Below are 144,179 nucleotides of genomic sequence, written 5' to 3' on the forward strand. Positions count from 1 at the left end.
CAAAATGCTGCATTTGTGTTCTAGAAAAGCAGAATAGTAAAACAACTGCATACTACCTCAGCCAGCTTTTGTGCTGAGGGAACTGAATAGCAGGCATTTGGGATTGTTCTGTTTCAACAAGAAAGAGAAACATTTGACATTCAGAAAACATATCTGGTTTGTTTGGGCACTTGAAATATATTTACTGACAAAGAAGAGACTTAAGGAGAAAACTCAGGCTAGTAATACTGGTTTGAATGGAGCTGATTCCTGTACTAAATTAGAATTGGTTCTTTGGGATGTAAAAATTCCATGTAGAACCTTCAATATCCACTTTTAATTTAGCCCACATCGTAATGACATAAAGTTACCACTTGATGGCTCTTTGTCAGTTTAGATGGATGAAAGGAGTTAATAGATCCCGACCAGTCCCTCTCAGAGCATAAAGGACTCTTCTGCAGGCTCACAAGAAGCAAAAGTACTGTGAAGCTATATAAAAGAGCCACTCAAAAGACTCCTCTTCTTCACTGGACCTGAACACCATGATGCAATATGTCACTGCTTTCACTGCCCATTCTGTGGATTTCCCTTTCTGGAGCTGTCTGCCCCAAATCTTTCAGTATTAAAACCAAATGCAAACCAAACTAGCAACAGCAGCAGCAGTTTGATAGCTTCTTTGACTTTTGTACACCAAATTCCAGAAGTGGGGGAGGAGTGAGAGGGGGAAAAAGAGCACTGGAAATAAATACCCCTATGAAAAAATTACAACATGAAAATGCAATTCCCTTCCTCATGTTTTTCTTAGAAAGCAGTTCAGTTCCATCTGGCTGTGGGCCTGCAGCCAATGCTCACTACAGAAGAACTAAGATGCTCAAATCTAAATAAATATAAATAAATAAATAAGTCTCTCTGTTGTGAATGTAGAATCATGGTCAAAGCAAAAGCTGACACACAGCTTAGCAGGGAAGGAGTCCCTGGTGCTCTCTAACTCCTGGCAATAATTCTGGGGATATCCATGGGGTGATGTGGGGTATGACACAATAAGGATGCCATAGTGAAGTGCTCCTTCTAATGAAGAGTTTCCCACCACCCGGCTTGAGTCCTCCCAAAAGTTGGCAGAGACAAACTGTTGGAGAAAATGGCAGAGAGCCAGAACAGGCAGGTGAGGTGTATCATATACCTCTCCTTCTGTCTGGTGCACAAAAGTGGCTGGGTGTCGAGAGAGGAATCCATCCCATTTTTGCCTACTAGAAGTCAGGATTAGAAGCTGATTTTCGTCTTGGGTTGGGAGATCAGAGAAGAGGGTGAAGTGGGAAATGAGAAACAACAGAACTGATCTACCACTGCTAAGTTATCTGTCCTTAATATTTGGCCCAGTTCTTTGGACAGCAAATCTGGCTTCTTGCAAGTACAGCCTCCAGCCAAATGCAATCCAAATTTAGTCCATTCTCTTCAAGGACTTGGGGAAACAAAATTAAATCAGAGAAATATAGGATTATGTCACAGATTTTAAACAACCTATAAATATAAACAGGGAAGGTTAGGTGGCTAGATGCATGTTTTCATATATGTCTGGGAATTTAACTTAATGTCTAAGAGTCAGAGTAAATTGAAAATCTTAAGCAGTGGATGAAAATCAACCTTATTTAACATCTTCTTCTTAACACTCACAATGTGGTATGTCAGCATTGCCGAGTTAAGGGATTTGTGAGTGTGTGCTTCATCAGTTTTATTTTTTAGGGTCAGCTGAGTGAGAGGATATTTAGCACCACCCCAGCTCCAACTGCCAAACCCATGAAATATCTCCATCAACCCCTGCTAGATCTATCATTGATAAAGATAGTTCAAGGAGCCATCCTGAATGCAGTCAGATAAGCACAGAATCAGCCAACGATAGGAAGGAAGGGTGGGATCCTAAACTGTCACTAGTTATCAGAATGGCAAATCCAAACAAGGCACCAGCTACTGACCTGCCAAGTACCAACAACGTCAGGATGGTCTTGTGCCTCTGAGCATGTCCCTGCTGACAGACAACCTTTCCTGCACTTATTGGGGAAGAAATGGGAAAACTACAGCCATCCTGGCACAGACAGAGAATGAGATCTCAAAGCAGCTGGGCTCTGACCTTCTCTCCTCCAAGAAAACTATTTTGTTTGGTTTTAGAAGGGGAAAAAAAAGAAGAAATTTGGAGGGATTTTATGGGGGAAAAAAAGTCTTTGGATTTCTGACAGATTTCCAACAAGATAAAATCATGACAAATTTTCACCATCTCTAAATGCAGCCTATGGTGAGTATTCCACAGAGGAGATGGGGGAGGGAGAAGAGAGAGTGAAAGAGAACCCATTATTTCCATCTGAAAATAATTTTAAAGGAGATATTTATCCCACTAAGTAGAACAACTCCTGACTAAGTAGAAATGTGCCTGGCCAGTGAGGTACTATGAAGAGGGAAAGAAGATCACTCCAGGAGGCAAAACACGGCCTGAAGACATTCAAAAGTTCTTCTATAAGCAACTCACTAACTGTGATGTATGTATTTTCTCTGGGGAAAGAAGCTGCATATTTTGATTTGGGCAGATTCTTGATTGCTTCCCCCAAAGCAAAGAGGCAGCCAGGAGGTATGGGAAAAGAAGCTAAATGGTTTAGAAACTGCCTGCAACTTGGGTATTGAAAAATCTTTGCTTTATAGCATTGTCATTTAGCCTTGCTGATAATTAGTCATTTTTTATGAGAATTTCATTAAAGCCTGTGTGGAAAAGCACATGAGAAAACACAAGGAAAATGAGAGATAGCATCTTGACTGCTATAGAAACATTTCTTCATGGACTGTGTCAAGAAAGAGGCAGGTAGCATTTATCATCAGGTTCACTTTCTAAATTTTTTGTTTGCTCCTCCACTTCAGTTTGGAAGGGAAGCAGGATCAAGATATCAAGTGGGTTTCCTTTCACTTCAGAGTTGCTTGTCACTTTTTGTGTGGTGGCATGACATTGTGTGTTCTGTGGCCAGGGACCACATTTCTCAGATCTGCTGATACAATGCTGAGCACAAGAAGTCAAGATCTGGGACTAGTAGATGTTACGACAGTTGAAACTATGTAGAAGCAGAATTAAAGGGATTTTCTATAACTTAGGCTTTAGGAAGTGTTTCCAGAAAGAAAGTGGTCCCTTTCCACTTAATGGGACCCCTGGATTTCCCCAGAGATTCTTTGTACACATAGTCTTCCTCCAGAAGCTCCAGTGACTTGATGCAATTTGTCCTCTCCTTTGTTGCTCATCAATGTGGCCATCTGGGACATCTCAGACTCCTTAGGTACAGATGCAGATGTAAGGGACCAGGGGCAGAGACTTCTGGAGGAACTGTTGGAGATGGAGGGTGAAAGTGGTTTTGGGCTCTTCTCCAAGGTGAAGCATTTCCTCCAAGCATGGTAGGACCATGTCAGAGAGCTGAGAGTGGAGTCAGCTCCATTGGAATGAAGGCAAATCTCTCTTGCTTCTAAATCCCTACATCCCAGAGAAATAGGCAACAATTATTTTATTTACTAAGAAAAGACACCTTTCCTCTTCTCATGAATTTCAATGACTCTTCAACTTCAACAAAGAAATAACCCATACTCTTTCATGCACAGACCTTAAGCTTCTGATAAAACACTTTTGCAGCAGACAGGGAAGCCCACAGAGCGGTTAGAATGGGTAATGTTCATTTGGATGAAGGGTGTGAGGTTTGCAAATGAGCACTAGTATTTCCCCAGGTCATGCAAGGAAAATTCCTTCCACGCAAGATAGCAGATTTCTCTATTCAGGCCTTGGATCAGCCACAAGCCAACCAGAGTTCTATAACTGCCCTCTCAGGAGGTTATATTGCTTCTGGTCTAAAGCTCCTACTCAAAACTCAGGCAAAATGAATTTGTGTCTGTCTGCAAAGTACCATGTAGCCATACACATGATAACAGGCTTTGGAAAATAAAACCCAAGCACTGATCTGCAATGCTTTGAAGAAATGGCTTTGAATGCCAGGACCACTCTTGCTTAACAGATTTCAGCCTAATCTGATTTATTTATTGTTTAACCTGCCATGTGCCTGCAAACCAGCTGGAAGCACAGCCGGCTAATTACTTGGCTGTGCCAGCATAGGCTGCCTTTGATTGCTTGAGACAAGATGCCTGTAAGATGGACAAGATTTAAGGCACACAGTTATTGTCTATGACCCTCTTTTAGATCCTAATGAGCTCTGAGAGGCTGAAATGTTGTGTTGGAGGGGCAGCAGGGATCTGGCTGCACCAGGGCAAGGGCTGCATCTGGAAGTTGTTTTATCTTGAGCTTTCCTGGTCTTTTTCCCCATTCTCTCTCTCATACATCTGTGAGGTGGAATGTGTTTAAAACACAATCCCGATAATCCCTCTAGATCTTCTTCTCTGCTGTTTGCATCTTTCAGGGGGCATCTGTGTTAACATGTTTCCCACTTTTGCTCTAGACAAATGAGACATCACTGGTTTCCTCAAAGACTATGTGAAATAGCAGAGATTTTTCTTTGCCCGGCACATGTCCACTTGCTGAAATTCCCCTTTGTAAAAAAGACTTAGCTCCAGGAAGCAAGCTGATCCTGAGCAGGAACAAAGTGTATTGAGGATTACCCCAGCCCCCATCTTTCATGCTTAATTTAGAAGTGGGACTGCAAAGTGAAATCACTCTCAATTCTGCCATATTCATGGACTGGCCCTTCCAGTTGCTGCATATACTCCCGTCCTGAACTAAAGAGGCAAGGGCATCGCAAAACCTAACAAAATCAGCACTTGAATAAGCTAGAGGGGCAACTTTCTTATCAGCCAGTGTTTGAACTTTAATCCTTGGGAGGTTAAATATAATTAAATATATATTGCTTAATTAAATATACATTGCTTGAAGCTATTGCTGGCCCCAAGTGTTTAAAGTTCACTGGTTCATATTACATCTAGTCTACTGAGAAGATGAAGGTCTGGGCCAGAAAATGAGAAGTAACTGACCACATTAAAAATAACAGAACAGAACCAAAAAAGAAAAAGATGATCTCAATAATTTAAAGTCCTTTTATTGGCCTGGAAAGGGTGGAGGAAGCAGGAGGATGGGAAGGGCAGGAAGCGATCTCTTTAATCCACAAGGGTTCTGGGAATCTGGCTGTCTTTGGGGGACTGGGAGAAATGGGAAAATAAAATAAAAACATGTTTAAAATGCCAAAAATGATAGGAAATGGTTATCAGCTTTAAAAGTTCCTCCAAGGGTTATTAATAGCTAACAGCAAGGAAATCATGACTCACTGGGAAGATAAGTATATCCCAGCCCCTAAAATGTGAACTGGTTCAAAGTTGCTTAACCCTGACTATTCTATCATAGCACATACAGGGACAGGCTATCACTGAAGTATCACCACATGTACGTAACCCATTTCTATCTCGCAAAGTACTTAAACATGTGCATAAGCCCTGTTACTTTTCATGAGCTATAAGCACATAAAAGTATGTTAAGTCTGGACAAAATTCAACATTGGATTTTGGCTGCATTGCAAAAAGAATTGGGATATTGGAGTTTTTCAAACGTTTAGTGTCTTTTGCATATAAGTGGCTAAGTGGTGGTGGTTCTGTCTTGGACCATGAAATAAGAAATTGTCCTAGGATTTCATCTTACCACTTGAATTATAAGCATTCTGATGTTTAGGGAAACTGAGGCACAAAGGTGTTGTGGAACATTCTTTCAAAGTCTGGTTGCAGAGATGTAGGTGCACATAGTCCCACAGCAGTCCATTTCCAGAATCCCTACAGGCAGATTTGCTCAGGAGCGTACATATGGGTTTAACTATTGATCTGCAGGCACAGGAGCAGCAGATTTGTAACATAACACACATTCCTAAAAAACACCAAGCAAGTCTGGGGGCCTGGGAGAAAGCTGAACTAGAGAGGAGTGGTCAAATGACAACTGTGTTGCAATGAAGTGTGGAACAACCAGTGAGATCCACAGCCCAATTGCCCACTACTGCATGTTAGCATTGCAACGAAAAATCTTTGTGCTGATAGTTAAACTAGGGAGAGCCTGGGGATAGGTCAACATTGAAACTGCAATTTAAAGATCAAGTAAGCAAGCAGTTAACCTAGTGGTGAAGTGGGCCAAAATCACCTGACTTTTGGCCAAATATGTAAGCCTTAAAATTATCTATCCTCTGGGTTGGAATGGTTATTTCCTTTCACATCCAGCAGCTTTTCTGCATCATGTCTAGATGCAAAAGAGTTTGTAATGTGCCTGTCCTAAGACCATGGCTATAAAAATGGCTTTCTGCGTATTAAGCTGCCTAAGATATTCTCCTAACATAAAAGTTGTTGCATTTACATAATCACCCAGTCGCCGCATGGGCCAGAGGGAAAAGAGGCTTCAGTGATGATATCACAGCTCATTCCCCTATATCACTTCCTCTGAGAGGTGTTTTTCTACCTGGCATGTGAAACCACCAAGAAAAGTGGTGCCCTAGATCCCCAGGTAGTCTCCCTGTGAGGTTTGATATCCTGCCCCGTGCAGTTTTTCTAATGTCTAGTTTATACCTCCTCTATGGGAATGCAAACTCCTGATTCTTTTCCTGTCACCAGTGGGAATAGAAAACATGTTGCTGCCTTCCTGTGACGCCACCTCCTCTATGTCTGAAGCTGGTTCTCCTCTCTCCTCTCCCACTGTATAGCACCACAAGCATAAGAATACAGGGGATTTTTTTAGTGTCATATGCAATGGGAAATCATCCTGATCAGGCTGCTAGGAAAGAGAAGAAAGGGAAGCTAATAAATCTTTTCCGTCTCTCAATCATATGGTTTTCTATTTTTGCACTGGAATGGAACATAATATTCTAAGTCCTTCGGCAAAACAATATGTCAGGCAATTGGTAACAATACATTGGACTTTTGGGTGGGCGATGCTCTTTTGTGGCATCTGTGTGAAGGATGATTTTCATCAAACATCTTTATGGCTTCAATGAAATATTTGTAAAGTGGCTTTTGCAAGTGTGACTGACTGTCAAGTTTTATTCTATTTTCTGTTTTCATTGGTTTATGTAAATCAGCAAGTATTATGTATACTCCACATTTGATCATTTCAAACCCATAATTGAAGAATTTGTGTACTGGAGTAAATTTATGGTTTCTGTGAAATCCTTGTTTACTATAAATAAAAGCTTGTTTACCCATGTGTCAATTAACAAGAACATAAAAGGTGTTAGGAATAAACAAGTTGTTTTACTTCTTTCATGAATGTACATGTATATTTATTTATTACATGCACTCAGATTAGGCAAAGGGGAAACTTTTATTCATTTTTTCATTTGCCATGTATTTAATGAAATGTATTACACAGACATTTAGAATATATCAGACAATATGGAACATATTACAGCCTATAGCAGCTGTCATGATATTTCAAATATATTACATGGAACGACATAAAATATTTTCAACATATTCTTATAATTTTAACGTATATCATGTGGTGTCCCATATTTTAAGCAGCAGAACAATAGGCCAATTCTTTTTTTTTTCTTCTTCTTTTAAAAATTGCATTTTATATATTGTCAGATATATTTTTACCATGTGTGCAATAAATTATATGAAACACGTAACACACATATGGAAAAGGTATGACTTTTTTGAGGGGGGCAGGTTGTGGATTGCTTAACAAGGAACTTAAATCTTCTGTGCATTGTTTAAGCAATGGTCGGTATCTCTGGTCTGGTCTGCAGGGAGAGTGGTTTGTAAAACTAATATTTGTGATTTCCAGCAACTGAGGTGTTTTCTGCTGAAGTTAAGATGGTGGCATAGAGTCAGTCACAAAAATCTGTGTCACTTGATGTACCACTCAAAACAGCTGGTCTGAGTTTGGTGATTACAACCCTCCATGGCAGGGTTATCTACGCCACAAACACAGCCCAGCTTCTGAGATGGTGTGTGCAGCGTCCTTGCCTTCTCTCTGAAGGTGATGGGAAACAGAGTAATTTAGTTAAGCTCTCTGAGCCTTAGAGAAACCAATGTCTGTTTAGAGACAGTTATCAGAGTTTTAGCCTGTCAGTTAAGCGCACTGGGAGCTGTAGTGTGCGGAAATCTTACAAAAGTAGATTTAAGTGAATCACAAACACAGCTCTTCTGTCCTAATGGATTTCAGATGCCTATTGGTCACATTTTCAAGAAATATGTTAAAATCTGGACTAGTCTGGAGTTGGTTTGGTCAAATTAGCTGTTCTGGTCTGCCCTATCTCCTGTGCAATCCTGTGCTGCTCTGGAATGACTCCCTTCTCCTCCATGCTGGTTTTAGTGGGCATTCCCCTCTCTCTGCTCTGCAGCTGCTCAGATTTGAACAAAGTCTCCAAACCCAAGCAAGATGAGATCCAGGTCTTAAATTAAAACTTTCACTTTTGATTTTGTGAGGGAGCTAAATCCAGAGTGTACCTTCTCTGTGCCAGACTGGACTATTGCACCTTTCCTAAATGGAACAGATGGTGAGTTGCAAGGTTCCTATCTCACCACTAAAACTGCAGAGGGCTCAAAACATACACCACCAAGGGAAGTTTTAGAACAAGGGAAATAATCCAATACAGGGTTCCAGTAGTGAGTCTGGATTTTATAAATATAAATCAGTGCTCTGAAAGGGTTACCCAAGCTAAATAATAACTGCTTAATTGATCCACTACATTTTTTATTTCCAGTAAGTCTAGAAGACCTAAGATTTTACTAATTGAGTCATGTAGAAGCTAGTGCCAAGGGGAACTGTCTTTCAGGCTTTGCATTTAGACAAATGATACTCCTTGTTCTATATGATCATACCAACTGTAGTGAGGGGTCTTTAGGCTCTCCACTTGACAGAGTGGATAGCCATCTTTAGTCATCCTTTCATAGTCTTGCTTACAGATACGGTCTTTCATGGTATCATACTTGCCTTCTGGTACATCAGACTTGTATACAGAGAACAGCTCAATATAGAGTTTTCCCTTATCCTTTTTTATTTTATTGGTTATTACTGGCTGCATGCCATCCAAACCCCCTCTTATTGCTTCATTTTTTTTTTTCCCTGGGACAGAAGCATTTGAATGATTGTCTTCCAGGAATATCTTACTGACTGTCCTCCCCTTGAACACAGCACACCTGCAGTTCAGCTATGGATGGGGAGAGTGTGAGAGGGAGGTGAAAGTTACCACTGCTTGATGGGGTTGGCACATGAAAAGCACAGTCATCCTAGATGCTGAGAGACCTGAGCTCAGGGAGGAATGACACTGGAGATTTTAGGTGATAATATCTAAGAAATCTTGACATAGCATTGACAAAGTCCAGGGTTTTTGTTAACATAATGTGGCAAATTTGAGTGGATGTTAACAGGTATAAAAAAATGACACAGCTGTTGATTGACACAAAAGTTATCTCTGCTTCTGTACATCTAAAGCCTGATGGGTAGCGTAGAAAGTGAGGACTTTAAAAAGAAAAATTGCCATTTTGTCTTTGACACTAACGTTGTCAATGATAGGGTATTATTCATCAACACCTTTCTGTCATTAGTTATTGCCAGTAGTGCCTTTAATCATTTTAAGGGAGACTCAGAATAGTTTAGTCTAAGTCATGTAACATAGAAGAAAAGACACATTGCAAATCAATGCTGTGAGTCAAAGCATTTAGCCCCCCAAGTCTTGCAAGATGTTTTGGCCAAAACACACATACATATAAATTCATATATAAGCATTTATGTACATACACAAATACACACTTACACACACTTATATAGGTAATAAACCTGATGCAAGACATTCATTGGCAATTATAACACCAATTATGAAAACCTAGCAAAGTTGTAAGCAAGTTTCCACACTGGCAATCACTGAACAACTTTCCTGATGTCCACAGTTCTCTTCAGGATCATTCACACACACAGACATGCAGACACTCTGTCGTGAATTTCTCCTCACTGAATCACTGTGACACATTTCCTCCATGCTGAATTCACACCCCAAATAATCTTTGCTTCCTCATGCCTATGTGACTTCCAATTCAATTCTGATGGGGAGAATTGAGGTGGGTGTCAGAGCCATTGCATTAACTCTCCTCAGTGAGAGATGTGCAAGGAGGCAGAATCTACCGAAGGAAGCAGATAGGTGTGTGCCTCTGTGTGGAGGGACACATTTGCACATCAAATAGTAAGATGACAAGAACGCCCCCTCTTCTGCAGTAAAAGAAAGAGAGATGATCATGCCTCTCAGGAAGAAACCTCATAGGTTAAGCAACTCTGACTTGGATTCTATCAGGCAGATAAAAGTGTTGTAGAAGCAAGAGAGGAGACAATGTCTCCAGCTTGTCCCAATTTCCTAATGGGATTAAGAAAAAGGAGGGAAAAAAAGAAAAAGAAAAATATATACTTATTAGCTAAAATCCTTTCCCCCCCTTGTTTTTATTTGCTTTCTGGCTTTTGAGCCTGCATCAGACATTTGGATCAGATAAAATAATAACTTTTTCCTTTTTTTTTTCATGCCTTTAGAAATATCAGTCTTTATTTTTCATGATATCATCCCTTTCCTGTCCCTGAGTTGTAATTTTGGGTGGACTGTTGGAAGCAGAAAAGCCTGTATATCTTTGCCTCATCATATGAATTTTCCATTCTGCTTTTTAGCACACCTATGGCCAAGAGAGCACAGGAAGCTTAGTAAAAAGAGGATTTCCTACTGAAGAAGTGCATTAAAGGGTAACAGCTTGGTGAAGGTCTGACTGTGTGGCCTTTGGTTCTTTATCTGGCTGCTCAGGAGCAATGTGAACCCAGTACCGTTCTTATGTACTGCTGCTCTTGTTCATGGATTAGAGATACATTAGCCCTGAGGTTTTAAGTCACTGGTTAAGCAATTTGCTGGGTTTTGTCTTGTGTGCCCAAACTCTTGGAGTAATGAGAGACTGTGCTATCAGTTCATGGGTACAAAGAGAATTCTTATTTTTGTGGCCATGACTGGTCACTGTTATACTTCTTACAGTCTCATGTTATTATCTACATGCTATTTAATATATATCACTGAGTTCCCTGAGTTTCTCTTCACTTATACTAAACAACATAACTGAGGAAAGGAAGGAAGAAAGGACAAAAGGAAGAAGGGAAGGAAGAAAACTAAAAAGAAAGAAAAAGAAAGAGAAAAAGAGAGAGAGAAAGAAAGAGAGAAAGAGAGAGAAAGAAAGAAAGAGAGAGAAAGGACAGAAGGAAGGAAGGAAAGAAAGAAAGAAAGAAAAGAAAGAAAGAAAAGAAAGAAAGAAAAGAAAGAAAGAAAGAAAGAAAGAAAGAAAGAAAGAAAGAAAGAAAGAAAGAAAGAAAGAAAGAAAGAAAGAAAGAAAGAAAGAAAGAAAGAAAGAAAGAAAGAAAGAAAGAAAGAAAGAAAAAGGGTCCATTCTTGATGAGCTTTTTTCCACTGACTGAGATGACTTCAGTCTTTAGTCATTATAAGCCAATGGCAGGTCACTACCAAAGATGCAAGCACTATATGAGGCTATAGAGAGAGGATTATTACCTACAAATATGTGGAATAAAATTTCTGTTCTGTTTAATTGGTAAAGCCACACAGAGGTCCTTGCCCCCTCTGAGGCATTACACTTTCAAGAAGTGAATAATATTTAGATAGTCCAGAGATGAGTGCTGAGGGATGTCAGAGTCTTCAAAAACTGGAGTTGTGGGGAAAAGAAAGAAAAAAATTGTTTTTTCAGTGTAGATAAGAGAAGTTGGAGGAAAAGGCTGCATAACTGTCTTTTAACCATCATTTCTCATTTTGCCTCAGCAAATAAATAGCACAGATGATTTTCTTTTTCACCGCAGTTGCCTTTCATGTATTAATATTGTAACATGATGGATGCAAGGGTTTTAGGAGCAGATTATACAGCATCCATCAGAAGTGACACAACTGTTGTTGATTCCACAGTGAGCAGGGAACAGATGAGGATGTTTCTGAAGGATCGTGACACCCTTCAATGGGATTCTGGAAGTCTCTTGATGTGTTAATCATAACTATTTCTTTCTAGGGAATGTTTGCCAGTGTAACTAATCAAGCAGATCTACCATTAACCCTCTGCAAATTATCTATATGCTGCCTGTATCATTAATGATATGATATGAACACTGTACTTCAGCAGTGGTTGCACCAATGACAAAGACAGTTGTCTATTACCTCTTCTGTTTCTTCTTAGTGTATCTCTTCTTTCCAGAAATCACATTTTCTCTTCTTGATACTGGTGTCCACAGAGGCCCTCACATAATTATTAAAATTGCAACTGCCATGTGTGGAGTCCTTTAAGCTATACATAAACTCCATTACACTTGCTGTGGCTGGATGGACAGCTCTACAGCTGGATGCATCTAACCTGTGTTGCATTGTGTTTTCTTCCATTGAGTTTGCTGGGTGACCCAAGGCAATCTGTGCCAATGACCAACCTTCACTATTTACTGTGTAAATTGTTTCCCCATCCTACTTCTCTTCTTGTTAAGACTTTGTACCCTATGAAAATTTTGTAGGTATTGGTATTACAGTTCCTCCCACGTTCCTTGAAGAGCAGTGAGACAGAAATGGATGCCAGCTGGGCCTTTCCACAAGTGCTTTGGCTTCATAGGAGTTCTCTCTTTTACAGCTTAATTTGAGTCCCGCAAGTCAGAGATTTCTGAGCTGTTGGATGAAGGCCAAATGCATTCTGTGTCCTTTTAGTTTCTTAATTAAAACATCCTGCAGTTCAAAGTCAGATGCCTTACAGAAGTCTGTTCCATCAACAAGATTATCTTTAGACACCAAACTGGTAATTTTATCAAATGAAGATATCAAGCTGGCTTGACAGGATCTGTTTCCCATAAAACTCCGTTGATTTGCCTAATTTATATTTCCTAATGTAATTGTTTATTAGCTGAGCCCATGTCATGTCATGATTTCTCTCAGGGTATATGTCAAGCTGTCAGACTTACAGCTATAATGGGAAAACACAGAATCATGAAATTTTGTTTGGAAGGATCCTCTGGACTTCTTCCTTTCTTATACCCACAACTCAAACGAAGGCCAACTGCTCAGGCCCTTGTCCAGTCCAATTCTGAGTCTTTATGGGGGCAGAGATTCCACAGCCTTTCTGGGAACTGCTCCCAGTGCTTTAACACAGTCATTGTACAGATTTTGTTCTTGATTGGCAAGCTAAATTTCCCAAGAGGTGAACAATACCTACAAATTTCCCATTGCTTCTCATCCTTTTGCTATGAATCTCTAAGAGTTTTCTAGATCCATCTTCTCTGTAAGACTCCATTAGACAGCTGAAGACAGAAATATGTTCCCCTTTTGCCTTCACCTCTCCAGGATGAAGAAATCCATCTATCTCTGCTTCCCACTGTACATTATGTACTCCAGCCCCTGAAAGCTCACTGAAGCACCAAATTCACTAAAAACTGCAACGACAAAAATTGTTGATTGTGTCACATACCTTTGTACTTTAACAGCTGGGAATGCATCCCACACTATATCTCCTATGTTTTCTACTGTAAATCAAGATTCATAAATACATTTGAGAGGGGCTTATTATACCTACCTTTGGATGGGATAAAACACTTTATCTGTACCTTAGCATTAATAGTCACAGAGGCTCTTTGAGATCCTTAAGCAAGAATCCTAACTTTGGGATATGTGAAATCAGAAGAGAATCGTCCCACCAAGAGAGTGCATGCCCTGTCTAACTCCTTCAAATCTTGTGGCTATATGTTGTTTAATTATAATATCTACCCTTCATCCTTGCTCTTTAGTATCCTTCTCATTCTTGCTAAAAGGTAGTATACAGACCTCATACAATACATTTTGTCAAGGACATAAGAGAGATTGATTTTCTGAACATTTTTTCCTTCACTTAATTGTCACATCCTATCCAGTACCAGATCCTTTGTTTGTTTTCCTTGTGCCACTTAAAATAAGTGTCACTTACTTTAAAACAAACTATTTATGTTGTTCATAGTCCTCATTGATGCATGTTTTTCCTTGCAGCTTTCTACTCACCTTCCTAATTTTTATTTGCTTTGTATAATACATACATGTTGGTGTGTCTGGATGTGTTTATATTATGTCAGTAAATTACTCTGTGAGACCTTCAAAATCCCTGATGAGCCAACATGATTTTGTAATCAGCATCTAGAGGTACATCATTTCAGTTTGGTGGAATCTACTAAGATTTTTGTTAGAAGTTCCTGATTACGATTCATACTTATGCCACTGCTTTAAATTCTCCATCTCTACTGACTTAACTAATAATTAGTTTTGGCTTGATGGAACTGGACTATTTGAAGTATTAAGTATGTAAAATATTTGTTTATATACTCACACATTCACTGCCTCTATATGTATGAACCTATAAGCACACATGCACATGTGCATGCACACACAAACACACACATGCAAAATTTTACTGTAGACTTCTACAGGTCAGCAGAACCCAGTCACATTCAGCCTGGGTTTGGGGGTTCTTCCCACCTACCTGTGACCTTCCAGTACCTGAAAGGAGCCTATAAGAAAGGTGGAGAGAGACTTTTTGCAAGAGCATGTAGCGATAGGACAAGGAGGAATGCTTTAAACTGAAAGGGAGTAGGTTTAGATTAGATATTAGGAAGAAGTTTTTTGCTGTGAGGGTGTTTGAACAGTTGCCCAGGGAAGCTGTGGATGCCTCATCCCTGGAAGTGCTGGAAGGTTCTTTGAGCAACCTGATCTAGTGGAAGTTGTCCCTGCCCATGGTGGGAGTGTTGGAACTAGGTGATCTTTAAGGTCCCTTCCAACCCAAGCCATTCTGATTCTATGATCTCTCAGCATTACGGAAAAGCAAGACAACCAAGAAGCCTTCCTGGAGTCACAAGTTAAGAATCCTTGGATCTTATAATGGTTCCACCCTACTTTAAAAGCTATAAACTTTGTAATTCCCAGGGTAACCAAAATGTCTAATCAAGTCATCCTTAAATGTTCTGTCCTAGTTAAATACAGCTTTGATTTTGCATAGAATAAAGTTAAATCATATAACTATCTGATTATCCTCTATGGTAAACTATAGATAGAACAGCCCTATAGAAAAAAACCAGAACTGTAAATTATATTTTCATACAATATATTTTTTTTTCATGTGGAATGCTTTAGTTTGTTTTCATTGCTTAAAGGCTGTGTCAGGGGGTATTTTAGAAGGGTGTTTCCTTCCCAGACTTTTAAGCAACAAAGCTACTCAGATAGACTCCTTTGTTCTTTCTAGGGAAAGAACAAAATAGTTAGAATGAAAGAGACACTGAGTTTCCTTCCATGCTTTTCTTTTACCTTCAGAATGTCTCCTTTTAGCTGTCTTACCTTACAAAATGTTCAGATTTGGAGACTTAATACTATTCATTAATATTGATTATTGCTCATTTCATGATCTTTTTGGGTGAAAAATAAAACTGTCATTTTTCCACGTTCCCCACTTCAAATTCTGCGTCACACTGTGCTCTCAGAAATATGACCATCTTCTTTGTAAGACCAAGATAGATTATACCATAGTGTGAAAATGGTCCAAAGGAGGTGGGCTGCAGGAAACAGCTGTTTTCAATCTAACTGGTCTGGGTTTTTTGTCCTCCAGCTGAGAAACTAAGGCGCTATATTTTGTTACTGCTTCTAGGTCTAATACTCTATTGACCTGCAACACCATGGGATGGAGTTCCTCTAGTTTTCACAGAGATCTATAAAATCCCTTTTTTTCTTTCTGCTTAGGACATTTTTGATATGCTGAAGGTCTCCTAGAGCACTGAACACAAGTCTTTGTAACTTACTGAAATGTAAAATATTGTTTACAGATGGAAAGACTGTGTAATGGGAGGAAAAGAAAGAGAATAGAATCCTAGCAAACTAATGTAAATATCTTCCTTCCAGTAGTTGCTCATAGACAATTAAACTGCCCATCCTTCCCAATTGTAGTCTTTCTCCAAGAGTGACCCTGAAAGGGCTAGAAAATCCTGACAGAAAAAAAAATTATTTTATTCAGATGAGCTGTTGATAGAGTTTGGTCATGCCATGATATTTTGGACATTGGTCAAACCATCCCAAAATGTTGGCTTTTCTTTCAAGTTCTTTCCTCTGAGCAGAGCCACAAAATGGTTGCCAGATTGGCCTCTTTTCTGCTGCTACCCACTGTTTTTCTTCTTTACTGGGGGTATGGAGACAGTCATCAGTGGTGTTCTTAGTCAGTGACGTGGGTTGGTTTCACCAGCGCAAACATCTGCCCAGAAATCTGTTCAGTAAGAGCTGAATAAAACAACTCTTTATTGTTTTAAAGATCTCCTATGCTTTCTAGGAATTTGCACTGGGTCTTTTCCATCTCAGGGATGTTCTTTTTTCATATCTTGCGTTGGCCTTTGTGGTTTTTATCCTGGGACTTGGGCTGAGAGACAGGGAGGATGAGGAAGAAGGGTTTGATACTCTTGCTACTGTGAATTTGGTGATTAAAGCCCTGAGAACAGGCTAAGCTAAAATTGCAGCTTGGGAAACGCAACCTGATAAAATAGCACAGACTTCACTCCCCTCCGTGGGAATCACTACTAGCAGCTATTTCTGATGCACAACAAGCTGAGGTTTCCTCCCCTCAGCCCCCATGTTTTTAGCTGCCTTTGTTGTTCTGTAATGTGCATGTTCCTTACACATCTCAGGCTTTAAACCTCTCCCTTGTTAAAAAGCAGTCTTTACTAAAGCTGCATGAAAGAGATCAGTGTTGGGCCCAGTTCTATTTAATATCTTTATTGATGATTTAGATGAAGCGATTGAGTGTACCATTAGCAAATTTGCAGACGACACCAAGTTGGGGAGGAGTGTCGACCTGCTGGAAGGCAGGAGGGCTCTGCAGAGGGACGTGGATAGGCTGGAGAAATGGTCTGATTCCAATGGGATGAAGTTCAACAAGGCCAAGTGCCGGGTCCTGCACTTTGGCCACAACAACCCCATGCAGCACTACAGGCTGGGCACAGAGTGGCTGGAGAGCAGCCGGGTGGAAAGGGACCTGGGGGTGCTGATTGACAGGAAGCTGAACATGAGCCAGCAGTGTGCCCAGGTGGCCAAGAAGGCCAATGGCATCCTGGCCTGGATCAAGAACAGTGTGGCCAGCAGGAGCAGGGAAGTGATCCTTCCCCTGTACTCAGCACTGGTGAGGCCACACCTGGAGTGCTGTGTTCAGTTCTGGGCCCCTCAGTTCAGGAAGGACATTGAGGGGCTGGAGCGGGTCCAGAGAAGAGCAACCAGGCTGGTGAAGGGACTGGAGCACAAGTCCTGTGAGGAGAGGCTGAGGGAGCTGGGGTTGTTTAGCCTGGAGAAGAGGAGGCTCAGGGGTGACCTCATCACTCTCTACAACTCCCTGAGAGGAGGTTGTAGCCAGGTGGGGGTCGGTCTGTTCTCCCAGGCAATCAGCAATAGGACAAGAGGACACGGTCTTAAACTGTGCCAGGGGATGTTTAGGTTGGAAATTAGGAAGAAGTTCTTTACAGAGAGCATAATCAGGCATTGGAATGGTCTGCCCAGAGAGGTGGTGGATTCACTGTCCCTGGAGGTTTTTAAGATGAGGCTGGATGTGGCACTGAGTGCCATGGTCTAGTAACCATGGTGGTGTTGGATCAAGGGTTGGACTTGATGATCTTGGAGGTCTTTTCCAACCTGGTTGATTCTATGATTCTATGATAAAGTGAAAATAAAAATAAAAATGTGTGAGATCAGGAAAAAAACCCAACTCACTACCACCCAAAAACTGAGTGTCTTTAGCTTCTCTAAACCCTACCCTTCCACTTGGACTTTGATGGCTGATGGCTGGAATATAGGAAGCAATTTCTGTTTGTTTATTTGTTTTGACTACAGGCAGATGAAACACTTGGAGGTAATAACCAACAAGATGTTGGGATTCCACATTTAGATGTTATTTCCTCTTGGCCTCAGTGCCTGCATGCATCTTCACAAGTGGAGATGCTGACTGGGAGACTGGACAGCAGATTTCCTCTGGAAATGCTCCAATCAGAGCAGAATAAAACCACATTGTTCCTGCCCTGCCCTGGCAACTGCTTCAGAGCCCAACCAATCTGGAAGTGACTTCCAGACCTGACCTGGGCTACAGATTTTCTATGTTTCTAAAAAAACCATGGCCTGAATATCTGTAGTGATGATGTCTATTTGCTAGATAGAGGGAGACTTAGAGGGGAGACTTTCTAGGATCATACTAATATTCACAGGGGAAACCTCACAGTACACCTATCACTTTTCCATCACTCCCACCAGCGCATGACAGGACCTTTTTTTTTCATGTAGCATCTGGCTAGATCATCTACTTCTGATGACATTAATTAGAAAAGATGATGAGGCTCTTTTTAATGAAGGCTCTGTTGTCCTTTACATAAAGAAAAGAACTTGATATAGTCTGCTACACAAGCAAGTAGTTTTTGTGGTTTATCTGGGAGCTAGTGACATACAAGAGATTGCCAGGATGGTAGGAATCCTAGGACCCAGCCAGCAGAGGGAATGGCTGAGACAATGAGCCTATTTCTGTCTTGCCTGGTATTTAAAGTTGCCCACGGCACTTGAGCTGTCATAGTCTGACTGTTCATCCCACCTGCATACCATGGTTCTCCAGGACCTGACATTGTCACTTCACAGGAAAAGGTCCCTGGAAGCAAAGCTTTCATGGAAACTGAACTAAGAACCTGGAGCTCCTTGCTACTCAACTCAGACTGGGAACCTCACTATGCCAAGAAAGAAAAGTGCAGTTTGTTACTTGTCTTTCCCCCTAATCAGTTGTTCATCCACACAACGGCATAGGCAAATAAGTCACGTATTTCTCCTGCACCATGAAAGGGCAGATGGAGTGGCTGCTAACACTGCTTCTCTGTAGGAATGCTTGTGAGGGATGAGAATATTGTGTTGTGGGGGAATCTACTTGTTAGAGTGCAAGTGAGACAAGAGACAGGACTGTTGTAGTATATTTGCAGAGGATTTTTTTATTTTTTTGAACTGCAGGACACACACATGGTTCAGTCTGATTGCATTACTTACCAATGAACACACTTATCTCCAGCTGCACCAGGCAGGGTTTTTGTGGACACCACAACACAGAGTTTTATTTCCAAAGAAATTTTCTGAACTCTCAGTCTGACTGTGTCTGAGTATAGAGTTTGGGATCTGGGTCAGGTCTTGCTTTATCCCTGTGGATTTTACCTAATCCTCACTGAGTACTGCCAGAGCTTCTCTAACCTCATTTTTTTCCTTTGGATCCCTCTGATAATACCATCTACAAGTCATGGTTACTTAGATGTCTTTAGGTTTTTTTTTCCTAAAATAATATGTATATGAGAGGAGAGATGCCAAAGACAAACCACCCCTACCCCCAAAAAAAGGCAAGAGGGTGGTGGGGTGAAAACTAAGGAATGTTAAAAGGAGAAACTCCTGCCTTTGATGGATGCATTTTCCAAGGAAAATAGAAGAAAATATAACAGACACCAAGAATAACATCCGATTTTCTGCTGCCAGCCCATTTTATGGCTTTAAAAATCAGTCAGTTTTATTCAGCATAGTTTCTGGGAAGGAAAAAAAAAAAAAAAAAAGAAGGGGGGGGGAAGGATCCACACACTTCTAATCATATTCAAGTAGGCACTGTACAAAACCTGTTGGAAGCCAGCAGTGGTGATGACTGGCTCATTACCATTATATAAATAGTATTTAAAGTGCAGCTGGGCCCTCACATGAGCAGAGACCTAATTGATGCCGAAATATGTTCATTTCAAGTCCTGTGACTTCATGTGGAAAATATTACACTGGCTAATTAATGGCAATGAGAAGAGATGATGCATTGCCTTATAAAACAAGCAACTGAAATGTTGAGCTTCCATCCAAAAGGAAAAAGGGGAGGGGGAAGAACTCTGGAAGTTTAAAGCATAAAAAGCCCCAACAAAATAAAATGCATACTCACATACTCACAATGACACACGCACACATAATCAAGAAACAGACACATTCAAGAGGAAATTACTTGCTATTTATCTAACGGCTTTCAAGACAAATCTGAGTTTATTGCATGTCCTTGACAGAAACATAGCACAAAGCTCAGTGTTTATACAGAAGAGTTCATGAAAATATAAATACCTTGATTCTGGCAATTCTGAACACTATCTTTCTATTATCCTTTTCAGGCACTTAGCAAAGTTGCATCTAATGTGTCATTATTTAATAGATACAAATATGACTTGTCTCACACTGGGAACGCAGGCTTGAGTTAATGGGAGAAATGAATTGGGCACTGTTGTGCAGCACAACAGATAGATAATTAACATGGTCTCCTCCAGCCATAAATCCCACAGATGTGTGAACTGAAACTTTAATGAAAGCTTTTAGTCTGATATGTGGTTTGCCATACTGGGTGTAGTGAGCTATGACAAAGATGTGGCCAAAAAGATTAAAAGTGTGGACAAGTCATTTTTGGGTAAGGCCAGCAGGACTAGACCTGTCACTGGCTAGTTAGGTTACTGTTTCTGAATATGAAGTTGTTGCTTCCATGTCCCTATCATATCCCTAATATGATCCTTTTTTACTCTAGAATAAGTGAGAAGGAACTATCTACTGCAAGTTGTTTAAAGACAGAGACTGGGGCTACTCCATGCAAATACAAAGTAATGGAAGTTAGGAGACCAACAATGGGTGTCTGGCAGCTTCCCTGCTTTCAGAGGACTGTTTGGCACATAGATATGCTTTTTCTCAGGATGGGATCTGACAGCCCTAAATGCTGGGTTTCCCAATACACCCCTAGAAGACTTTATGATAGTGCCACTGATATTACTGTCAGGAAAAAAATGGCTTCAAATTTCTCCTTTGTTTATGTTTTTTCTTACAATGTTCATAGCCAATCTCTTCCTATTTTCTGCAGTCTGGATGATTATCTCCCCTCCCTGTTTACTCAGTGGTTGGTTTTTTTTTGTTTTCTTTTCTTTTTTTTTTTTTTTTCCGTTTTCAGATCTTTATCCTTTCTGCATATATCATGTATTCCAGTTCTTTCATCATGTGAAGATGTTTTCTTTGAATTTCATGATCTTGTCATTATCTTCCTTTCAAGAATCAAATTAATTGTTCTGGGTTTTGATCTTTCTAGATTTTGTGTCTCAGTGACTTGATCCCTTTGCACAATTCCCACTGACCTCTCTTGTTGCCAGTTTATGCCATAAAACAAAATGTGCCATAAACCCTTAGCTCTTTTTTCTTTATCTGTCTTATAAATCTTACTTTCCCATTAGTTCTTTGTGATGTTTTCTTTTGTTAGGGGCACCAGTGAATACAATTAGACTGCAACCTTCCTTTATGCTATTTACTTCCAAATTATACTCCCCAAATTGCTTTTTTTCTACTTTTCTGCTGCAGTTGTTTTCGTGACTCTTCCCAAATTATTGCTGTTTGTAAATTTCATCAAGCGCCTGATTATTTCCATTTCCAGAGATTGACAAAGACATTAAAGGCAACTCTTGCAGAATCCAAGTAGGCACATCTGTCTCCACGAAACAATGTTTATAAGTAAGCCAGCCACAATGATTTTTGGAGTCGAATCTCAGGAAATAACTTCGGAAAAGTCAAAAATGTATCATGTACTCAGAGTTATTTCTCAGTGATATTGTGGTACTAGCAAGTGCTGCTAATGTGGAGTGTCAAGGGCCACAACAAACTAGGACTGTTTTTCCTTCCCTTGCTTCAGTCTTGTGCCACACAATTAGTCGTTACTTGGTTTGTGAATAGTTTGGGGTACTCTTTACAGCCAGGACAATATAACCCCAAGGAACAGATTGCATTAGCAACTCTATTTGACTAAATCATCTGAGCGCTATCTATCCACCCTTCCATTGTGAAAGCTACCTGTGACATTCACTGTCCAACCAACCAATGTACCCCTTCTCCTACCCTCACAAAAAAAGCCCCAACAAACCCAGAGGAAAACAAATCCACCCCAGACAAAGATTTCTACTCTATCTGCATCTTCCCTAGGGAAAAGGATAAGACACAAACAACACTAGGCAGATGGCAGCTATGTTATTTTCTGCCCTACTGGCAGGGACTCAAAAACAATGGCACTGGAAATGCATAAGATTCATGGCAGAACAAAATCAAATGGTTTCTAATAATTTCCTTTCCAAATACTTTCTCATAATTTCCTGTCCAACGGTTCAAAGCTTCATTTCAGCAAATGAGAATGTCATTCTGATGGTCACGGTCATAAAAATTTAGAGTATCTATTTCTGAAACAAATTCTTCCAGAAAGACTTTCTTATAGCTATCTATGAACAGAAATACTGTGTGCACGTTTATCTTGACTCTTGTAGCAAGTGGGGCTAGTATGGGGTACCTGAGAGCTATAGGGGGAAAGTGAACTTTATCCAGAACTCTCTTCGTATGATCCTCAAGCCTCCCCTGTATCTGCTGTCATGCAGTTGCACTTCCCAAATTCATGCCAGAAGTTCCTTTAATCACACCCACACATGTTTGTGTTTATTTGTTAAGTGCCAACTGCATGGCCTGGGGCAGGCAAAGCAATTGAGACTTGCCACATTTCAGACTCACACCTGCATCTGGGGTGCAAGACTGATCTTCCAAGTGCTGTGTGTCTTGGTTACTGACTGTTCAATAAGCAGTAATAGAAGGAGTGGTCTAGGACTAGGCCACCTTATATAGGTATTTACCTGAAAATCCACACTGGTCTGTGTCCAGTGACCTTGTCTGGCAGTCTCCTGTCCACTTCTCTGTTCAATGCATACACCATTTGCAACTACCTGAGACTGCCATAATCTCTGTGGCACAGTGGTTGGATAGAGTCCAAAGTGTTCTGCCTGAGGTTGTGAGGAAGATCACCAAAGAAAGCTGTGATTTAAAGCATTATCTCCCAAATGCTAATTAATTTTCCTACTGGCAGAGACCTTTCTCCCTCCTCTTGTGGTTTAATTTGCACACCTGAAAAAATGGATGAAAATAGAGCAGGAGTGAGAGAAGTGAGCCTGTTGGCCTGGTGCAGGTCTTGGAACGCACCCTCAGAGGGGAAGTCTGGAGTGGAGGGTGTCTCGCTTGCTCTGATGAAGGGACCTTTTCCAAATTCAACTCCACCTAGGAGCCTAGGTTACAAATCTCAGGCCTCAAGGGTCTGAGATTTCCTCAAGGAATTGCGTTCTCTCACCCCCAGCCAAGAAAAAAGAATTCCATTCAGTGCTCTGTAGATGAGGAGCCCATGCGTGCAGCTGTACACACTGGTTGTTTACAACAGCATGCAAGAAACATGCACCCTTTGGGGACTCTAAAGCCTTAGAACAGGTGGATGACAGAAGACTTCAGGAATGGTCCTCTAGCTTGAAAGTGTTCAATAACACTAGCATTGATACAGATGCCCTTTAAGTTTTATCTGTCATTGTTATAAAAACTGTTCTCCAAAGATTTTCTGATTGCCTTTGATTATACTAACAAATGTTAACTCAATCAAAACAGCAGACTCTTGTGCTCTAGCATTTTGGTGATCTGGGTACAAAACACCTATTTTAGCAGAAGTGTAATAGACAGGGACCAAGACTTTTGCACTCCCCTCTGTTGTTTTCTTCTCATTTTTTTTTAAAGATACTTGGATTAATATTTTTTAGAGTGATTGCTAGTCAGGGATGTTTCAGAGCTGAACTGTATCTTCAAAAAGCTTCGACTCAGTGATCTCAGAGGGGAAGAGAAAAGTGGCTGAAACCACCAGCAATCTCCAGCTGCATCTATGGCTTTGGACAAGTTTGATCCAAACCCAAATGCTGACAGATCAGGGCCTGTGCTGTGCAATCTTTCATTTGATACTTTCCAGCTTTGATTTCTGGGGAGAGGAAAGGAAAGGGTGGGTAGGGGATCAAAGGCACCAGCTACATCCACACCCTCATGTTAAACCCAAACCCACTTTTGCTTTAGGATGTTAAAGAAGACACAGAGGAAAAATAGAAAAAATATAGGAGAAAAAGCAGAAGAAAAAAATTTTGCAGAGAGAGAGAGAGAAAAGAGGGGATTAAAATCATACTCCATTGAAAGTTCAGCTGTGCAAATATAAACCTTACAGAGAAACACACTTTCTTTTTTTTTCTTCAGTTTTGGCATATACACCTCCCATCATGCTACTGTCCAGAATGAAACAGGAAGGTCAGTTTTACCCAATCCCTCTTGCACCACACTGGCAGAGTCATAGTAGATGATTTGTCAGTGTGGTACCTTCCCAGCTGGCAAAGAACAGACACAAAATAGAGGAGGATCACAAGATGTGACTGGAAGAAGTGCAGTTGCATTAACACTTTCTTCAGGAAGACTAAGCCAAGGAGTGGGTTGAGTTCTGGTGCTCTCCTCTGATACATGTGTAGAGATCCATCCTCTTGCTGATAGATATCCTATGACTGTAGAAGTGTAGTCTGAGCTTACACAGCTCACAAATCCCATCTGCCTCTGGGGCACATGATCTCAAGCCTCTTCTAAAGTGAATTCTGGGGTGGGCTTATTTGTCCAGCATTGGTTGCCAAAAGAGCAGCTGGGAAATGCGGAGGCAGCTGGGCTGGGCATGGTGAATGTCCTTAAAGATTGATGTAGTAGAAGAGTGTAGCTCCAGACAGGAATCCAGACTGGAGGGATTTCAGGCCATTTGGTTGGCGTCAGGGTGGTTGTCTGACCTGGAGGGCATATCTGGGAGAGGTGCCATGAAAATAGGCTTAAATAAGCCAGTACCCAAAAGTATGGAACTGGCTAAGGGAGAAGGGCTGGAGTACAGCTTGTGAACCCTGAGAGGCTGTATCTAGATCAGCAAGAAAGATCTACTGCATCAGACTAGTTTTGTCAAACAAAAGCAGCCACTCATAAGGGCACAAGGAACTTTTCATGGGGACAGAAAGCATTCATGGGATTAGTGACAGTTTGGAATAATGACATACTTATATTTTGAATATGTGTATACTAGGAATCACAGGCCGCTGTGCTATAGATGTGGTGAGTATGTGGCTGTTGTTAATAGCCTTGAGACACTTCTTGCCACTAAGTTAGGATTTGTCTTGCCCAGACATTACTGCAACAGCTGTTACTGGGGACAATCCTGCCTGTAATGGAAGAGAGCCAGGAGAAGGTTTGGCCGAGAGGGAGTCAGTTGGGGGTCTCCATCACTGTATCAGGAGTGGTAGAAGATGAAGCAGGTGGTGTGCCATGCTTCAGAGCTCTGAAAGAGCAACTAAAGCACTTTGGGAAGGACCTCTAAGGGTGCTGAAGTTAATCTGCTAGTGATGAGGATTGTTGCTGATGAAATATCATGAAGAAAATTTGCATGCATTCTTTAAGAGTCTGGTTTCATGGGCTGTACTATTTCCCGTTTTCTGTGTAGCTGGAAGTGATGTCCACCAATGAACCACCAACAAAATAACGCTTGCTTTGGGAAACAGAAGCATTCTTCTTGAGTGAAGAATTATTAGTAAGACCTGGCCAACCCAGACTCCGTTTTAGAAAGGGCAACTTCTGCTGGGACAGAATGAGTGCCAGCCCCTTGAAAACTTTGACTCCATGAGAGACAAATGTTTACTGAAACTGGTGCTGGAGGGATTTCCTGCAAGGGCAGGGTATGTTCTGAATAGGTGATTCAAACTCTGCCCAACTGTTTCTTTTCCATTTCTGCCCTCTCTGGTATCCTTTAATTAGTCAGCTTACTTCACTGGAGGAGGTATGAGGACCTCCAGGAGGACGTTGGAGATCATTTTCACTGTACCTCCTGCATGAGTCCTGCCTCCTTATCTGCTGAAGCTACAAAAGCAAAAATGGGCCAAACAACACCTTCCCTGGTGTGCTATCAATAGTTACACTTCATAGGAACATAGTCAGTAAGCGACTTTCCTTTAACAATCATTGCCCGATGCTAAATTACATAGGTTATAGTCAGTAATTTCTGGCAGAACCTTCCTCAAGAAGTTCTCCTCGTAGGGGGATGAAAAGATTGGTAGTTTTTTATCTGTCTTAATATTAGAGTTGATGCTGATATGAGCTCTAGAGGCTGCTATTTGTCCTCATAGCTAGTTCAGCAACCTAGTGAAACACACACACATAGTCACTAAGAAATGTACTTCTGCCCCAGCCTGGAGGATCTACCAGGAGTTCATTCTGAATGGCATTGTTCATTCTTTGATCTCACTGATAGTGCCAGCAAAGGCAGCCCCACTAGGGAAGCTACTGCAAAAGCCTTATCTGATTGCATTTATTAATAAACTAAATTGGATTTGAATGATTCATCTAGCAGGGAATGCATCCCACTGCATAATCCACACACCAAGATGTGCAACCCTTGCTTTCATGAGGTGAACTGTTCCAAAAGGTGTAGGAGAAACAGCATGGAGAAGGGAGGATGGAGTTTGGAAACAATATACTAGTTAATGTGTAGCATTCAAGCATAACTGATAAGAGAGTAACAGCTGTTAAAATACCAACAAGCACACCAAAGAATGACCTATCTCATACAGAGCCATGAGACACATTGCTCAAAGGAAAGCCTGGAACCCAGACATGACTGCCTGGCGTTGGCATTAAGGTAATGGCACAGAGCCATTGGGTGTAAAGACCATGTGGGCTTAAAAGAACTTGCCCAGATGGCTTCTGCCCTATAACCAGTACGGTCATAAACAACATGTGCTATTTCCTCACCATCTATCACAGAGGCTTCCCTTGGTCAGAGAGAGGAAAAGACTGATTATTCTTGGCTCATCTTTTCTTGCTGGACAGAAGCTCCCTAGTTCACATTGAGATTTAGTAAAATTGGCCTTGTCATTCTCAGATTACTAGTTTAGCTCTTCCATTAGGGGAACATCCAGGAATGGAGAAGAAGGGAAGAGGTTCCAAAACTTGAGATTGAAAGTCTGAGATATTAATTTCTTTTTTTTTCACTCTCAATAAGAATTTGAACCATAATTAATGCAATGTCAGCTTTACAAGGTCATTGGCTCCAAAGTCCAATTCCCAAACCAAAGGTTCCTTTGGTAATGTGAAGCATCGTGCATTGCATCTCCCATCTGATTTGCTGTTTGCATCTGTAACAAAAAGCAGTAGATTAAAGAAAAACGCATGATAAAAGATTTAAGCATGTTCAGTCAGGGAAAACTCATGGCACAGCTGTCCCCTTAGATGTCAGCATTACGAATGTGTGAGACTTCCAAAGCCAAAAGCTTGCATTAACCTTGATAATTACATCAACAGCAGGGAAGCACCTCTAGTAATAAAGGAGATCACATTTTCGATTGCTGGAATTCTAATAATTTTGTAGGTATTTTAGCAGATAAAATGAAACAAAGATTCTCTGCTGGATCTTTGCCTTGGAACAACTATTTGTCTTTCTCCACTTACCTGAGGCTAAAAAGTTCCTTTCTTCACCTCTGTCTAGGTGGTATCTCTAGAGACTGAGTTCCTTGAATTAATACAAATGAGCAAAAGACTTGTAGGCAAGGAAAATCTATGCCTGCAGGCAAGGAATATCTATGCCTGGATTTCCAGATGCTGTGTGTTAGATCACAAACAAGCCACTTTACAGTTCCAGTAGTGCTGTGCTGCTCATCTTTGTCTGCAAAAGCAGAGACCCAAAAGATACTCAAAGCTTTCGCCTCTCCAGAAAGTGCAATCTTAAAGAGACACTCATGTCCCAAAAGTCTCTTTATAATGTGACTGCAAAACCACATTTTACTGCACCAGTTTGTTATTTATTCTTTAAGTAGTCACAGCTACATTTATCAAAGACTTTTTTTTAAAGGGTCAGAGCAGGCAGTGGAACCTGACTTGGTTCCACACGTAACTTCAAGCACAAATAACAAAGATGCAGACACCCTCAATTCCGGCTAGCTCTATGATTAAGGAACACTTACAACTGCACAGGTTAGAAGTAGAAACAGTAAATTAGGCATTTAAAGTTAGGATAAATTTTCTTTCATTTCATTGCCAGATTTGAACCTGACAAAATGGTCTACCTACACATTTTCTGCTAGTTACTACCTTCCACAATAGACAATGGATAGGAAACATCAAACCAGAAGTTGATATTACAGTAATCTGTAAGAAAAAGGGAGTTGTAATTGAAAGCATTTCCATACCATGGGCACTGCTGAGTGGCTGCCACGTTAATTATATGATCCCTTCTTCTAAAGCAATCTTCCACTTGGATACCAAGTTTAAATCCTGCCAAGAGGTCTCTGAAATGCCATCAACAATTGTGTTTTCTGACAAAAAGATAAAGTTAACTAACTGTAAGCACCCTTTGCTGATGAACTTAAAAATCCCCACTGGTTTCTCTTCCTGGAGAGACAGCAAATAACATGGGTCATGTGCATTAATATTTTTGCACTGACATAACTTTGGCACAGGCCTTGGGTTCTTGCCAAGGTGCCACCTGGAACCGACAGCATACATTTAACACAACACAGAGCAACAGTCATATAAAATTAAATCACAATCCAGCCCAGTGCCTTACCTCTGGAAAAGGGACATAGGGGATATCTGGGGGAGAAGTTTATGAAACAAGGCAGATGCAGCGTGATCCTCTTCTTAGCAGTCCTCCCATGGCCTCTGTGTGATTTAAAGTCATCCTGGACTAAAGGTCCCATTCCCATGTGCATTGCTTTGCACTCACCAAGGCTGTAATTATGGAAATTGAAATCCATGATCACTTGGTTTCATTATAAACAGTAGAGAAACAGCTTATCTGGTGATGGAGAGCTATTTTAACCACAGTCAGGTTTGTTGTCACCCGAACAGTTAGTGGTTAATAATAGATTGATACAGCAATCTGCAGCTTCACTTTACAGGTATGGCTATGGTAATTTTTCACCTCTGCTTTCCTTTGAATCAGGCATTTATTTGCCAGGCATGTGGTAGCATAATGTAGATAGTTTATGATTGAACCAAGGCCAACTTTACAACCAGATGGGAGCAGCAGTGCCCTGACAACCTGGACAGTCTCCTCAAAAAAGGCAAAGGATTGAAACTGCTAGGAGAATCAATCTTCCAGTATTATTAGTAGCAGTAGGGACATCTCCAGATTTAGAAAGTTGATCAGGTCTTTGCAATTGTCAATACATTTTTAGCCTCTTCTCTTTTTTATGCCTGTTTTAAACATGCAGCCACATTCATGAAATCACCAGCTTCTCTAAACTTTCTTCTGAAAATCTAGATTGCTGTGTGTCTGTAAAGCATTCTTCTGTAGGAATTGGTATTAAAACAAATACAAACTGTTCAGGTTACCCTTCATTGCGTTGCTTCCTCATATGGGCATACTTTGTGCAAACATTGAAATTCTTGATCAGGGACTGCCCCGTTTGGTGTTGGTTTGCACAGGCATTTGATTTTAAAATATGAGGAAAAGATGTTTTAAAGGATAATGTTACAGCTGTCACAAAAAGAGCTTGCATAGTGTATTTTTGGAGAAGGGATAAAAGAAAGAAGGGATAGTTTCATTGTTTTTCTGTGATAGTAATGCCCCTGCCATTATGTTTCTTATCAGCTTTCAGCTTTTCCCCACAAACTGTTAAACTGCTTATAACAAGGATGCTTTTTTCCACTAATCTTGCCTCATTTTCAGTAATTTTCCTATAATCATTCAGGGTTAGAAATGGCAAATATTAGACTGTGCCCTGCTGGCTAGCTCAGCCTTCAAAGGTTGTCATCTTATTCCTATCTCTGCCACCAGGCTGGTGATATTGTGCCAAGCTGTTTCCTTCTCTGGAAAATAAATTAAATTATTTTGGAATCTCCTTTGAAAGTCTGTTGTGAAATCTGCTGACACAACCCACCGTATAAGAGCTGGACATCATTATGATTATTGATGTTATTCTTAACAAAGTTTGAGAGCTGATTTGCAATCCCTCTTCCTTCCCCTTTTTCTTTTCATGGAGGAGGCAGAAATCAGCAGGTGATGGGATATGCAGGATTTATTTTTTGTTATTGACCTTTTCCAAAGCCTCAGCAATTTATTCTTTCCCGTTCTAGAATACATGAGTCTCTAAGGAAAAATCAAAGTCTTCAGCACTATTTTTTAATTGGTTTCTACACTTATTTTTATTTTCTTCCTTTTTGTCTCTTTGTACCACCTCCTTAACAAAGACAGAAATGAATGGAATTCCATTTTGGAAAGGCATGAGAAACAGATGCAAGTATGCGTGCATTAGGCAGAGCGTTCTCTGAAACCTCTGCAATTGGAAGAGCAGATTTAGAAAGACATTTGATGCTGGTAGCCTGTTGAATTGCTACCAACAGGCACTGCAGGAATACTGTCCAACTAGTTATATAAATAAGCAAATAATATCACACACAAGTAAATCTGTATGTATAAAAGTGTATATATATTCCCTGGAGCAAAATTGCAAAGCTGGAATTAGGATAAGCAACCTCTGTATGTCCCTTTTTCAATTGTATTTCCTGATAAATATGCTTAATGCTATTTACAGAGTTTTTTAGAACAGTTCTCTGGTTCTCAACACTTCCCTCCCTGCATTTTCATAGGGTCTCAGTCCAGACTTAGATGAGGATATTGTAGGACTTCAGTTAAACCTGGTAAAAGAGTCATGAGATGGGTGAGATCCCTGAAGGGTTTTCCTGTTCTCTGGTTTCAAAATGTCAGCAAGAAATTCACAACAGCCCTGTCTAGCCCTAGAATTGTTCCAAAACCTGAAAGCAGCTCACTTTTTACCTGGGAGATGCCTGTGGAGGGTTTACTTATAGAGGCAAAATGTATATTTCACACATGCATGAAATGGCAGTCCAGAGGTTTGAGCACATTTTCAGGCACAGCACATCTGTTTGCTTGTGTATCTTACCCCCAAAACCTGCAGATTTGGCCAATTTTATCTGCAGAACAAAACAATAGAAACTTTGTGTGTCAGGCTGACAGCTAGGGAAATCATCTTCCTTGGCCTGACAGCCTATGGGGCAGCTGAGATGATTGATATTTGTACCCTCAGAACCAGGCTGTGATTCCAGTTCATTTGTGTTTCAGTTACGAGAAATCTGACTCACTCTGGCCCAGAGAGGAGCTGAACTGGTGTCCTAGTAGTGAACAATGCTTTTCAGAAAATCCAAGCATTGGAGCTGTCTCCACATGAAGGGTTGTTAATGCAATGTGGTATAGGGGCACCTCTGGAGACCCTTCTGACTGCTCATACTGAAGAGGAAGTGGTTGAGATGATGGGTCCCATAAACTCTGCAGGGTCTGATGTTTTACATGCTGCCCTGTTTGACTGTGTTTATCACAAGCAAAGAGGAGACATTTCTGTGGGCATCTCTTGCTTGGCTGTTGTCAGCACATCACTAGTTTATTGTAATACAACAAGGCGCCGTGATGTTGCAGTTAAACTCCTTATCCACTTCTGTAAATACTACTTAGTGAGGCCCAGTTCCCCAGGACATTTTTCAGCTCATCCCCTGCTGGCAAAAAACCATGCCTCTGACAGGACTTGGTGCACTAAGTGTTCGAGATTTGGTCCTGACTCCTGCGCAGGCAGAGAAAATGCAGAGAGAAGATCAGACAGTGACACAAACAGCAGAGCCCTTTTTATTCTCTTTGGATAGCTTGTGGAGTTTCTTGCCAAAAAGACAATGCAAGACACCACATTAAAGGCTGAGAACAAAACGGACCTTTCCTTGGGGACAATAGTAATGGGCAGAGTTAGATCAGCAAGGAATGAAGTGGCAAAGATTAGAAGGATGAAAGCACCTTGTCCCTCACAGCTCAAGTTCATCCTCTGGGAAGAGATATACATGGAACTCAGTTATGCCTTCTTCACCTCTTCCGCCCCTGGCTCCAACAGCAGGCTGGTATGTTATTCATAGGGTGGTCAGACCGTTGTTATCACCATGGTCTTACCCAGTACTGTGGTGCCTTGCCAGTATCAAAGTAAGTGCATCATCCTCTGCTTAGGAGTGAGGAGAAATATCTTGAACAGCTCTCATCACCTGCTGCTCAGCTTCTCCTCTCAAGACCTTGCAGGTCTCCCAAACCTAGTGTAATAAAATGATACCATTGTGATAATTTTCTGTGCTGTGACTGCCTTTATTTTTATAAAAGTTCTCACTTTCCTCTGAGATCTATTTTCTAAGCTCCAAAGAGTGATTGTGATGTGGCATATGTTTTCTTACCTTGTTTAAATGATCTTACACAAGGACATACCAAAAAAATCCCAGTTCTGGAACAGAAGGCAGCACAGATTTTGCATTTAAATCCGATCTTCAGTCCTATTTGAGAAACACTTTACATGTTCCAACAGACAGTACTGTAACCTTTAGCCCCTTCCCTGGTGCCTTTTCATGCCTGAATTTAAATTTAAATTATACTGGCTAGCAATATCCACCAGGAGACGCTAAAGTAATCTGAGATCCTGGGGCACATCGAAGCCCTGATCACACCCTCCTGTACTAATCCCGCTCCTTATTGTAGCTGCAGGCAGGCAGGGAGGTCGACAAGTGGCGACCCTGCACCGTGGAGAGCTGGTGAGGTCTTCCCACCACCAGAGATACTGGTTCGATTTGCTGGTGCAGTGCAATGCAACCTCCCCCATCCCTTCCAGCCCCAGCACAGGGTAAGGGTGTAGGTGACAATGATTTTACTGTCACTCCTTTGCCTACGTGGGCTTAATGACCAGAGGGCTGTGACAAGGAGTATGTGTGTCTGGCACAGTGAGTGAGGGAGGGAGCTCCAGGCACATGCATGATGACAGTGGATGGTGAAATCATTAGCCCAGGATTACAGCAAAAGATGGGGCCTGAGCCACAGGAGCCAAATCTGTATCCAAAGCTCAGGGGTGGTGGGGTTGGGCTTGGGTCCATCTCATATTCAAACTTCAGTACAGAACTCAGCAAAAAGACACACCAGGCCCAAGGGAGAAAAAACAGCTTATTCACACACACAGATTAGCTGAAGAGAGGGATGCAGGGAAATACCTGCCAAGTACACTGTTTAAATATTAATGATATCTTCTTTTTCTCTTAAGTTTTAATTTTTTTTTCCCTTTCCCCCCTGCCCCTCCCCTGTGGGAAAGCCCCTCCTCACTTTAAATTTTGGATCTGATGCCTTGGTTCCCTTCTCAATGAGGCATTTCATCCATTCCCAGCACAATCAGCAACATGGTTCTGCCATGCAATAAGCACAGTGACCCAGCTCTCCAGTCTCTCCCTTGGAGAGCAAACACCCAGCCTGTCTCAAAAAGGACAAACTGTCTGTCAAGGCAAAGGAAGCTGTAGGGTAATTCAGAGCTAGGACACCCAAATTCAGCCTCCACTGGGGAAAAAGAAAGTAAAAATAAAGGTCACCTTTAGATTTCAATCAAGATTAGAATTTCCCAAGTTCAGGCTTGTTTTAATAAGGGGGCTGAACCAGATTGCTAAACTGAAACTTCCTGGCCCACTGGAGATATTTCTTGCTTCAAGCCCTATATGTTTGAATTTTTTTCTACCAATAACTGCATTTTCTGCTTGAACAAACCAGAAGTGAAGGTGGTGACTGGCTAATATTGTAACTGGTTCTATGCTTTATGACAGTATCCCTTGGAGTATTTAGGGAAGAGAAGACTGGGTAGTTAAGGGTGAAGCTTGAACACTGGTGCAGCTCTGAAAAATCATGAAAAACAAAAACTGCTCTGTCTTGCCTATTTGTTGAAGATTTTTTTTTTTTCTTAATGCTGGCAACCTAGGAATGCTTCTTGTTTTATGCTTTTGCAGAGATTGTTTCAGGAAGAGCCATCTGAAGAAAAGAAAGTTAGTGGTAGATGGAGGGTACTGAAAACCATCTGTGAGACATGCACACTTGTAGTACTTTGGTACTTTCAATCACCCTGTTGAACAAAAGTCCACCCTCCTGAGGACAAAGGTCTATGTCAGAAAAGGAGTTTTTCTCCTGGGCCATAAAAATGCATCTGGACTGCTACAAGGATGCTATTGCTGCAGCCATTTCCACCTTGATCTTTACCTACTGGGTATAAACTGGTGGGAGGATTTGCATCTTGGAGGATTGGGATTGCTGATGATGATGTTTTGAGCCTGGAGAAGAGCAGGAGCGAGAAGATAGTCCTGTAGTAGTCTTTCCCCTGTTCTCACAGTTTCCAGTCACATGGATTACTTGGATTAGAGACAGTTCTGCACAAGGGCTGAGTGATCATACACACGTGTGTGATAATGCATAGGCAGGGCTGGGCTGGCACAACAAGATGGACACCTACACTGTCCTCTAGTAAATCTGTTTTCAACGTGACCTTCAGGGCATTCCTAATTTCATGAGGAAGATTCATTTACTGTTTTTTCTTTTTTCAGCAAATAAATTGATTCAGCCCAGATTTTGACCTTTTACAGAGTTAAAATATAAACCATCACCCAGAGAAGCTAAGACAGTATGAAAGATATGGGAAGACACCTTTACAAAATACAGACATTTTCCGACTAAGCAACTAAGCTTTCAGATTTTGTGGACTATATGACAGCACTAATTGGCAAGCACTAATTGGCAAATTTAGAAACTAATACTGCAATGCAGAAATAAAATAGTCATTCAGTAATAATCCCCCTTGGAACAAAGACAAGAAATTCAATATCTTTGCAGAATCCAAAGTTAGACTGGGGCCATGGGTTTTGTGAACAGCTTCTCCAGGGATTGCATTTGTAAACCATGAACAGATTAAGAAAACCCACTCCTGCAAAATAGCCTCATCACAGTGAATTTTCCCTTTACTTAAATCCTCTCTGCATTTGTGCTGCAAAGTCTCCAAGAGTCATGTAGAATGGAATCTTATTGCAATGCAGTGTTTTGCTTGATCAAGCAAAGAAGGGAGGAGAAAAATAAAAGACCAAAACAGAGAAATATGTTCTGCAAAAGAAAAAAAATGGCAAAATTTTATTTGGGTTTGGTTGGGTTTTATCCCACCAAATGCCCTCCTTAGTGTTTCTGTATCTCTGGGAATCATGGATTGTTTACATATTCTTCTTTCATATAACAGATTACTCTCCAGTTATGTTATTAGAAAATAAAAATATATTGGCAACAGACAAAGACTAATTGGTTAGAAACCTAGAGGAGGTAGAAGAATGAAGAAGAAAGAACTTGTAGCTATGTTTCTCACCCAGGACTGGTCATGATAGCCAGGTGAACAGCATATATATATATATATATATAAAGAAATATATATAAAATATGTACAGGAAAAAAGATTTATTGTAAAGCAAAAGCTAACCCTTATGCTGGTTCAGGACGCTATGCTGAATGCTTCCCAGCAGATCAAATCTGTGAATACCCTTCTCTCCAAATTGCTGCTTTGATCACCAAGAAGACTAAAAGGAGACTTGACAGGAATGTTTAAATACTGTTATTTTTAACTGAATGGAGAAAACACTGTTAAAGAACTGTTGTCTCTGCGTTTGTAATGGATGTTGAACAACTTAAAGTAACTTAAACTGCGGAAAAAATCAAATGAAGTCAGACCTGTACTTGCTGGGAGTTTAGAGGTGAAAAAATTAAGCCTGTTTTCACTATCAAAAAGGAAGCAAAATGACAAAAGAAAAAAAAAGAAAAAAGTAAAAGGAGAAAATTCCTTTGTCAGGTCACATTCTAGCTGCCCTTAAGGTCATTCTATCCTAATGGTGCTTCTTCTGATATGGACACCTGCTCAGTGGGAACTGTGCCGAGCTCACTAATTCATTTCACAGCAGCACTCGTAGGAAGCTATGTGTAACAAAGCCCAGGCCATGTGCATGCAGACGTTGGGTTCAAGACTTGTTTTTTTTTTTAAAGCAGATATCACAGCTAGAGTACATGTTCATAAACTGCCTGGTTTAGCAAGGGGATGTAGAATCATGCACACAGTGACCCAGATTTTTGGAGATATTCAGTTAGCCAAGTTGTATTGATTTCAGAGGGAGTGAGACATCCTGAAACCTCTGAGCACTGTGCCATTTTCCCATCTTACCCGAGAACATTATTCTTCATGTTCTTACTCAACTACCATCTCTACAGTTTCCTCCCTGGATCCTTAGGACTCCTAAGATTTACTCATTGTATTCTAACCCTGTTGTGCCATGCCTTTCACTCAAGTTTATTGCTTCTTTTATATCCCTCTTGCATCACCTTGTCACACCTACTGGAACTTTATTCTGAGCCCAGTATCAAAAACTCCCTTTTCTTACTTTTCTGATATGATTCCACTACCTGAATATAGAGAACATGTATGACTTGTTTTTCTTTTAGAGGCTCTCAATCTTTTTTGTGGGCCTTCTTTGAGGGTTTGTGTATCTGGTAATTAAGCCGAAAACAGGCAAGGAAGTGTTTTCATGCCCATTTTAGGAAACTGAGGCAGAATGAGGGAAAGAATGAGAGAGCAATTGTCTATATGAGTTACCCAAAAACCTTAGAGCATCAAGCTCTGATCTGTAAAGTCAGAGGATGCCTTAAACCTAACCACCGAGATTTCCTTCTATTCAGCAAATCATGAGTGACATATGTCTTGTGCTCCCTTATGCTAAGGCAACCTTTAGTGTGGTGATTGAAGATTTCATACCTTATTTTACCCTTTGGTCTTCTGCAGATTTTTTCTTACAGTATTAGATAATTTCACTTATGTGCAACATTTGATGTTAAACACGATGTAGAAAAATGTATATAAATAGATGCCTTTCATGGTGCTAGATGATTTAATCAGAATTCTGCTTCAAATACCAAATCAGCCTTTTGCAAGCATCTGTGAACAAGGTTTGATGGTTGTTTGACAAAGGAGGACCAAATATCCACCAAAACCAGAGTCTTCTGAACACATATGATGCTAGAGGTAAAACAAGATCAAGGCCATTGTTAAATTGCTTAGGCCCTATGATCTTCACTGTATCAGGGAGTCTTTCAATTGAGTCGAAATGGTGGAGGAAAATTACTGTAAGAAAACAAGGGGAATGTTACATTTTCTTTTCCATTCATTCTGATATGTTGCTTAAATGCAATCATAATGCATTGAGGTGCTCTCAAGTGTACCTGTGAAGCTGAAAGAAAAATTCCATCTGTGCATTTTTTTGAACTAGACTGAACAGAAATAGAATAAAATAATTCTAGTTGTGAGTAGTACTCAAATGGATTTATAGGTTCTTTTATTATTTAAAATATTAGTAACTAGAAGCATGGTGTGCTGCACAGAGACATCTTCCCTAGGTAACAGTGTAGGTCTGGAATCACACATGAGATTTCCTAGTTTTTGCGTTTGCTATCAGCTGAGTAAAGGTGATCCTGAGAAACACTAGGACACACTTGATCCATGGAGGCTTACTTTCTATCTTTCTGACTTTCTGACTGGCTGAAAGTCACTTAAAATTTGTCCCAAGCTCACTCAAAACATGAACTGATATCATATGAAGCTGTCACCAGGCTCCCTAGAGGGCATCCTGGTCATGTTTCCTTATATAGTCATCCGGGAGGCCACTACAACTTCACAGTTCCCATATGCAGTGAGCCAGGAGTTCAGATATTACTTACATTAAAAAGCAAAAACACCCATAGAAGATAGTCTAAATTCTTTTTCCCAACTCCCCTTTCTCTAATCTACCTGCAGGTGCTTCTGAAATAGAAGTCTTTTGGATGCATCCCATGGGAGTCAGCGGGGGGTAAATGTTGACTCCTGTGAGTTTCAGGCGCCAGCTCTTTGGGGATGTTCAGATCCTATGTCTAGACGAGATAACATCCTTCTCTGAACCCAGGAGCTAACCCCTGGGGGACACATTATTCATGTATAAAACACCAAGAGAAACTTTCACTGCATACAGTTTCCTTTTTCTTTCCCTCCTCCCCGTGGGAATTTGCTTGTTTAACCCTTTCATTCCTCTGAGGCAGTGGCTTCACTGCTTGAAGCCATGACTGTTTATCCTTATTACTGAGCACCCTTCAGGGCTCAGTAATCTGCACCTGCAAAAACAGTGTGGCTGGCTGAACAGTGCCAGGTGAGCCTTCAGCATTGGCTTTAATGTGAGGTCCAAACCCAGAGAGACCTCCTCCTTTCCCCATGGAGAATAACAGTTCTTGGACTAAATCTCCAGCCCTGTCTGTAGTGCCCAGGAAGCACAAAACACCTGGCAGTTTGCCCTAAGAAAGCACCTGGAGTTGCTCCTGAGATAGATGAATAACCAGAGCATACTAGAATAATAGAGATATGCAAGGTGAAGAGGACACTTTATTCTGATCTACTTTCAGTAGCATCAGGCCCCTAGAAAGTCTTATGATCAAATGTAACTTTGTAAAGATTAAGGAATGGCTTGCATTCTGGGTGACAGTAACTGGAGGTAAAGCATCTCCTGAGACCAAGGAATGTGTAAAGTCAGGAAATGCCATCCAGACATGCATTTTTCCTTCTCTGGGCTGACCAAAGGGCTACACACACCTTTTTCATGTTTGCCATGGCCATGCATAGGCCATGGACAGATGCTACTGATTTTACATGAGCTAGTCTGATTATGTAAAATCATTAGCAGGTAATTTTTAACCTGGTTACATGGCCAGGTTATTTTATTTAGTCTCCATCACTGAATTGTTACACCATCAGATTTTCGCAAAGTCCTCTACACATGGAGGCCAAGTTAGTGTCTCTGCTTTCTGGTTTTCCTCAGCGTACTGTCCTTTTCTCCTAAGGCTTTTGGTTTGGATTATAATAGTCAGAGAAGAAAGCAAATAAACATAGAACAGTCTTTCTGAGAAGATCTGCTTTGATCTATATCTTGCAACACGGCAGGAGACATCTGTCCACAAAAAAATTTGTCCCAACAGCTCAGTTGTTGAAAGATGCAAGGGAGTTGCGTGTCTTTATGAGGTCAAGTTGGCAGAAGAGAGAAGAAATTTGGTCCCTACAGTGTTCAAATGTCCACAGATTGTCTGCATCTTGGATATGACTGATCACATGTATCTATTTATGAAAGACACTTGCAGGCAGTGGTACCATGGTATGGCTCCCAGTTATTGCATCCTGGCTGAGTTGGAAAAGTCACCTCTAGGAAGGTGGTGTGTTTACACTGAGTGGATCCAACACCTCTCTGCATTTATGAAGGAACAAGTGGCAGTGGAGGTAAGAAAATGGGATCCAGTAGACATAAATTATGCTTATTGAACAAAACAACAAAGTGTGGATTTTTTTGTTGTTTTTTTGTTCTGGTTTGGTTTGGACTTTTTTGTTTGTTTGGGTTTTTTTGGGTTTTTGTTTGTTTGTTTGTTTGGTTGTTTTGTTTTGTTTGTTTCTTTTTATTTTCCTGTACATTGAGAACTGAAGAGTTTTCATAGCATCACATCTGATTCATCAGAGAGGTAGAGGTCCATGTCTGGATCAGAATAGTAAAATTTTTGCTAGCAAAAATGTAGAAAAAATCAAAATTTTTAATGAATTTTTAATGAAAGTTTCTACATTTAGCAAGAAGTGGGATGTTGCACTCTTATGAGAACAGTGAACTCAGATCCCAGTCCATTAGTAACTAACCATGGTTTTAAACAACTTCAGTCAGGGATAAACATTTTTAAATCAGTAGGCCTGGATAACTTGCGCCCAAGAGTCCTAAAAAGGTTGTCTGAAGTGATCTCTAGCCAACTCATTTTAGTTTTGAATAAATCTTGGCCTACCCAGTAAATTCCAGTTGATCATAGCAGTTAATTTTGTGCTAGTATGCAAAAGGTCAAGTAAGATGACCCAACTAATAGTAAGTCAGTTAGCTTGACAGCAGTCTTAGGCAAAAATAAAAACCAAATCAAACCAAAACAAAAAACTCAAATCCACAAAATCAGGAGTCAAATAATTAAAAATCAGAGAAAAGATGTACTTATTATCAGTCAATATGGTTTAATAGAAATGGGTCATATAGAACCAAAACAATTTAATTCTACAATGAGAACACAAGTTTCATTAGCAAATGCCCATGTGGAAAAATAACAGACCATTGTAAAGACTTTATCTTTCCCAACATGCTCATTTCAAAAGAAAGTTGTTCTGATTAACTCAATAAATTCTGCACTAAATGGGAATTGATTAAACTGCTATACAAAAAGACCTTGTGAATTAGAGTGCTTTTACAAATGAAGGTTTTCTGGAGAAGTTAGAAGAGGAAATGAGGGTATCAGATATTTTCCTAGTCTTAGCCAATAGCTTGATCAAATAAAACTGCAAAGAACTAGCATCAGTATTCTGTTATATTTTTACTTTTGCTTTTATTTTTAAAAAATCACAGAACAATCCTCCCACACACAAATATTCTTGCCATGCAAGGAAGCAATGGAAAAGAGTTAAAAAATCTGAATCTTAGCCTAATTTTAATTTGGCTGAGAACAAAATCAGTATTTCAGCCCCTCCTGAGATATTGCAAGGATATTTTTCATCTTGAAAAGGAAGAAAGACATTGATTAAAAAGATCAAGGTGCTTGATAAATCAAGCCTATTCAAATTAAGTGCATATATGGGAACAAACATATAATTTTGAAGACACCTTCAATAAAGAGGACTGTTTTTTGAAAAGTAGTGGCTCTGAAAAAGATTATAGTGGCAAGTGATTGAACGAGTGGGAAAATTGTACTCAGAGAGTGGTTATCAATGGTTCACTGACAAAATTGAAGGATATTAGAGTAAAGTTCTACAAGGATTTGTTTCTGCTTCCCATGCTATTCAGTATTTTCATTAATGACTGAATGATGGAATACAGAGATTTTTTAAGTTTGCAGATGACACCAAGCTGGGAGCGAATGTAAATGGTAGAAGGCAGGAGGAAAGTTTAGTATGATTATACCAAAATGGAGCAATAGTCTGAAAAAAATAGGGTGGTCTTCAGTAGAAGTGATTACAAATGATCATTCCTTAGGTAGCAACTATAATTTTCCCAAATAGAGAATGGATAACACTCTCTGGGTAGTGAGGATCTGGGGTTGCACTGGAGCATGATCTGAACATGAGTCAACAGTTTCTTAGTATTGCAAAAAAGACAAACAGTGTGGGGCTGTATAAACACGAGTGTCGCCTGCAAAATATGTGCAGTAATCCTTTCCCAGAGCTCAACATTGATAGAGTCCTAGCTGGAGGCTCTTCCAAAGTCCTAAGGGTAATTTTAGACCTGTGATGCCAAACAAGATGCTGGAGCAAGCTGAGAGGTGAGTGATAAGGTCAGAGGTCTAGAGAAGGAGATGTTTTTTATCCTAGACTGTAGATATCTAAAAGTATGCTGCAGAAAGGAAATGGATGCTCTCTTTCTCCGTGCTTATAAAAAGCCAAAGTCATAGCTCAAACAATAGGAGAGGATCTCAGACAGGAATAAGGATAAAAAGCTTTGTAATAAGAAGGCACTGAATCACTCCAATGCATTGCTTGGGGTGTTGTTCCACTGGGAGGATTACTGGAAGTCTTTAAGAACAAATTAGAGAAACATCTGTACAGATAAAACAGCTGGAATTGATCCTGAATTAGGGTAGGGAGATAAGCTGGAAAGGGATCTCAAAGTCTCTCTTACGAACATTTTAGTGAAAGAAACAATTCAATAAATGTTATAATCGTACAGGAAGGATTGCTAATTAGAAGTGGAGTCATACTGCTACAGAGAGAAGCTTTGTATCCAAATGCTGTCACTGCTCTTGCTTTCTTCAGCAGAATAATGAAAATTATGATGGAGAAAATATTTCATTGAGGCTTAATGTTTGCAGGGGCAATGTAAGCTACCTGTAAATTTGGTTCTCATTTACATCATAGTTTCAGTCAAAGGAAGTGGGAATATTTTTTAATTAATGAACAATTTTGGTTTGACTTTATCAAAAATAATTTATTTCTTACTTTGAAATTATATTTAATTTTAAAGTTGATATTTTTAAATAAGAAAGTTTCATGGAAAATTTTAAAAGGGTTGAATTACTTCAAAATGAAACCTAATATTGTTCTTTGAATCAGAATTAATTTGGGGATTTTTTTCTCAAAAAATTTCTCAAAAAATATCGTGGTCCAAAATAATATGTGGGTTTTTTTCAGTAATATTATGTTTGGTGATGGAACAGAGAAAGCTTGTTATTCTCTAGTTGTATTTATCAAGCCTTTTGAGGTCTGGGAGAACCTTGCTACATAGAACTGTGCACCAGTCCATTTCAGCTATTTCTCTCAGAGCAGTCTGGATTAAGAGTACTCTCTCTCCTTCAGACTGCAGACTTTCTATCTCATTCAGTAATTTGCAGCAGCCAGGGAGGTAGCTAGTATATTCCTTTATACCTTAATATCATACAGAGACATAAAAAGCAACGAAAAATTGGCAAAAGTAAAGACAAGGGCCTTGATGGCCAAATAAAACAGATAACAGATGAAATGTAGTGCTCTTTGATACCTAGGAAAGCATGGCAGTAATTTCTTTAGATCTCAAGCTGACTGGATCTATCATCTGCCAACATATTCTTTCCCTTCTTTCCTTCTCTTCTACCAGACACTTCTTGTGGATATTATCTCCTGACAAGTGTACTTGTGTTCCTCTTACCCCTCAGTGAAGAGCAAAATCACCCCCTCTGCCTGTGAGCAGCATTGCAGTAAGCAGCCTCACCCACCTCCCTTCCATATCTTTCTCTGACCAGTCCTATCCACGCACTTCACAGCCTTCTCTTTACATTTAAATCCTTGAGTCTGGGGTTTCTAGAGGTTTTTTGGAGTCCTCTTCTCCTCTATCCCTCTACTTACCTGCATACAACCTCCCAAACCCCCTTATCAATCAAGCATCTCCATGAAGAGATATCAGACTTTTCTTCCCTCAGTAACTAGGGCTTCTGTTGTTTAGGCAAGAGCTTCTTTTGAAGTGAGGTTATCAGAAACTGTCCAACAGCTGTGGAGACTTCTGAAGGTCCCTTTCTGGTAAGAAACCCTGTGGGGTGTTTGCTTTGTATCTGGGGGCCTCTTTTACTTCTACAGCTGCTCACTTGTGCCTTTAAACGTGAGCCTTGAAGAAGGCTCCTTCTTGGTGCAACTTCATAGTAGTTGATTTATTTATTTTTGGTTTTTTTGAAGTACAAGGGTGCCTATCTTCTCTCAGGCAACACATGTAAAATCAAGTGTCTGAGTTAGGTCTTGCTTGCACCAGGTCTTGTTGACACCAGCTGGGAAGTACTAGGGGTATCAAACCAATGTAAACATGTTCAGAACCACACTCTGTGGATTTCTAGGTATCTTACCAGGCTGAAGAGAAAAAGGAGGAGAGTCTTTCAAAAATTTCTTTGTATGTCCTTGCTAAGCAAATCTTCAAAGCCTATGTTCCTCCTCCAGTGCTTACTGGATGTGGCTTCTTTCCTACAGACAAGGGAAGTGAAAGCCATTATTTGTTTTGAAACTACTCTGCAGTTGTCATTCAATTCTGTGACCTGTTAATTTAATGACCCCAGTTAAAGAGCTGTATTTTCTGCGTGATTCATCCAAGTTCAGGGCATGGAATTTACCTGTTTTGATGGGCAGTGGGGTCTCAACTGCAGATGAAGCTCCTCTCCAAGTATAGGCAAGGACTTGTAATCTCAGTGACTCTTGTTTTGTCCTTCAACTCTCTTTTGACTTACTTCCTCTTGATGCATCTCTTTCCACAGAGTGAGTTTTGTTTGGACTCCTAAGATGTCAGGTCCTGGACCTTATATCTCTGCCAGATTGCAGGCATGAACAAATACTTTTGACTGTCTAGAGCAGAAGGAGCTGGTATCAGGTCATCCACGTTATTTCCTGCTATCAGCACTGTCTTCTGGAAGACATGTCCCGCTCTAAACCACAGAGAATATGGACAACTTTGGATGACAGCAGGACCACTTCAACTGCCTGTCCTCCATTACCCTGTTGAATTGTCCAAGGACCTTATGGGAAAACTGATAATTATGCAGAACTCTACTTGAGCAAAGTGGGACATGAATTGTCCTTCTGAAGGACTTCGAGAGAAAAGAACAAACTCACCCAGGCCAGCAAAAGGATTCCTGAGGATGAATTTGGCACTGGATAGAGTGTATATGTTTCAATATAAAGTCTGTGTGAATACAGTAGGTGGCACAGAATGTTTCTCGTCAATATAAGTAATATCTTCTATGACATTTTATGCTGTTTCATTTCTTGCTGAGTCAAAAAAGCAAGTAATTCAACCTACCTGAGAGCAAAAGCAATGTGCAAGGAATCTCTGTCTTCAAACAGGATGAGCGAGTGCTAATGCGAGGGTGTTACAAAGAAAAACTTTGCCTCTGAAGAGGGTTTTATGTTTCCCTGAAGCAAGGAGTAGCTGCGTTTGTACCAGCTCCACAGTCTGTCTGATATTGATAGGTCTTAAATCATCTCTGAAAGCCTGGCTTCTTCTTCTGATAGATAAATATTACCCTGGATTATTTTCACCCATCTGCAAGAGAAATCATTATGAAATTAACCAGTGATCAACCAAACCACATGGGGAGCTCAGAAAGGGGGTTTAGACTTTTTCAAATGACTTGCTGTTCTCTCTCCATCTGGTTGTGTTTAGCTCTGAAATATAATTTTCAGTGCTGATCACTGCTGGGTAGACCATACAATTAAGGTATTTGAAAAACAAACATTTCTAAACCACTGATCATTGGGGAGATGGTTTAGAAATGACAGCCCATTTTCCAAGGATGGTTGGGAAAGGGAACCTGAAAGCTTAAGATAACATTGAAAAGGAAAGAGAACAATTCCAGGGAGGGGAGAAAAACCAAAAGAAGGAAAAAGAAACCAACCAAATAAACCCACCCTCACAAGGATTTTGACTGCCTCTCTCATATTTTCAGGCTGATATTATTTGAATGCTTTAAGGGATTCAGCTTGATTTCTGTGTGTTTCTATGGCTTCATGCTGCTACACAAGAAATATATTACAGAGAAGCAAAACCTGCAACAGCTCGAAAACAGGAGGTATTTGCAGTGATAAGAGGAATTTTAGCTCTGTAACTCTTTTCTGGACTTCATAATATCAAATTTCAAGCAGGAACGATGGCAGGACTGAATGCCCAAAGACAAATTTGGACGTGCCTCTCTTTTCTGGTACCCTGCTGATTATTTCTTTTTCCCACCTAAACTCAGCTCACTTTGGCTCACCTCCCATTATCCTCAGGCAGCTGCATTTTTCTTCTTAAACAATTTCAAAACTGTTCGTTACTGAAGATAAGTGCCTGGCTTATTCTCACATTAAAGATGATTTAAAGCCAGGAAGTATTTTAAAGTTCCATTTTGACTATTTTATCAGTTAAACAAGAAGATAGAGACAGTAAAAGATAAAGACCGTATGATTTGATGGCTGGTGCAAGAACACAAGTGTTCAGGAGTGAGCCAGAATTTAACAGCTTTGAACTCTTGCAGAGTTCAGATATAGGGGTGAGTGCTGCTGAGGCTCTACCATGTAATCCATTTAAATCAAACCAAAATCAGGATTTCCATCTCAGGGAAGACTCAACCCAGTCCTCGGATGAAGAAGTAAAGCCCATCTCTAGCAATAGTAGTGCTATTGCAATCAACAGTGTTGTGAAAATGATTGGTTAAGGATAGGATGTATCTGGATTTCCTAGAAGTCCATGGCCACCTTTGACTGAGGAGAGTAAAGATTTTGGATCCTGCAAAAGAAGGTGATGCAGAGGAATGCAGTGGAAGCCTCCAGAATCTGAGATAAGCTTTGACTAAGCCTTTTAATACTTGGATGCTTAAGCAAAGATAAACTCCAAGCTTTTGGCAGCCTTGCCCACAACTAGCTGAAACACAGAAGAATCAGGTAATTACCTAGTGTGGTAAGAGCACTTATGGGAAGTGTGTAAAAGGTAAGACAAATACAACCTGACACCAAGGTTTGCTCTTAAATCTGGGATTTTCATACCCAATGCAAGTTCTTTTCCTTAATATTTGCTGAAATGCATCTACTGTTGGGGTGAGTCTTAGCATGGTTTTGCTTCCTTCCTACTCCAGAAATGTTTTAGGCTTGTGGAAAATAGAAAGTAGAGTCCTGGCTCCTTCTTCCAGACTGTTTCTAGGATGGCAAGGCTGTAAAAATTCTTAATTTGCAATTTTTGAACAGTTGTTACTCAAAACGTGGTTATAGTCAAAAGCACAGAGTTAGACTTCCCCAGACTTTGGGAAGACTGAATCTCAGCATGTCAGCTCTTCTAAGCAGTGTGCAGGAGTTGCTGAATCCCTGGAAAGCACCTAGGGAGCTTCCATAAACAACTTTTAAAATGATAATGATAGTTAATGACCTAATTTCCTAGCCAGCCAAAATACCTGTGGAATCAAAGTCCCATATCTGAATTAATCTAAACTCTTGGGAGGTTTTCTTCTGGACTTAATATTCACAATTACTGCTTTCTGTCTGGCATTTTTGGGGCCAAAAAAAGACCCCAGTTTAGATATCCAAACAGTCAGACATAATTATTTATTTTCTGTAAAATACCAGGGATTGCAGTTCTGTGTATCAGCAGGGAGTCTCAGGAAAAATGCTATTTTACTACCCTCCAATGAGGCACATGTATCTGTAGAATACGTGATCAAGTGTCAGAAAGCTTCAGCAAAAAGAGAGTATATATCCTCCCAAATTTCTTGATCCAATTACAGTCACGCTGTTCTTTATTTCTAACCCATATTTTCTTTGCTGTGAATTGGTAATTTTCCTCTTCATGTTTTAATCAGTTGCTATAGCAAAGGAGTCACCATCAACCTTTTTATAACAACTTGCCACATATCGAAAGATGATTTATCATTTCTCTCTCCACCTTCTTTTTTTTTTTTTTGTTCTTTTTAAACTGGCTTGTAGTATGCAGTGAATCCTGGACTTTACCTACAACTTCTGCCTGTTCTCGAAAGACATACAACATTGCCATCAGTTCAGAGTGAGACCTATCCACATTGTACTCACTAGGCAAATCTATGCAAACGAAAAAATCAGCATATTCTGCCTGCTCTTGCAACACAGCTTTTTGTGGTGAGTTCCTTATAATTATCAGTTAATTGTTGAGGATCTTATGATGCCAAAAAAATTGAATATGTGAAGATTGGATGCTGGTACGGTTTCCAGCTCAGAGGGTACTTAGCTATCCCACCAAAGATTTCAGCACCTTTCTACAGCATATGCCCACAAGCCTGTGTTCTGATATAAATGACATTAATAAAGTTTCTGACCTGTGAAATTATCTACCTCTCTTAGTAACACTGGCTAGAATTAGTTGGTTTGATTTAACCTTCCTTTTCTTGGAAATCTTCCTTAGCAAAATCTTCTGTGTAGTTAAAAAGTCCCTAAAAGTCCACTAAATGTTCTTCAATAGCCTGAGCCCTGGATTGAAAATCCTATTTCTAATTCTAACTATTAGAGGAAACATATTTTCACCTTCCTTCAGCTTTTTGTGACCATAAGAAAAAGAACTGCCCAGCTATATATGATAAGTCTCCTTTGCACAGGCCAGTTTTTTCCTCCCACCACTTAGTTACATTTGCTGAGTAGACAAGGATTTGGGCAGTAACCATAGGACTACTTACATGCCACTTGCCAGAGAACAGGTCACTCATCTCCAAAATTGTTCAGGTAAGATGTAGTGAATGTGGTGCGCGAGTCCCCACATCTCACTCAGTGGGGACACATGCTGTGCAGAAACGTGAGCAATATCCCTTTGAGTGTTATCTGTAGGAGCAAAGCTGTTTCACCTGAACCCTCACCAAATTCTGTCTTTGCACCCAGAGAAGCACAGCTTCCTCTTCTTGCAGCTTAAGGACAAATCAGTCTTACAGTCCAACCACTAAAATCTCTGCAGTTTTTTCGTTTTTTATTGGTTTGTTTGTTTTTTTGTTTTTTTTTTTTAATTACAACCTATTTATAATGCCATCATCTTCCCAATAACTTTAGAAACTCTCATATTTCCTCTGGCTGGTCCATGTAGAGAAAATCATTTTCTTTTACTAAGCTGATAAAGCTATATGATTACATTTTTTATTTGACAGGTACATAACCAGTTTCCAAATTACAGATGAGAAGTCACATAAGTTACATGCATACTGTGTTTTATCATTATTCATCCAAATGTGAAATCACATATATTGCACCCAGTAAAACAATAAGGAAACAAAGGTGATCCATAGTCTGTTAGTTTTTTATAGCAAATGAAATAGATTCCTGTAGCCATGTGGAACTCATGAGTTCAAATATATCACACCATGGATTATACTTTATGCAATTGTATTTACATTTCTTTGATAACATTAAAAATTACAGAGGGAGCTGATCAAATTTCTAAAACAACAAGACTTTAAGAAACAACCAGCTTGGACAACCAAGGCCAGGACTTGATTAGCTGCCTGCTTTGGTACATGTGAAACTGATGTTTTTCACTCACTCTACCATTGCATCTTTCTCTTTTTTTTTTAGTACAACTCCATTTTCCTGACCTTGATCACAGAGAATCACTAGGAACTCAAACAGTCAGCATACATGCTGCTTTATCTGCACTGCTTTATGAGTTTACACACGTTAGAAAAAAGTTAAAGTACTTCTTATCTTCAGTTCTACAAATCAATCAATCTATCTATTTATCTATCTATCCATCCATCTATCTATCTCATCTACCTGCCTACCTTCCTAAAAATGAGGAGTGCTCTGTAACCCAATATATTTCCCATTTAGGACGAAGACTTTTAATCTATTTGCTTATGTATTTGCTATACAAATCTTCTGACTCTTTCTAAAAAAAGTGCTGATTCAATCTTTCTTCTGCATGAACTGTGTTAATGTAGTCTTAGTGATGTTAAAATCATTTACTGTTGAGTCATATTCTGAATTTCTTTCTTAAGCCAAATTGTTATTGGCTTGCATGTGAGTTTTGTCTGAGTGAGGACACCAGATTTTAGCCCTTGTCTAACTCCAGGTTTTGTGTAATTAATTGTAAAATATTTCAAAAGTAGTTATATATAGCTAGTAGAGATATCATTACAGATGAAATGCCATGATGAGTGGAATGAGCTCCAAGTCCTTTGAAAGACTGCACAACAGCACTTCACTGTGAGATATGCCAGGAAATGAACAACATTACACCTTCTGTGAAAGTTTGGGTAGAAGAAATCAAATTACCTTGTTGGAAAAAAAAAAATTCAGTGGAGGGTTTAGTAACATTTCATCTTGACACCAACACCCAAAGAGCTTACCTTCACAAAATACGCCAAAGTAGTCCAGAGCATGTCTCTGATGGGGAGATAGACGGTCCAGTGTGAGGCTGGAAATGAGCTCATGACAGGACAAATTTCAGCTTTGCAGCATTCTATAAAATTGAACTGGAAACCACAGTAACTCATACTGGTCACTGCCCTGAATGGTCAGGCAGCTGAACTAGATGATAACTGTAGGGCTCTTCCAGCTGCAATATTCTATTTTATTCTATTCTATTCTATTCTATTCTATTCTATTCTATTCTATTCTATTCTATTCTATTCTATTCTATTCTATTCTATTCTATTCTATTCTATTCTATCATTTATAAGGAGCTTAGAGAAACCATCCATACACTCTGTACAAGACTCTTGACACACAGCTAAATACTCATCCTAGTTGTTCCTTATTATTCATCTTTGTCACTGTGTGAGTTCAAGACATACCAAACAAGAAAAAAGCACAATCCACAAGCCAGTTCAAATAGAGAACATTGGCTGGGGCTGTGGGGTGGGATATAGTTGTTATCTTGATGTGCTGAGACTGGCTTCTTATATCCAACTGGCACTGAGCACCTACTCTGCAGGTACCAAACCCAGTTCTAGTAATCCCTGCATCACAGTGCAAAAAAGCATTTTTGTAAAGGTGTGAATAAATAATTAAAATTAAAAAAGAAAAAAATTAAAATAATTTTGTGCAAGAAAAAACTGATGAGACAGATGCCTGTAACCATTGGCAAAAATTTCAGAGTATCTTTTAGGGAAATAATGATCTTTTGGGTTGTGACTGGCGTGCTGAGCACTTCCCTTGTCATATAATTACCCATGAAATTGCAGCCCATACGGTTAAAATATTAAACAGGATAACGTTACAGTTTTTAATCCACAGCTGAGACAAAGCAGAGATCAGGAATAATCCTGTTCAACAGCACCACATTTACTGTCTGATGTGGAAGATGTTGATTAGCTTTTAAGTAGAAACATATTTTTTAAGGTTACATAATCTGATGCTCAGATTTCCCCCTCCCCCTAGAAAAGAATTAAACTAAATATTATGAGAGATTAAAAAGTTCTCCAGGCCTTTGGTTTTGGGGGAAAGAGGGTACACCTGCAGCTGGGGGTTTCCTTTCCCTTTTTCCCAAACCCGTCACTCAGTGAAGCATATTTGTGCAGTGTGTCGTGTATAAGATCACATATTCAAGTCATCAGAACCTGACTCAGCTGTTACTCAGTATTTCCTCAGGCAAACCCAATGGAAATTTGCCTGAAGGAAGACTAGGGATTGAGTGAAAATGGAAGGAGACATGAGGAACTGAGACAGGGAAACTGGAAGGAGAAAGGATCTCTTACCTTGTTCATGACCCATGATGACCTGTTCCAGCAGATTTGCACCTTGGAACATCCCTTTCTGGGCATCAGATAACTCCTGTTGTTTTTCTTGTCTTGATGTTGCCCTTCTTCTATAAGGCTGCTTTTGGACAGAATCCTCAAACCCCCACTAAATCAATTTTTTTGCCTCTTGCTGTTCATGCAGATGCCAAAAGACGGATCATGAGCCCTTCTATAAGGGGTTTCTGGTTCTGCCTGCTACCTCTGTCCTGTATGAGATTATGCTGGGAATTGGTCTTGGGTGCTGGAAGGAGGTAAGATTTGAGAGGACCATGTTCCACATTTTTGGTTGTATTTCTTTTGGAATGCAATGAGTAAGGTCCTGGGGCAAAATGTTTCAGCTGTGGCCTTTAACATAACATACAGAAATCAACTGAGTAAACCCATACAAAAAATAAAATTTAGAAAGTTCTTAATTTGTCACAGTAAGCCTAAGTTAGTCAATGTCATTTAGAGAACTAGTGGAGCTAAAAAAATTCAGAACAATTCAGAACAGTTTGGAATAGGCCAATAAAGAATTCTAAACTTAAATTTGAACCTCTGCTATAGGTCAGCTCAAGAACACTGCTTATTTTCCACTTTCTTCCTCTGTCCATTTTTTTCTTTCTTTGAAGTGTAGACATCCCTGCCAACAGGCACCTAAATAAAATTGGAGGGATTTTTCAGAAGTGCTGAGCACAAACAAATCTAATCAAAATCAGAAAAAGCTGTGGGTGTTCAGAAATTTTAGGTGCCCAAACAGGGATTTGGCTTCACAAAGTTAGACGCCCTTGTTTGAGAAGTTTTGGCTCAAAAATATACTACCCAACCCATTGTATGAGTGTAACGTTCAGTGAAATGTCAAGCTCAGTTTAAACCTCTGGGAAACTAATAAAGTCCATGTACAGTATTCACCTGGGAAATTGGCCCTTTTTCTTTTCTTGCAATTACTTAGGAACAAGATTCAGTGCAAGAATCCTAATGTTGCTTTTTTGTTGTTGTTATTTTTTTGTCTCTCTGTCTCCTTTTAAAAAATCTCTTTCTATTTTTTTTTTAATTTATTTTAAAAATATATATCTGTTTATTTCTTTTCCTTATTTTCATCGTTCTGGAATTTCAAGCACATAAAAGATGCCAAAGTAATAGCCCTAAAAGAAATTTTCCAAGTTGAACGTGGAGGTGAAAAATTACATCAGTCACCTGGGCTCTGGGGCCAGCTCAGTCAACATCATTGCGAAGAATCTTCTGAGGAGCTGCATCAGCCTTTCTTGTAAAAGTGGTCTGTGTAGCAGGCACAGCTGGCTGCTGCAAGCTAGACAGATATAAGCATAAACCAGGAGGCACAAAAATGACCCTCATTTTACAGTGATTTTAGAAATTCCACTCCTTAGACTGCAGCAATGTCAAACCTGAGGTGATCTAAAAGCAAACTGGTCCTGCTCAGTGCAGGGAGAAATGCTGTACAGAACACAGAGGTTTTGCTCCCATGTACATGAGGATCGAGGGCAAGAGGTTGTTGGTGTGTTCTGCTTGTATCAAGAAGAAAGTATACTGAAAATGGGAGGGAACAGAGGATGATAGAAAGAAAAGCTGAACATCAGGCTCTGTCAAAACATCCAAGCAGTTGAAAATAGGGTTTGGCTAAAAGAAAAAGGACAAGCATCGATCAATACAGTTGTTATTTCCAAGCTTCCGAGAAGGTATTGCAATCCAGATTTCTGGCCCAGGAGTCATACCCTTGCCCAGTAGCAGCTGTGTTTTATGTACCCAATTCCCCTTTAACAGTTTTCCATTTTAGCCAAGTCTCACCATACTTCCGTTCTTGCTCTCTGAAATTCAGATGAAACAGCTGCAGGACACACCACGCCAGGCAACTCCTTCTTCAATTTTTCTTTCTCACAGCAATAGTAAAAAAATTAAGCTAGTTGACACTGCATGAATGAGAAGGTTAATCAAAACCAGACCCTGCTTTAAAACCGGTGGCCCAGTTTTACTTGAGCTCAGATGGGTATCAGGGGCAGAGCCAGCTTCATGCAGTGGTGTGTATGGAACTGTACTGAGACATCCCTTGTATTATAAGCTTCACTAAGGATGGGCTCTGACTTTGTTGTGTTCAGCCTTCTGTTCAGGACATCTGGCTCCTCTCCTTTCCTTCCCAACTTCCAGCCTGAGGTGATTGCTCATTTGAAAACCACACACTGCTGCACTTAAGTATGAACAAGCATTCTGAGAAAAGGCCATCATGGGCCACAAGGAACATATGTATCTATTTATCTTCCATTAGTATTAATTAAATTTTTAAAAACCAACTCTTTCATTCCCCTCTTTAGTTGGAACTAACAGAAATGGGTCCTGTTCTGGGAAGCACAGTTTTTTTCCTTAGTGTGAGCACAGACAAACATACATGTTCAGAGGAGAAAATCCCAAGCCTATGAAACAGATGACCAAACATCCCCAGGCTGGACTAATAAGCTCTGAATCAAATTCCTTTTCCTGATGGAAACTCAGTGGAAGAAACCATTAAGTATTTGGGTTTGAGAGGTGAGAGGCACCTACACACTCAAGTGAAGTCAACAGAAACTGCAGATATTTAAAGCATCCAACTCTCAGACCCATAGACCAGGGCTCAGGCACTAAATACTAGCCATCAAACTGAAATGTCCAAATCAGGTGTCTAATAACTGAAGTCTTCCTCTGTGAAACATACTGGCACAGAACCATTCAGAGCTTTTATTTTCTAAGCGGCTTTTTGGTTTATATATGGATGGAATATACTGCCTCTTAGCACTGCAGTCAGAGCATTCATGTCCAAGGTCTTGAAGTTTCAATTCTTCTACTTGTACCTGCTCTAAATTCCTGTTTCATACTCTAGAACTGGAAATGGCCATATAAGGCAAAGGTTGCATCTTGCTATGTCTCTGTGAGGATCCTAACACAGTAATAAAAAAATATTAAAAATCATAACTATTTCCTTTTTATCTGATATCTTCTATGATGTGAAAGGGTTAAAACAGTTCTAAAAAAATGCACAATTTACACATTTCATTGCAAAACATGAAGGATGAGAGCTGAAACAATGAGACAAATACGTTCCAAAGGCTGATAATACAAGAAAAATCTATCAGCTCAGCTTTCAAGCCCCAGTGGAGACCACTTGGGTAAAACAAACCAAACCAAAACAAAATAATCAATTCATCTGGAAATCATCTGGTTACTCGCTTAGAAAGGAATACAGGGAAAGTGGACCCAAACATATGCATAAGATCCAGAAGAGGTAAGGTGTCCTCCTGCAGAACCAATGAAGAGCTGCTCTGTAGGCATTGTCCGTGAGTAGTAAAGGAGAACCAAAATTTTTTTACAGATCCTTCTGCAAGTTTTCATTCAAAATATGTGCCCAGCAGCAGGCTCATATGCTCAGTCAGGAGCTTGGCAGCTGCTTTTGCTAGCTCAAGTATCCTGTAAAGAGGAGGTCTTGAACAATATTAATGTTTTCTGTACTTACCCTCTCACAGCCCCTAGATTCATCATTAAATTGGTGCATTTCCCAGCTCCTCTGGCCAGGCTCTTTGGCAGCAGCAAATTCCCCTGACCTAGTTATTCCTAATCCTCATACCTGGTACACTGGCACAAAAATAGCCCTGCTGTCCTGAAGATATCTTCAAACCTTTGTGAAGCCCTTTACCCATCTAGTGCCTTCCTTCCCGCTGTGCAGAGGGAAATGGAATTCCAATATATTTTGTGCAATTCAAAGTCTCTCGAGAGTTGTCCACATGTCACCATCTACTCAGGCAAAGGACATTTCATGTGGTTTTGGCAAGGGACTGGCAGTGGAAACCTCCATGATACCTACTGCTACTCAGTGGATGTGCTTGTTTTTAATTTGAAAACATTTTGTTGAGTAAAATCCTGAGTAGGCAAACTGCCTGTCTATCCCATTTATATTATTTTTTCAGAGCAGAAGGAAATGTTATGTTCCTGCAGCATGGCACAATTGCAGAATCTGTCTTTGCCCTTAGCAACCAGGCAGATCACATTTCCCTACCGAAGCCCTCTAGAAGGGATTTATTGAAGTGGGTATTCTTTTCCCAAGAGTGCTCACCTCCAGGCTACTCAGAAGTTATTGGTAATATCTGGATGACAGGCTCAGCTTCTTCCTTCTAAGGATGATTTCTCTGTCCTTCAGGACTCCAACTACAGTCTAAGAATGAGCAGGACTTTATGGAGGAATTTTGAAACAAAGTTCATGGAGATCGATGTAGGTACTAAGGGAGAGGAAATGCACACATGTAATTTATGTTATGATTGGTAGCATTAAAGATTGCCTAGAGAAAGCGCCATCAAAAACCCTTGGTTTTTGTTCTGAATTTTCTCATCCAGAGGAGCAGGTTTGTATGTTTGGACACTGACATTAGAAGTCTATATGTAGGTGCCTACAAGTGTTCATATCTACAGGTATTTAAGGTACCCCTACTGATGAGATTTACATTTACCAGATCAAAGATTAGAAGTTAACATGTGCAATTGAGGCAAAAATTATCCCTGCTCTGCCACCGATTTCCCAGTCAAGGACAATTCTCTGTTTGGTGTCTTTGTGGGATGTTTCTGAATGATAAATATTCCCTAAAAGTAGAACTACTCCTTGAAATCTACCAAAGGAAAAGATAATCATATTGTTTCTCCACCTATAATATATCTGCTCTTGTTGTTGATACCAATCCATCCTGAGTCAATGAATATAAAAGGGGATTGTGATGGGAACATGACTTTTAAGTTCATTTCAAATTTGGAATTCAAAACAAAAAGAAAAACCCACAGCTTTATATCAGTTTAACACAGAAAAAAAAGTTCTGATTTTCTTTTTCCTCTACTCTTCTTTTTCCTCTGTATAAATTGTAGATTTTCAGACATTAATCTGAATATATTTTTTTTTTTTAATGGAAACATTTTCCCTCCATTTGGTTTTCAGAAGTACTAAAAGCTAATTTCAGACTGAAAATGTAGAAACTAGACTGTTAAAATTTCTCAGAAAAATGCTAGTTAAGAGAAAGTCAATAAAATGTAAGTCTTGACCCAGACAGACTTGTACTTTTTTTTTTTTATCCCTCACAGAAAGAAGAATTTTCTTTATCCCTGAAAGAAAATGCCTCTGTTCTTCTCCCTTAAATCCTGCATAGTCACAGAGTCAGAGGAATATGTCATTCTCTCCTCCTTTTTTTCAGTCACAGGAACTGGTAAGACATCTCCTTTTACAAAACTGCTTGCTGTGTATGTCACCTTATGCTTTTTGATCCCAGAACAGAAAAGGAAGTTCTTATTGGTTAGTGAGGCTTGTGTTAGCTCAGTGAAGTAGAAAGACTTATGTGCTCTATGTTGTGTCCAGCACAGCACAAATGCTTTAGCTTAATTAAAAAGTAAAGCATACAAACAAGGGACACAGCAAAACTCCCAAGCAATAACCACTTATCTGTGTCAGCCTCACACACAGTTTCTTTCCTGTACAAGTTACCTAGCACCCAGCAGTTTCAGTGGAGCTATCTGTTTTTATCAGCTCCAGCTTGGTGCAATTTCAAGTATTTCACACAAGCCATCTGTTCTGTAAAAGTTTTCTATTAAAAAAACCATTTCCCAGAATGACAAAGTCATGGAGAGAAGTTTCTGAAATTGTCTGTCTGACTAAGTTCCTGCAGGAGTCATTCATCTAATGCTCCTGGAATTTCCAAACAATGAATTAATTAATTGTGCTATACAGTTAATTAACTAATGTGAGAGATTTGGAAAGGTATATGCTACATGTATATGTATTTATGCATTCACATGTACATGTATATAAACACATATATATCTCTGTATATCTAAGTAAACAGCAGACTGTACTCCAGGGAAGTTCAGGGCTGAAGAAGCTGTTTATGCATTAGTGGCCTTGAAACTCAACCACAGAATACTAGGGAGAGTGTTAAATCATGACAGGGAAACCTGGAGCTGAGAGTGATTTATCACTAGTGAATGATACATTTTGTGAGTCAGAAGTGAGCTGCTTTAGCAGAACTGGCTTTAGGAAGAAGTGTTCAGCACTCCATTAGATCTGCCCTTAAAAAATCTTCATGCTGTCTCATTTTCACAAGCATCACTCAATAGTTTTTCCAATAATGATGATTTCCCAAGGCCAAATAATAGCAAATGGACATCACTCTATGAAAAGGACTGGAACAAAAGCTGAATGTGGTAGCAATTTCACTCTTGATACATCTCTGGGAAAAGGCTGAATGCATTCCAACCCAAACAGAGCTACTCACCTTTTACTCTGCTATTGTATGCCACTTAGCCTTTTGTGTTAGGTCTTGTTGAAACACTTTTTCTAAGTCTCCTAATTTAGTCCAACACATGCCATCCAACTTCCTGATAATTAGTATGTAATAATACATTCTGCTATCAGTATAAATATCAGTGCAAATATGAATATAAACGTGGCCTTTCTGTGCCACTTGCCATTGCTTTTTCCATTAAATAAAATCATCAGTCTTAACTTAATCATTTTATTCCCTCTTCACAGATGCGTCAGTGGAGAAACAAATAGATTTGTATTTGTTTCAAAGCCACAAAATTAATCAACTGTCCAGGCTTTCTTTGTATATTTCTCTGGTGTGTATTGGGTCCTCTTCCACTTTGCCCCTCCATCACTAGCCTAAAATATATTTAAACCAGAGACTCGTGGTGTTTTCCCATGTTTGGTTTCATGGGATGTGGAAGCAGACTACATGCCTTCACCAGTGCAGTCCAAGCACAAAGATTTGTAGGCTACCTGGGTATCTTTCATAGGAGTGTGTGCCAGGCAGCTGGCTGAGATGTGGCACACTCTTCATCTATGCTTTGTGTGAGCAGACCATCATAACTTCTGGCAGTCCATTCTACCTCTTCTACCCTGCTCCAGGAGATAGCAGAGTCCCTTAGGAAGTAGCCAAGAAAACTCTCCTATCTGTTTTCAGTTTCCTAAAGTTGAGAGGATGCAGAGAATGTCGTGCATAGATAAAGGCGTGGCTGGGACCAGTGTAAGGGACAAAGTGGGCCCAGGCTCTCACCATCATACTCCAGACCATAACTAAAATATGTTTTGGGGCTGAGTTTTCTGTCCAAGTAGGACACAGAAAGTACCACAAGGTGGCTGCAGGTGAAGGGAAGTCTGACATTTGCTCTCTGAAGAAGTAACAAAGCTCCAAGCAAGCTGGCACTATTGTGATTTTCAGGTACAGGCACCAAGAAGATGAGTCAAAGAAGGTGGCTATTGGAAGACACTGGTGTTATGAAAGATATGATGACACTTCTGCCATGATTTTAGGCCCCCAAGCATGGAATGAGCCCAGCCTTGGACAATCAGCATTAGAACCAAGATGCCTGCAGAAAATCACTGCTGAGAATCATGTCAGAACAGGGATTGAGCATGAATATTGCACTCTATCCAGGAGAAAAACAAAGCAGAGGCCAGCACAGACAGGTGTGTGAGCCTTGCTGAAATATAAAGTGCACTCCAGGGACAGAGAATGCAATCAAAAGAGGAACTTGCCTTGGTTTAGAACTGGGCTCTGCCTCATGTCTCTCTCCTGCTACCAATTCAAAAAGCTTCATCATGCCCATGATCTGTGTTTAGTCCCTGATCTATGTGTAAGAACCAGTAGTAATAGATTTCCAAAATAGTATTAAATAGGGCTAAGCAACATTGGCCCCACAGCAGAGAGCTGTGGTCAGATTTAGTGGGAGGGAGGGGAAGCCTAGAGATTGGAAAAGATTAGGGTTGCACCAGTATATCTGGTCATCATCTCACTGTTTTACTTTGATGTGGTTCTCTAGAAAAGACTGCAAGAACAGGTTTTGCAGCTCTTGCTAGACGTGAACTTCTGAATAAGGAGGCAAAATGAGGAGGAAGAACTAGAAAAAAACAACATTCAATCTCTTAGAGCTCTTTTGTGCATCTGGTTCCTATTTAGACTGTAAATGTCCTGATACTTACAGCAATGGGTAGATTCTCCTGGAAACAGACCTTGCATGACATGGCTTAGCAAGGGCAAGGCTTGAAATGCTCATCATCAGTTCAGGAATGGAGCTGGCAATGTGCCTTACCTGGAGAGTTAGTATTGTTTTCATGGCATTGTGTTGTTTTAATGCTCACATCTATGTGTCTGTGTAAGAAGTGTATGTGTGATGGGTGCTTGTGTGTATGTAAAAGAAACAGTCTCTAGGGATATGTCTAGATATATTTTTATGTAATCTATACATCATAAACCGAAGCTTGACAGTCTTCCTCAACAGAGGGTGGAGGAGGGCATCCTCAGGAGCATACATTAAAAAAAAAAAAAAAAGCCTAAACAGGCTGTCTGGAGGCTCTATGAAAGGCACCTGAGCAGCCAGAAGCAAGACGGAGCACGCCATGCTCAGTCGCTCATTAACAATGCTGCAGGTATAGGCCCAGAGTGGACCAAACTATTCAAAGGTTTGGGCTAATTTCAGGACACCTACGTAGGCTGGTGGAGTTGGCAGAATGGAGCAAGGTGCCCAAGGCCATCTGCTTGGGAGCTGCACACCTCCCTGTGGAAAGGAAGCATTTTTTCCCCCAACTGACCTACCACAGAGATGACAGGATGTGCTGCAGAAGTTCTTATTCATGGCAGCAGAAGAGGCACCTCTTTGCATCCCCCACTGGTGCTAATCCCCTGCCCCACAGCCCTACAGAGAGATTGCAGCTGTTGTGGACAGGGCTGCCTGTTTCCCCTCTTATGGTATGGTCAGGGCCCTCCCTGAAACACAATCTCATGCCTCCTCTGCAGGATGAGCAGCTGGGGAAGTACCTGGAGTCAGGTCATGACTAGCTGGGCTGTGCTGACCACAGCCCAGGAGTTACCAGCTAACTAGATCAGGAGATAGATTGTGTATTTCCTTGACCTTTTTAGAGAAAGGGAACACAGCCATGGATTAACAAAGGTGTTTAGACACCAAAGTCCCAGGACTGGGACCAACAGCATTTACCCAGGGACCCTGGCACAGAAAACAATTTTGAATCGGTTTGCAAACTCTGCCCTAGACCCACCTTGTCCTATAGGTGCTGCACAAACCTCAGTGCTCCCACTTTTCCAAGTACCTGAAAAGGCAACAGCTGTTCTCAGTGCTGGGAGCATCCCTTTTTAATTCCCTTGTTACAGTTGTTAACTCATTTGCCCCCTGTGAGAAGGAAAATGAATCACGGATGTCTTTTGTTTGCTAAATGTTAACAGCCCTGTGGAAAAACCCTCATAAAATATTCATCCTATCCTGCTCCTCTAAATTAGACAGTTACAGTTCTAACAAGCCCCAGAGAAGAGTTCTTCATTCTCTCAGTCAGAGGTACAGTTAAACATTTCTGCAGGCTTTTCTGTACTTTGCATCACCCCCAGCCAAAATTTCTGCTCCCCCAAGCTCTGTGCTGCTTTTATTCTTTCATATCTTTGTGCATCTGGCATTACAATAGGAGAAGTAAAGGTTTCCAAATGCATTCATCCACGTTCCTGCTTTAATGATAAAGCAAAGGAATACATTTGCTATTGCAAATGAAAGGAATGATTGGGGAGTGTTTGCAGGTATGACCAAGTGAATACTTACCACTTGGGGAAGAGGACAGAGTGGTCTAAGATGTTTTCAAACCAGAAGCTAATTGAAAGATCTTGGACATTACATCCTGGACATTACATCGATTGCTTTCTTAGTTGAAGGGAAATGTTTTTACTCTAATGAGTGCTCACTCTCCTTTTTTTGTGTCAGCAAGGCAGAAGAGAGATGCTTTCACAGACGCTGTCTCCCCACATGCCTTCATTCCTTTCCTTCCCAACCGGGTGCATGTTTCCACAAGGAGAAGATGGACACAGCTGAATGGGGCCAGGTCTTTCTGCTCTCTGATTCCTGCTAGTCTTTCCTTGTGGCTCCACCATGCCTTGCTCCTGAGAGGATTTCTGATGACTCACAACAGGAGGGAAACAATTCTCAGACACTCTCTTGCTTGAAAGCATCAAGGAGTGAAAGAAAAAGGGAGGGGGAAAGATTTAGACTGGAGGATAGGGAAAACAGTTTTGATGCCAGGTCCCTTTCTGAATTATCATTATGGGTAATGACTTGCAGATCTTCAATGTGGCCTGTGTTACTTCAGGCTGATTTGTTCCATACCATGACCTGAGCGAGCCTGTGAGACTCAAGGCGTGTGCTTTGCTGTGTTTCAGATTCTTCTTGGAGTCTGAAGAAAGAGGTTGCTCTGAGCAAGTTGATGATGACTCCCTGCACAGTGAGCTCCTGCCTGCAAATCAAAAGGTTTCTTGGTGAAAAAGGGTAAAATACCATGCATGAGGTCTTGTTCATAGTGTGGGGAGCTATTTTCTCCAGTGGTCTTCCTTTTTACTACTGCTCAGAAACAAAGTTGGCTTTCCCAATACTGGGCAGGCTGCCCCGCCTGCCTCAACCCCTGTGTGGTCAGACTAGTTCACGCAGGAGGAGAGGTCTCTGAGACGTAACTCACTCAGGGAACTTCCTACTCCAGAATAATTAGCAAAGTAGAGATGTTTGTAGGACCAAGTTTTTGGAGAGGATAGTTTTACTTCCTGGGGCAGGAGCAAGCAGTTGGGTCTCTGTTCCAAACCACTGACAAGTGCCATGGTCCACTAGGAGAGCAATGGAGGCAGAGAGGGTTTGCAGAAAGAACAGGAAAAATTAGGAAATCAGTCTTGGGGGAACAGCTTGCTTCTGAGATGCAAAATCTTGGTTTGTAATTGGCAAACTTCTTGGTTTGTAATTGGGTAAAAGTCAATCAATCTCTGTAATTTTTGCTGGCAGGATTTGATCTAATTTAGGAAAACACACAAGCTGATGACAGGAGTGGAGTAAGCTGGGTTTCAATGAGAAGGAAACAAGGTTCTCCCCTTCCGTGAGCCACTTGTTCTGGTGTGTGCCTTTCGTCAGCAAATGACTTTCCAGTCTGGCTGTATGGCTGCACTGAAATTATACAACCATCTCACTGAGCTTTTCAGGAGTGGGTTGGACTTTCAGACATGCCTGAGCTTGAGAACGAAAGCATATATTAAAAAAGAATACCCTTAAATCTTCAAGGAAAAAAACCCACAACAACTCTGGTTTCATAGGACATAAGGTGACCTTGTTTTCCAAGCACATATTCTATATATGGAAAGTAAAAAAAAAAAAAATTTTTAAAAAAATTACAGTATTACAGCTAATAAATTTGTTAAGTGCAGAAAGGTTTTGTTTTTACATATAGCAGTGCTCAGTAGCACCACTAAAGTTAAAAGTCTGTCAACATTTTTGTTAATAAATCCCCAATTTTCATGAGTTTATTAATCAGTCATAAAAGCCTGTTTCTGATTTCAAGTTGCCATATGAGTCCTGCCCCCCTCCGGTCTGAAGCTTGGGGAGTACACGCAGAATTGGTTCAAACCTTTACTCCACCCTGATTTTGCAGCACTGAACACCATTAGAAAGACTATTTATTTGCATTTCAAAGAAATAAAAAAGTGGAGGCAGAAGTCTTTATGTTTATACCGTGGAGGAACAGCATAAGCATTAGTTAATTTTTTAACAATACAATGAAATTGTTTTGGCTCTATTTAGAGCTGCAAGAATGTAAAATGGAGCAGGAGGCAGATTTCCAGGGTGGTATTTCTGTGAAGAAGTCTGGCTTCATAAAGGAGTTGTGGGAGAAAGAGATTCAGTCTGACATTTAGGTGTCTAATGCTCTATTATTTCCCCTGCTTAGGGTGCTTTGAGCTGCCCTTGCTCCTTCCTCAAAGGTAAAGATTACTAAGGGACAGAACTGATATTAAAAGAACCTTGAGAGGCTACTAGGGGAAAAAACCCCACCACCCAAACCTCACAAAATAATTGTTCAATTCTCCTAGTCCAATGGTCACAAGTACGTGAAAAGCTTGTCTTAAAGGATAAGGATGGTAAGGATGAATATGGACAATAAAAGCAATATCAGTGTTTCAGAATCAAAACTATCAGTTTGAATAATCACAGCACCAAGCCTGTCGAAGTTCAAGAAGTGTTTGGACGACACTCTCAGGCATATGATGTGATTCTTGGATTCTTGGGGCTGTCCTGTGCAGGGCCAAGAGCTTAACTTTGATGGTCCTTGTGGGTCCCTTACAACTCAGAATATCCTGTGATTCTGCTCATAGGATCTAATTTCCCTGCATTCCAGCCCACTGTTCTAACCACCAGAGTGGTTGGAAATGTTCAAACTTTTAAAAGACACTTCACTGTTTACACCTAAGGGAGAGCAAGAGGTAATGAACTAGTGTCTAGGGCAAAAGAGCCTTGATTTTGGAATTCTTTATGTATCCACCTTAGTAAGCCTGATTCAGGACTGTTGTGCATCCTATTCCAATCGAACTTAGACAAGTTCACATATGAAACGTTGATCTCACCTGTTAGAGGAGATTTGGCATCTGGCCAGGTACCAAGAAAATGTCTTGTCCTATTTGGGAAATGAAGCTATGAAAGGCTCTTTGTACTAGGAGCTATGGTAGCTTATTTGCACAAAAATAAACAGTCTTTTTCCTAGGATACTCACTGAAAAAATCAAAAGTATTAATTGTACTAATACTTCTTACAAAGGATCTTGTATCCACGTATCCTAGGAGATGCTTCATATCATTAGATTTGAAGTTAGTCTGATTTGATTTTGTCAAGGTGTTCAGCTACGGGTTGGGGTGCCCTATTACTTCAGTATTTCTTAGCTACCTTCTACACAGTTGTAGGGATAGATATCTGGATGATCCAGATATTCCTCAGAATACATATTCAGATTGCTCAGCATCATGGGAACAGATTTTTCAAGCCAGTGATTACTAGTCTGAATCCCAGTGGGTATCAGAGGTGTCTAGGAATGGTAAATCAGCTTCTCTGGGAAGGACTGAGAAAGACATCCCCATGGACAGTCAAGATTCTGGTTCAGATCAGGACCCCATGTTTATATTTCTAGAAAATACGTATTCAAGTTTCATCAAGTGTCAGGAACCTGCATATTTGCTCTAAACATGGATTTAGATAGCATAAAATTCCTCTGTAGGCATCTGGCCACGTAGGAGTATGACTTGGAGACCTTTCTGAAATCTAACCAAGTTACAGAAAACTATGTGTGGGATTGGGCTTTGGAGGGACAAGTACCTTGTGTTGTTTTACGGTTAAAAGTATCAGTAGGATCTCTTGGTGATCCTTTGTACCATTTACCTCTTCGAGACTTACCCACTCCTATCTTCTCGCTTTCTTTGGCAGCGTATTGCAGACACACAAAAAGGTGACTATTCATGGCCTGGCAGGTAGAAGATTAATTCTGACAGAGGAAGAATTTTTTGATGAAGTGACTTCAAAGGCAAAATACCATGGAGAGGGAGGGGGAAGCAGGCAATGCTTGTGTGAAGGAAGAAGAGAAAAGCTGTGCCAGTTGGCATCAAACACTAGAAGGATAACCTTCATCCTTAGGGCTGACACTGGCAGATCAGCTTAGTGCATTGGCAGCTCTGCTTGTACAGCAGTTTCGGCTTCCCCTGGCTCCTGACTGATTGACATCCAGGGGCAAAAAGGGCACCTGGCCCATGTCCAATGCCTGCACCAGGTAGAGCAAAGAAATCTTTGAGAGAAACAATAGAGGTATGCAACAAATCCCTCCTGGGAAAACTGAGCTCTTTATTTCTCCTTCCTACTTGGCCTATGGTAGTAGAGCTACCTAAATCCCTGATGGTCTTGAGGCCTTTGTGTAAAGTCTCTCTCACCTTGTCAGAGTTTGAAGTAGCCAGTGATGTTCTAATTTTTATAATTTTATTATTATTATTATTTAAATTCTGTCACATGGTCTTCCTCAGGCACATGAATGATCTGATCCACCTGCCTTGGTGAGGACCATGGGAACAAGTCTGATTGACTCCTGTCTTCCTTTCTGGATTGCCTTTGAGTGGAAATTTCTCTCATGAGGTGGGTGTCTCAAACTGGTTAAAGCAGCATCTGAAATACGGACAAATACAGAAATGCCAGAAACAAATGCCTGCTATTAGGTGCCACTATCTCACCTAGGATCAAAGTTTCTACAAGCCACATAATGAAATGAGTAGCCTGTGGGAGTGGAACAGGGATTAGCCATGATCCTTTGCAACTTTTCCACCAAAGCACTCTTATTTTCTTTCAAACCACACTGTTCTATGTCCCAGGTGTCCTGGACATGGATGAAGACAGGCAGATATGAAGTCCTGTGAAGACAGCTGCATTTCATCCTGAAAAATATTGTCTGTAAGGATCATGGAGTTATATTCAGTGTGGGAAACAGTACCTCCTGTACAGCAGAGATAAATACTCATCAAACTTCAGAGCAGGAAGTAAAGCAAAATGCTGTGTCAAGATCAAACTATATGTGAAACTGAAGGAGACAAAAGTTACCACATTAGTAAACTAGTCAGGGCTTTGAAGAACATCTTCAGCCCTTGTGTTGTTGCAGTAACTCTTTGTGTAAACCTTTCTCTTTCCCAAGATCCCTTACCTGTACCTTTGGAATGTCTAAAAGATAACTGGAAGCTCATCTATTGATTGTTAACCCTTTGTTATATAAAAGAATGCAGAAGTTTTAATGTTGTGAAAGCGAATATGCTTCCAAAATGGTGGTGTATCATTGGTTGTTTGTAAAACCTCCTGGACTCCTAATGGTTACATTCTGATCCCCCCAAAAAGTATTTAAACAGTTACCAGAACAATAAAACTCTCTCTGTCTGCTCACCCTGACTGCTGCTGGCGTCCTGGTCTCTCTGGGGACCATAGGACGCCGTGGGGTGGGAAGGGGACGGGGAGAGCACCTTCCCCTCCAGGACTAGGGGTAAAAGGAAAGCCTCTAGACTGGAGTTCCCCTCCCTGTCCACCCTCAATGTTCGTCATTGTGTTGTGTGCCTCAGTTTCCTAATATATTTTAAAATGTGCTATGCAAACACCAAGATTGGTCAGAAACTTCAGCATAGTTTTTCACAGAAGCCTTTCATTACAGAAGCCAAGGTCAATGAAGGCTCATGGGCCAAAGAAGTCTTTGTCTCAGGTGACTTGTTAACATCATATCACCTGACTTTCTTTCCCTCCCCCTTTTGAAAGAAAGTGACTGACTGGTTTAGACCATGGAAAGCCACACAACATACTATGAAATAATACAGCCTCACAAACCTGATGTGTAGGTTTTCATACTTACCAAACCCAGAACTTGGGGTTGCTTCAGAAGATGGCTTCCAGAGATGGCAAATTTCCCTGATCTGGACTGAACTCAGGGAAGGGTTTAGGAAAATCAACGTCAAAGATTTTTATTGCAAACCAGTAAGGATTGTGTATGTGGTCATGGAGAGCCCTTTCTTCACCTTCTACCACCAGGCCAGGAACAATGTCATTTGGCCTTGTGGATTATGAAGATGTTTAGCCAGATTGGCCTTTTGGTTAAAGTCAATGAAGCAATCCCAAATACATTGTGTCTGATAATGTCCATGGTCACACAAATGGTTAAGAAAAGCTCTGATGTTTCTGAGCAAGACAGTTATTCTGGGACAACAAAATATAGGTTCTACATCCTGTCCCCAGCTTTCATATCTGATTTTAGTAGCATTCATCCAACTGAAAAGGCAAGATAAAGTGTGAGGTAGAGGAGAAATGGGGGTTAGAGGCTATCACCATCTAAGCCTGCAGTTTGATAAGACAGATGGTATTGTATACACCAGCTGTAAGAACTTCTGTGGCATCATGCAACCTCAGCTGCTCATTCCAGCCTCTGAACCACAGCACACTCCTCTGCTTGTCTTATAATCACTGCTGTTGAGGTCCAGGCTCTGAGCCCTTTGTGTTGCTGTTTAGAGAAGATTTCTTTCCTGTCATGGAGAAGGACAAGGGGAGCAAACAGCTGGGAGTGAGGGAGTGGGGGACTCCCAGATTTAGTGAAATGGTGCTTGGAAACAACTTTGAGAGGCAAAGCAGAAAATGCTTTCAACTTCTTCCACCCTCCACAGTCAGACAGTGAGTCTATCTACCACGGCCTTTCTATTCGGCCTTTGTGGCAGATCTGAAGCAATTGTAGCTCAAAGGAACTTGATGTACTCCTATAATAACCTCTGTGAGCCCAGTGTCACAGAAGTGGGACTAGCAGCCAAATTACCAGCTGACTGTCAGGGAAGCAACAGCCAGCACTTCCTGTCCTCCCCCAAAAACACCACGAAGTCCCTACTGACTCATGTTGCTTCCTTCAGCCAACAGGGTTTCTTCCATTCATGTGTTGTCTTAAATTCCAAATCTAGCAGCAGCCCAAGATGGGATAGGAGTAATAGCCAGATGTCAGAACATCTCTCTCTATATGTAGACAGAAAATATCCCAACAGTACAAGACATTCTACAGCCATGTCTTCAGGTATAACCTGCATCCTAATATGGCTTTTCTCAAATGGTAGAAACCCCCATCTGGCTCATTGTAGGTATGGAAGTTAGTACCAACTTCCCCTGAAACCAAGTTTTTTAGGGGCTGGGGCTTAGCTGTCACTTCTTGGAACAGAGCCCAGCAGGAAAGACAGACATTGTATATGTCTCATGAGTGATGCGTTTCCTGGAGTCTGCAGAGCTGGGGAATAAAATGTATTTACTCTTGATGAAGAAGAAGGAGAAGGAGAGGGAGAGGAAGTGAAAAAGAAGAAGCAAAGAAGAAGAAGTGAAGAAAGATGTGATACTGATTCTAGGGAAGTTAAACAGATCACCAGTGCCATAAAGAATCAGAGCATTGCTGTCAGTGAAAGGAAGGGCAAATATGTTTTTTAGGCAAACAAACTAAACCCTTCCTAACACATGTGCAGACTGTGATTATCAAATCTAAAAGAAAAAATATAATTCACAGGATCCTTGTGTGCCTTCAGCCACATGTGGACTTCAGTTCAAGGATGACAGGAACTGAGAGACAAGATGCCAATACAGGCAGGCATGCATCCTGGATGGGTTAGTAGGGATTGCTTTAGACCATCAGTGAAATTGTTTTAAATATTTTCTTGTATGCTGTTAGCACATGCTCTTCTTCTGTTCTCTGTACTCCATACTCTCATAGACTCTTTTCCATTCTTATTTACATATTTTGGCCTCAACTCTGCCCAAACTCAAAGAGTAACTCAGGGGGAAAGAGGCTATCCTGAGACTGTTGCCTGTCTATGGGAAAAACCCTCTTCCTAAATCCTCAGTGAGTACAGAATACATGCCTGCATTTCTCCTCAAGATACTCTCTCTTCCTCTAAGTAAGAAACTAAAAAAACCATAACCAAACCAAACCTCTAAAATTTTGAAAGAGATGTGACAGTTTTAAAGAAACTGAGTAAACAGTTTATCCCACAAGGCCAAACAATATTTTTGTTTCTCTAAATAAGTTGTCTTGGGCATGTAGGATTACTGAAAACCCACAGGAACCTCATGTCTGAGCTGAGAGATCCTTTGAGACTGGACTCCCTAAGGGCAAAGCTTTCAGTCCATGTCCCTCTGAAAGCTAATTTACACATGTAAGTGTGCAAAGTCCTGGGCTTACAGCTCAACTTAGATCTGTAACCACAGGGTATGTTTTAGTGCTCAGAAGAAGAGTGAGTAATACATTCATAGCTGGAGGTTTTACAGTACAGATTTATGCAGCACCTTTCAGGTCTGATTTAAGCATTTCTGAGCCTACTGTATGAGAGAAAATGCACTAGAGGACACCTCATGAGCCCTACTGGTTACAGTGGCATTATATATTAGGTAGAATTGCAAGCTTGCACTCACAGTCTCTTGTCACCACTGAGGCTTGAGGAGACATCCCTCCAGTTTGTTACTCTGACAGATGCTCTGATGCCAGGATCAGCAGAGATTTCAGTTACTCTTCAAAGATGCCTAATGATTCTTCACAGGTTTTACCACTTGAACTACTAGCTCAGTTGAGATCTACAAGGATTTACCGAAGTCCATGACTTCAGTACTGAGGAACTGAAGAGTTGCCCCAAATGGCTACCTTCAGCATTGCTATGCGCTACACCTTCACTTTTAATCTACTCTGTTTTGTTGCTTGTTTGTGGAATGGTTACAACATCCTTGTTCTGTGATTCCCTTTTCTGAATATTTAAATTCCTGATGTGCACTTAACCTGAGTTCCAGGTTAGCATAATTTTTCTGTATACAAATATATATTTACTGAACACCTTTAAAAATTATTTGTGTGGGATTTAAGATAACATTGAAATTCCTTTTGCTGATGATTTATAAAGCTATTTTCCCTCTGTCTAGACGCTTTCAATATTTGCAATTAGCTGATGGAAAAATAAACGGTGGAATATTCTTTCCAAACCTTCATTGGAGAGGAAAAAAGGTCTCCATCATGTAAAGTAAATACTCTTCTGTCAAGTCAGTCAGGAAGAAGCTTCTAAAAGGCAAAAGACATGGAGGATGAGTTGGGCTAATGCTGTACTAAGGTGTAGAACTTGGATAAGGAAGGGGAACAGAGTTTTTTATAGCTCCAGGGAGAAGAAGGAGAAAACAAGCTATTATGCCAGAGACATTTTTCTTGGGCTGATTGCAAAATTAGCTGGAGCTGAAGCTAATTGATTGTGTAGGCAGATGAAACAAACTTGAGATGACTATAAATAGCAACAATCTTTCTTTCTGTGCAGCTGTAAATCTGAGCTGGAGAGCTGTCTTAAATTCATTGTGAACATTTGCAAACATGGTAGGGAGAATAAACTAAAATAAAAGAAAATAAAATAAAGTAGAATAAATCATGGTCAAATAAAGTACACATATATATAGCCCAGCACAGAGAGAAATTGTCAGGGTCAGCCCTCACAAGACAGACGAGAGGTAGAATTTAATCTCACAGATATTGTGGCCTGGTGCGTTTTACTTGTCTCGCCCCCTCAACCACAGCCTGGGAGAGGCAGAATTCAGTTATTTCTGTCTCCACAGGACTTTCTGTCAGATAGTGTTGCTGCCTCTTCACTGAGGAAGAGGGCAAGTGAAGCAAGGGGCTAGGTCTGCTTGTCTGGATATCAACAGAGAAAAATGCCACATCCCATCAACCATTGGAAATGGGAAAGACATTGTGTGCTTTATGGAAACTTTGAATACATGTAGACTGATCTTTCCATGCTTTCCCCCCCTCTCTTTAAGGTGGGGGAGATGGTTTTTTTCTTCAGGATTAAGCTGAAGAATAAATAGATTTAAATGGTAGGTTTAAACTCTGCTTTACCAGCTGTGATCAGCAATAGCCCAATGAGAGAGAGCTATGGCTGAAAACTCAAAGGAGACATGGCTGTCAGGGTTCAAGTCTCCTTTGCATGTGGCCAGTAGCAGTTTTTAGCACCCATACCTGTAGCCCCAGCCTAGCTGATCTCCAGAGAAGATGATCTCCCTGAGGTGTAAAAACTACAGGCGTGGATGTGGTCTTTCTTGCATTACTTCCCAGAGAGCTGCTGGACGATGAAACCCTTGATCCACATGGGTCTGCTCTTGGTCATTTGCCTGCCCACTTGTAGGGAGGGATCACCCTGTAAGTACCAGCTGACAACGTAATTCTCCCAGTTGAAGGCCAAAAGGTTAGAATGCCATCATCTGAAATTGCTGAGTAATTTGAAGCAAGAACTGCATGACCAGGATGCAGTTACAATGAAAGATGTAATACTCGGACTTTTTCAAAAGGGGTCATCAGGCTTTTACCTCTGGCATTACCATTCCAGTCATATCTGTGGGCTACACTTTGCTCTGTTGTGTTGGGATTTGTGTTTAGTAGGAGAAACTTCCCACACTGAGGAGTTATGGTTTACAGATACAAGCCAGACAAAAGTGTAGAAGGAGTAAAGACAAACAAAAAGGTTTACCCAGGCATTGACTGGAGGTTGCCTGCTTCCCACATCTCTCACAGCGACTGGAGGGACTGTTTTACAAGTAGGGTGAGCAAGGAGCACTCACATGGTCAGCTGGGTGTGGACGATGAGCAGTAACTTTTCCAGCCTGGGTAACCCTCTTGGTTGGCCATGCTTCTGCTGGATGATGACAAGGCAGTTCAGATGCCAGCAAAGGCTATTCAGAAAGGAAGGACAAGCTGGAGCATTACATCAGGGCACTTATGTCACCATGTGCTCTGCTATCCATAGTTTGTCTATTCAATGTACTTGAGAGTCACCACCCTGGCTTGGCTGAACCCAGTCCAACTCATCAAAGAGATTCTGTAGTGTTCTTCTGCTAAATACAGTGTATTTATATGAATTTTAAAACTGTTCACCTCAAAGCCATAGGGCTTACACTCAGACCAAGCCCACAAGGTCATGATGTGACTGTGATGCCTCTCTCTGACCCATTAAAACATGCTAGATGTCTGGGATTTCTCCAAATCAGAAGAAGCCTGGATATTCCTAAAACAAGTGCTGAGTAGGCTGAGTTTATTCTCTTGGGCTCATTTATGTACTTGGGTTCAATCCAGCCTGCCAGGGAAAGTCTGCTTGATATGTTTCAGGGCATCCTGTATCAAAAGCACCAGCTGTGGTGAGTAAACCAAGGCAGTGGTTTGACTCCTGAACCACCTAGGAAGAAACCCTCTTGGATTGTATTTCTCATGTCCTTTTTTTTCTGATAAGAAAATGCCATTCCAAGAGCCTAGGACTAACACCCCCCCACCCCAAAATCATGCATGCAATCTCCAGCTGACCTGTCACCTCCCTCCTGACAACTGAAAGCATCTGTGTTTATCTTCTTTTTTACTGGGTTTCAAACAACAATGCTATGCTCTCATGGAGAGTCTTTTATCAGCTTCAGGGCCAGGAACCTAAAAGGAGTTAACCTGGAGGTCACTTTCTAACCATTTCACTACTCAGCCAGAAGAATCACCTTGGAGATTCCATGTTTAATCAAGACATTTTTACAGCTTTTCTGCTAAAGGGAGAGGTGCACTTTGATTGAAGATAAAATCCATCAAATGATGCAATTCATTTCATCTGGCGTCGCAGAGTCTCTGTCCTTTTGAGGAAAAGACTCTGTGCACATATATGAGTGCATCATGGACAGGAAGGCTTCTTTTTTGGGGCACAGGGGAAGGAGAATTGTTGGGCCTGTTCTTCAAGTCCAATTTTAACTTCAGTCTCCTGCTGAACCCTGTCTGACAGCTCTGAGAAGACAAACAAAGCAAATAGCTCCTACCAAATATACTCTGCCCAGGTCTGTATGTTAGGTTTGGTCTTTGGTTTCACCAGCTTCTATAAGCATACCTTCCATTCAGAAGACTCTCGCTCTTTGGTATGACACTATCACTTCATGAGACATGGGAATCAATTATATGAACCCACATCTACTTGCCTGTATCTGCTCGTGTGCTATATCAATTGTATTTTACTTGCAAAAAGCCTGCTCACTCTTATCCTGGCTGCAGAAGTGAATGGAAAGATTTGGGTTTGCCACGAGATCTGTGTCTACATACAGCCATGATCAGGGATCCCTTCCCTTGGCTTCTGCAATAGGAAGCATTCTTCCAAGTTTTGAGATAATCTATTTCTATCACACACCATATGGGTCCAGCTCCAATATGAGTTAATACACATATGTCTGAATGGCAATCAAGTGTATCCAAAACTCAGGACCCCTACCAGGATAAAAGGAGAGTTACAAAATCCCTGCAATACCTGTATTGACACACATAAACCAGCTGTGTAGCCAGCAACGAGGAACGGCTTGTTTCATGCCTCTTACCCACTCACACCTCTTTCATGTTTTGCCCAGTTGGACATCTGGCATGCTTTTTGCTACACACCCAATGCTGAGCTTTCATTTCAGGCGACCCATTCTGATTCTATCAGAGCTGACTTCTGCCCTTATAAATGCATGAAACTCATGGCTTGTCTTGAGGCAGAGCCAAACACTAGAAATGCTGCTCAGCAATGGGTCAACCTCAAAGGGTTTGAAGCATCTGCTCATTTGTGCTTCCAGGGATTCACATGCTGATGCCCACAACTGTTGGTCTCTGAATGAGGCAGATGGTATTGTCCTGGGTGTCTGGCCTAGCTGATTCCATCACTGTAGGATTCTTCTGCAGTTCATCTTACATCTGTTTCCCACTGGAACCATACAAGAAGAGACTTGCTACTGGCGTTATGTTAATGGAAACCAAATGTAAGCACCTGGTACATCCTATTGTACTCAACAGGCACCCCAGCTGAGATTCCACAGGGACCTAAAATAACCAACTGCTGAAAGGTCTTGCAGAAAGAAGTTGGAGGAGGATCTTATTTGTCACATTAGAAGGGATAACATTGTTTTGAGACATAAAGAGAATGAGAAATTAATCTGGGAGAAGAATACCAATATGATGAAATAACGAGAAATAAGGAGACAGTTTAGATTCACACATGACAGTGATTCAACAGAAAGCATGTATCTCAGTCTCTTGGCCCAGGTTTCCTAAAGCAAGGGATTCTTTTAAGTGTGGGCACCACTGACAGAATCAGCTGATCTTCAAGTCATAGGTACTTTAAGTCTCCAGTTGTGCCAGTCACAGTCCAGTATGAACTTCAGATGTGCTGTCTAGTTCTGCCTGTGACATCATTATACATGGACAGCAATATCGTATTCCCTACTGAGTATAAAAATACTGTCTTACATGTGAATTCAATTTTGTTCATCTCACACCCTAATGTCTCATCTCTTTTAAGAACAAAACTTTGGGAACTTCTAACTTCCAGCATGTGAGTAAGAAAGAAGCCACCAGGGATGTCACTAGAATAATTTGGGTCTCAGGACAGAAATGAGAGAATCAGAGATCTTAGTTCAAGGCAGACACAAAAAACTTTAGAAGAAAGTGCAGGGGCGTGTGGAAGCTGTAAGACAAGCCAGTAGACGGGGTGGGGTGGAGGGCAGCTGAGAAAGGGGTGATGAAGCAAAAATGGAAAAAGTTGCTGGGTGGATCAAAATCAAAAAAAGGATTTATGAGAGGGATAAATGACATTTAAAGGGGACATACTATGAGCAGTGGTGGGATTCAGCCATATTCTAAAGGTTTTGGGGTGGAGAAATAGACAGATTTCCCAAGACAAGATTGTCTTTCCTGCTCCTTTACCTCTGCACCTCTCAAGAGCCGTACATTTTTTCCTGCACCAGAACCTCCATCTTCACTTTATTTTGCAGCCTTTTGCCTATTAGCTGCTTCTAGTTTTCTAGTTTCGTGCCTCGCTGCATGCTCCTGTTAATGCCAAGATGGATTAGCACTGACTTTTCAGTTCACCCTAGCCAGGTTCTCTCCCTCTTTTTCATTATTTGTTTGCTCAAATGTGCCTCATTGAGGACCAAATGCCCTAAATTTCAAGGGCTCCTTTTTTTTGTATTTCTTTTTTCTCCTTGGGAGATCTAACAATGCTGTGGACTCTCAGTCCTGGAACATACCAGTGACGGAAGTAGAGAGGAGTTTCTGTCATGCCTACATCTCCATCATAGACACCTGATTCTTCTGCTACTGAACAGTGGCAGGTGGAATGACAAAGATAAAGAAAGCAAATCACCAAAAGCTTAGAAAATCTTGGGTACACTTTAGTCATCTCTGGTAAAGACAAAGGTCCTGTGACCTCTAAGTGCAAGGAATTCAGACTGCTAGCGCTACTAAAATGAGATATCTCTCCACACTATCCCTTGTCCTCAGCAGGCTTGGAAGGCACAGGCTGTCTAGTTGAAGTGAAAGCAATTAATAGAGACATTTTTACTACCCTTATTAAAGGGAGAAGGAGGCTTTGATATAGCACAATATCCACTAGATGATGCAATTAATTTATTTTGGCTGGCCAGTGCTCTTGCCTGGGTCTGTGTGTTATTAGAGGGTGGTGCAACGGTTGTTCTTCCCACTGCTTGCAGGCCCTAGGGTCAGGTTCTGCTCCACCAATAACATGACTCATCTCTACATAAAACAATTCCTCAAGTGATACCAAAGTGACCGCAACATCAGTCAGCTTCCAATCATCTGTATCCAGTAATGATGGCTACTTCCCCAGAATCCTCTTTAGAGCAACTCACACACTTGTTCCTAACCACAGAATGAAAGTCAGCAGGGAACATGTTGGTTTTCACAAAATAACACGTGAGAAAGGCCCTAGGCTGGATATCATTTACATTTCTGTCCTCATTAATATGTCTCCTCACTAATGAATTAAGTTGAATGCCCTTGTAGAAAGACACACTTGTCCTAACATAAAGAATGGCACTGTGACAGTAGGCAACCCACCCAACTTAGGCTACCTGATAAAATCAAGGCCCTCTTAGTTTAGGGCAGAGAAATAGTCATCTGACAACAGTGATTCCAGTTGTCCTTTGGGGGAGCTCAGTTTGCACCAATCAACTATAAAAAGAATAAAAGATAGTAACCAGATAAAGAGATATATAATTCAAATAATTGGTGTGAAAACCCTTCTGCTCCTCACTACTCTATTCTTTCTTCTCTACCTTCTCTTAAACAAGTGTCTTCTAGGCCAAATGTGCTAGAGAGCTAATAACAGAAGGTGGATAGGTTAAGACAACCACATTTCATCTTGGAACACTGGAAGAATTAAAGCAACGTTCTCTGTCAATTTTCCATAAAGTTATTAATAAGTAAAGACACCTCAGCCAACTCCACCCCAGGTAACATGGTGCCAGTGTGGGGACAACCCCACTGTGTTACTCTTGGTTAATGGATGCTAGGGAGGGGAAAACAATGGGATGGAGAATTTGCATCCTCTGGGTTGAAGAAAGCTCTTTGGGGCAAGTAATGCAACTTGTTTTTTTAATTAAATTCTTATGGTCTGTATAATTAGAACTACTAGTTATGCAATAGCTCCAAAGCTCATTAGGAAAGCCAGGTTCTTTATGGCATAGCAAGTGGACCTTAAAAAAGAAGATCTATTGTCAGAGGGTCATAATCTGAGATTAGTTAGAAAAATAATCTCTGATTCCATGAAAAAATACTGTTCAGCAGCTCTGCATCAACAGCTTACACTTGGGGCTACAGAAACAAGGATGTTCATTTTATAATGTATCCTGTATCCATGTTATTTCTCTTCTCTGTGGTGCAGATAATCCATGAGGATCTATGAATAAATCCTAATACTTTCCCTCCGGTTTGACACTTGTGATGAACTTTCTTCTGTGTTGGGATATAACTGTATCACTTACAGGAATAAGGAACAACAATCCTCTTTCTCTTTAGGTAGAAGCCTGAACCTTATTTGTTCATGAAGGCTGATCTTGGCCCCTAGGGAATAAAACCTCAGCCATGATCCTGAGAAGAAATCTTGATGGTTCTTAGAAATCATTCCTCTTTTCTGGAGGTTTGGAACAGGATTCCCTCCTAATCAGTGTAGTAGATCACCTTGGAAGAGCAACTTTGTGATTTCCTTGGATTTGATTTTGTTTTACAGTGATGAATTTTATTTCTTCCTGTCCCACATAGAACAGGCATAGGCAGACGAATGTGTTCTGACAATAGCCCCTGTGGGACAGGGACTTATTTTTGCTAGGAAACATTCAGTATTTTAAAATATTTGATGTTTTTTCATTTGCTGTTATTTGTTAATATTTATTCCAAATGAGGCACAGATCTGGCAGAACCACAAGATTCGTGACGATTGATTCACTTGAAATGATCTGGGCATTTTAAGGTCTTGATCATGCTGCATTCAGGAGCAGTTCCACTTTGCAGATAATTACCATCTATTTATTTCACTGGGAACTTAACTGAGATCCTACCAAAATTAATGCATATTTGATGAAAAAAATGAATGTTCAGAAATGTCTCCTACTGGATAGGTGCACCCTTTGCAGTAGCAGGATATCATATTTTGGACCCTCTGGAAATCAGTGCCAAGTTCACAGTGAACACACACAATGTTTTGTACTCTCCCTGTTATGGTTCAGGACTGATGCCAGAGGAGAAAGAAAAATAAAAGCAATCTCCTGCCCAAATTCTTCCTTATAATGTGTATGAGACTAACTATGATTTCATGGAAATCTCTGTTTTGTGGTCATTAGGTACTATGAACATGTCATCAAACTGGTTGTGTTACCTGCTCTGTCCCCTACAACTCACCTCCAGCAAAGTCATTTTTGTATCAAAGAAGGAATCTGCTTGAAACTACTCACACCACCAGCTGTACCTTAACCCCTTGTTTACTAGTGTTTAACTGATAAAAGGTCAGCTACAAATGAAATGAAAACACAGACATGCAAACAGAATCTTCCAAAACAGGGCCAATGCTCACTTCACACAGATTTGCAGTATTATGGTGCCAGACAAGGACTAGTTATCTGCCTGGAACCCATGGGAACACTGGGTAGTGGAAGTATGAGGTTACTGCCCCCACTATTGCTACTGTGCTACTACTCAGGTTGTATTAGATGATCTCCGTATGTTCTGAAAGATATGACCCACTCATCACTCTACCAAAACATCATATTCCATGGCTGGCTCAATTCAAAGAGTGGGAAAGGTCAGAACAGTGCTTGCCTGAAAAACTACCACGTTTTTTTCCCCACATTTTGCCTCAGCAGATTGTGATATATCTGTTAGCAGAGTCTGACTTGCACTCTGTAGCAAAAGATGCAACATACGCTGTTGTCGACAAATGTGTGTGACCATAATTTGACAAATACAATGTGAATGAGTTTGGTGCAGATTTAGGGTTTAAAGATAAACATAATACATTACTGCCTTTTTACTGCAGATTTTAGGATTGTGTTGTACTGCTGAGGAGAAATACATTGGCTGTACTTCACTGCCTCTCAGTCAGCTGACACCTGTACACCCAGAGTAGTCCTGAAAAGTCACATATGCTTCTGTTCCTCCCATCTATCTCCAGGCTCCTAAAAAAGGTGCAAAATTAAGGGGAGAGTCTGTTGAGCCTCCCACCATAGTCAGCTGAGAAAGGTTCATCACTGCTAAGACCTTAAGCAGTCTTTGAGGGACTTTATATTGTGGCCAGGGTAGCAATCGTCTCCCTGCACTTGGCACTGGTGAGGCCACACCTTGGATACTGTGTTCAATTTTGGGCCCCTCATTGCCAGAAAAACATTGAGGGGCTGGAGTGTGTCAGGAGAAGGGCAGTGAGGCTGTTGAAGGGTTTGGAGCACAAGTCTTGTGAGGAACTGCTAAGGGAACTGGGCTTGTTTATTCTGGAGAAACAAAGGCTCAGGGGGAGCCTTATCACTCTCTACAACCACCTGAAAGGACATTGTAGCCAGGTGGGGGTTGGTGTTTTCTCCCATGTAAGATGTGATTGGACAAGAGAAAACAGCCTTAAGTTGCACTAGGGAAGGTTTGGATTGGATATTGGGAAATATTTCTTCACTAAAAAGAGTTGTCCAGCATTGGAATAGGCTGCCCAGGCAAGTAGTGAAGCCACCATCCCTGGAGGTATTTAAAAGACATGTAGATGTGGCACTTGGCAACGTGGTTTAGTGGTGGACTTGGCAGTGCTGCGTTAATGATTTTTAAGGTCTTTTCAACCTAAACAATTCTATTTCTATTATTCTATTCATAGAATACAGAGGCAGGGTTCTGAGTGCTTCAATTAAATAGGATGAATCTGAGTATTAAAGCAGACATTCAAAGCAGAGTGGAGAGCTCATACTCAGAAGGATTACTTGAATTTTAAAATTTGTAACACAGCAGTAGCCCATTTAAGAGCCTTACTCTGCAGTAAGGGTATTTTATCCTGTGTGTAATCTTGACTAGTTTGCACTCCTCTGCTTGGCTCTTTGAAGGAATTATATCAGTCCATAGGGTGAAAACTGAGAGGGAGCTATCATTAGGCAATGTGAAAGCATGGTGAGTGCTCCAAATTGCAAGGCCAATTTATGAACTCCCAGGAGAGAGATTGCCAAGACTACTTTGCTTCTGATACTTTCATGTTAAGGTAGTCAAGTGTTGTCTTCTCACTGAAGATCATGAAAACAAGGAAGGTGGATCTGAGCAGAAGTGATGAGTGTCTGACTGCTGTCACAAAGAGAAAGTGAAACTACACAATCCTAAGCCTACAAACTTCAAGCCCAGAATGGAGTTCTTGTGCTACTACAGCTTTCATACGTGATGGTGGGAAGCCTCCTTAGAAGTAGATCCACATATTTTTAGACGTATCAGCCATCAAGTGGGACTTTTCTCATCCCAGGCTCCCCTTGTAGGTGGGCTCAAGCAGGATAAAAGCTAGACCATCAACAAATTGCCTTAGGTTTCCTACTGGAAATGCCAAGACCAGGGGTGACCTAAAAACCTGTTCTGAGTATCAAGAAAATACCAGGATTCCCAACTTTCCCTTCCTTCCTAGACCAAAGAATATGTCCCATTTTTTACTAAAAACTCAAGGGGAAACCAGTCTTTGCAGAAATATTGTTATTTTGTTACAATGGTAAGTGAATTGGAAGAAAATCCATATACACTGGGGAAAAAAAACAAAACAAAAAAAAAATACAAAAAACCCACAAACAAACAAACAAAAAACCCCAAACAAACAAAAAAATTCAGTGACCTGAGTCAGAATATTTTATTTCTGAATTGGCCCAAAACATTTTGAGTCAGATGAGTACAGTAATGAATTACTTTCCGGTTACAGTTCAGGACATTTTCTTGGTAGATGGGACACTCTTTGTTATCTTATAATGCAGTGCAGATGTTTCTCTTTTTGCCTTGTGCAAGGATGATTATCTATATGTATTTTCAGGCATGGAGACTGCATACAGCAAATTTCCAAACTACACATCCCAGCAGGCCTTAAAACAAGGGGAAAGCACAGTTTGAACACAGACTTGAAATAGAGCATTTTGGGGTCATTTTGGCATACCACAAGAAAACATTTTGATTTCAGGAATGTTGAAATATTTTGTTTTGTTTGAAAATGTCAGGCAAAACTCTTTGACTTTTCTGTGGAAAAAAAAAGGTTTTTTATTTTTTCATGTTTTTTTCCCCAAATTTCCACTCAGAGAAAAAGTCTTGACATTTCAGCTCTTTGTTGCAATGTGGGATGAAAACAAACATTGAAATATCAGGATTTGCTGTAGAATGAAAACTCTGAATTTTGCCAAATTTTTAGTGTAATTCCTTGGCCCCAGCACTTAAGTTTTACTTTGAAGTATGGTTGGATGTTCAGAGGATGGGAGGGATTTTGTGAGAGAGGATCATATGTTCTTAAGAATGGAGACATCTATGTGTTCCAGTTCCTGTGGTGTTTTAGACCGTTTAAGGATTGCAATTGACAGGTAGTGGATGCAAATAAACTGGAATTTAACACAATACAACACAGAAGGTCTTGTCTCCTTAATTTTCATTCCTCCTATAAACAGGGAAACTGCCTTTGGTCTGTATCTGACTTTAGCTTGCTAATGAAAATCAGGAACAATGGGAAGCTCTTGTCTTAAAGTCATTGGGATTGTTGCCTGAGTGAGGTCTGGTGAAGGGAAAAAAAACCCCACAAATCAACCTTGGACAGCTTGGCCCAATGCAAGCTTTGGAGATATCTCAGCAAGTATGGCAAATGTGGTCACATGCCCTATTGGCTGTAAGTAATTAAGAAGCATAAATCTGGATTATTGTCACGATTCACTCTGTAGAAATATCCTTAGAGGGATTTGGTTCTGCCAGCACTGAACAATGCATTGATGGGAATGAGCTACAAGAGGATTATGTGTGGATATTGCTTTATGAGGAACAGGCACATTGACAATAGGATTTATGGTTTTACTGCCTTCATGGATTTCTTATAATACCACCCTTTTCATGGCCAAACATAAACTACAGACTAAACAGATAAAGAAATATGAAAGACTGGATATGGGTTTCAGTCAACTATGGATGATCCAAGCATTCTAGCAGCAGAATATCAATACCTGTCTTGGAACCATATACACAAGCACCTAGAAGTGGTAGTTTATGTCCGAGTTCTGAAGGTCAGCCTGTGTTTAGGTGTAGAAAAGCACAGTGTTGATGAACATGAAGAGCATCCTTCTTCAGTCAGCCAGAACCCTACCTACAAGAGGCCTAAAGTAAGAATTAGTTTAGGGCTCCAGGAAATGCAGCATGTACAAAGAAACTCTTCCTCTTTTCCTCTGGACATCCAGTTATTAGCACTGGGAAGTTCTGACCAGGCTATCACAATTGGAAGCCAACAGTGGACCTGTCCTTCAGAAGTCATCCTCATTCTATTGGCCACACTGGCTTTTGGACTTTGTGTGCTCCCTGGCAGCCACTGTCCATCCCACCCCATGCGAAGGTGGGGCACCGCATATAGTCATCTCTAAAATCTGGAACTGGCCAAGAGGCACCCACTTGGACCTCCCTAAATTTAAAAATCCTTTTTATAACACCATGTAAAGTTGATTTAACTCTCTATTTTACAGGATTCTTTGAATCAGCAGGTTCCTGGCCCAGCATCCTGGAGAGATGTTGAATTTTTGTCCAGCAAGAAGGGGTAACCTCACCTCCTGTTATAAATTTATGATGTTACTCACTTAACAGATATGAAAAGATCTGAAAAACTCAATCTATGAATTTCTAAAATGTACAGCCAAAAATGGTCAGAGCGGTACAGACATTGCAAGGCAGTCCAGAAAGATGAAATGAGGTATTTTCAACATCCCAGATGGATTTTCTTAATAAACTCTTGAACGGTGAAGTGCCAGAGGAGATCACTTCGAGTGCACAGAGAACATGCAGTTCTTTGAATAATTTGTGAAGGATATATTTCATACTGCAATGAAGATGACAGACAAGGTATGAGTGCTAAAAATCATGTCAAAGCTGCTAGAATTACATCTTTATTATTTATTTCACAATATCTCTGAGATATAGAAGGAACTGGGTTCAATGTAGTACATTCACATTAGGAAAAATATTTTTTTCCCCAAAAGATTTTTGTCTTCATGTAATGTACAAAATTCTTGCAACCAGACACTGGTTTCCTGAAGAAATAGATGATTTGTCTCAGCTGGGCATGGAAAAAGGCCAACATTCCTCCACCTCCACAGTATGGTGCTTTGTCCCTAACAGATACCAATGACTTGGACTGATATATCATTCCAGCTTTACGTGTCTTGTAAAGAAATACATGAGGAGAGTTTTCTAGCTAGAAGACCATGAGCCCACCTGCACTCAAGGAAAAAGCTGAAGGTGAGTGGGACTTTCAGAAGCAGAGGAATCTCCCTTTTCCTCTCCCTTGAGTTCATGGGGAAGCTAACATTTTAAAGATGATCCCTTGACTACATAAATGTAACTGTCTGTGGTCTGGGCCACTATTTCATAAAAGCCATCACATTTCTCAGGAATGGACTGATAAGTAAGCTCGCTGTCAAGAAACCTTCTGCAAGTGTTTATTACTTTGCATCAATGCCTCTCTCACTTTGGGACAAAATCACCACCTTTTCAGGCCTCTCAATCCCTGAAGAGAGAAATTAGTCACAGTGCCTATTCTGCTCTGAGTCCCACCCATGCCTTGAACCCTGGGCTGCCTCACAGGTACCTCCAGCCTGCCTGCAGACTCTCTGTGGGCATGCTGAGTCCTGTTCTCTCCAGCTGGCAGAGCGAAATCTACCTGGAAGGATGCTTTCCAGCTATGCAAGAGGCCATGGCCAAAGCCTTAGCATGTGGGCAGGAGGCAAGCATGGTCTTGAGGCCACCGTTAGCAGACAGTAAAGACACATTCAGAAAATCCAGTAGAAAACTCGAAGGATGCCAGCTTTGAAGACATTGATCCCAGCTAGCCAACCATCTCAGTATGGAAGCCAAAATCAACATGTGCTACAGAAACTGAAGAGTCCTTACACATTAGCCTAAGAGAAATTCTCCACAAAACACAGCTGAGACAGTGCCTTGCATGTGAGAAGAACATGTCCTTTTTTCCAAGATGTCAGTCCTTTGCCTAATAACAAATTTTATATTCCCCTTTCCCTTCTGTAACACAAATCACTTCCAAAGATGCAAAATTGTTTCTAATGATTTGCATATCTCATTTGTAAAGCAGCAATTAGAAGCCTGGGTTAAACTTTGCCATTCTCTTTTCCTAAGAGCTGCCAAACCTTACTTTGGTAAGGAGTTTGCTCTTATGGATATCTTCTAGCACCTGTTGCTTCAACTCAGCACAATGCTGCTTATATGACACTTACACGACATTTTGCATCTCCTAACCAGCCTTGTGTAGCTCCACTGTCAGACTAAACTACAAGCTATAAGCATCATCGGAACAAACATGTTTCTGTGATGACTGAGGATCCATGACATGGAGAGAGCTGGATCCCAAACCGATGCTGATGAAGAGCAAACAACCAATTTTCCATTAAAAAAGTAAACACTGGGCAATTCTACGTCAACAGAACTAACCAGCCCAAGGGGAAAGAAAACAACAAAAGGAAGAAAAAAATCTATGCAGTTCCCATTGGTGTTTTTTTAAAACTTGAATAACTGAATGTTCCCAGCTTCCTCATAAGGGAAATTATTTTATGGGCTAATGTTACAGGAGAGGTTTGGAGGCTGCCTCAGTGAATGGAGTCATGCAAGGTATCATGGAAAACAAAAAAAAAAGGAAAATAGTGGTGGAAGAATAGATAATAAAACAGAAAATTTAAAACAGAGAACTAACGAAAGGTGTTGGGAGCAGAAATACAACATGATTCATTGGCAGGTTTTCAAAGGGAAAATTCTGCCCTTTTTGCCTTAAGTCAACCACAAATCTGTTCCAATGAAGCAGAGAGGAACAGTGAACAAGGTACTGTATTGGGACCCAACTGACGAAAGTCCTACTCCTGACTTAACCCCAGCATACTGTGTAACCCCAGGCAAATTCCTCCCCTTTCCTGGGACTCATCTTTCCTCCTACTGTTTGCCTGTCTTCTCTAGTGTAATTGTGACCTCTGGGGCAGGGCAGGAGATACTGTTCCTTGGCTGAGAACATTCTGGGAGTGTCTTACTTCATCAGAAGTCCTCTGAGCAGCCAGAAGCCTTGCTGGTGAAAACACTCCTCATCAGCATTTTGCTGGGAAGCAGCTGAGCTCTTGGAAGTTCCGTATGCTTCAGGCATCCTCAGTGGCACCAGGAAACTGCTCTGAAGTGGGGGATTTCCCTGAATGGCATGGATTTCCCATGTTTTCCCAAGATCCAAGACAGTAGCACTGGAATTCCCAGAATTCAGAGAAGTTGGCTGATTTTTTTTTCTCTTCTTTTGCTCTTTTTTTTTCTCTTCAGAAAACAGTCAGACAAAAGTATTTTTATTCCTCCTGTCCTTTCCTATAAAAACAAATAATGAAAATCAAACAGTAGACTCTACTATATGGGAAATTATTTTTGTCCTTTTCCTACAAAATTAGAAAAGAAACCCAATTTTTAATATATTGGAATTGATAAGGAAGTAATTCCTGCTCAGGGCTGTGGCACCTGCCCATGGCTTATGTCCCTCCTTAAGCTTCCAGATATGAACAAAAGAACACCAATGTCAGGGTCAGATCACAAGTCAGTTGTGCCCATGACCAGGAAATGACATTAAGGATACTGCAAATATGTTGTGAACATTTCTCAGAGTACCCTTCCTACCTCAAGCCTTCTGTGGCTTTTGCTGAGTCAGAAGTGGTGTTGCAGAAAAAGTATTTTTCTTCCTAAAACTTTCTAGTAAGAGCTTTAACCCAGGTAAGCAACCTGTTGTAGTGATGCTGCTTAGTGAAGAAGTGCATGGTGAAGAAATATGTATTTTCATTAGTACTGAACAACCTGGTTTAACTGGCATCAACTTTGAAGGCTGAGTTTAGGATTCATCTCCATTTATTGTCTATGGAGATGGATATGCACCCTCAGGGAGCAGTTCATCTCATCGTGGGCTATGTGTCTCAGACACAGGTGAAAAAGGCTGAAGACACCAGTTTCTCTCCCCATTTTTCACCTCCTCCCTTTTCCCTGTAAAGGCAGTCCAGAGTGACAAGCTCAACTTTAGAAAACCAAATTTCAGATATTCAGGCTGAGTGAATTTCCCCTACAAGTACCCGATATCTGTAACAGCTTTACCAGACATCACAGGATCATAGGTAACAAGACAGACCAAGAATGCACCACATTTTTACAACTGTTACTCTCCTGGCTGATGGTAGAGATATTTGTGAAAAACAAGAGATGTAATCAACAGTCTCAAGATGCGGCTCAGGAAATCCCTGAACTGCGAACTGTGGAGTCTGAGAGGAGAGCCCAAGGAATAGGTCACTCAGGTAGACTGTTTCTTATGCTCTTCTCCTTCCACTGTCTGAGAGAGAATGCAGGATCATGGATTGTAGGTCTGATTCTGTGATAGTTACCTTTTGATTTCTTCTTGTATTAGCTCACCTAGAAGCTATCGGAATATAAATATGTATTGATCATGACAGGCACGGAGAAGCAGAAATATTCACCCATGTGAGAATGTCCCATTGAAGTCCTTACCATTATCAGATACTGAGGACAGAGAATTGCATAGAAGCAAGCATCTCAAACCTCACTTCAGCGTTTTAATCCCTTCTTCATCTTATTTTCACCACATAGAGCGAAACAGAGACTTTGGGTCCTACATCTCTCAGGTCAGTACAGGTTGCACCCTGTATTTTACCATGCTAGGGGTGGGATGCTAGTCACTGCAGCACACGGAAATCTTCACAGTGCAGGCATGTCCAGTAGCACAGGATAAGTGGATTTGCATCTTACAAATAACAGCTTTATTCAAACAGCTCTTGATTCAAAGAGGTTTTCAGCCATACACACAACATAATATATCGCTTTTCTCCCTCTCGCCTGCTTTACTCTATCTAAATGCTATGTTCTCTTAGGAGTCCAATTTTTGGAAGTCAAGCAGTTACTGACACATGAGCAGAGATCTAAACATTAAAAAAATCAAAAAGATTCAATGAAATAGAAAGATTCATGACAAAGAAAACCTGCATTAAAATTCTGCTTAATCAGATAAATGAGGTTTTTATACTCCTGTATAGATGGGGTTTGGAACTTTCACAGTCAGAAACAAGAGCATTATGAACCAGTGTCCAAAATCAAGTGAAGGCTTTATCTCAGAATGACCTCCTTTCCTTTCACCTCAGCAGCTGCTTGAACTACCACTGTACTGCTTTAGAAAGGCTCAGTCCTTGAAATGGCCCTCAGATTCTCCCTTTTGGACCCTTCCCCTGCTCCATTGCTAACCAAACCTTCACCTCATAAGCACACAGCACTTAATTTGATATCCATCCTTTGGGATTTACATCTTTGATGTAACTTTGTTAAGGTCAAAGACATTCTGGCAAGGACTCATCTGGGACCCTGTATAGAGCTCTTGTGTTCCAGGCTTGAGGAACTCACATTCCCCACCACACCCAAATCTGCCCTGGATTATCAATACTCTGATAAGCAACTCAATGGCTTTGCACTGTTTAGGAAATCTATCTACTCCTATTTTCTTCCTTCATTTTCCCTGGGCTACTCTACCCCCAGTTTGATTTTTCACTTTTTAGGCCATGACATTCCTGATAATTCCTAGATCTCTGGATTCCTACCTCCTCCTCCTTCTGTTGTTGCTAACACACAGCTGTCTGGAGCCAGATTTAATTAGACCACAAGAAAAATGAACCACAATGAAGTTACATCAAGGGTGTGATTTCAAGACACAAGAGCCAGGAAACACAGAATACTGGGGGGAGGGGGGGAAAAGAAGAAGAAAAAATTACAACAAACTTTGTCCTAACCCTGCAGTGTCCCACCCCTAGCACAGTTACGATGTTCAAACACAGTTTACACAATAGGGAGTTGGTGAGGAAAAACCTTGGAAGGGAAGGAAGGGCCTGGGGAGGATCTGCCGAAACACTTTGGCCCTGGAGGTTTACTACGTGTGGGTCTGATGCTGTGCCAAGCTTTATGACACTTACATCGAGGTTGTTCTCTGCAGTGATGCACCATTGAAGTTAAATCACCTACCCATCATGGAATTTACAATGATTTCACTGTGCTTTGGTTGAGAACATGTTATCATTGCCTTCCCTTTTTTTATTACCCCAAATGCCTTTCCAGCTCACAGCACACTGTGCTCCAGGAACTTTTTTGCTGCCATGATTGTATGTCATTGCATAAATTCAGCAGTGAATACAATAGAGACCAGGTCTATCCCAAGGCCTCCAGGCACTGATGTAATAGAAATAACAAAGCGTAACCATAAGGAAGAAAATGGCATGTAGCTCTGTCATGTGGAGTATGGAAATGGATATGGATGACTTACGCTGATGTAATTCCCTCCTACCAAATGGAGGCAAATGGCCCAGAAAAAGACTTCTCCTGCACAGCACCAGCAGAGTTATGCCAGCTTCAATAAAACCCTTCTCTGGCAGAAGGAACCGTCCTAGCTATTGTAACACAGTGGAGTTTGAGGCTGTGCCTTCTTAGGTTTGGGGTTTGTTGTGGTTTTTTTTCTTTCATTGATTACTTGCAAAAAAATATTTTAATTTACCTAAAGGAAAACAAATAGAGGAGAGAATAGTCTGATAGTTTGTATGCTGGGTAACTCATTAGCAGTTCCTAGATCTATTTCTCACCTCTTTGTCCCTCAGCTTCCCCCTCCACAAATAAAAATAGGGTAGAAAAGTTTACAAGCTCTGCACTTCTATGAAGAATTCTGAGCTTAAAAGGATGTAGCTGGTTTGGAACAGTAAATACTCAAGTGTTCATCTACAAATTGTGCTGTGTAAACTGCAGAGGGCTAGTTAACTTTCTATTGATTTATAATGAAGCTTTCTGCTTTGGTTCTCAGACTGAACTGGATCTCTGTGCCTGTGAATTATTCCACTGAGAGTTGGAACATGTAGCCATTGATCATGTCTCATTTCATGTAGGACAGAGGGTTTCTCCCACCTGGGAAAGTGCTGTTAACACAAACCTCAGGTTCATAGTTTTCCAGGACAAGTGGTTCTGTAGATGGAAGGACATTTTGGTTGGAGGTTCAGTATTGTGATTGTGTGAGATCAAAATTGGAGATAGGGAACTTCTCTCTGTAATGAACTTTTTAGTGGACTTTCCTGGTTAATTGCATCCCAGGTGATTTAAATGGCAGGCTGATTAAAAACAGAAGGGAACAGGGAGGTGAGGGAAGTGAGGCCAGGAAACTGGTATATCTATAAAAGCAGGCAAAGTTAGAAAGCAAGCTTCCCTTCCACTAGGGCTTGTCTGGCAGCTGGCTGGAGTTAGTCGAAGATGAGAGAGCCTTTGTTAGTGGTGTATACCACCTACTTTTAGATACAGCTCAGTGGGGAACTTTCTTTGTTGGTATGGGAGGGGTTTGGCTTTAGCTACTCCTCTCCTCACAGATGGAGTCAGGTTCTTCAAAGAATAAATTTAGTCTCCATATTATCTACCCTTCGGCATTTCTGCATGACTCATCAGTGTACTTAGTTGAATAGAGAACAGTTATCAAGTCAACCACAGGATTTTGCAAACCACCTTAGCATCGTTGTAGGTATCTCAGTTGAACACACCTACTCTTTCTGCAGGTATAAGGCAAGAAAATGCTAAAAAAAAATAAGTGATCTCCTGTGGCTCTACTTTCTGTCCTGTGCAGTGAATCAAGGAAAAACCATTGAATCACATAATGATTTGGGTTGGAAGAGACCTTAAAGATCATCTAGTTCCAATCCCCTGCCACTAAAGCTGAGCAATATGCTACTAATATGCCTGCTCTCTGTTTTGAAAGACAGAGACTGGAAAAAGATGGCAATATGATCTGATCTGGAAGATCTGTTCGTGAGGAGAAACTGAAAAAAAAAAGTGAGAAATTGAATGTGCTGCTTGTTCCTTGACTCTGTTGACAGATGTACACACACAAGCAGCTTTTACAGCAATCAGGAGTAAGTGATGAGTTTTCTGCCACTAGGTGTTTTTTGCCAAGCACAACAAGCTTTTGAGAAAGCATGAATCTTTCAGCAAGTAACAGAAACATTTACAGTTAGGAATATGCATTGGGGAAAAATAAGATATTATGGAAGAGATGACCCTTGAGATAAATCACACTGAGAATCAAGGAAGCAAGTTGCTTTTTCTGCTTCTTTCCCTGACCTCCTGGAGGGCTCTCCATAAGACTCTTTCCATCTGAACTTGTTTCCTATTTGGTTCTAACTCATAGTGGAAGGACCTTCTCTTTGTGTACAGCACTCACAACAAGTGACCTTTTGATTTTCACTGTAGTCTCTAAAAGGCCCCCAAAATAAAAGACAACCTTCATGTTCTCCCTTTTTCCTTGAGACTGCAAATAAATTTCTCTCCAACATAAGTTGTGGATCTCTTCCTATTCTGGACACTGTTCCTGCTGTCTCTCCCAGTATAGACAAGACTAAACCTATCCTTAGAGAAAATAAAAGCCCTTCCTCCAGATAAAGGACTACAGATCTGAGAAAACCACATGGTTACAGAAGCAGAAGAAATTTAAGGGAAGAAAGGTCCCTGAAAGACCACCCCTTACACTGCTCCAGAAAAGTACCTGACAACCAGTGTGAGCTGCCTGCTGTGCTCCAGTTGGAGGCTGGCAGAAGAGGAGGCAGGCAACAAGTCAGTGGGAATGTCCACTTCTTGAGCCTCCTTGTGCCACTACTCATGGACCTCTGTCCCTGCACACTGTGAATCTATCAGGAGAGACAGCTTGTCAGATCCAAATCTTGATCTGTTAGCCACTAAGCCATCTGGGTTTCTGTGCACCTCTGTGAGACACCAGATCATTATCTACCAGGGTAAGTGCTATTTTTTCTGTCCTCCTAGCCTAAGGAGTTGTCTTCATGCAAAGAGAATTTGTCTGTGCTGAGGAGAAATTCCAGAAGCAACAGTAGGCAGAAAAAAACATGAAAATTTCAAGAGTGGCGTTGCCAAAGCATAGGCTTTAAAGCTGTGTCAGCCACAGGTATTATGAGCACAACTGAGCCCTGGCTATGCACACTGTTTGCACACCAAAAGGCATGGGACAAGATATAAAGTGGTCTTGAAGAGAAAGCTCAAACTCAGACTTGCTGGTCTAAAGTGAGTCCTTGTGCCCCCATCCTGAGTAGTCCAAGCAAAGATGAGTGTGTTACTGCTCTGCATGGCAGGAGATGGGCAGAGCCCTTGGTACAGCCTGCAAGGGGAATGGAGGAGCCAGGATCAAGCACCCTGACAATAACCCAGCAATGGCAGAACAGAACTGCATTTGCAGGTTAAATCTGCTGCTTCTGGGGATAGTGCCTCAGCAGAAGCAACTGGGAGAGGCTCTTTAAATGAGGGATTGGGCTTGTTGCCGTTTCCCATACTACACATTTTTGGTGGCCTTAAAATACCTTTTGAAAGTGCAGGATAAGGGTATGCAGTCAGAACATTTTTCTACTGCTGGAAATGTTGTTCCTGCACTGAGCTGCCCTCATTCTCCACTTTCTTCTCTCCTCTCAGATGGAAATGCACGAGTAAGTGTATGTATTATTTGCAGACTTGCATACAGGCCAGATCTTCTCATGGTTGAATTACCAGCCAGCCACTCAGCCTGTCTCAAAGAAATGCTTTCTCTCTTGAAACTTTCCAAGCTGGTTTAATCCACCTTGGGTGGCAAACTCCATGAGCTCTTCCCCTGCTGGCACACACTTTGCATTCACCAGAGCCTAAATTAGCTCTGGGTAATTCCAGCAGTGTCTCAGTCTGTGGAAAGGATTCTCCATCTGAATGCATCGTGCTGCATGCTCCCCTCCCTCTACCTGGGTAGTCTCTTAAGTTCAAGGGCTGGGAAGCAAAAGGCCAAGAAGGAAAGAGAGAGCAAGCCAGTTATTTGGAAATATTAGTATATCCTCTCTCTCCAAGGCAGGAGACTGAGTGGTTTGAATAGGAGATGCCTCAACAGCTGTTTCACAGGAGGCCATCGCAGCTGGGGATTCTTGGCAGGATCAAAGGGATCTGTGCTCTTTTCTTCTAGACAGTGGTGTCTATTCTTTTCAATGTTCCCCCCTATCTCCAAAGTGTCACCTACACTCACAGTCTTCTTCTGGAATGTTTTACTGTAATATCCCCCTTTCCATCTATAGGGACAGGGATACTCTTGTGACAGGATTCACCAGAGGGTGCTGTTACACATAGCCTTTTATATTTTTCCTAGCCTGGAAGGATAATGTAGCCTTTTAAGGGGACACTGAAATGTTGCCAGTTTTAATATGTCAGCTCCTCTTCTGAGTGGGAAGCTGCAAAAAGCAGCTTTTTCCTCTTCTTCCTCTCCATTTCTTTGAGCAGTTTAATTTTGGGGGTTTTATTTGGTTTGGGTTTTTTCTTTTTCCTTTTTTCTTTTTTTTTTTTTTAAATTTCCTCTAACTGTCAACAGGAATTTATTATTGTTGCAGTTTTCCTCCTCACAAGGAGGAGTTTATTGGCTGCTTCTGTTCCTGGACCACTGTGAATAGCATAGTTAATTGGTTTGCACTCCTAACCTGCATGCCATGGGCTGTGTTTCTCCTGTGGTAGAAAGCATCTGCGTTTGCTATGGCTCCATGGAAAGAAGGATGCCCTTGTTTCGCCTCACCACTACCACGAAAACCTGTGAAGTCTTGCTTGAACCCAGAGCACCAGTTTCATTGCTGAGGGAGTTAGGGACAGGCTGCAAGAACTGTCCTTTCTGTAGCATGGGGACAAGCAGCCCTGAGTAGGACACATTTATTGATTCTGCCTTCTTTGAGAAGAACAGGGCGGCAAGGATGAGGGTAAGGGACTGTTGTTCCTGTCAGCCAGGGCAATTTGACAAGCGCAGTGAGAAGCATGTTGCAAACAGCTTTCAGGCTTGCAACAGAGACCTGTTTGTTTCCCCTGTTTAATTTGGGAACCATGCATCCAAGCACACTTGGTATGTCTCCATGCGTAAGCCTATACTGCAGCCTACTGATTTCCTTCACCCTTGGCAATAATATCAGAGCGGATTTTGGCTTTTCCTGTAATCTCTTGAGCAGATGAGACTAGAAATTCAAATGAGGGCTTAACTTGCTCACTGTCTGCACTGCCCCAATGATGGCTGCTCCTTTGGCTCTGGTCTGGAGCTGTCTGTTTGGACGAAAAACTTGGGTACAGAGAAGGAATGGCTGGTTCCCATCTGTGCTCTGCTCCTACAGACAGTGTGGATGAAACTGGTTCCAGGGACTTGGCTCTGCAAAACAGATCTGGAGTGTGAGCATGTCTTCCAGAGGCTGCATAGGTATAGGCTCTGTTATTGTTGACATATATCTGGTTTTAATCTTGAAGCAAGGCCTTGGATGAAGCCGCTTGGCTCACCAACAGTACTGCATGTTGCCTTGAGGTACAAGCAGAAGATACTGGATCCATTTCTTCCTCTCCCTGTGCAAGATCCAACCAGAGAAAATATGAGTTTGTGATGAGGAACTAACATCTTATTTTTTGGGATGGTCTTTTTATCACCATATGGCTTCAGTGGGAGCAGTGACCACCCGTGCAGTAGAAGGTTTGGTGATCCAGCCTACAGCTTCTGCAGAGAGAGATTTTTTTGCTTACACAACTTTGTTTGTAATATGGTTTCCTCTAAGCTTTTCAATTCAGAAGTGCTGTCAGTCACAGTTTTAGTCCTGTCCTGACTAAAACTAACTGTAACAAATGAAAATATAGTCAAATATACATTTGCATGTGGCAACCCACAGCTTGGACAGGGGCACTCTCTGCTGGGTTAAGAACTGGCTGGAGGGCCGGGCCCAGAGAGTGCTGGTGAACGGGGCTGCATCCAGCTGGCGGCCGGTCACCAGTGGTGTCCCCCAGGGATCAGTGCTGGGCCCAGTCCTGTTTAACATCTTTATCAATGATCTAGATGAGGGGATTGAGTCCATCATCAGCAAATTTGCAGACGACACCAAGTTGGGAGGGAGTGTTGACCTGCTGGAAGGCAGGAGGGCTCTGCAGAGGGACCTGGATAGGCTGGAGAAATGGTCTGATTCCAGCAGGATGAAGTTCAACAAGGCCAGGTGCCAGGTCCTGCACTTTGGCCACAACAACCCCTGCAGCGCTACAGGCTGGGGACAGAGTGGCTGGAGAGCAGCCAGGTGGAAAGGGACCTGGGGGTGCTGATTGACAGGAAGCTGAACATGAGCCAGCAGTGTGCCCAGGTGGCCAAGAAGGCCAATGGATCCTGGCCTGCATCAAGAACAGTGTGGCCAGCAGGATCAGGGAAGTGATCCTTCCCCTGTACTCGGCGCTGGTGAGGCCACACCTGGAGTGCTGTGTTCAGTTCTGGGCCCCTCAGTCCAGGAAAGACATTGAGGTGCTGGAGCAGGTCCAGAGAAGAGCAACCAGGCTGGTGAAGGGACTTGAGCACAAGCCCTAAGAGGAGAGGCTGAGGGAGCTGGGGTTGTTTAGTCTGGAGAAGAGGAGGCTCAGGGGTGACCTCATCACTCTCTACAACTACCTGAGAGGAGGTTGTAGCCAGGTGGGGGTCGGTCTGTTCTCCCAGGCAATCAGCAATAGGACAAGAGGGCATGAGCTTAAGCTCTGTCAGGGGAAGTTTAGGTTGGATATCAGAAAGAAGTTTTTTACAGAGAGAGTGATCAGGCATTGGAATGGCCAGCCCAGGGAAGTGGTGGATTCACCACCCCTGGAGGTTTTTAAGATGAGGCTGGATGTGGCACTGAGTGCCATGATCTGGTAATCACAGTGGGGTTGGATCAAGGGTTGGGCTTGATGATCTCGAAGGTCTCTTCCAACCCAGTTAATTCTATGATTCTATGATTCTATGATAAAGGTAAGAAATCTTCTCCAAGTCAGCAAATATGAAGGCATGAGTAAATTCCATTCCATGATTACTTTGCTAATCAGAACAGCCATTTCCAAATCACTTTGTAGCTTGAAAGTTCAGAGAAGGCACTGTCCTGAGCCATTCGTAAGAGAAGGTAAACAATAATCTTAATAGTGGTGGAATGTTTATCAGTTTCTATGTGATTTTTTTTATTTCCTAGAAAAATAATGGTCAACTAAAGGCAAGACTCCCAGTAATAATCCCAGTGGACAGATACCTTTCCAGCTTATTCCAACTGGGAAGGGAAGTGATGCTCTCTTTGAGTATTGGCATATATTCTCTTCTCTACTTTGAATTGCCTCCAAAGAATAATCCTGAGTTAACCCTTTCTGTATCGGTGAATTTAAAATAATCTTTCTGTTTGTGTCAAGCCTTTACAAGAAATGTAAATTTTTTTCCATCAATTGCACAGTGCTTAAGGTCACTGAAACAGCTGTCAGGACATCAGTTTGACTTCACTGAACGGAGAACTGGTGTTCCAGCAGTCAGACCTGAATCACCACTGCTGGAGAGAGGCGGGGAAGGATGAAGTTTGCCTTTTCCATATGATTCATCATATGATGCTCTCAGGCTCTGAAATGAAATCCTGACAATATCAACACATCCAGCTAGGAAATGGACCAGAAAAGGTCAGTGACATTTGTTAAATCCCCATTCTTCTACACTCTATGACCTTTTAAATGTGTTTAGGAAGTCAGGGAATTATATTCTTGAAGGGATTACAACATCTTATTTTCATAACATTGAAGTAAGCACCTTCATCTATAACCTCTTAAGGAATTTGAAAGGTTACATTCAGTGGTACTCCTTGAGTGCTGCTCAGACAACTAAACTGGCCACTGAAAGGCAAGATATCTTAATTTGTTCCACTGTTAACCAGATAGTTTAACAAGTAAAAACCTAGATGCTTCAACTATTTTGGGGAGGAGAAGTGAGGTTTCCAGAAGTGCTCCTTGAGATGTGACAATGATTAAACTTGCTGCCTGTACGAACTATGTTAATTGAGGGCCTATAGCTGATAGCAGGTCTAATAAATTCTATTTTAAGAAATCAGAACTCTCAGCATGGATTTACCAGACACAAATCAGGTTCAACCAAGCTAACTATGCCTTTGTGAAGTGACTGTGTTGGCAAGGGGAGACCAATGAATGTTTTGTTGAGGTTTTGGAGACAGTCTGATACAGCATTCATGTTAGGAAGCTCAAGAAATAGGGGCTATGATCAAGCTGTTATGTAAAAAAGTTGTCTGGAGTGCTGAGTTCAAAGAATAGCATTCAGTGACTTGGTGCCCACCAATGGAGGTTGGTAATTGAAGGACAATCCCTGCAATCTGTACTGTGGTCAATATTTTCACATGGATGATGACACAGAACATATCTCCATCATATTTGCAGGTGATACTGAGTTACAGGTAATGGTTGATGTTTCATACCACAGAACTTTTGGGTAAGATGAAGAAATGTGAGGGCTGAATTGACAGAAACTTCACAAGACTGAGGAAGATTAAGTACCTCTAAAGCAGAATAACCCCATGCATTGATATTATCTGAAATAATAATTGGCTGAGCAGACCTTCCCCAAAAGGACTTAGGGGGATTATGGTGGGTACTATATTGAAGATATGCCAGCAGTGCACTGAGGCTGAAAATGAGGCAAAGTGCCTGCTGAGCTGCATTAGAAGGAAAGCAGCCAGAACCTTGAAAGAAGCAAGGCTACAACAGTTGGGTCTTCACCATTCTCTGCCTCAGCCCACCTTTCATGCTCAGTCCTCTATCCTCTGATATCAATATCACTTCATCCTTGTTCACCTAGGGACTTAAAGCAACAAGATCAAAGCTTCCTTGGGTACTACTCTATAGGGTCCAGTTACACCTGTAGTTGAAGTGGAGACATATTTACACCTTGATTTGCTTCTGGGAGTTCCCTCCTCTTCCTCTCCCACTCCTCCCCCACATATTAAAACTCGCACTCAACCTCAGCTGAATATCAAAAGACATTAGAAATGTGAGACAGCTGTCCAGATGCTCAGAGAAATGACCTGAGAAGAAAGAGTCAGGTGATGCATCCCAGGAAATGGATCCTGTCCTAAAAGAAAAATGCATTCATCATTCAGATAAGTTCTGCCACAGAAAAGCCATCTGGATAAACAAGAGCAGAGTTACACAACCATTGTGCAGATCCTCATTTCTTCCTGCCCAGTTGTAGAAAGGCAGATGTGTAACTCAGCGTTTAGTCTGTTTTGTCCTCTCAGAGAGATGAGAAAGGAGACCATGAAGGAAGACAGGCTGGGATTTCTGAGTCTATCAGCAAAGAGAGTGAGTGCTGTGCTTCCTTCATCAGATCCTTTGTATCATTCACAAGACTTGTAACTGGAAGTTGGTCAGTGGAGGACTCAGACCAACACAGTTGTGTTACCAGGAGACATAAGACCAAGAGAAAAGGGGAAATGGGACTCTCCACTTGCAAACTCCCACTTTCTCCAGCTTCTTCACTGCTAAACGAGCCAAGGTGAGGTCTCACTGCAGGACCCACCTGCTTCCTACAGCTCAACCCCACTGCTGCTCAGCTAAGAGCTGTTTTTAACCTGCTGTAATTATTGACTGACCACCTTGCATTACCTGTCCTCACACAGCAGCCCTGTGTCCCCACATCTCTTCTGGCTGCTCCTTAACTTGCTCCCCAGTCCTTCAGCAGGAGCTGAGAGAGTTCCAGATCTCTCCTTCATGTCCTGCCTCTTCCACAAGGAAGGAAGCAGACTGAGGTGTCTGTTGGCTCAAGGAAGCATAGAAAGAGTTTGGTGGAAAAGTGAGAAACCGAAGTTCAGTAGAAATAATTGGAGCATTGTGATGGTTTTCTACAAAGCCAGCGTGGAGGAGGAATAAATTCTCAGTGAAGATTCACAGGCTGACTGGAGCCTGCATTTTCTGCGATGTTCCCATTTCTAACCACAGATAATAGGAGAAACATTAACCAGAGAAAGCCAAATGTTACCTGTTTCCAGTGGAGAAACAGAACCTTAAGGAAGAGTTGTGTTAAGGGCTGATTTTTCAATTTGGAAGGAGTCACCACTGACATCTGACTGACAGCCTCAAAAAGTGGATATATACTCTGAAAGACAAGTAAGGGATGAACATCACTCCCCCTTGCTCAAGAGAAAGGGCTGTAGGATAGGCTAAGAAGTTACAGCAAGCTCTGTGAATTTACAGATTGGCCCTCATAAATAGTGGAATATTGTCCAAGAGAGAGGCAGTTATGAGAACAGGCTTGGAAGCTAGCTAGAATGTGGCAAATCTATCGAGCAGCTGAGATAACAAGAGCACATGCAGGAAAGTTAAGGGCAGAAGGAAATGGGTGTACAGTGTGTGTCATAAATTACAAAAAGAGAGTAAGTAGGGTGTGCATGGGAGACTGAATGCCATGAGCAAAGGTCAGAACCAGACACTAAAATGAAAAGGTACATGTGTGATGCAGCAGAAGCTGTAACTTAACCAGCTTATGGGAAAATCCACAAGGAGATGGGAAAGGAAATATTTTTTTATTTACTTTTTTTCCCCCTGCTTGCCAAATACTGTGGGTCATTAGCTGGGACAAGCTCTGTGGATAGCAGAACAGACTCTCTAGAGACTGAGTTCTTAACATCCCTGCTCTGAGTCTGCCAGTTGAAGCTGAGGCATTTCAGATGGCCACAGCATCTACAGAAATCAGCATTCCCTGTAGGACAGGCCTGGGATGCTGGACTGCAGTGCCTGCTTTTGTGAGAGAAGATGGTTACTTAAAAAATGAAGGCAGCAGGGTGCAAGGGAGATGAGGTACTGGGGCTTGCCTAAGTGATCCCTTTCAGCATAAAGGGAGATGCTACAGGTAATCTCATACTGTTAATTTCCTCCCACTTTCCTCTGGAGAGCAGAGCATTTCTGGAAAGCAATTTAAATTCCTGCTCTTGGCTCATCTACATTGACACTGCAAAAGCTGGGGATCTTGACTCAGGGCTGTTAGTCCTGTGCCAGCACCATCACTGCAGGTTCCTCATGCTTGCACAAGTGGAAGAGCTGTGCAGTATTTAAAGCAGTACCTTATACCACAGAAGACATGGACTGAGGTCTTTATTTTTACTATTCAAATCCTCTGTGTCCTGTGACATGGTTCCTCATCAATACACAGTGAAAAATATTATCTCCATGTTCTGAAGAAGATGTAGAGCAAGTACTATGAGATGCTCCAATAAAACTGTGGAAATCATAGAGTATTTTAGCTGCGAAATACTTCCATTTGATACACAAAATATATTCATGCAGTGTTACTTGCACAAGGGATGTGAGAATCAGCCTTTCAATAGTTGGGTAAACCTCAGGATTCCAATATACCCTGACAGAAGGTCTGGCCTTTAAAAGTATATATCCATATTTTATACAGAAAAGCCAGAGTTATGTTCCTAGCCTTCCTGGCAAAAGAGAGAAAGTTATGAATAATGACTGAATATGACCGCCCCTCAAACTGGAAAGTAAATAAAAAGGAGCTTCAAATTTTAGTGTTTTTTTTTCCCTTAAATGCCTCATCCTGCAATTTAGTGTTTTGGTGGCTTTTGTGCTCTATAGGTTTTGGGCTTTTCCAAAGTTTTCACCTGAAGCACAAGCTCAGTTGCAGAGCTGCAGGCGAGAGGAAAAAACAGCACATTTGCACCAGGCAATGTGATGAATCTAGCCCAGTCCCCTCCCCACTGCCACCCCGCTCGATGTATTTAAAATCTCCAAAGATCTTCCTTTAAGATACCAGGGCTTCCCAATGTCCTGGCTTTTACTGGATTTCAGGTGCCATTCAGTCAACTCCCTCAGCTGCTTGAATTCTTGAAATGCTAGTATCATATTTCACCTGATCTGGCACTGAACCATGTTCGCTATCTCACCCCAAAATTAATTAAACCATAAATTTTCGGAATAAACATGCAGCATCCCCTACCACTGAAACAGTCTGGGCTTTGTTGAGCAAACTGCTGCAAGAACAAAGCCGCCTCTTTCTCTTTCTTCCCACCCTGCACTTCTCTTCTCTTGATGTGTATCAGCGAATACAGTAAATACAGTACTCTCCCTCCCTCTTACAGAGAGATAATTCTTGTTCTGCCGTTGTCACCGTTTTATAGACTCAGAAGAAAACTGCAGCAGCTCACAGGGTGGGATCTTACAGCAGAGCATTAACTCTACTAAGACAAGGAGCTGCTCTCCAAAATGAACACACATTATTTTCCTTTTTGCAGGCAGCCCAGGAGAATGTTGCTCTAATTTGCCCCTTACCTCAGTTTCCCATCTGTATAGTGAGTTTTTCTGTCTGACACTGGTTCTGAGCAGCTAAAATTCATTAATGAAACAGAGATTACTAGCTAATTCACCCAAGGAGATCATTTAAGTATGCACAAAATTGTTAGTCATAATCTTGTAGCTGTCTCAGAATGAAGTCTCTCCCTCTAAATCCTCCCTGAACTATAACTGTGAAACTTAGACTATGATAGTAATTTTTAAAGCTAATACTTGCCATTCCAAAACACACAATATTTAAAACTACTGACGAGAAAATAACTAAAACAGGGTTTTCCATTTCCTTTCCTGAACCTGTAACTAGTCTAGAAGCTGCAGAACCCCTCTCAGATCTGAAGAAAACCTTATCCTTGAATATTATTTAATTTTATTTTCCAAATACCCTGTTCATTCCAGTTACAAAGTTACCTCCAGTTACCTCTCCCCACAGCTTAGGACCAATAACTCTGCCACTTCACCAACATGATTCAGAGGAGACCTTTGCCCTTATCCTCAGATCTTCTAATCCTGTCAGAGCCCATAAAGAAAACTGGACTGCTGCTTGGGTGGGAGACCTATGGAGCATTGCCTGGTTGCTATAGGCAATGTAACCAAAGGTGGCATTTTTATTCCCTGAATCAACTGTCAGCCAACACCCTTGCCTGGTATTCAAGCCTGTTGTGGGTTGATAGATATAAATCTGAGCTCCTGACCAGCTCTGGTCTTTAGAAATTCTCTGGTAATTTGATTGCAGCCCTAATGCAAATGCCAGTGTCCTGGCTGTATTCCAACTCTGCTGATTTACACTCTTCTGACTCAAACTCTCAGTTCTGTTTCAATAGGATGCTGTACTCTTCTTCAGTATTTCAGCTTCTGTCTAGTGCAGATAAACATTTTTTCTCTTTAGCCAAAATGAAGGGAGTCTTACATGCATTCTAGGGTGTTTTTGACAAACAGTGCCAACAGAAAGGTGAATGTGCTTGTTCATGCTTGGACCTCACATCTTTCATTCCAGGTGAAATCCGAACTGCTGTGCTACAGGATCTTGACTGTGGACTGTGATCATCAAGGTATGGATCCTGAGCTCTAGATTTGCTCCTGCCAGGATGTTTCGGTTGGCCAAAGGGCTCAAGCATAGAGCCAGGTGTCAAGATCAAAGTGTCATCTTATGTGGTATGTTGTCATTATTGTCTGCTTGGTTCTGCTCAGTCCCAAGGTTCACACGCAGAGTCTCCCAGCTCTGCTAGCAAACTAGGAATGTGATGTGTTTGGGAAAAACATGGGAAAAAGCTCTCCTCTAAAGCTTTCTTTCTGCTTCTGTTCTCAGGCTGGGACCTAAAAAATAAGACCAGGGGAAGAGAATAGAGAAGAGTTTTTACATGTTATTCCTTGAAACTTTGTAATTGGTGATTAATGCCGGGTCTGAGTTTTCCTTGAAGGATCCTACAAGCTGTTGTCCACTGCCTATTTTTCACCTGTTGCCATGGATGGACTGGTGAATAACTGTGCACTGTGAAACGAGAAAGCAGGCCCTTGGTTCCTAAGGCATTAATCAGCTCTAGTTCAGACAAGAGCATTTCCCTTCATTTCAGTTTTCCCTCGCTGCAGCATCTCCTGCCAGGATGTCTCTCTGCCTGCTGGAATTAATGTGGCTTAAATATCCCTCAGGATTCTCCTTGAGGTCAGGAACTCAGCCTCTGGATCCTCTTCAGTTCTCTTTTCTAGCCCCTGAAATTGGATGTTGCCAAATGAATTTTGTTTCCCTATCCCATTCTTCATATTTTCCAAAGTTACCTCTCACTGGCAAGGAAAGACTTGGAGAGGGAAACAGAAGGGAGAGTCCAGGCCTGGATTGCCTTTCTCTCTGTAATATCAGTCTCCCCCTCTCATCCTTGAATTCATTTTCTCAGTGCACTATGATGTGCTACATCCCAAGCTGTTGGCACTTCCCAGTCCAGTGTGTAGAGTTGTCCTCAAGTTTTCCTTGCCCTTCATAAGGAAAAAAAAAATTAACCTTTTTTTTTTTTTAGTATTTTTTTTAGGGGGTGGAGCACTGAAAACCAATGAACTCTTCCTTTATTTTTTTTCTTTTTTCTTTTTTTCTCAGCTGAACCTACTTTGCCCTTACTGCTTTATGTCCTATTCCCATCCCAAACTCAGAACTATATTCCAAGGAGACACATCCCAGACCAAACTGTATTTCATTTCCCTGCTTTCCACTGCCAATCACTTTGTCTATATATCTCACAAACTTTCTCAGGAAAATGGCCCTCAAGAGAATATCTTTTGACTCATGTTTCTCCTCACTGAAATCCACTCCAGATCTTGTAGATCTGGAACTAGCTGGCAAGCATGGGGTTTTTTTCCACCCTCATTCACGATGTTTTTTATTGCTTCCTTCCTTTCCTCATCATATTGTGCCCAGTGAGCTTTTAAAGGCAGATCAACATCTCATTGTTTGTCAGAAAAACACTTGGCTTACTGACATTTTCCAGACTTGTGCTGTAAGTCAGGTTATGCGTAGTCTGACTGAAGTCTTCTTTGGGGTCCTCCAGCTCATCTTTACTTTGCCTTGTGCATTGTTTTACCAGGCTGAAAATACGAGACACCTGGGACACCTGGTCCTTACACATCCACCCTATATGTAAATGGCCCACTGAAGCCCTTTCTACATGAAGACCTTAACTTTCTCTGGTGGTGTCCAGCTGACCTGAAGGTCTCAGGTTTCAGTAAAAACCTATATAGGAAAAAATTCAACATTAGACGAACTGTCCAGGCTCAATAGTCTCCTGTTGAGAGACATACAGGACAATTGGATGGGGTGGGTGTGTAATGAGTGTACCCTGGAAGAGGCTGTGGCTTGGACCAGTTCTCTTCATGGGGCTGTCATGTGTGCCTGAATACTCCTCTGTGAGGCGTCAGTCCAGCCACTGGCCAGGCTCCCTCCCAGGAAGTGTTGATCTTTCTTCTCCCATTCACGTAACACTCTGTAATCATGCATCACCCCTTTCCCAGACTTTTACCACAGAGCTGTGTATTGCTGACCAGATGTGGCCTTAATATGACTCTCAAACTGCTGAAATGCCTGATCACTCTCAGGGCTGGCACTGGGTAATTCGACAGGTTGTTTCTAACAGCACAGGATGAACAGCTGATCTTAAGACAGTCCATCTCTTTGAGTGAGAAATTAAAGCGTTACTACATTTCGCATTTCCCTAGAGACACAGCGAAAATGATAGAGTTTCTCTGCTGATTCATCAGCAGATGAATACAGTTTTGGGTGTTATGTTTATTTTCCCAAAGAGTTTTTTTCTTTCCCAGACTCTCCCAGGTCCCAAGGTCGGAGCTGATGTCTGCACTCTAAGTGCATCCTGTTTGTCATAGAATCATTTAATTGCCATTTAAGAGAACTTATGCAACTGACCTTTAGTATGACAGAGTCTCCCTGCTGCACTTAATTTCTTATGCTGACATATGAAAAGAAAGGCAAAAAACTTCTTTTGGCTAATGAGAAAGTCTTTCCACAGGGAAGATGAAAAAGGCAGGTGGAGTGAAGGAGCTGATGGAGTTCAGAGTGGTTGGTGGTTACACAAAGGACTTGATTTGGATACTGCTTGTTTCCAGGGGAAACTATAGTACTAATTGTTCTGCAGTGAGGGGGAGGAATTTTTATATAATGGGGGAAATGAAGTGGTGTTATGAGCAAATGTATTTTATTTCTAGATCACTGCAGAACACTTCCATGAATCCCCTTCTCTAACCTCATAACTCAGACTTTTGTCTGTCTGTTCATGTTCTTTTCAACCCATGATTTTGATGAATAACCACCTGACAATGTCTGAGTGACAGTCTGGCAGTGGATTGGTTAGGTTGCCAATCCAGACCTTAAGTGACAGGATGTTGCAACCCCTTCCTGCCTGCTTTGCCATAGTTTTCAAAAGTAGAGAAGAGTTGAAATGGAGTAACAACTACAACATATCACACTTTCCAAATAGACAGTGAATAAAGACAAAATGAGGAGAGTTCTGAATACCTGACATTCATGCTCTTCCTTGTGAATCAACTCATTTAATCTCATTTTGCCCTGAGGCAAATGGCAATATACAAAATCTCACACAGAATCAAATCATAGCTCAAGATTTTTAGCAGTGATGTGGTAATATTCTAATTTACTACATCTTTTTTTTGTGTCACAGGTACAGGAGCTGCTGAAGTCCCTGTCCTGAGGACTTAGTGTCTTGTTTATTCTCTGAAGTTTTGAGGTTCCACCTGCAAAGAGGATCAGAGCTAATGGGTGGAGTAAAGAGCAAATTCAACTAGGAAAAAGAACAAAAGAAAACAAAAAAATAAAACAAAACAAAAAAAACAAACACAAAAACAAAACAAAAACACAAAACCAAACCAACAAACAAAAAAGAAAAAACAAAAAAACCCAAAAAAACCCAAAACCACCCAAAACAGCTTTCCTTCCTGCTATACATCTAGTGAATTATATGAAATAAAACACACTGATACCAGTGTCCCTTGCCATGACCTAGATCCCCCCATAAACCCATTGGATACTTTTCCATATAACTGCCCCCCCCCCGACATTTTTGTTTTGCAACACAAAGGCCTTACCTCTGTATAGGTAAGTAATGTAGAGTTTGGGGGGAGAGAAGCACACCTCTTATTAATTAAAAACCCAACAGATTTTCTGATGAGTGCTGAAAACAGGAATTTATGCAGTGATATTTAGTTCATTTGTGATGTGGCTTCCTACCCCTGAGAGCAGGAGCCATGGTCCATTCATCATTGGTCCCAAACAAACAGTGTGTATTTTTAGCTTCTCCTTTCAGGAAAGATAAAAAATAGTTTGAGTTAGCATGACATGCCTTAGGTGGGGACACTTTTATGTTTTTTAATTTGTTTAGATAATTGGGTCACAGGAAAGCGCTCCTGTGAGAACCACTCTCATTCCCAGACATCCAGAGAGGTGAAGGGGTGGGAGAGAGTTGAGATTATTGCTAAAATAAAACATCCTGAGCAAAAGAGCCATTGTATACGTAGCACTAATCTTAAGGTAGTTTAGAAGGATGTCAGAAAAGTTCAGTCTTAACTCTGCCCCTTTTCATCATGTGCCTGTACCTTAAAACAAATATCTGTAGAGCCTGGCTTCATCTTAGCACATATACCTCAGTATGGTGTGCCCCAGACCTGTTACATCTAGAGTTCATATGGCAATTCCCCACTGTGCATTTGTGCACTGTCAACATTTTACAGCTACTTTTAGATTTAATTTTTATTGTATTTATTTTTATGTTTTCCAAATTTCATCTTTTTGTTTGGTTCTCACGAACAGTTTGATATAATCTCTTTCAATCTGTAATCTAATTACATGTACTGTGTTTCCATGCACAGTTTGTGGGTTTTGAGCTAGCAGCTTTTGGCTCTTGCAGCCAAGGAGAAATTCATCACAAAAAGCTCACCAGCCATTTTGTAATTATACCTGATTTAATTAGGAATCAATTCACTTATTGAAAAAAACCCCTCTTCTATTGTTTTTTGAACCTGGTGGTGGCTCTCTGTGTGTGGCAGCAACTTCAAATAATTAGCCTGGTGCCAAGTAAAGGCTGTCTAACTTCCATCACCCTAAACATCTGACTGGATGTACAGAGAGGATGTTTTAACAGTGATTTCTGCCTTGACATGTTACAAATACAGCTTCTGAAAATCAATGTGGAGGTAAATGTGTTTGAGTTTGAGCAATATTCCCCAACAGCCTGTCCAGAAAAAGCCTGTGGTATTTAGTGAAGTTCTGTGGTATTTAGTGAACTGTACCATGCAGTGTGGTCCCTCTGCCCTGCTCCACACACTGCAGTGTTAAAGGATCAGGGACACGATCCAGCCAGCAGCTCTGTTTGTGGCAGCACATGAGAACGTTTATGAATTTGTATTGTTCTTCTGCTTTGGAAAAATGCCATTTAAGAAGTGCCACTCCCACTTCCCCCTTCTTTTAAACATATAATACAAGAAGTTTGAGTGAAGTGCCCATTCAACTCCTTTTCAGCCATCACATCTAACCCAGCAGCACACGGAGGCTCTTCCTGATATCTTAGCTTCAGAGTGTTCCTGTCCTCCCACTGCTTGTGTCATGGGCATGAGACAAACAGCTCCATTCTTCTCTCCGAGCCGTTCAAGGTTTCCTTCCCAGCTTCTTTCCTCTCCGCCTCCTCATCCATGTTCCGTTGCCACACATCTGGCTTTGAGCATGGACCCACTTCTTGGATCTGATTCCTAGCAGCTGTCTGCTGCCAGTGTTTTCCCACAGAGGATAGGGATGGGATCCAAAAGGCAAGGGGAAATGGAGGACAAGCTGGGGAAGTCCACAGCAGGTGGACATTAAGACAGAACCTAATCTCTGCAGGAGCAATGTCCTTTTTCCTTCTTTCCACTCAGCTCCATGAATGCCTGACTCTTTATCGTGTCTTTCCCGTCCACTTCTCTATTATTTCTGAAAATCCAGACTGCCTCCTCCACCTCCTTTATCTCTTAATGAGCTCTTTCTGGATACAGACTTCTACAGCAGATTGTGTTATCAACATGAATCACTGGGAGCACATCCCAGTGGACACAGCAAAAAAAAGGTACATGGGTGAAAAATGACACATCCTGCTCAAAACATTTTGGTAGAGACATTTCTTTCATTTGCCCACTGGCAGATGCCAACTAGGTGCAGCTTGAGAATTCAGTCCTTGCACCTCCTCCTTCTTGCCTAAGCAGGACTTTTTCAAGGGTTATGAAGTGCAAACAGCAGTGAGGGCTGAAAAAGAGGGGAAATGGGACCTGGAAATGTGCACTCTGTCCATGTAGTAACAAAAGGTTACCTTCAGTCTCCAGGGCTGTTGGAAGAAACCTCTCAGTGTCATTAAGGAATCTGGATTGCCTTCAAAAACATCCTGTGCCAAAGCTTTGCCTTTGTGCTGAAGTAAGAGGGAAAGGCAAGAGAAAACTAGGTTTGACCAAAACCCACCTGAAAACTTCAGAGTCTTTCTGATGCCTTCCCCATCTTTGGATTTGGTCTTCTTTCTGTCCTTTTGTGGGTTTGGCCTCATGATAAATCCCAGAGCCAGAGAGCTGAGCAGAGACAGATTAGCATCTTGTTTTCAGAAGCCTAAGACTGGGATATATGGATCTGTTTATTTTACAGATGCCAATAGCTAATATATTTATTGTGTTCGACATACACAGTGCTCTGAAGTTGCTGCTAAAAGAGGACAGACATTTTATCTGGCTTATTATCAACCTACATGCACTGGAGATGGATCCTTGGCTTTTAGTTCACCCTTGCTCTCAGTTTTATTTCAGCACATTGTCCTATTAATGATTGAGCACTCTTTGAGCTGCATTTTATTAAGTTGCCTGAAGGCCGTCTGGCATCACTAAAGTAAATATACTTGTGGTGATATTATTATTATTAGATTCATGCTAATAAAAGGGTAACAACCCAGCAAAAGGTCTTTAATCAGTCTATGCTGTGTAGGCAAAACCAAAGCTTTTTTTTTTTATTTTCTTTCCTCTAGCCACGTAGGGTCCTGTCCACGTGAGTGGAGAAAAGAATTACAAAAAAAAATTTTTTTAAAAAATCATCTGTTGAGTGATTAATTTACAAGGCTTTGTTTCTTTGATGAATTTTACTCCTTTTCTCTGCTACCTAATTGGTTTGGAATTTCCTTCCCCTTACTCAGAATTTAACAGAACAAACCACTAACATCCAGTAATAAAACCCTTCGCTTCACCAGTAACTTGCAGCAACCCACTGAAGTAAGATCCCAGTTCTTGGTTGGTGCAAGTTGAAGGAGATGGTCTGATGGATCAAAGTAAAAACAGGGCCAGCCAGAAACCAACATCATGTTGAAAACACGTGTGGGTAGTGACAAAGGAAATTCCCCAGGGTAATTAATGAATCTACTCAATGCTTTGTTTGTCTGGAAAAACACAACAAATGCTTCCCTACTTCATCAGGGCATTGTGAGGATAACTTCCAGTAAAATGTAAGAAGCCAAGCACTCCTAGGAGGGTAGTGACACATGAACTCCTTTGTAGAACGGCTTCATTTACTCCCTATTTCGCACTACCTTGTCTGTGCTTTGGTGGATTCAAATGTAACCATTCCCTTTGCAAATGAACTTCAAATGTGTAGCTCTGAAATGGTGACATAAAGAGAAACTTCAGCACCTACAGCATGCATGCAGCCATGTTCCTCCTTTTGGACACTGCCAAACTGGATCTACAGTTCCTGTTCTGGTACAGTCACAGCACCTCCAGGGCTTGTGCAGATTTGCCTCCTTTTGGGATCTATCACACCTCACCTTTGCAGTGGTTCTGCTCAGGGCCCTCTGTATGGATAGTAGAGATGTCCACTTTTGCTGGCTCTTCTTTTACTCCGGGAGACACATTCTTGGCTGATCCTGCACTTCAGACACACTTGGCAGACACACAGAGCCTTCCTTTTATAAATCCAGTCCCCTGGGTTTGTTTTCAGCTCATACCATCTCCATTTTCTTTCTGTCTTTTTGGTTTTTATTATTATTATTTTGTTTGCATGGCTATTTGCTGGGGAAACTAATAGCTTCTGCTGCTGACCAAAAGAGAATGAATTTTAATTTCAAATTAATTTTCAGTCTCACATCTTGATTTTGTAACATATATTAAAAAAAATCTGTACTTCTGAGCAGCTCAATCCTCTCTACAACTGTCCTGAGCTTGAAACAAAGCTTGAACACCTCTCTGCAAGTTATTGACTGTAATAACTACAAAGCTGTTTTAAAACTGTGAGACATGCTGGCATGGTTGTCAGCTCTACAGGTTGTCTTTTTGTGTGGCAGTCCTAAGGCACAGGGCTGGCATAGCTGTGGGCAGGCATCTCCCCGGATTCCCTGTGGACTCTGTGCATCCTCCTATCTCTGCCCTGAAATAATTCCCCAGTGGCCTCTTGGTAATTTCAAGTAGGGAGTGGTGTGTTGATGATTTGCACCTCTCTCTGTGTTCAGTGGATGCTCTACAAGGGAGCCTGAAACCTCTGGGGGTGAATGTGACTGATTCAAGACTTCAACTCAGACATAGCATTTGTGTAGGATTTTGCTACAAAACACAATTTACCATAGAGGATAGTGTGCTTGCAATGGTGTGAATGCAGTGCAGTGTAGAACTTAAAGTGAAGCATATCCCTCAGATCTGAGGAGCCTGTGTAACAGGTCTCTTGAAGGACATCTTCAAGGGCACAGTGATTGTGTTTATACTAAGGTGTAGGAGAGATCCTGAGGTCAAATATGCAGTCTGTCCACATTACTTGTCTGTGGGAAGACCTTGGAGCCAATCTTGGTGTAATCTAGCTGATACTCTCGGTATAGCAGTGTGAAAACCCTCAGCTTATCCCCTACAGAAATCTGTAGGTAAGGCCAAATGATCTGGCAAGAAACTAGACAGCAATAACAGTCAATCCTAAAGACAACCAGTCACTGCTGCTGCAGAACCTGGGGGGAATTGAATTCTCATTGTGCAGCTGATCTAATTCCTGCCCCAGAACTGATCAACACAAAGTCATTCCTCTCCCTAGGTCAGACCAGGCTGACTCCCAAGCATCCTGACAATCCATGAGCCCTGGAAAGCTGCATTAGCATCCACATGTACAAAGCCACAAAATTAGAGCAGGCATGCAGGAGCTGGAATAGATGAATGGATCTTAAGTTTGGTCTCTTCAGAAAGAACCCCAAAGCAAACTCCAGAAAGTATTGCTACTGGGAAAGGGCATAAGGAATATAATAATCTTAGTGCTGAAGGGAATAATTGAATGATTATTCAATTTCCAGTCTTTGGAAATCCTTTGATGTGTATCTATGTGAAACAAAAGTTTAACAGTAAAAGGACCTTGCAAAACTCTTTGTCAATTGTACATTTCCCTTCCCTTCCCTTCCCTTCCCTTCCCTTCCCTTCCCTTCCCTTCCCTTCCCTTTCTTTGTCAACATGCTTAAAGGAGTAAAAAAGAAGCTCACCTTATTTTTTAAATGGATGTTAGTGAAAAGAAAAGTCTAAGTGAACAATTTATACAAATGTTGAAGAAGAAAGAAAAGTCTTTCATTCACTCCCTCTACCTCAGCCCCCATCTTCCCTTCTTCCTATTTTTCAACCTAGGACTTTTCTAAGATGTCCTTTCATAGCCTCTGCCCTACTTTTTCAGAAAGCAGGAGATATTCTAGAACTGCTTAAAACTGATTTTGTTTAATATTAAATTTTAAAGTATTTTATTCCTATTTCTTAAGAATATTTATGTATTCTATAGACAGGGGGAAAAAAATCCTCTAATTGTTCCATTCCCTCTCATGGGCTGGAAAGCCTCACTCAGTAATTCCCACTTTTATGCTTGTAATTTTGTGGTTGAACCAGCATGCAAATTTTAAGACAACTCCCTGCCTTGATTTCACCAAGCGTTTAGTGAATCTCTTGCAGTGGGTAATTATCCTCATGCTGAAAGTCAGAAACTTGCAGCTCGCTTTCTAGCTTACCTTCTGACTTTGCCTTGCAACTGCTGGATCTCCTGCCTTTGCTGACTAGCTTAGAAAACTCTTCCCCACTAAACATATTCTCCCACTGTGTGTTTTAAGGTTGCTGTAGGATCTAGAGGGCATTAGACATGTTCCAAAGATACCAGACATGGCTGTGCCTTGCATGATGTTTTTGCAACCTCAAGAAGAGGGGAAGAAGATGAGTGAAGGAAATTGATTAAAAAAGCGTGATGTGTAAGAAGTCTTTCACTTCACTGCAGGTCTTCCCTTAGCTTTGCTCTACCTTGCTGGGGAGGGTTTAGGATGAAGGAGAGGATATCTCAGAATCAAAATCCAAGCCCAAATCACATGAGAACTTTGCCTCATCTCCAGTAAGTGAGGAGTTAAGCTCAGCTCTATGTCTCCTTTAAAATCAATCTGTCTACCCAATTTGGAAGCTTTATTTATTCCCTGGAGCTGAGGTAACTTGGAAGACTGAGTCAGGTCTCAAGGTAAGCCTGGAGTGCCTAAATGCTTTGTAACATAGGATCAGCACTTTGAGTAAGGAGTTGGTAAAATACTGCCTCTTGGCTATTGCTGCCTCCCTCTGCAGCTCTGGCTAGATGTAACAAAGGGAAGCAGAGGGAGTATTCAAGTGGAGATGGAAGGGAGAAGGAAATTTTGGGACCTTTGTCTGCTTCTCCTGCACCAGAAGGCTATCATAGGCTGAGCAGAGCCTTGTGTTTTCACATGGGAGCTCCTTGTTACACATTAACTTGACTGCCATGGCTCTATCTCAGCTAAACAGCATCAAAGTTATGTACTGTCAAGTACCTGAAAAAAACCTGGGACAAGTCAGTTTATCTAAAATGTGTACATACAAATATGCCCTTTCTTCCCAAATAACTCATCTTTTAACTGGCATTAGTAAGTCAGCAGCTGGGCTGTCAGATGTGGAAGAAAATTCAAGTAAATGGCAGCTGTATGCAGGCTGAGCTGTACACAGATGTCACTAAGTCCAGTTAGCTGGGAACAACTGGCAAAACTCAGGTCACAGGAGAAGATGAACAAAAGACTGAGGGATATTACAGATGAGGCAAGACACGCATTGGCAAAGCTGCTTGGTTTCCTGCAAATGGGACTGTACAGTGGTGAAACTGTCCATGGGTGTGATAGTCAGCTTCAGGCAGGGAGACAAGAAAATGGTCATTGCACACTGGAAGAGAGCCTGCTTTCATCATTCCCCAGTGCCAGGTCCTCTTCTTGCTGTACAGAGGCACAGCTCCACATCCAACAAACAGGGACAAGAACAGCTCAGAGGAAGCTCAGAGCAGTGACTTCCCCTCTTGGACAGGGGCCACGTCACCTTGTTGTGGTGGTAGGCCTAGGTTTGTTTTGACTCTAGCCTGCTGTTGCTAGCATGACCTGAAGACTTACTGACCATTTCCTATTGAACTCAAAGTTTCCCAATTAAGCTGGACAGCAGGTAAACAGGAGGAAGAAAGCTTTAACAGAGAGCCTTGTCAAAGCTGTGCTGGATCATCCAGTAAGCACTGAAGAACTTGGCAGGAGAAGAGTCACACAGTTGGATCAGGGCTATTCATTTTTTGCTAACTGCTCCTGACATTTCTCACACAAATGCACAGGATTCAAAGGTTTTGCCAGAGGTTCTTCTACGCAAGTTTGTGTCTTGCTCTTTGACTGTTCGTTGACACAAACCTTTAAAGGGAAAAAAATTAATTTAATTGCTCTAGGGCGGAGGGGGAGAGAAAAGAAAATAATATTAAAATCATAACTGCAAGCCACAGAATCTACAGAAGATGTGGAACAGGGAAGGGTGTGCTTGAGCAAATGCTAGGATGTCATTTGGCCAGACATTTCTACCTCCAAGGTCACCCAAGTGTTTTGACTGAATAATAAATTTTTTGTATCTTATCCTGAAACCTGGGAGGACTGGGAAAAAGCAGGGGTGGAGGAGTAATAGAGAGGGAGGGAAAAGGGGGGGCTGTGGGAGTGCAACTCATCCTTACTGCTCAAAACCCTGTGGAGCCTGATCACACAAATATGTGCAGATCCTGGCAGTAGTATGTAAAACATTGAGTATGTGACCATCTTAAGATTGATTCCACACTTATTTTTCTTTAATTGCTGGATGTTGCAGCTTGTTGTCCTAGGTCCTACAGGGGCAAGAAACAAGAAGCTGGCATCATGAGTATTGAACTATATGTCCCCAAAAATTTTGTTGCCTCCATCTCAGCTTGGAAGAGAAGATGGTCTAGGGAAGGAAAAGGAATTGTAAGGGCAAAACTAAGGACATTGTTCTTTCCCCATAAGATTATGAGAAACTGTTCAGAAAGGGACTAGAATTCTGCTACTGGTTTCTCAAAGAGAAAGAATCAAGTCTACATTCTTCCAAAATATTCTTTCCCATAAAAACTAAAGTACCACCCCCTCCAAAAAATACCTTTTAACACTCTATGTGAGAAGAAGGTGGTATTAGGCACACTTGTGTTCAACCACCACCACTCTGCCTCACAAAGGGTTAGGCAGCAGTTCCAAAGCTACAAAGCAGCTTCAAATTCATCTTGTCTTTGCCAGGATAAATATCACAGATTCAAAGACTTTTTTGGTTTTTAACTCTTTGGTCCTACGGTATCTCCTCCAAAGTGTCATATACACTTGGCTTCTCTAATCAAGAATTAAAAAGCTGTTTTATTAAACTTGGACTGCATAATCCAAGTTGAAAACCCAAAATGAATCATGCTAACCAATAGCAACTGATCAAACCTCCAGGGAGCTCAGAGGTTAAATCCAGGTTGCAACATTGAGTAGTACTGCAGTGTCTCTGTCCTTTCTGCAGTTCTGTCCTGTGTCAGCTGCCTACTGTGACATCCCAGCTCACACTTCCCACCAAAATAAATACATGGATCTACTGCTCAGTGGTCCTGTGGCACAAACAGCAGCAAGGATATGCAGTGCCACAGAAGTCTTGGGAAAAAAATTGCTAACTCTACTCTGTGTCTTTAGTGTTTCACAATGTTTTTTAATGCAAAAAAGAGCAGTAGTGTTAGTAAGGAGAAACAAGAAGAGAAAGATAAGGGGCTTGGGATGTCAGCAATCCTTATTGTAAATGAAAGCAATCCAGTAAATGAAAGCAATCAGTTAAACAGTTTACTTTTGTGGAAAACAGGGTAGGAATGAATGTGGGCTTTTCAGTCTCTTAATGGAATGGGGGCTTTCTCTATAAATACAGTCTCAAAAATATATTATTATTTACAACATCTGTCTTTTCATATACTTAATTTACATTTCTTTCCGAGATCACATGAATCATGCAGTCAAGAGCAGGAACTATCTGAGAAGTTCCCCAAAAGACAATACCTTCATCTTTATCACCACTGCATGATAAACAGATCAGATCATATCAGCAAAGGGAGTTATGTTGAGATCTGTGTCCATAGATTCCGATGATTAGCACCAGACAGCTGCTGACTGTGAGATCTGCTGTTGTCCACATATGAGACACTGCCTGAGGTATAATATCTCAGCTGAGACTGAAATCTGAACTGACGGACTTGAATCAAGTGGACAGCTTTGTAAGTGTGATCCAAATTTTTTCATGTCTGTAGAAAATTTACAAAGGTGAATGGAGTCAGACAGCAGAATTGTTTGTATAGGTCTGGGGCATAATGACAATGAAGAATTTTGCTCAAGTGAAAAACTTTAATGTTGCCTCTGCTTGTAAGAAGAGCTAGTGTAGGCTCCCAGATTAAGCCTTGCGACCTTGAACCAGACCATAACGCCTTGAGGTTGTCTCATTTTTCCTGGGAAATGGATTCAGAGATGGGCAATGTCTTCAGTTCTTTGTGGCTCTTTGGAAAATGGCCATAATCCCACCTTAGCTCCAAAGAGAAGCCTTCTGAATTGAAAAGAAATTGTGCATTATTCTAGTGATTATTCCTGTGGTTGGAGAAATAGAAGCACTGACCAGCTTTCTCTTCCAGTTGTGTAGACTGCAGACGCTCAGCTGTTGTCTGAGTAAAAATCATGTTGCTACCTACTGCAGTGTGCCCAGTGTTAGTACAAAACTTGAGGTGCTTGTGTTTGCAATGGGTTCCAGAGACTGGAACTCTGCAGAGCAGAGTGGGACAAGCTCCTCCCTCGACTGGCTGGCATTGCTTTGTCTGATGCCTCCCAGGACATGGTTGGCCCTCCTGGCTGCCAGGGCACTGCTGACTCCTATTCAACTTGCCACTGACCAAGACCCCCGGGTCCCTTTCCACAGCACTGCCTTCCAACATCTCATTCCTCAGGTTGCCCAATACAAGGTGCAGAATCTGGCACTTTTGCTTGTTGAACTTCATATGGTTGGTGTTTGCCCAGTGCTCTGATTTGCTGAGGTCCCTCTGCAGGGCCTCCCTGCTTTCAAGGGAGTCAACAGCTCCTCCCAGTTTTGTGTCATCTGCAAGCTTGCTCAGCATCCCTTCCATTTACAAAGATGTTGAAGAGCACAGGGCCCAAGATGGAGCCCTGTGGAACCCCACTAGTGACAGATTGACAGCCTGATGTCACCTCATTCACTGTTACCCTCTGTGTTTGACCTGTGAGATCACACACTGTATGATGTGTTTATCCAGCTGTGTGCTGGAGATTTTGTCGAGAAGCATTTGCTCTTAATGGTTACTCTTGTGAAAGAAAATAGAAGGAACAAGGAATTTCTTTCTGTCGTGCTCTTCCTCAGCCTGTCAACTTCCCATTTCCACTGAATCCTTGTCCTGCTGTACAAACTGAAGGTCCTTTAGGCTGTCTGGTTCAACAACATCAGAATTAGATGGTGGTTTGGAAGAGGAGCTGTCCTTTTCTGCACCCATACAAAGACCAGGCACAATTTGAAGGTGTCCTTTAAAAGCTCCTACAAAATATTATTGCTGTTAGTTTAAACTCCAGGCCACTACAGAGTATTTCCTTAACTTTCTCCCTCTACTTCAGTCTGGAGTCTGGTTCATCCACCACATGCAGTTTTTGCACAGCCTGAACTTGCTTGCTAGAGGTCAAATACTGATGCTTTTATTTCTGCCTCACCCCTTCTGACTGAAGAAAGAATAAATATTTGCTTAAAATTAAGCCCATTTTGGTCTGGAACTTCAGCAACAAAACAGTTTGGATGCTCTGCAAAAGAGGAAAGCATCCAGCATGCTTTGCCTTCCCCCCCCCACCCCCATCACCCTGGGACTCCAAAAAGACTCAAAGTATTTTGCACAATATTTGAAAATAAATATTGCTCATCTTTCAGCTGATAGTTTGGAGCCCAGACAGGCTCAGGATTTATAACGGAAAGAGTGATGCAAGCTTAATGCTATGTCATCCATGTGTTGCTACCATCCAACAACCAGCTCCCATCCAGTCTCCTTCTTGCATGAACGGTCATTTTCTTCCAAAGTATTCCAAGGTTCCAAGACACCATGCTGATTAACTCCTTCCTGAAGGGTTTGGGCCCCAACTGTGGTCAATTATTCTGCCTGGAAGGACCAGTCAGCAACAGATGTTTTATTATTGTTATTCTTTAGATGTCTTCTTCTCAAAAAAGGACTTGCCTTTTTTCCCAGTACAAAGACACTTCTTTTAGATCTAGCTAAGACTGGAAAAAGGGATCTAGGGAAACAGATTATGGTATACCATTATTAATTTGGAGGAGGAAGAAGACAGAAAAGTCACTCATCAATCCCAGCCCTTTCTAAAGAGAGCCATCATGACTTACCCACAGGCCTAATAATCTTCATCATTTTGAAAGGGAACCATCCCACAAGGAAAATTCAGGGAAGCTGGGGGTATTGAACAAGCTGATCTATAAAGATAATTCATTCCATGTTTCTTCATGGACTTGTGCAATCCTTTGACTCATGAGAGCAGAATAATGCCAAGGTGTTACGGACTGGAAGTGCAGCTCCCTGCAGCCAGGGATTTGGCTGGAGCTTGAGCAATTACCTAAGAGGAGCATCCTGCAACTGAATACAAAGTTTCCCACAGAACCGTACTCCAGCAATCAGCTCCATCTGAGGTTCTTCCTGCCCATGCCTCGTGGCCTCACAAGAGTCCATGTGCACACGTGAACCACAGAGAGAGAGAACAGGGTAAGAAGTGCCACAGTCCTCTCCTTGCTCCCCTCTGTACTCTCTACCACTTCATCTTGAGTCCAGCCAATGGTTTTCCCACAGCAAAGCTGACAATGAAGGCTGGGAAGAATAAAGGAAAGAAGAAGAAAGACAACCCCAGTTTCAGGGAGCAGTGTGACAGGTGGAACCCAGTGTCATGCCCAGCCAGGCACATGACCAGGACGATATGTATTATCTTTCATAAACAGCTATGAGCAGATGTTCAGCCAGCAAGTGGCTGTGTTGGTTGAAGCCATTACAGCTTGCAGATGCTTGGCGCAGCCCTCCAGCCAAAGATTACCTCTCCTGCAGCTCTGCTGGCAGTCAGCTCTGCTGCAAGCAAAAGTCATCTGGATTAGCTCATACCACCTGGATCAGCTGCTTAAGCAGTGCCGGATGACTCTGCAGTGGAGCAGATTGGGGAGTGCTCACACCATCCTTTTGGTTGGTAACAACCAGGGGTCTGACATCATCCAGGTCCCACAGTGAGGTCTGGAGGAAAGTATCTTACCTTGCTCTGAACCCACATGTTCATTCAGAAAGGCATATATATTTTGTATGTTCAGAAACAAGGTTGATAAAAAGCTGGAACTTGTAGCCAGGAGTTTTTGTTTAGCCATCAACTTTCTGATGATTTCAGACCTCCTTTAACATTATCTCTTCCCTCTCCCTCTTTAGTCTGGATGGTAATTCTTGCACAGGAATGGCCCTTTTATTATGACTTGTGCCACATCTAACACAATGGAAGACCACCTGTAAATCTGTAATGACAAGCTAAAAGAAAGGCGAGCAGGCACTTTTGCAGGGAGGTCATTTGGAATTAACCTTTCTCCTGTGCATGTAGAACACATGTCACACAGCTGGGCCAAACCTTATCCAGCAGCTTTACCTACTTCCACAGTATACAAGAGCAGAGTAGCTCAATCACATTCCCCCATTTCTTCTCTGTCTCACACATCAGTATTACATTCACAGGCACATAAAGAAACAGCAGACCAATGATGTGAACATATGGCTTTCTCCTGTTATGCTGGCACGTAAATGGTAAGATACACAGATGTGGGGAAACATATGCTGATTTAAGTAAACGTTGCAAAGTGCCAGAGCACAGAGAGAAACACCCCAAAAATTAAACAGACGAGTTAGGCAAACTGCAAGTTGGGAGGTATCTTGTGTCTTCTCTCTCTTTTTGTTTTTTTGGCCTGTTGAGCCTATAGCAAAGCTGGTATCACTTGCCCTCTGGCTGGACTCAGATAACAACAATATAACTCCTGATTCCCAGCCTCAGCAATACCATTTTTGCTTTTTTAAAAACCTAAAATACAAATTTAATTAGCACAAAAATTAAAATGAAAATAAACCTGGAGATAACTGAACTCTGGGTCACAAAAGCAGAGAGCTGATTGACAGCTGAGGAGGAAAAGGAGTTAAATGATGTAATTAACTTCTTTCTGACTCATTCATTCACCTGGGGGGGCTTGATTTATAAAAAATTAAATACGATATCAATATGGATGCTGAGGCCAAAGCAAAATATAAACATGCAGACAAATAGGAGAGAGATCCTGATGAATTCCCTGGGAGAGAGCTTGGGAGCCTTAGCCAAGCCTCACAAAACAGTGCGTTCCTGACATGCATCCAAGAGGTGCAAGCATATTGACTTGCCCAGTGCTATATTTGCAAGCTGGAGCTCTTCTGTGAGATATCAGTTCCCACCTCAGTGCCTTGAGAAAACCTCAAGTGACTCAAGCTTGAAGATGAATATATGTGTAGAAGAATTGCTCCACTTTCACACATGAAACAGCATTTTGTCAAGGCATGTGACAGAGGAAGAATTGGGATACTGAGAAAAGAGGGAAAGAAATGGCTTTTAATAGTTCCCATGAGCCAGGGACTGTTGGCTAGCACACCCTCAGTTACATGGTTACTCCCCCAGTGTGGGACTCTGCATAGTCACAGGTCTGCTTGACCCAGAGATAAAGGAACAGGAAAGACCATTGCATCAGGTACGGACAGGTGGATTTTCTTGCCATGAACACTGTCCATTGGCTTACATGTTTCCCTGCTTTCACAGCTGCACGAAGCATGAGACTGCACAGGGCACCCTTGTGTGCACACAAAATCCCTCCTGCTCGGTGTGTCTTCCATATATTGGGTACTCCACAAGAAATAAGCTGTACACGCATTCTGCTGCAAATCTGTGACCTCAGATGATCCTTGCTCCTGAAAGCTCTTCCACTGCTAGAAATGTCATAAATAAATAAAAATCCAGGATTGCTCTGAAGCCACCTCCTAAAGGACATCAAATTAGCACTACAAGTCTCCATGTCAAACCTTTCCATTCAGTCTCAAAAATAGAGGAGGACTGAGATTTGCAGATCACTGAAGTCTTCTAAGTTAAGTCACAGGAAGCAATAAAGCAATTAGCAGCAGAGCACCTTTCCCCTGATGCAGTTTCCAAGGACCTGTATCCATTGTACTATTTAAGTATGAGCCCCCTTGGAGGAGAAAAGGTGTCCAGGTTGTGGATTCATGTTCTCTATTTTGAACTACCCAGCAGTAGAGCTGCTTGTGTAAAAGTTCTCCAAATTATTTCCAGCCTGATTGGCCCAAATGTGTAGAGATCTCGTTATTTAATTAGTTTACTAATCCAGCTCATTGTGGCTGAAACGGGTAAGGGAACATGCGATGGGAGAAGCTGTTGGCAGGAGAGGTGTAACAAGTACAAGGGAAGTGATTTCTCCCATCAGCACAGCTGCTGGCAGAGGGCACGTGTGTCTGCACTGTTAACCTCTACTGGGATTGTCAATGGGGTGATATGGGGAGGAAGCAGTTCACACTGAAAGTCAGCAGATTATCTATTGTGGCTTCCAGCACTATATAAGTCATAGTTTTTAGCCTGAAATGTTCTCAGAGAGGATATTCACATCTCCTTCTCAAGAACAGAACACAAAAGAATTTGTGGGCTTATGGTTGAATTGGGGACAAGCTTTCAAGATAGTCTTGACTTCACAGAGTCTCAGATTTTGGCCCTGGAGGGCCATCTGCCCTCCAGGAACTGGATTTAAAGTAGATTTCAGCACATATAAAGCAGCTCCCCCACTTCAACCCTCCTGGTGACAACTGCAGGAGAGATGATGCTGTCTGTGCCATGGCACGTAGCATTGACGTGACTGTCCCAGCCCAGCTTGCCAGCTCAGAAGGAGAGCTGAGTTGTGGTGAAGACGGGCATCTGCTGACTCTCTGCACGAGTTCTGGAGCCCAGCCCCGGGGGATCCGCCAATGCCTGCCTCTGCTGTTGCTCTTCTGAAAATGAAACGAAGGGTTTGGAGCTATCAGCCTAGTTCCTTTCACGAGCAATAAATTCACAGTGCAAGCAGTGGAAACAAAGCTCTTCTGCATCTGCTTTACTTTTCATCTGGAAGAAAATAGAAAAATGAAGAGGAGGGTTAGATTAAGAAAAGTTTCTTATGGACCTTCTCTGTAAAGGTAGGAGAATGATCTGAGAGCATGCTTCCTAGAGATGCAGAGCTTGGAGGCCACAGAAAGGCTGCAGACCCCAAACAATAGCCAACTGTACAATCAAACAAGCTGTTAATGGTAGTCACTCATGTTTCTTAATGCTGGAAGATCCTCACAGAACAAGACCATCAGGGGTTTGCCTCAAATCACCCTCCTTGCCTCTGTATGGGAGAGGAAACAGAAGTACTGAATAGGTGCTGGAACTGTACACGGGTATTTGGGTTGTGGGGTTTTTTTACATATAGCAAATCAGTTATCAGACATGGAGCAGAGCACAGCTTTCGTAAAATCCGAGTCACTGCAACTTACAACCTCTCCCCTATCTGTTGTGACTTCAGAAGAAGTCCAGCTGCAATCATGCAGTGCTGTGCACAAGACACTTATGTTCCAAAGGAATAATGGGGTTTTTACACCATCAGGCACACAAATTCAGCCATGCAACTCTGAGATCAGGCAGGCTGTCCCCCTGGTACTGCCTATTGCTCTGTGAACTTATTGCCTTAATTAGGACTTGTTCAGAGATCTTTGGCTTGCCTTTTGTTGCTGGGTGGAGACATGCCGTGAGCTAGGGCTTTTTTTGGGTTTGAGTTTTTCCCCTCTTTCGTTCCAGCAAAATTACAACAATGCCTGTTTCATGTTGTTCCATGGGGCTTCCCTTTGTAAAGAAAACTCATCAGCCTTGCTAATATAATCACTCAGTGATGCCATGTCAAAATGTGATTAAATGAATAACCACAGTCTTTTCAACACATCTCTCTGTGCAAACAGATGTTTAGAAAGAATGCAATATGTTGCAGGGGAAAAAAAAGTCAGCAAGGGATAATGTCTGAGCAGTTGGGGCCTGAAGCCTCAGGCTATGGGCATGGTCACTGCAGCCAATAGGGGGAAATGGAGATAAACTTTCTTCCTGAAAATTCTAAGTTGTCAGCATCATTAACTCTCAGATCCTGGCCAATTTCCATCTCACTGCCACCTCCCCACCCCTCCTACAGTAGTGACGTCCCTTTCAGTTTGTGGGTTATTTTATGTGTTTTCCAACGAAGGCACTGATTGTTAGAAATGTCAAAAGAGGAGGCTGTCTTATATAAGGGATGAACTATTTTATTGCAGTCACCATTCATGCTCCTCTCAGGAGAAATCTACAGAACCAGGGCTGGAAATCATGGACCTGTAGCTGCAGCACCATGCTTCAGAGCTTCTGTGTAGCCTCGGTGTTGGTTGAAAAGTAGCCATCATGATCTACTCCAAAGGAAGGAACAGAGCGCTTCCATAGTGGCATTCTACCCTTTGGGTACAAAGGATTTAAGTCAAAAGCCCTCACAGAAAAAAAAGCAGAAATGAACTACAATGCAGTCCATCAATGCAGCTACTTCTGTGGCCTCAGTGTCTGAAGTACCTGAGCATTTCAAAATGTTTGTATGATATATTTCTCCTTTTAGAACTCATTGTTGTTAATTGCCCATTTGACAGAGGACAGTTTAAGTACAACTCTCACATTTCAGTGTTTCTTCCTACCCTTGTCTCCAGGGAGATACTGAAGTCCAAGGTATCCAAGATACTAGGTATTCAAACTTATTTGCAAGGAGTGAAGTCACTAGTAGAAGGTGATTCCCCTGTCTAATCATACCTGCTTAACTATTTCCCTGGGGATTCCTTCACTGGCCCTGTCGCAATTTTTTACACCTTCTTTTTAAAGCATCTTTCTGTTCAAAGAGCTGATAGTTGTTAAATGGGACATGGGGCTCCTCTGCTATAAAATTCACTGCTCCCAGTATAAAAACAAATGGATACTGCTTTCAGAACATAAGTATGCTTTGGAATCCTGACATTCTAGACGTATAAGATAATGGTGAGGATGATTAATAATGAACCCAAGGAAGTGCTAAGAAAGAAAGTTAAGACAAAAGGATGTTTGTTTATTCCTGACTGGGCTTCCACAGGGTCAAAGTATCACACCCATGAATCCCTGGTGTGTTCATAAGTCTCTACGTTAGTGTAGAGAAAAGATAAGGTGGTGCCAACATTTCCATTATGCTGCTTCATTTGCAGTTTTGAAAGTCATCCATAAATAAAAACACTCTGGAAGACACTTTGGCAGATGGCATCCTGACTCGTGAATCTGGTTGATTTTGATTTCCACTTCCATTTTCTGACATTTTTTTTCTTAAAAAGAAGACAAGAATATTGCTTCAGATAAACACAAGACCCAAAACATTATGACACAAAAGCATTTCTATGGGCTACAAGACCACTTAGCAGGAGAGAAAAATAATGATGTGCAAATATCTGAAGATCATCCAAGGAGAAAGATCAGTCATCCAGGGAGGTCCAGGGTGGAGGGGGACTAACGCAAGACATAGAGAATTAAGAGCAGTGGGTTGAGATTTAGCAAAGGAAAAATTAGCTTGAGGAAAACTTTCCTACAAGTGAAGTAGTCTCCCAAGGCAGGAGATGGAAACCTGATTGTTTGAGTCACCCAGCCCTGGACTGGCCCTGTGTCTACATGGGCAGGGAGAAGCCTGCGTATCTTGGAGACTTCTGTTCCCCACTTGAATGACTCGATTCAAAGTTCAGGATGAATTCTAAGTTGGTGGGTTAAACTGAGTGACGCTTGCCAGGATACATGTCTCTCTGCTAAAAGGGAAAGACTTCAGTGCTTAGATAGTGCTAAAGTTTCATCTGCCCCAAAAGCATGCCAGAAATCATCAGTTGTTAAGCCATTTTTACCCACCAGCACAAAAGAAGTACAGAAAACATTACCTTCCCTCCTGATCCTGGAGGCTGATAAATGTTTATGGTGCAGAAGAGACTGTTTGTTTGAAGTCATAAAATACATAGGAATGGAGGAGAGGAAAATGTTTCAGTGCCTGGGAAGACTGAGGGTGTATGGAACTTAAGAGTTCTATAAATCATTGCAAACATTTTAAAAAGCTCCTCCGTTCAGCAGACCTAGTCACACCTATAGCTTTCCCTTTCTCTCTCCTTGCAGTTGCCTTCTATGTTGTTCAGGAGAGGAATCTTCATTACTTCCCCAGCTCAGGGGAACCTTATCTTCTCATTGAGCCTTTAAGTTGCTAGCTCACATAGATGTACTTGTCTGTTTAATCCAAACCTGATTCTACTCCTGGCCTGAGAGATTTTCTAGGTGCAAAGCAAATTCACCTTTCCTTTGGACGCTCCGCTATAATTCAGCCAGAATTATATGAAAACAGATCCCCATATAGGATCTTCACTTTTGCCTTTCCTTTTCATTACCAGCTTCTTGAAAGGCATCTCTCCAGCTGCTGCCTTCCTCCTACTGGTGCTAGTAACTGAAGGAAACAATTGGTCATGTTTGCACTGAGTGGACATACTTATTAATTCCAGCACTAAACACAGAGAGGGCAAATTCTTTGGGGAAATGGGGACCTATTCCTATTACACATCTCAGTTACAATTCCATGCCAGAATGACACTTTGAGGTCTTAGTGAGATCAGTGTCCATGTACACTGGAACATGCTCCACTACACTCCAGAGCTTAGGATGCTGGTATGGCACTAAACACCTTATCAGGCTAGTGGGCATTTCCAGAGAAGCTGCTATAGGTAGGGAAGGCAGGTGAGCCAGGGCACGTCATGATGACTGTGATTGTTGCAGTGCAGGTTGAGAGGTTGGGGTCACAAACATCCTACCCTTGAACAGAAACCAAAGTGGAAATTTGGGTTATTCCACATGGAGGACTGAGTTCAAGGGTGACATGGCTCAGAGAGGTTTATCCAGACCTTCTCTGAAATCTGACACAAACTTGGCCTGTTTGTTTCCATGAGGAGAGCATCTGCACGCCTTTTTGCAAATCTCCCAGCAACAATGATATAAATAAAACCCTAGACTACAGAGCTGTCCTGACAACTTGTCCTGCCCTTTCCTACAAGGGGGCTTATTCCATGTAATACTACAATCCACATGGAATTTTTTGTGTGTCCTTTTTTTTTCTTTTCTTTTTTTTTTTTTTATCTTGGAAAGGAAGCAGGAAAAGCTCTACCAAGCTAATGATTAATGCAAGGAATCACATCCTCACATATTGAACAAATAAATACAAGCTAATAGAAATAGGAAAAATACTCTTGGAATTTGTCAGTCCGTGGTCTTATTATCTTGAGCTCCAAGGCCAAAATTGCAGACTATGGTTTACAGATGCTTTTCCCTCTTTCCCTCTCCTCCTCCTTTTCCTTTTCCTTGCTTGCCTCTTCTCTTTTTTCTTTTTTTTTCCCCAAGGCAGCTCAAAGGAGCTTGTGGGTCCCTTGCTAGGAATTGCTCCTCTGACAGAAAATTTGCTCTTCTTTTCAAATGAGTTTGGCAAATGTTAGTGAAAGGGTTGCTAGTAAATATTCTTTGAAAACATTTATAGGTTTCTGAGGGTGCATGAAAACTGTTTGGGCTGCAGTTCACAGAACTTCCAGCCCACCAGAGACCTGGGAAATTCTTCACTATGTTTTTTGCCCCAACTACTCCTCCGCTCACAGGATGCTTGAGACACTATTTTGTCTTGAAAAATCCTACAAATAAAAAAAGAAAGAGAAAAAAAGAGGGCAAAAATAATCTACAAGGGACACCTACTTTAATCTCTTTTTTAATCTGGTTACCTGGACTTCAAGAAAATTACAACCAGTCTTCCTAGATACTTAGGTGTTCAGGTTTCAGAGTCAGGGAGATGAAGGGTTTTGCTTGGGATCCTTGATAAATGGTTTCAAGAAGCCCTTTCTACATGGTATACTTTGTTTTGTTTGGTTTTGGGTTTTTTTTATTATTTGTAGCCCCAAATCAAAACCTTAATTTCTCTGAAGTATCTTTTCCCTAGTTTTCAAATGGCAGTAGGCTTACTTGGACGAATCTGGGACTACTCAGAGTCTTCACTGAAACTTTAAGTCTGAAGAATCAGGGGATAAGTGGGCATATTTGTCAGTCCATAGCTATTCACTGGGTCAGGCCTTCAGTTCTGGACCAGTGCTGTAGAAGAAAATGTCTCTGTGGCAGCCATCAATAGCAAAAAAGACTGAATTTTCAAGTCCCAGTTCTAGTCTTCCTCCTTTACTCCATGGGCACTAGGCTGGGAGAAACTGGTGAACCTGTTCCTGCTTTAGGGTTCATGAGGCTGAATTCGTGTGCCAAAATCTGTGTTTTTCATTATCAGAAAATTTTCCCCTAGATAATATTCATTCTCCCAGAATTACTCATTAAAGAAAAAAAATCCCACAAACTACTGATTGTTCAGTAAAGAAATATTATCCAAGAGCTCCTCTGCATTATATGTTTTCATTGTATTCCTCTTCCCCTCTTTGCTCCTTTGACTCTGTGAGTTGCACTTTGTAAGATGGACCTTTGGTTGTAAGTCCCTCCAGGATCTTACATGAAATGAGCATGATAGGTGTCAGCTCCCTCTTCAGCTCCCTCCTTTCTGGGCCAACTTCCAGGGTCACAGAAAACTCCCAGGGCAGTTGGCAATCTCCTGTTAGAGATCTCAGTTGGGAAGACCTGAGAACCATGGCAAACTGGCCAAAGCTGAAAAAAAAAAAAAAAAAAAACCAAAAAAAAAACCAAAACAAAAAAACCCACACAAAACCTGTGTTAATTCCTAACGTTTCTGCTGACTCAGCATCCAGACAACTGGAAATTTCTCCTTGACTTGGAGAGATGTGTCCAAACATAAAGCCTGGACCTGGCCAAACTTTTGTGTTTAAGAAAGTTTGTAACCAGACCTCCACTCTACAGTTGGTCTCAAGCCAGTACTAACAGAGCAGAATGAAACCTCTCTTTGATTATTTAATGCAGCCCGGGAACTAGAGCAGAGCTGATCACAGCCATGGATTTGGATGGGAATATTGTGGGCCAAAGAGTACAACCCACACTGAGCAATAGTGCCAAGGGGCAACAAACAGCATTGCAGGGTCATAATTATTCACATTCAGGCAAAACCCAAGAGCCTGCTTCTGTCAGGGACTCACCTTTCTGTTTTTCACGAATGAATGAGGGTCTCCAAGCAAGACACAAGTCTTCCCAAATTCTGGTGTGAATGCTGGGAATTCAGCAGAACTGTGCTCAGACTTTGAGCCCCGGAAGATTTCCATGTCAATAGTTTTGCTAATTCAGTCCTTTTTCTACACTTCCCTCGTAGCCCTCTCTCATAAGTACTTCATCTGCTGGAGTTGGCCACATAATCAATTTACCATCCACAGGCTTGGCTGACTTTGATAAAGAGGATTTAGAGGGTTAATTTGAGCCCTCATATTTCTGAGAGGACGCTATACTTAGGAAACTTTCTGCACTGCGCTTCAGCACGGATTAGTTGTTCTACTTCCCATAAAACCTTATGTCTGCCAGCTTGCCTAGGATTAGAACTAAAATGGAGTGTGTAGATCCCATTGCCACAAATAGAGCTTCTGCACTAGGGCTGCTTTGCTTGGGATACCAGCCAAAGCTATAAATATTGAGGGCCTGATTTTTCAGTCCCTCACAGTTGCAGCATATATGTGTGTGTATATATATACACACACACACATATATATATATGTATGTACATATATATACATACATACATATATATGTGTTTATGTGTGTGATACTTCACACTCATGGTCATTCTGAATGCACACAAGCAAACTTTCCGTGCTGTCCTTGAAAACTTCGTATGACAGGACAGAGCCATGCTATTATTCATGATGTTTTGGAACACATATGAAATTAGAATTTTTGTCCCCAATAAGACAGGCTTGATGTTTTCAACTCTCAAAGGACAAATCTCAGTGGTATAGCTATCTGTGACATTCACAAGGGAAGATCACCTGGATACCTGCACCAAAATCTAGGCTCTTCTATTCTATAGTTTTAAATGATACCTCTAGCATTGCATAACTGTGCTGCCTGCTTTCCCAGAGGGGAGAGTCTTCCTTGGGAATACAGAAGGAAAATGTCAGACCAGTCAGTTTGTTACGTGAAGCCTGTTGTCTCTTCCTCTGGCTTGTTTATAGACCTTGATTAAATCTTGAAAGGAACACAGCTGTTGCTGGTACTAACTGCCAACCTCCCCTTTAAATGAGCAACACTAATTCCCCCTGTTGGTTATGTTACCGCTCACGAAAGATGGTGAATTGGCTGTTTGCCAACAAAGGTCCACAGGCAATGAAAGCTGCTGGTGCAAACACTCCTCAGCATGTCTTGAAGAAGCTGGTCTGCAAGGGAGAAGAGCCATCAAGGCCTTGCAATGCTGCTGGTCATGGGCTATGATCTGGCTACCTTGGCTGGAAAATGGTCCTGAGGGACTCAGTGTTGAACACAAGAGAGGGAGGACCAGCAGAGAGAAGTTCAAAACCTCCATTTCTGACACTCTCCAAGCCTGGTGGCTACTCCAAATGGCTGAAGGAGTAGCACAGACATGCAGGTGCTGCTGAGAAGCAGAATTACATCCCCATCTCTCTGAATTCCCACTGTCCTGATCAGGATCATGAGGAAAAAGCATCTCCACTCTCCTGCTCCTGCATCCTTGAAAAGAAGAAAATGGACACAATGCATGTGAAAGTGCACCGAAAGCAGAAACTTCAACAGCTGCGGTAATCATGGGCGGAGGCAGAAAATCCTCTCCTTTTCCAGCTCAACCTCACTTTCTCTTGCAGACTACAGTAGCTCAAAAGATCTGCTATTGCAGAATTCCAGCCATAGTTGGAAGGGCACTAAGATAAATTGGTTTTCCTTTATAAATCCACAGTAGTAACTCTTAGAAATCCCAGCCCAAGCTCAGAAGGCCTCTATGGAGAGTATCATGTAGACAGGTCAAAGGATAAACAACTATGACACTAAAGGTTTTTGAATTTGAGAGGCTATCCCATGCATCTGTATAAAAATCTGCCCACTCCTTGCTGTGTGGGTCATCCTTGTGCCAAGTTTTCCTTGTAATTCAGGAGCAAAAAATATATTCCAGGCTTGGTGCCATGCAGTGAAAACACATGTCTTGTCTGTACATAATTGTACAGAAACTGGAGCCTTTTATTTTTCATGAGAACAGGCCCATGACAATCAAATCCTGTCTTTCTAAGACACTTATCTGGCATCTTGTCACATAGTTTCTGTGGATTTCATATGTCTGACTTAACTATCCCCAAACTCCTGCAAGGCTGTTGGTTTTTTGCACTGATGAATTCTTCCCAATATCTATACTTTTTATTAATTTCCTCCAAAAATACCTAATAATTTCAACTAACATCCCTCTTATTGAATTTCTTCTGTTAAAAAGTAGATTAGCCTGACATCTCATAAATTACTCATGTTTTTGTTTTGAAACATTACACAGATGTATCTATATTTAACTTTTCTTAAATAGAGATAATACTTTTTTCTTCTCCCCACCTTTATCCAAACCATGAAAATTAAATAAAAAGGCTTGTTTTGGACTGGTTGGAGCATTTATATTTGACCTCTCAATAAAACAAACTGCTTTTTGTTGTTGATGTTTAACTGGAAATATTTCAGATGAATCCCAGTCGACATATTTTTACTGTAGATTTTTAAGCTTGGCTTATAAATCAAAACATTTTTTCATCCCATTATCACCTATTATATCAACTAAGCTCGTGGCGTAGGTGATTTAAATTCCTTACCTAAGGTCACAAAGGGCACTGGTGACAGAGAGCTGCACAGAGATCTCCCAGTCCTGGGGTACTGCAAGAAAGTGCATGAACCGGGACTCACCCTTGTCTTCAAAGCTCTCTCCAATGATCTCCTCATTCTGCAAAGCAAGTGAAATTCTTTTCAGAACTCACCCCATGAACTGGACTGTTAGAATTGGTGCCAAGGATTGTTCATATTTTGAGATAGTATTTCTTTCCCCCCCCCCCCCCCCCTTTTTTTTTCTGGGAAATTATCTTTTACAGAGTTAGGACATACTTTCCACCTCTCTCCCCTCCCCCACATATTTTCTGTTTCTGCTTTTTTTCATTGTAAATCTGGAAGATTTCTGACCTGAAAAGCATATTTTCTTTTCTGTTAGGAATGGGTAGAGGTCTGGCAAACTTGGCCTTGCCATCTGCCCTGTCAGTGAAAGCTCTTGCACTCTCAGCTTAAGCCATGGAGATGACCTTCTGCCACCCTCTCCTTCCTTTAGTGTGAGTTTTGGGAGCTGTTACTGCACATAAAGCTGATAGGCCTGGCTACAGCTGCATCAAAACTGGAGTTATGGTGGTGAAACCCATAGAAGTAGGAACCCAAGTGCTCTCCATGAGCCCAAATGCCTTGCTGTGACTGGACCCAGTGCAGCTGCTGATGGCAGGCAACCTCACCTCCATGTTGTAGCTTCTCTGCTCAGTGTCCTGAGCAACCAATCCCCTGCTGAATTTTCCCACCCTGTGGAGGGAAATTAAATTCTTTGTCAGAGCTGGGAAATCCCCAGAATGGCCTTAAACCATGTTCTTCAGAATGCCGTTGACACTTTGCAGTGTGCTCTGTTCATGCCCGTGCGTGCACACGCACAGAGCAGTTTGCTGCTCAGTCCTCCCAGGGGAGAGCCGTGAGAGTTTATTTTACAGTAACTCTCATACAGCAGTTAAAAATGGCTCTCACAGACCCTCTCAGGCTTCAGATCCTTCTTCTGGGCTAATCCCAGCATTCTTTTACAGCAGAAAGAGATACTCATTTCCTTGGTCAAAACCCTTCCCTCTGTATCACCTTCCACCCAGTTTACTCACTGCTGCTTTCAGCTGGACACACTAAGTCAGCTGGCAGGACCAGAAAGATAACTAGATAACTCACCTCTTCTCCCAGATGTTTGAGGGATGATTTGCATGCTTTTGTTTAAGGAAATTATTCCCAAGGAGTCTGCCCTCTTGACATGAGTACCTCCACCAGATACTTCAGGGTCTGGATGACAGATGGACTTGCAAAAATTCCCAAATATCCCTGGCTCCTGTGAAGTGTGGGGCTGGGTTGTAAGGTGACCTGATGCCAGTCCCCTCAGGTGGGCATCCTGGCTTTGCTTCCAGCTCTCAGGGAGGGCTGAAGGCCGCTCTGCTCCTCTGTAAAACACTGTATATAGCTTTAACATGGGGCTGGCTCGCAAGCCCTCCTGCCTCCCTCCCCATTCCTTTCGTGGTAGGAGAGCATGGAGACTGTGCCGTTGGAGTGAGCTGGCAGGGCATAGTGGGGAACTGCACCCTATTAGAGATCACAGCCCGTCCTCTGTGCCCCAAGAAGGTACAAGCACAAGAGGTGGGTGCTGACTGCAGTCAGTGCTGTTTGCCTGCTCAGTCTGTGAGCTGGTGTGAGGGAGGTGTCTGAGCAGCACTAAATCACCTGGCTGGGCTAACAAACAGGTGGGATCCATGTGGCCCTTCGAGCCACGTAACAGTGCTTTGAAGTTTTCTCCTGAAATTCAGGAACCAAGACCCTGTACACCACTGGTTTTGACTGGCAAAAGTATTTCAGATGCTCTGACAGGTTCAATAAGAAACTCAGGCTTCAAAAAATACCATTGCCCATAAATTCTGGCCTTTTCTAATTCAGTACAGGCTTCCCCTGCACCAGCCACTTTGCAGAACTCTTCTGATTGTGTGCCTTGAAAGAAGGATTTGAGGAGGCCATTGTAAATGGGATTGATCTGAGCAGAGACAGTGGAGTGGGGAGAGGGTCAATGTTAGCAGAGACATGGGGCGAAGCTTTCCCTGGCAAAAGGCAGGCTGGGAAGCAATGCCATATGCATCCTCAAGATGAATGAAAGTGCTTTCCCAGCTGTGCTCACCTGGATGTTGCCTAAAGATCCAGTTGAGGCGAGAGCCAAAGTTTAATGAGAAGAGCACACAGGCTGCCAGCTGGGTCAGGAACTGTTCCCATGGTCACACAGAGTTTACAGGACAATGCAAGAGACACACATTTGCTGCAAATGTCTGAGAAAGGAAACGAGTTGAACTGGGAAGGAGAGGGGGGAGAAAGAAATTGCAGCCAGGAAAGAGGCTTGGCTCCATGTTGAGGTACCACAATGTCCAAGAGAAAGGTGGTGAACTGAGGCTTCTGTTGGTTTGAACAGGTAGGACCATGCTTCCCTCTCCAGCCTGGAGATGGAAGAAAACACATGTGATGGTACCTATAAGGCTAATGTTGGGTATATTTAGTCTTCAAACTTTCTGTGGGGGCAGGTGAAAGCACTTGGCACCCTCCCCAAGCCTGAAGAAAGGCTTTACCATAACATACCAAGTGCTGGCATGAAATGTCGCTGTTCCTGTGATGAGGATACAGGAGCTCAGAGAAGAGGGCAGTGTGTTCTCCAAAGGCATGCAGCAAGTAGACCTTCATGGAGAATTGCCTATTTTTCTGAATGCCCCCACATTTTGACAGGCAGGTTGTGCTCTCCAAGCCTGTACGTGCTCCTTCCTAATTCATGTCACTGAAGAAGCTTGTACTGATCTGTCTCATTTTGTCCACTTCCTTCTGGAGATATGTTCACCTGTAGCTGCAGAGAAACTCCAGTCCTGCCCTCCATGGGGATTTCTCCTGTGTCCGTGGTAAAGTTTCAAGGACTCGCTTGCCCTCTGGCCCAAAGTTTTGGAAACCTGCCTGCAGTACTGAGAGGTGCTGGCCGGGATTTCCCCAGCAGCCCACAGCAATCAGGTGCCCAGACTGCCCACAAAGGAGGAGTGCCCCAATTCCTCAGGCTCCCTCCAAATCTTCCATGAAGAAACCAAAGGCTGCCCAGACCAGGTGTTCTGCCAGCTCCAGAACTACCAAATCCAACCCCCTGTCGCCTGAGGGGATGCAGAAGCTCGTTTTTGCTGCTGGCAGCCAGCTGAAAACTGCTGATGTCCCCAGCCTGTCTGCAGATGTGCCTTCCTCTCACTCCCAGACCTTTCCAGACTGGTTGAGTTTGTCAGGTTTTGGTGTGGTTTATACACATTATTTAGGAAAGTTTCTCACACCAACTTGCCCCTCTAGTTCCCATTAAAAAAAAAAAAAAAAAAATCTTGGCATGACACTTGCCAGAAGTTTTTAGCTAAAGTAAAAGCCAGTAGCTAGTGCCTTTTTTTTTTTTTTTTAAGTGGTTGTTTTAATTTAAAAAAGATAAATAAATTCAAAGGCACCAGTCCAGGCACTGTTTTTAATTTCTGGGAGGAGAAAAAAGCATCTGAAATCACTACCAGTTTTCTTTCTTTCTTGAGACTTGTAACTTAAAGTGATCAAAAATCATTGCATTTTTTAACAATGAGCAGAACAATATCCTCCAGGTGTTCAGAATGGGAACCTTTCTTGACCATCCTCAAGTGAGACCCCTGCTTGCAGCTGTGAATTTGGTGCTAAGAAATATCTAATTAGTAGATTATACCTTTTCCACAGTACCAGCCACCGCCACCTTGTTATTTTAATACAAGCTTTACACTGAAAGTAGGTAGAAATGCATTCTGACAAATAGACAGAAACCCTCTCTAGAGTCAATCTTTGGGCTTTGAAGGAGAAGAGACTCATCGGGTCCATCTCTAAAATTACATAGCAGAAACTGCTGACACATATGGAAGACTTTACACCCCAAAGTTTTGGCCCAGAATGTTTTCTTTTTCTGTTTAATTGTAATTTTTCTGTTTCACCATTTTAAAGTTGCTTGCAGCTGATATGTCTCTGCCAGTAAGTGAGTGCAGATTGAGTCACTGTTTTATATAGATTTGTCCATAAAGTCATGGAACTGACTTCTGAAATTTCTTGCCAAAGAAAAGGAAAGTTCAGGGAAGGGTAGGAGGACCTTACAAAGGAAAGGGCAGAGGACTCTAAAATTTTCCTGACCCCTTTGCTGAGACTTTTACCAAAAGTCTGATTTTCAGAACATTGACTAGATGGTTGATCATATAGAGGTGGTGTGAGGACTGCTTCTAATGGGGCTGTAAGAAATAAAGGTTTACAATGGCCACACTGGACAAAGAATCAGAATGAAAGCTTCAGTCAGTTTTGTACTTTGATGTGAGTTTTCCCAGTTTGAGATAGGACTGAATTCTGTGGGTGTACAGCCAAATGTCTGTAAGGCAAAGGACAGAGCTTCTTCAGTGGCTGTGTTTGGAGCTAGAGTACAACAAGCTGTGCCATCTCTAATGATGTGCAAATATCTATCTGCTTTAAATTATAACTCTCAGAAACTGAGGGATTTCCTAGAATTTCACAGCAAGCAATGAAGAGGACATATTTCTGGTTTTCAGCTCTGGCCACCTGCAGCTCCTGGGCTTTGCCACACGTTGCCTCACCAAGGAGGGGGCCCTGCTAAAGGAACATGGCACTTCACCCAAGTCTGGCCCCAAAGCAGGATGTATCCAGCTCCCACAGTAAAATTTAGCTCCATTTCACAGGAAAGCTTGCTTACTTGCAGTACAGCATATGTTTGGCTGGCCAGATTGAACTTCATGAAGGTAAGATGCAAGGCAGAAATGCCAGCAATTCTGACTTTGCCAGAGATACACTGTGGCCCCAAGAGCCTAAATCTTCACCTGACCAGGCAGTTTCGATAAGGACACATCTTTTCAGGAGTTGCAATGTTAAAATTGCTTTCAGATATGCTTCTTCCTGAGCTTTACAAGGCATATTTATATCATCAAAGGAGGTTTAGCAGGCTGGAAGTCTGCTTGAGCAGGACTCTCTCTTGCCCCTATTTTGTTTCCTGAATTGTTCTGTAGGGTTGGATGGGGGTTTTGTAGTAGGACTCTTAACTCAGAAGATGTTCTCATCTGCTCTGGTAACATAGCTTCCAATTTGTTGGAGACTAAAGCACCCTTTCAAATTTATTGTATTAAAGAAAAACAAGCAATAAAACTGCTGGGCAAGCCCAATGAAGTTCAGGTCTCTGCTGACACTCTAATCTGGGTAAAATGGGTGCAGGTGCAATTTGGTGAATTGAAGGCAGTTTTCTTTTTTGAGCTGCCTGGCTGATTGCGCTTGCGAGATGTCAGGGAGTGCTCCCTGCTGCCACCAGCAATACTGCTCCAGGGCTGTGAAGGCAACACACTCTCTGCCGTCTGCCCACCGCTGGGAGGGTGTAGTCCCAGCCCAGAGGTGACACTCACTAACTGCCTTAGGTGGGTAGCATCTGGGTCTGCAGTATGTGCCATGTGTGCTCTGAGGACTGGGAAAGGTGCAGGCTTGCATTCTGCTGGCCCCTGTGATGGTCTTCAGGAGCATGCAGGTGGGGATGCACACAGCTGAGCTACCCTGAAAGCCACAGCCCTCAGAGACAGACTTGACACGTGCTGTGGGCCTTTTCCTGTCCTCCACAGTCTCCCATTGCTGCTTGCTTGCAAACTCCTTCACAAGACAGAGGAGGTGGAAGTAGATACAAAACTAAACCCATTTCCCTATCCTGAAAAGAGAGGGAAGCTTTGCTTGTGTGTTACCAAAGTAACCAAGAAAGCAACCTCCTGACACTGCCGTGTGAGTCCTCAGCTGATTTTATAGCCTTTTGGCAAGGTCCTTCCAACCAAATGATATTAGCAGAGCCTGTGAGCAGGAGCCACTCTAATGAGGAAAACTCCTGCTTTCTGCAACTGCTAATGTAATAAGTGGCAATTTTATGGCTAAATCAGAAGACAAAAAAAACAAGGGGAGAGAAGGAGAAGAAGAAAACCTCTATTTTAAAATGCAGCCAAAATCTGCAGGAATCTACTGCTGCCAATTATTTTAACAGCTCCAACCTGTTTCCCCAGCAGAAGGAAAAAAATAAAAATACCCCTCCAGCCCCTCCTTCCTTGTCCTTTGGGAAGAGAGGGGTTTGGATTAGCTCTTCAGAATGAAAACAAACACATTGGGGCTTTTATAGAGCCAAGCTGTTCCTGCATCTTGAGAGCAGAGCGAGAAAAGATCTAACAGGTGCTGCATGATTTTATATGGCAGCGTCACGAGAGGTGCTGGTTCTCGCTCGTGAAAGGAGGCTTTCTTTGGCCTTTGGCTGGTGCCCTCCTATATCCCTGGAGCCAGTGGCTTTGGTTTAACAACCTATGGCAGTTATTTAAGTTCCAAGCAGTGCTAGAAGTCTAAGCTTGTGTCTGTTACATTCCTTTCCTTCTGCCAAAGGTGGATTTTGGGATATGGGACTCCCTTGATGGCTTGTGGGACTCCTGCTCCACTCCATGCCTCATGATAGGTGCTCCTTGGGAAAACCTGGGTACACTAGGATCAGGGCTAGAAAACTGACTTTCCCAAACAATCCCCCAAACTCAGGTCCTGCAGCACAGGCTGCTGAGTGCAGTCCAGCCCTTCTCAAAGTCCTGGGGGCGACCTGCATTCCATCTCATTATACAGCAAGAGCCATGCAACCTACAGTAATAAACAGTTCTGAAATTCCCATGAGAAACCTTGGGACAAGTCTTTCTCCACAATAGATGGGGAAGATCCTGGATAAAGAGGGATCAACCAACAGCAAAGTGGAAAAGTTTTCAAAATCCTATGACATATAACTGTAAGCACTGACGACATTTCCAGCAAGTCCCCAAATGACCCCTGCAGGCCTTGGCCCTGCCTTGTGATTTGCTAAGCAAGGAGCTACAGTGGTCTCTGCATCCTTTGGAGGAGAGATGTAGCATATGATTGCATCCCCGTGACACACAGCCACCAGGCAGAGGTGACGCAATATGGATGGGGGGGTTCCGATCACAACTATTTTAGAGGGCCTACTGGGACAAACACTTGAGCTGAGCTGAAATTGGGACTGACCTTTTATTGTCTTGTTGCTCTTGACATAAAAATAACCTCAAAATTAGCCCCAGCTGTTAGCAGGTTTCATCATTAAAACATTGTTTGGTATTTGAGAGGAAGGAAATCAGCCACTTAAAGAACAATATTGCTTTTTTTTCTTTTCTCCCTTTCCTTCACCTCCCACCTCCACATACACCATGATGTCTAGACCTGGGTTTCTCCATTGGGGCTGGTGAACTACTGACAGATAAGACATTCCACAAACTTTTTTGTTTCTTTTAGGAAGCGTTCCCTTCCCTTTTTGACACGCATTTGCATGCAGACAAGAAGATGAACAAATGAGGAAAAATCTGAGCTATAAACAAACCTTCAAAGTTTTAGCTGCATTTTTACTTGTCTGGAAATGTGGCAATACCATGCAAGGCTGGCTGTTGTTGTACAGATCCACTAAGCAGACTAGTAGAGAGCAGATCATCACCAGGGAACATATGCAAGCCACTCCACTGTGCATCCAGATGGATATGGAAAGCCTTCAGCACTTGGCTTTCCAGCAGGCCCAGTCTTCACTTTGGCTGAACCATACTTGGAAGGACAGAGAATCCATCAGCAGGGGATGATTAGCCTCCCTGATTAGGTTGGTAATCTGCAGTGTTCAGCTTTTTGACACCCTGTGTATTTTGACACCAGAGAGGGAAGATGGGGAGGCATGAACTATCCTCTGCTACAACCCTACCAAAAGAAAGGGGCATTTTGAGGACCATGTCAAGGATTTCAGGAGGAAACAGGAGGTGCTGTGGGGCTAACAGGGACACTCAAGCCTCAGAGCAATTCAACTGGGGATTTTGTGCCCTTGTCCCCATGACTCTCACTCCTGTTGTCAAAGGGAGGCTGCATTGGACGGTCGCTCCTCTAATCTATCCTGGCATGCAAGAAATAAAGGCATTTTACTCACTATCTCCCACAGTCCAATGCATTTCTGGGCAGGAAAACTTTAAAAGTCAGTAGGAAAGGAGCCACCTGAATACATGTTTTCCACAAGGCAGATTGGTACTCTGCACTCCAGGAGGAAGGTGGGGAATTCAGTGAGGGGCAGGAGGTATTAAGGGTACTTTCTGTCTCTTGACAGTGTTTAAAACTACCCAGCTTTATTCCCCAGTGCAGTGAAACCTTGTTTCTGAAACCTCAGCATTTCTTTGTGAAATGACATTCTTGGTCTGCAGCCAGCCCAAGACGACAGTCTCTGAGGTTATCAGTTGAGCTTTAGCCCAGGACTAATCAGGGAGAGGAAAAAAAACAAAACACATTACTGCTTGAGAGCTGTATTTGACTCTGTGTAGAACCGGTTGGTGGGCTAAGGCCAACTGGAGCAAAGTAAAATGCTTTTATGGTTGTTTTTTTTTAAATTCCCAACTGATAGTAGTTGACAGAAGCCAAAGCCTGAGAAGAGCTCAAAAGAACCTGTATCACCCTGGAAAAAACAATATGAAATATACATCTATCCCCAGGTACAAGCCACATGCCATCCCAGATACACCCCATAGGCGTATCCTATGGAAATATCTGACTGTTAATGTAGTAGGCAAACAAAGAAGTGAGGACTACAATATGCATTTGGGTCACTGAAGTCGGGTTCCCTGCTATTCCTAGCCCCTACTGCATATCATCACTTTCACAGCTGGATCCTTGTTGCAGCGGCTATAGGTTCTCAAATATCACAGCAGTGCTCCCATGGGAGTACCAAGACAACAAAACCCTGTGTAAGGCCATGTTTGTTTGGATTTTTTTTCCTAACTCAAAATACAGCTATTTGGAGGAAGTTAGGGTTTTTCCTAACTTTCCAGTTTGAACTTGACTCACTCCTAATTTGAATCAAGTTTCTTTAAAGAGTAAAAAAGAAAACATATTTTACTTTTTGTCCTCACTTTTCTCCGATTTTCATATGAGTTGAGCCATCCCTACCAAGACACTCTTGCAGGACTATGACCCATAGTGTATGTGTAAAGGGAGAGCTTAAAATCAGGTAACAAAGAAGGTTGTATTTCCCCATTATATCCTCTCAGCAATCAGGAATCTTTCAAGCTGGAGGCCAGATTTAGATTATTGTATTATTTACCAATGGAATTGTTCTCCCAAAACATATCTGGTTTTTACTCCACTTTTGCCTTTGAGTTACAAGGTAGGCTGTGGCAATGAGTCCTACAAAATTCATTTTAAACATATGTTCCAGAAACCAGAAAGTTTGGGGAAAAAAACATTTAAAAATAAGTTTCTTTGGTGGTGCCCAATGCTTATAACCAATCAAATAGTTGTACCTCCAGTGGTCTACTTCTTCCCCTAACCCCCAAGAGCTTCGATGAGCCCAAGCTGTGGAGTCAGATCCAGAAGGAGAGCTAGTGTTCAATTCCAGGATCAAGGGTTTTTTTGCCTCCCATAAAGAGCAGACAGTTATGAAGCTGAGCTTCAGATGCAAAGCTGCTAACTTTCTGAGACCTATTTGAGGGGATCTCAAAGCCAGCTTCAGGTTTGAAATGCTGCTTTTCTCCCATTCTATTCCTGCCTACTTCTGTAACTTTTGCACATGAGTATGGTATAATGAGGAATATAACAGTAAGAGCAGAATGGTTTATAAACCCATATACATTCATATTTTTCCCCTTAAATAAAAAAAAAAGAGAAAAAAGAACTGATAATAGAAGTCAGTCCCCTACTGAACTCCAAAGTATCTTTTTGTGAAATGAGCCAGAAATCTCCAGGTAAATGGCAGATCTCCAGGAAGATCTGGGAGAGCTGAGAAAGGCAGTATTTGGCTGCTTTAAATGCACCAGGAGAATGATTTTTTTTTTTTAAGATGGTCCTTTTCCTTCTTCTGTCAATGTTCACTGAGCCTTAAGAAAATAGGTCAATAGGTTGCAACTCTGGAAAACATCTATGCTCTAAACTGTCATCTTTTGCATTTTTCACTGGCTTTTTCAACCTTTTCTGGCATCTGGGTGGGATGGGAATGAGCCCTGGAGAAGACAGCAGACCCATACAACAGTTCATGTCAGACAGCTTCAAGTGACAAGCTGATATTGAAAAACCGCACATGGAAGACCTTAATGTGTGGAGATTTATGAAGTTGCCTCTGAAACAAAGTAAGAAACACATCCCCCTCACCCACCTCCTCCTTTCAACAGTTTCCTTCTTGCGTGGTCTGAAGGACTGATCGATCCAGGAGACAAGATCTTGGAGGCAAACTAGTTGGGAGAGACTCGGCCCCTGCAGCACCCTCAGCACCTGCCAGGATGTGTTCACCGGCTCTTCCTGAATCTGGGAATCATCCATTTCATGGGGTAACTTTGAGACACTTTTGGCTTCTATGGGAAGTGCTTCACTTGTTTTTTTTTCTTTCCAGTAAAAAGCAAAGCAATTAATAAAGCATACATTATGAAAGACAAAGAAGTATGAGACAGATATAGAAAAAGATAGGAATTGAAGGCTTTCAATATAAATCATGTGGAGCTAGCTTTCCTGACCTTCCAAGCCAAGTACTAAAGCACTCACACATGCAGAAGCCCCAGTGCATTCACAACTTATATCAGAAAGCTGGAGACTGGGGAGCATCAGAGATGAGACTGATGAGAGATGACCAGAACTTCACAGGGATCCATCTGTCCTTGGAGAAGCAAAGCCATGGACCCAGAGAGATAAGGTGGTGTGGGCCAGAACAAACAGCTCATTGCCTTTACTGGCTAGAGGACCTTACTACCCTACAGGACCTGCACAAGCACAGCCACATGTGTGTTCTGGTAAGAAAAAGTTCCCCCTCCTGTTTTGTTCTCCAACAACCACATTCCATAGAGTCTTGGTTAGATGGAGTCTAGCTTCCATCTTCCACTTAGGTACCAGGGGTCATCCTCTTCAATTTCTCCAGTAGCTTCTTTGCTTTTAAAAAACACATATATATCAAGAAAGCATATGGTTTCTATCTTTTCAGGTCTCCAGTTGCAAAAAAAGGCACCTCAGCCTCTAACTTTCTCCCTATTTTCTTTTTTTTTAAGAGCGCTGGTATGTAATATTTTACTTTTAGTGTAGAGCAGCTCTAACTCTCTAAGGACTGCAATGTTTAAGTTGTCAAGCAGGCATTTCAGTTGTAGTGAAATGCCTGTAGTGAAATGCCTGTAGTGAAATGCTTGTAGCGAAATGCCTTTGCTTTTCTGCTCTTGCAGATCCTTTTGGGAGATGGATTATTGGCTTTTTATTAATTCAAAATCAAATTTGTTCAGGTTGAAATTGTCTGTTCTGTTTACAAAGAGAAAGAAAGGAAGCATTTGCATCCCACTGTTAAAGAGGAAGACTACTCACATATGCATGTCTGAATGCTCTATAATCTGAGCATTTGGTCTTTTTTTCTGAAATATGATATTTACGTCTTAGCCAACAACATCCCCACCTCATACTTTTCCTCCTTAAGAAGCTTTGAGTATTTTTGATCTTGTCTGTGTTTTCTCTTGTAGTCTGAACTGAACCCTGTCCACTGATTACCCATAGTGTTTAAGGTTAAATTTCAGCTGAATTACACCCTGGGATGTGCCACTGAATAATCCTGAGCTCTTTTAAAGTACAGCCACCACCTCCATGCAGCACAATTGGGATTTGAAGCTTTTAGGCCCTTTGTAGATGTTTTTTAGTTTGCAACAAAGAAATGTGGAACAATTACAGGAAAACAAACTATGCCTGAAGCACAATCCTACCCGTCATGTTTAACTCTTTACTAAAGGCTTTAAACTTCTATTTCTTCTACGTGTTTATCCACTTTCTCCATCCCCCCCTTAGGTTTGTGCTAGTCAGAATTAACTCCACCTGTCTGCAGGGGATGAATGAATTTCCAGCACACTCATTCAGCACTCCACACTTTCCACTGTAAAAGCTTTTGAGACTTAGTGACAGAATAGTCAACAACACTATTAAAACATATAAAATATCTGTGAAACACCTCCCTCCAAGAAGTTAACAAGGTGGGTTCTCCTCATCTTACTGAGGCCCTGTTGCGGTACCATATTAGCCTGAATTTCTAACCTATTTGGGCTCAGGTATACCCTGGGATGTATGTATGTATATATATATATATATATATATATATATATACTGACAACCTGCATTGGCACTCATACTGAGTACAACTGGGAAATGTGTTTGCTCCTTAGCTTCAGGATTTTGGTGGTCACAGTTAGCCAAGCTATCAGAACTGAATGACATTTTCTTGCAAATTAACACCTTTTGGTGGGAAAATTATAGGCAGCTATATAGGATATAGGTAAGATCCCTTCCTGGATGAGTCTTTGATCTTTCACTGATACTGATCCTGTGGACTCACAGTATACAGTGGTGGCAGGTGAGGCCAAATGAGGCTGTGGACACTGAATGAGCAGTGGGATGCTTGAATGGGTTTGTCATGTGAGACTGAAGCCTCCTCTTTTCTCCCCTACCCCACCAAAACAGTGATCCTTTCCTAGTGTCACTTTTCCAAAGGCTCCAGTTGTTGCAGCCACAAGGACAGAGGAGAGCTAATTCTGGGTGCTGAGGAATGGAAAGATAAATAAGCACTGGACAGCAGTGCCTCTATTAAGAGGAGACCCACAGATGATAGGGAAACTTGCTTATGGCAGGACATACAGGCATACAGTGGTGTATCTCCTTTGATTTCTGTATATAACTTAAACCAGGAGAGGATCATGGCAAAGACTGGTGGGAGAGGGAAGGAAAGATCAGGCGTGACTGAGTCCATATTCATGGCCGAGAGGCAGAAGTAGAACCCCAGGCTCTTGATCATGACAGCCCCCCACTGCCTTGCCTTGAGTTACTGCCTTGATTAGCATGATGCCTTGCCCCCGGCAACCATGTGGCATTGAGTCTACGGAGGAAAATATATGAGTGTTGAGAATAATTGGTTCTTTGATATTAGATTGCACGAAGGTCAAAGTGTACTGGGGAGAGCAAGACAGCTGAAAAGTCACATTCCGCGCAGGCACTGTGGCACTGACCTCTTGTGCCTGCAAAAACTTGGAATCACAGATAATCTGTTGCGATGCCATGGCTTCTTGTGCTGGGGGACTGCAGCAAACACTGCAATCTCAGTGCAAACACCGTGGTTTCTCAGCTGACAATGCTGGAGCTCTTTGTAGCACCAGGTCAGGTTGTGTACAGGGGTAGTTAGGTAAGGTTTTCATGTTATGAGATCTGTCTTGTTGCATTATTCTAACAAATTAGACACTACAAAGCCACTCTGCTGTGTGTCTGCCAATCTGTCTGCACCACCATGAGGACATTTCTCTCTTTCTCTGAACTCTGGTAGCCCTGATTTACTTGGAACAGACCTGGTATCTATGAAGGATCTTGCTGTTTATGTTTGTAGGCTCTGTGGAAACCCTGTGGTTCAGTGCCCTCATTCATGTCCCCATCAGCCATGATATAATTTCTTTAAATGCTGAAGACCTTTTCAAACTGCTAACCACAGTCATCTTACCACGCAGCTTCATCAAAGACGTAAGGATTTGAATCCACAATTTCTCTCTTTTCATAGCACCTCTCATCCTCAGAAGGACTCAAGTTTTCAAGATAGGACCTCTTTGCTTGAGAGTCCTACAGGAAAAGTCATGGTAACAAAACTATGAGATTTCAGATTCATGCCCAGAAAACTCTGAATTGACATCAAAAAGTGGGCAGCAGAGGTGAGCAGAACCCATCCAGAAAGAGGTGGTACAACACACAGTGCCTGGCACAGTGCAGCCAGTAGATAATAAGAAGTACCTGAGGCCCTTTCTATTAAGAGGACCTGTTGCCAAAAGTCTTACTGCCGGCTGTAGGCAGATTCTGCTTTTCTTTGGCACATCTCAGTAAGCTCCTCTTTGATACACTGGGTAGGTCTAACTTAGGGTGCTGGCCCCATTTGTGCTGTGGTGATGGTGAAGTGGAAGATGGATGGTGAAGATTCATTGTTTCTACATCAAAATGACAAGGTGAATTCACATTTAGGCACTCCAATCTTACAAAACAATGGCTAAAATGTAGCCAGGTTTTCTAGCATCAGATGAACGTCTTCAGTATTTCTTTTCTTGTGCAGATCCTTTATGTGCCAAAAAATCCATATTGTAGCACTTCCCATGACAGACAGGCTCAGAGATTATGGATTTACAGCACAGTTTTACAAGACTTATCAGTTGGCTCTGGCTCACTGGCCTCAGATTTAAGATGTTAACCTGCAATGCAAGTCAGATAGGATCTCAAAGCAGAGGGAAGGTTGAGGAATGTTTTGACAATTCCTAAACTATCCTATCCTACCCTACTCTATCCTATGCTCATTCTTTTATCATGCTTTCTCCCATGGGAATCAATGTTTAGGTATACTGGAGAACAGATAATCTTCATGGTGAACTGGGTTAAAGCCAAGGTCTGCAGTGAGAAAGTGTCCTTATTTCCTTCATCCTTTCCTTGACTCTCCTCTTGCCCTTCTGCATTACTGACCCCATCCCTTATCTTCTTCAGGTGCTGCAAGTCAGTTTTTGCAGTGTTTTAATGGAAGCTGAAATTTTCCAAATAATTGTATAGGGCAAAGACTAAGGTTTGAAAGGAAAACACTTTTTTACTAAAAGGGAAACCTGTGGCCTGGCTGCACCTAGCAATGGGGCTGAGGCTGTCACTCCCCATCTCCCAGTCACCACAGGGAGTTATGAGGAGGTATCAAGGGTATGGCTTCCCAGCAGTAGTTACTTCTTCAGAAAAAAAAGAGTCTGCAGAGGAAAGCAAAGGTATGCTGGCTGTTTGTCTGCTTCCTTAAGTCAATGCCACACAGCAGCCCCACGGATGCTGCCTTGCAAGGTTTACTTCCCAAGGCCATAAGTTGTTTGATGGCTGAATGAGAAGCCTGGACATGAAGTGCCATTTCCTCCTACTGCAATGATCTCTGTTCAGGTCTGCTAGCCACCGGCATGTTACAGTCAAGACTGTGCAAAACTTCTCCGAGTGTAGTGTGAAATTTGTTCCAAAAGAGCAGAAACATCTGGTTAGTACCAGGAAGTGGTTGCTGGCTGGGTTTGGCAACAAGGGACCATGTAGTTAATACACTCTTACCTCATCAGTAGGTGTCACTGCAGCAAAAGACAGGGTCCAGTGGAAAGTTTCAGAGGGGAATAGAGAGGGGTACTTCAGCCAACCAACCAGATGCAGTCAGTTCAGTGCTTCCTGACTACAGCCAGAGAACGGCTATGGATTTGGGTTTATGAATTGCTTGTAATAAGGCTATAGGAAATGAGAGATTAAGGAAATGAGTCATTAAGTGATTACAAAGACATGTGGAGCGCACACAGTTGTGGCCGCCAGTAACAGAGCGTTGAGCAACCGTAAATTTCTTCTACGGGGGTTTTGGGAATGTTCCTGCTGAACTTGTATGCAGTAGTGAGTTATGGTTCGGTGGATGTAGTTGAAATGAACCAGTAGCAAGTTTCAGTCATTCTTAGCACAAAACCCACAAAAGAGTTTTCTACAACTCAAACATCACCCTTTTGATGCCAGGCCTGCTGACCAGTCCCAGGAGAAATATTGCAACAGTTAAGTAACAAGCACCCTCTAACCCAGTAGGATTTAGGTCTGGACTTAAGTATGAATAAGGGATCTTTAACCAAGCTCAGTTAGAATCTCTTTGTCAGGGCCAAATTCTGAAAGCTGACCATGTAGCCCTATGCTAGAAACAGATCTGACTCAGTTTCCACATCACTGCCAATAGAGCTACCAGCTGCTGCTCTTCCTCTGGCACTCTGAAGTGCTGGGAATGGCATTCAGCAATGCTGTCACACGTGGGAGTGTGGATAACCAGGTCTTGGGGCTGCAGAAAGTGGGGTAGGGAGGGCAGAAGTGCAGCTACACTTGTTTGGCAGGTGTGCCACAATCTAGTCACAGAAGCCAAAAAAAAATGGACCCTCCATGTGGTTTGGCATCAAAAAACCCACAACTTTTTAATCCTGTTTTCTGGGAAGAACAGTTGGGAAAATAAGGCCTGAAACAAGAGCAGGTCAGCCCTGCTGCCTGCTATCAAACCCATACTCTCCTGCTCTGCACAACCTTCTTATAGGTTTTTGCTAAGACATCCTGCTCCAAAACATAATATGCAGCAGGTCCAAACACTTTCCACAATCATGTTGCCAAGCAGTCAAATACAATGGAAGGAGAAAATGAGGCAGTCAAGTATCTATGATGCTATCCTAATGTATTTATTAAAGACATACATAAAGTCCTTGTGGCCCAGATAGAGAAGAAAATTAAACAATACGAGATAGGTTCTTTGAGTCCTTTCTGAGACTTTTTTTCACAGCATTTTGCCTCCAAAGTGTGTTGGTTTTGTATCAGCACCTCTGTAAGTGCTGCTTTTCAAACTGGCTCCAATGCTCTGTGAGTTGTTTACTGCTGGTTCCTTCTCCCATATATCTGACTCCCCAGCCTACTCCCTAGTCAGGAACACAGCTATAGATGCAGAGGGGAAAAGGTGCACTACCCAGTAACAGGCTGCCATGAAATGAAGCCTCTCAAAACAGGTATCCTGGTTGAAAAAAAATAAAGGCCACATTTTCATTCTCCTCCTTTCAGTTTTATTTCATATTTACGTTCAGTCTCCTCAAATC

This window comes from Myiozetetes cayanensis, unplaced genomic scaffold (assembly GCF_022539395.1).
Source record: "Myiozetetes cayanensis isolate MyiCay16 unplaced genomic scaffold, myiCay2020 scf9, whole genome shotgun sequence".
NCBI classification, from domain to species: Eukaryota; Metazoa; Chordata; class Aves; order Passeriformes; family Tyrannidae; genus Myiozetetes; species Myiozetetes cayanensis.